The 139,980-nt window shown below is 58.1% G+C and overlaps 5 protein-coding genes across 6 annotated transcripts; 1 reads left to right on the top strand and 4 right to left on the bottom strand.

Annotated features, from left to right (window-relative positions):
* Positions 1–21,242: 21,242 nt before the first annotated feature.
* On the bottom strand, positions 21,243–29,422 carry HEXIM2 (HEXIM P-TEFb complex subunit 2). Its single transcript, XM_029075701.2, is given in 4 exon segments — positions 21,243–21,727; positions 21,730–22,162; positions 27,647–27,784; positions 29,220–29,422. Coding segments are annotated over 2 exon segments (648 nt in total). The 5' UTR covers positions 22,085–22,162; positions 27,647–27,784; positions 29,220–29,422; the 3' UTR covers positions 21,243–21,434.
* Positions 29,423–44,111: 14,689 nt separating this feature from the next.
* On the bottom strand, positions 44,112–45,169 carry HEXIM1 (HEXIM P-TEFb complex subunit 1). The gene has a single exon (XM_029074581.2). It carries the CDS (start codon positions 44,972–44,974, stop codon positions 44,144–44,146), a length of 831 nt encoding a protein of 276 aa, XP_028930414.1. The 5' UTR covers positions 44,975–45,169; the 3' UTR covers positions 44,112–44,143.
* A 10,656-nt stretch (positions 45,170–55,825) lies between these two features.
* ACBD4 (acyl-CoA binding domain containing 4) lies at positions 55,826–66,786 on the bottom strand. 2 transcript variants are annotated; one of them, XM_029074391.1, is made up of 9 exons: positions 66,705–66,786; positions 65,079–65,172; positions 64,521–64,641; positions 64,356–64,440; positions 63,856–63,976; positions 60,103–60,212; positions 59,871–59,943; positions 58,672–58,916; positions 55,826–56,716 (listed from the first exon to the last, which is right to left on the bottom strand). In XM_029074391.1, the coding sequence occupies exons 2-9, from the start codon at positions 65,164–65,166 to the stop codon at positions 56,606–56,608; spliced, it is 954 nt and encodes a 317-aa protein (XP_028930224.1). In that variant the 5' UTR covers positions 65,167–65,172; positions 66,705–66,786; the 3' UTR covers positions 55,826–56,605. The 2 variants fall into 2 exon arrangements, with proteins under 2 accessions (XP_028930224.1, XP_028930225.1); XM_029074392.1 differs by having other exon boundaries at positions 60,103–60,209.
* Positions 66,787–72,194: 5,408 nt separating this feature from the next.
* PLCD3 (phospholipase C delta 3) lies at positions 72,195–99,143 on the top strand. The gene is made up of 16 exons (XM_029074654.1): positions 72,195–72,531; positions 83,811–83,972; positions 84,177–84,405; positions 85,806–85,935; positions 89,942–90,167; positions 91,751–91,952; positions 92,100–92,244; positions 93,080–93,232; positions 93,369–93,506; positions 93,624–93,735; positions 93,805–93,867; positions 94,003–94,119; positions 95,489–95,655; positions 98,321–98,456; positions 98,595–98,744; positions 98,960–99,143. The coding sequence occupies exons 1-16, from the start codon at positions 72,429–72,431 to the stop codon at positions 99,046–99,048; spliced, it is 2,322 nt and encodes a 773-aa protein (XP_028930487.1). The 5' UTR covers positions 72,195–72,428; the 3' UTR covers positions 99,049–99,143.
* Positions 99,144–100,644: 1,501 nt separating this feature from the next.
* Positions 100,645–130,005, bottom strand: NMT1 (N-myristoyltransferase 1). Its single transcript, XM_029074653.2, has 12 exons — positions 129,703–130,005; positions 115,791–115,900; positions 115,137–115,281; positions 111,608–111,726; positions 111,095–111,186; positions 110,881–110,997; positions 110,422–110,592; positions 107,500–107,608; positions 106,729–106,899; positions 105,483–105,650; positions 104,343–104,480; positions 100,645–100,968 (listed from the first exon to the last, which is right to left on the bottom strand). Exons 1-12 carry the CDS (start codon positions 129,752–129,754, stop codon positions 100,948–100,950), a joined length of 1,413 nt encoding a protein of 470 aa, XP_028930486.1. The 5' UTR covers positions 129,755–130,005; the 3' UTR covers positions 100,645–100,947.
* Between the last annotated feature and the right edge of the window lie 9,975 nt (positions 130,006–139,980).

Genomic DNA, 139,980 nt, shown 5'->3' with positions numbered 1-139,980 from the left:
TATTCCCTGCCCACAATGAGTTTAGAGCAGAGACAGACATTAAAAGGAATAAACTACAGATACAGACATAAATGCCATGGGGCAGGGAGGGGGATTGAAGAAAGGGAGCGAGTCGGGGCGACGCAGAAGGGAGTGGGAGAAGAGGAGGGGAGGGCGCAGTCAGGGAAGGCCCTCCAGGGAGGGAGGTCACGAAGACGCCTTCGAAAGCTTTGAAAATAAGGTTGGTATTTGTTAAGCGCTTACTATGTGCCGAGCACTGTTCTAAGCGCTGGGGGAGATACAGGGTAATCAGATTGTCCCACGAGAGGCTCACAGTCTTCATCCCCATTTTACAGATGAGGGAACTGAGGCCCAGAGAAGTGAAGTGACTTGCCCACAGTCACCAAGCTGACAAGTGGCAGAGCCGGGATTCGAGTCACTGACTGTGGGATCTGAGGAGGGAGGGCGTTCCAGGCCAGAGGCAGGACGTGGGCGAGAGCTCGGCAGCGAGATCGAGAGATGGAGGTACGGTGAGTAGGTTGGCATGAGAGAAGAGGAGTGTGCCAGCTGGGTTGTAGAAGGAGAACAGCGAGGTGGTAGAGGAGAGGACATGATAATTGAGTGCTTTAAAGGCATTCAGAGCTGGAGCCTCGAGGATCAATCAATCGATGTTATTTATTGAGCGATTCCCGTGTGCAGCCCGAGAACTCGTCACGGGCAGGGAAAGTGTCTGTTTAGTGCTGTCGTGGGCTCTCCCGAGCGCTTAGTCCAGTGCTCTCCACCCAGGAAGCACTCACTAAATAACATATTGATTGTCTGAATCTCCTGGGGGAGCAGGAGTTGTACCCAGAGCTTCTCATCTGGGAATCAGAGGGCATGGGTTCTAATCCCAGCTCCCCCACTTGTCTGCTGTGTGACCTTGGGCAAGTCACTTCACTTCTCTGTGCCTCAGTTACCTCATCTGGGAAATGGGGATTAAGACTGTGAGCCCCACGTGGGACATCCTGATTCCCCTGCGTCTGCCCCAGCGCTTAGAACGGTGCTCGGCACATAGTAAGCGCTTAACAAATACCAACATTATTATTATTATTACATCCCTGGCAAAGGGGGAGGACACCGTGATCCAGTGGGTTCAGTCAAGGAGGGCTGCCCACCCGTGCCCCCCGCCGTCCAGAAGTGCCCCCAGTTGTGAAGACCCAGGGGTCTTTGTATATGTGTGTAGGGGGGCTGGGGACGGGGCAGGAGAGATTATGAGCTCCTCATTGTGGGCAAGGAATATCACCGTTTATTGTATGTTCCCAAGCAGTTAGTACAGTGCTCTGCACATGTAAACACTTAATAAATTGAATGAATGGAGGAAGGGAAAGGCTGGGGACGGTAAATGATGATGGTATTTTTTAAGTGCTTACTATGTTCATTCATTCATTCAATAGTATTTATTGAGCGCTTGGATGTATGTGTATAGTATATGCAGAGCTCTGTACTAAGCGCTTGGAATGGACAATTAGAGAAACAGCGTGGCTCAGTGGAAAAGCGCACGGGCCTGGGAGTCAGAGGTCATGGGTTTGAATCCCGGCTCTGCCACCTGGAAGCTGGGTGACTGTGGGCAAGTCACTTCACTTCTCTGGGCCTCAGTTACCTCATCTGGAAAATGGGGATTAACCGTGAGCCGCACGTGGGACAACCTGATTACCCTGTATCTCCCCCAGCACTTAGAACAGTGAGCGCTTAACAAATACCAACATTATTATTATTACAATTTGGCAACAGATAGAGACAATCCCTGCCCAATCATGGGCTCATGGTCTAAACGGGGGAGACAGACAGCAAAGCAAAACAGATAATAATGGCATTTGTTAAGTGCTTACTATGTGCAAAGTACTGTTCTAAGCACTGGGAGGATACAAGGTGATCAGGTTGTCCCACGTGGGGCTTACAGTCTTAATGCCCATTTTACAGTTGAGGTAACTGAGGCACAGAGAAGTGAAGTGACTTGCCTAAAGTCACACAGCTGAAAAGTGGTGGAGTGGGGATTTGAACCCATGACCTCTGGCTCCCCAGCCCAGGCTGTTTCCACTGAGCCATGTTGCCAAGCATTGTTCTAAGCACTGGGGTAGATACAGGGTCATCAGGTTGTCCCACATGGGGCTCACTGTCTCCATCCCATTTTACAGACGAGGTAAGTGAGGCACAGAGAAGTTAAGTGGCTTGCCCTAGGTCTCCCAGCAGACGAGTGTGGAGGCGGCATTAGAAACCATGATCTCTGACTCCCAAGCCCGGGCTTTTTCCATTAAGGCGCTGCTGCTTCTCTAAGCAGGGGGTAGGGGAGAGGATTAGAGGAGAGGGTCTCAGAGGGAACGGGAGGAGTTGGGAGTGGGACAAAGCCAGAAGGGAGACTGGATATAACTGATTCCCACACGTACACACACTCATATATATACCTTCTTCCCTGCGTATTGTCCCCATGGTATAAACTCACACTCCACCACAAATACACACAACTGGTCTTCGACCCATGCAAATTATCTGGATGACTGAGACCCAGGTAATGCACTTTGGTTATTATACATCAGGGATAATAGGTTCGGCATATGGCTACTTCAGGCCAAAAACATCCATCCACCTCAAATACTTGGATAATTGAGGACAAAGGGTATTTTTGGAAATGGAATGATACAAGTAACAGTCACCTGTGTCATACACACGCACAACCTTAACCCTCACCCTAAGTTCTGGGTTTCAAACACAATCCCGTTGGCCCCTACAGTGGTCTGGTTTGGGAAGAAACCACCAAAAAAACCCAGTAAGTAGAATAATAATTGGGGTGTTTGATAAGCGCTTTCTATGTGCCAGGTATTATACTTCCAGGTATTATACTTCAAAGCTGTCCATCCCCTCACCCCCTCCTACCTCACCTCCCTTCTCTCTTTCTCCTGCCCACCCCGCACGCTCCGCTCCTCTGCCGCCCACCTCCTCGCCGTCCCCCGTTCTCGCCCGTCCCGTCGTCGACCCCCGGCCCACGTCCTCCCACGGTCCCGGAACGCCCTCCCTCCTCACCTCTGCCAAACTAACTCCCTTCCCCTCTTCAAAGCCCTACTGAGAGCTCACCTCCTCCGAGAGGCCTTCCCACACTGAGCTTCCCCTTTTCCCTCTGCTCCCTCTGCCCCCCCTTCACCTCCCCTCAGCTAAGCCCCCTTTCCCCCCTTTCCCTCTGCTCCTCCCCCTCTCCCTTCCCCTCACCTCAGCACTGGGCTCATTTGGATAGATTTTTATGACCCTATTTATTTTGTTAATGAGGTATCCATCCCCTTGATTCTATTTATCATGATTATGTTGTCTTGTTTTTGTCCGTCTCCCACCATTAGACTGTGAGCCCGTCACTGGGCCGGGATGATCTCTATCTGTTGCCGAATTGTCCATTCCAAGCGCTTAGTACAGTGCTCTGCACATAGTAAGCGCTCAATAAATACTATTGAACAAATGAATGAATACCAAATGTTGGGATAGACACAAGCTATTTAGATCGGGCACACATGGAGCTCATAGACTAACAGGGAGGGAGAACAATTATTGAACCTTTATTTTACAGACGAGTAAACAGACACGGAGAAGTGAAGACACAGAGAAGTGAAGTGAAGAGAAGCAGCGTGGCGCAGTGGAAAGAGCACGGGCTTTAGAGTCAGGGCTCATGAGTTCGAATCCCAGCTCTGCCACTTGTCCGCTGTGTGACTGTGGGCGAGTCACTTAACTTCTCTGGGCCTCAGTTCCCTCATCTGTAAAATAGGGATTAAGACTGTGAGCCCCACGTGGGACAACCTGATTCCCCTGTGTTTACCCCAGTGCTTAGAACAGTGCTCTGCACATAGTAAGCGCTTAACAGATACCAACATTATTGTTATTATTGAAGCGACTTGCCCAAGGTCCCACAACAGGCAAGTGGCAGAGGCAGGATTAAAACCCAGGTCCTCTGACTTCCAGCCAGTTAGCCAATTGTATTTATTGAGCACTTACTGTGTGCAGAGCACTGCACTAAATGTTTGGGAGAATACAATATGACAGGTTCCCTGCCCACAGTGAACTTACACTCTAGAGGGGGAGACAAACATTAATATAAATAACATAATAGTAATAATTATGGTCTTGTTAAGCGCTTACTATGTGTCAAGCACTGTTCTAAGCGCTGGGGTAGATACAAGGTGATGAGGTTGTACCACGTGGGGCTCACAGTCTCAATCCCCATTTTACAGGGAACTGAGGCCCAGAGAAGTGAAATGTCTTGCCCAAGGTCACCCAGCAGACAAGTGGCAGAGTCAGGATTAGAACCCGTGACCTCTGATTCCCAGATGAGAAGCTCTGGGTTCTAATCCAGAGTTTAGTGGGGAGATACTGAAGCAGGGTGGCCTAGTGAAGAGAGCCCAGGGCTGCAAGTCAGCGGACCTGGGTTTTAATACCAGCTTGGCCACTTCATTCATTCACTCATTCACTCAATTGGATTTATTGAGCGCTTACTGTGCAGAGCACTGTCCTAAGCGCTTGGGAAATGCAATACAACAATAAAGAGTGACATTCCCTACCCACAACGATCTTACAGTCTAGAGGGAATAATAATAATAATTATGGTATTTGTTAAGCAGCGTGGCTCAGTGGAAAGAGCACGGGCTTTGGAGTCAGGGCTCATGAGTTCGAATCCCAGCTCTGCCACTTGTTGGCTGTGTGACTGTGGGCAAGTCACTTAACTTCTCTGTGCCTCAGTTCCCTCATCTGTAAAATGGGGATTAAGACTGTGAGCCCCACGTGGGACAACCTGATTCCCTTATGTCTACCCCAGCGCTTAGAACAGTGCTCGGCACATAGTAAGCGCTTAACAAATACCAACATTATTATTAAGCATTTACTATATGCCAGGCACTGTTCTAAGCTAATTAGGTTGAACAGAGTCCCTGGCCCACACAGGGCTCACGGTCTTAATCCCCATTTTACAGCGGCACAGAGAAGTGAAGTGACTTGCCCAAGGTCACACAGCAGATAAATGGCGGAGCTGGGATTGGAAACCATGACCTTCGGATTCCCAGGGCATCCACTATGCCTCGCTGCTGTGTAATCTAGGGCAAGTCACTTAACTCCTCTGGACCTCAGTTTCCTCATCTATCAAATGGGGAGTCAGAGGACCTAGGTTCTAATCCTGGCTCTGCCGCTTGCCTGGTAGGTGACTTGGGGAAAGTCACTTTTTCTCTGTGCCTCAGTTACCTCATGTGTAAAATGGGAATTAAATCCTACTCCCTCCTAGTTAGATTGGGAGCCCCATGTGGGGCAGGGAATGGGTCCAACCTGATTATCTTGTATCTACCCCAGTGTTTAGAATGGTGCCTGGTAAATAATAAGTGCTAAATACGATAATAGAAAGAATAACAACAAAAATTACAATAATATTAATGATGATGATTAAATCCTACGCCCGCCTACTTAGAGGGACAGGGATTGTACTTGGCTCCTAGTAAGCACTTACCAAACACCATAAAACAAACTAAAGGAAGGAGAAGGGGAGGAAATGGTGCTGTGCATAGAAAGGTGAGTTCCGGGTGGGTTTTTTTAAGTATTTGTTAAGCATTTCATTCTTTCATTCAGTAGCATCTATGAGCGCTTACTGTGTGCAAAGCACTATACTAAGCGCTTGGAAGTACAATAAAAGAACAAACACATTCCCTGCCCCCAGGAGCTCTTGCTAAATGGCCGACTTTCTCATCCAAGAGGCATTGTGCTTTCTAAGGAGGAGAAAGATGTGTTCTGAAGAGGAGGCTACCCTGAAATTGCATTTCGTTGGCATAATGTTCGCCCCCGGCCTTTCCTAGCTCGGGCAGCCTGTTCATCAACATCATCATCATCATCATCATCATTATCCTCCTCTCTCTTCCTCAGCTTTTGCAGCCACGGGCCATTAAGCCATCACGCATTAGATGCTCCTGCTGTGGCTGCTGCTAATGATAATCAATAAGCCGGTCCGGGCTGTTGAAGGGGGGGGGCAATAATATGCAGATTTATGCAAATAAAGGCCTACCCTTTCTCATTAGCAAGCACACCTGGAGGGATGCCTTGGGGGCTCAGATTGTCTGGAAGTTTCAGAGTCAGGCCCAGGATCCTCCCCAGTCAGTCCATCGGATTTATTGAGAGCTTACTGGGTGCAAGAACCTAGATAATAATAAAAAACACATGCATTTGTTCAGCGCTCACTATTTTGTGTTTTTTTTTTGTTTTTAAAATATTGCTCACTATGTGCCAAGCACTGTTCTAAATGCTGGTAGAACAGGTTGCCCCACGTGGGGCTCACAGTCTTCATCCCACTTTCCAGAGGCCGTCACTGAGGCCCAGAGTCACACAGAGCTGGGATTAGAATCCATGACCTCTGACTCCCAAGCCCGGGCTCTTTCCACTGTTCCACGCTGCTTCTCTAAGTGCTAAGCACTGCACTAAGTGCTCGGAAGAATATAATAGAACAATAATCAGACACTTCATTCAGTCGTATTTATTGAGCGCTTACTGGGGGCAGAGCACTGTACTAAGCACTTGGGAAAGCAGCATGGCTTAGTGGCAAAAGGCCGGGCTCGGGAGTCAGAGAATGAGGGTTCTAATCCTGGTTCTACCACTTGTCTGCGGGGTGACCTTGGACAAGCCACTTAACTTCTCTGTACCTCAGTTACCTCATCTGTAAAATGGGGATTATTAATAATAATAATAATAATGTTGGCATTTGCTAAGCACTTACTATGTGCAGAGCACTGTTCTAAGCGCTGGGGCAGATACAGGGTCATCAGGTTGTCGCACGTGAAGCTCACGGTCTTTAATCCCCATTTTACAGATGAGGGAACTGAGGCCCAGAGAACATGAGGGAACTGAGGCCCAGAGAAGTTAAGTGACTTGCTCAAGGTCACCCAGCAGACAAATGGTGGAATCAGGATTAGAACCCACGTCCTCTGACTCCCAAGCCCGGCCTCTTGCCACTGAGCCACGCTGCTTTCCCAAGTGCTTACTACAGTGCTCTGCACCCATTAAGCATGCAATAAATACGACTGAATGAAGTGTCTGATTAGTGTTCTATTGTATTCTTCTGAGCACTTAATACAGTGCTTAGCACTTAGAGAAGCAGCTCGGCATAATGGAAAGAGCACAGACTTAGAAGTCAGAGGTCATGGGTTCGAATCCCAGCTCGGCCCCAGAGGTCATGGGTTCGAGGCTCAGCTCCCAGCACACTGTCTGCTGTGTGACTTTGGGCAAGTCACTTCACTTCTCTGGGCCTCAGTGACCTCATCTGGAAAATGGGGATGAAGACTGTGAGCCTCCCATGGGACAACCTGATGACCCTGTATCTCCCCCAGCGCTTAGAACAGTGCTCGGCACATAGTAAGTGCTTAACAAATACTAACACTATTATTATTATTAACCCATGACCTTCTGACTCCCAGGCCCAGGCTTTATCCTTTATGAGAAGCAGCGTGGCTAGGTGGAAAGAGCCCGGGCTTGGGAGCCAGAGGTTATGGGTTTGAATCCCGGCTCTGCCCCTTGGCAGCTGACTGTGGGCAAGTCACTTCATTTCTCTGGGCCTCAGTGACCTCATCTGGTAAATGGGGATCAAGACTGTGAGCCCCACGTGGGACAACCTGATGACCCTGTATCTCCCCCAGCGCTTAGAACAGTGCTCTGCACATAGGAAGAACTTAACAAATACCAACTTTATTATTATTATTTATCCATTACACCACGCTGCTTCTCAAGTGCTTCTCACTGGTACTCTCCCAAGTGCTTAGTACAGTGTTTAGCAGGCAGTAAGAGCTCAATAAATATAACTGAGTCAGGGAGCTGAGATGAAGGGGGTGGGGAGGTGGAGGAGAAGATCTCCCTACTACTGGGATCCCTAAGGGAAGGCTTAGAAGCAGTGTGACCCAAGTGATAGAGCACGGATCTGGGAGTCAGAGGACCTGGGTTCGAATCCCAGCTCCCCCCTGCCTTTTTTTAAAAATGGTATTTGTTAAGCGTTCCCTACACAATTACTCTCCCCACTTGGAAGCCTTATGGAGGACACATCTCCTCCAAGAAACCTTCCCTAAGCCCTCCTTTCCTCTTCTCTCACTCCCTTCTACTTTGCCCTGACTTGCTCCCTTTATTTATCGCCCCCTCCCAGCCCTACGGCACTTATGTCCAGATCTGTCGTTTCTTTATATTAATGTCTGTCTCTCCTGCTAGGCTGTAAACGCAATGTCAGGGAATGTGTCTGTTTATTGTTATAGTGAAGTCTCCCAAGCGCTTAGTAGAGTGCTCTGCACACAGTATGCACTCAATAAATACAATTGAATGAATGTACTGAGCGCTCACTGTATGCACAGCACCGTATTAAGCACTTGCTAATAATGGTATTTGTACAGGTTCCCTGCCCACAGCGAGCTTGCACTCTAGAGGGGGAGACAGACATTAATATAAATACATAATAATAATGGTATTTGTTAAGCGCTTACTAGGTGCCGAGCACTGTTCTAAGCGCTGGGGGACATATAGGGTAATCAGGTTGTCTCACATGAGGCTCACAGTCTTAATCCCCATTTGGCAGAGGAGGTCACTGAGGCCCAGAGAAGTGAACTGACTTGCCCAAAGTCACACAGCTGCCAAGTGGCAGAGCCGGGATTAGAACCCATGACCTCTGAATCCCAAGTCCGTGGTCTTTCCACTGAGCCACGCTGCACTGAAACAAAGTAATCAAGTTGGACACAGTTCCTGTCCCACATGGGCTCACAGTCTTAATCCCCCTTTTACAGATGAGATAACTGAGGTAACGATTGAATGAATGAATGAATGAATGAATGAGGCACAGGGAAGGGAAGTGACTTGCCCAAGCTCACGGAGGAGACAAGTGGAGGAGCCGGGATCAGAACCCGGATCTATCTATCCCAGCGCTTAAGTAGTACAGTGCCTGGCACATAGTAATAATATTAATGTTGGTATTTGTTAAGCGCTTACTATGTGCCGAGCACTGTTCTAAGCGCTGGGGGAGATAGAGGATAATCAGTTTGTCCCACATGAGGCTTACAGTCTTCATCCCCACTTTACAGATGAGGTAACTGAGGCACCGAGAAGTTAAGTGACTGGCCCAAAGTCACACAGCTGACAGGTGGCGGAAGCGGAATTAGAATCCATGACCTCTGACTCCCAAGCCCAGGCTCTTTCCACTGAGCCACGCTACTTCAGCAAATACCATAATTTGTACCCGATTGGACTGTAAACCCGTCAATGGGCAGGGATTGTCTCTATCTGTTGCCGAATTGTACATTCCAAGCGTTTAGTACAGTGCTCTGCACATAGTAAGCGCTCAATAAATACTATTGAATGAATAATTATTATTAGGTCCTCTGACTCTCAGGCCCATGCTCTCTCCACAAGGCCTTGCTGCTGTGTGACCTTGGCCAAGTCACTTAGCTTCTCTGTGCCTCAGTTACCTCATGTGTAAAATTCATTCAATTGTATTTATTGAGCTCTTACTGTGTGCAGAGCACTGTACTAAGCGGTTGGAAAATACATTTCAACAGCAAGTAGAGACAATCCCTGCCCACGATGGGCTCACAGTCTAGGGGACGGTGGGGAAGAAGGGGGTAAAATGGGGATGAAGACTGTGACATACCTTTAGAGAAGCAGTGTGGCTTAGTGGAAAGAATGTGGGCTTGGAAGTCAGAAGTCATGGGTTCTAATCCCCGCTCCACTCCTTATCACCTGTGTGACTTTGGGCAAGTCCCTTAACTTCCCTGTGCCTCAGTGACCTCATCTGTAAAATGGGGATTAAGACTGGGAGCCCCACGTGGGACAACGTGATCACCCTGTATCTCCCCCAGTGCTTAGAACAGTGTTTGATGCACAGTAAGCGCTTAAGAAATCCTGGCTCTGCCACTTGTCAGCTGTGTGACTGTGGGCAAGTCACTTCACTTCTCTGTGCCTCAGTTACCTCATCTGTAAAATGGGGATTAAGACTGTGAGCCCCACGTGGGACAACCTGATTCCCTTGCGTCTTCCCCAGCGCTTAGAACAGTGCTCTGCACATAGTGAGCGCTTAACAAATACCAACATTATTAAGAAATACCATTTCTGTTTTTTTCAGCACTTTGAACAGTTTTTCATGTATAGTAAGTGCTGAGAAGCAGCGTGGCTCAGTGGAAAGAGCCCGGGCTTGGGAGTCAGAGGTCATGGGTTCGAATCCTGCCTCTACCACTTCATTCATTCGATCGTATTTGTTGAGCGCTTACTATGTGCAGAGCACTATACTAAGCGCTTGGAATGTACAATTTGGCAACAGATAGAGACTATCCCTGCCCAATAACGGGCTCACAACTTGTCAGCTGTGTGATTTCAAGCAAGACCCTTAACTTCTCTGGGCCTCAGTCACCTCATCTGTAAAATGGAGATGAAGACTGTGAGCCCTAGGTGGGACAAACTGATTACCTTGTAATTTCCCCAGCGCTCAGAACAATGCTTGGAACATAGTAAGTGCTTAACAAACACAATTATTATTATTCATAACAAATAACATTATTAGAGAAGCAGCGTGGCTCAGTGGAAAGAGCACAGGCTTGGGAGTCAGAGGTCATGGGTTTGAATCCCAGCTCTGCCACTTGTCAGCCGTGTGACTGTGGGCAAGTCACTTAACTTCTCTGCGCCTCAGTGACCTCATCTGTAAAATGGGGATGAAGACTGTGAGCCTCATGTGGAACAACCTGATTACCCTGTATCTACCCGAGCACTTAGAACAGTGCTCTGCACATAGTAAGCACTTAACAAATACCAACATTATTATTATTACTGGACATGGCTGTGTTCAACCTGATTATCTTGTATCTTAGAGCTTAGCACAGTGGCTGGCAGTTAGAAAGCACCTAATGGCATCGAATCCCAGCTCTGCCATTTGTGCGCTGTGTAACTGTGGGCAAGTCCCTTCACTTCTCTGTGCCCTCAGTTCCCTCATCTGGAAAATGGGGATGAAGACTGGGAGCCCCAGGTGGGCAACCTGATTGACCCTGTATCTCCCCCAGCGCTTAGAACATAGTACAGAGTAAGCGCTTAACAAATCCCAACATTAGCACGGTACTCGTCCACTCAATTGTATATATATCTTCATTACCCTATTTATTTTGTTAATGAGATGTACATCGCCTTGATGTATTTATTTATTTGCTATTTATTTGCTTGATTTATTTGCTATTGTTTTAATGAGATGTTCATCCCCTCGATTCTATTTATTGCTGTTGTTCTTGTCTGTCCGTCTCCCCCGATTAGACCGTAAGCCCGTCAAAGGGCAGGGACTGTCTCTATCTGTTACCGATTTGTACTTTCCAAGCGCTTAGTACAGTGCTCTGCACAGAGTAAGCGCTCAATAAATACTATTGAATGAATGAAGGAAGGCCTAAGGGAAGGCTTAGGCCGAGGGCGCTTCCCGGGGGGGCGGGGCCCCACAACTCCGCCGCAGTGCGCATGCGCAGGGCCCGGGGGCTGCTGGGATTTGTAGTTCCAGGGCTGCTTGGCCTCCACAAAAGACACCAATGACAAGCATGTGGCGGCCTAGCCACCATTTTCCAGGGCCCTCAAGGTCCCTGCAACATCAGGTCCCCCGAAAAAGAGCCAGGGAGCTTGGGGGTCAAGTGTCTTTCAGTCAGTCAATCACCTAATAAGCTTGGTATTTGTTAAGCGCTTACTATGTGCAGGACACTGTTCTAAGCGCTGGGGTAGATACAGGGTCATCAGGTCCTCCCACGTGGGGCTCACAGTTAATCCCCATTTTACAGATGAGGTCCCTGAGGCTCAGAGAAGCGAAGTGACTTGCCCACAGTCACACAGCTGACAAGTGGCAGAGCTGGGAGTCCAACTCATGATGTTCTTCCCCTTGACTCTATTTATTGCCATTGTTCTTGTCTGTCCGTCTCCCCCGATTAGACTGTAAGCCCGTCAACGGCAGGGACTGTCTCTATCTGTTGCCGACTTGTTCATTCCAAGCGCTTAGTACAGTGCTCTGCACATAGTAAGCGCTCAGTAAATACTATTGAATGAATGACCTCTGACTCCGAAGCCCAGGCTCTTTCCACTGAGCCACTCTGCTTTTCTATAATAATGTTGGTATTTGTTAAGCGCTTACTATGTGCAGACCATTGTTCTAAGTGCTGGGGGAGATACAGGGTCATCAGGTTGTCCCACTTGAGGCTCACTGTCTTGACCCCCATTTTACAGATGAGGTAACTGAGGCACAGAGAAGTTAAGTGACTTGCCCACACTCACACAGCTGGCAAGCGGCAGAGCTGGGATTCGAACGCATGACCTCTGACTCCCAAGCCCATGCTATTTCCACTGAGCCAATCATATTTACTGAGACCTTACTGTGTGCTGAGCCCTGCAAGGCAGCAACAGATACAGTCCCAGCCCAACAACGGGCTCCCTGTCTAAAAGAGGGAGACAGCAAAACTAAACAAGTAGTCAGGCATCGATACCACCTAAATAAATAAATAATGATAATAATGTTGGTATTTGGTAAGGGCTTACTATGAGCCGAGCACTGTTCTAAGCGCTGGGGGAGATACAAGGTTATCAGGTTGTCCCATGTGGGGCTCACAGTCTTAATCCCCATTGTACAGATGGGGCAACTGAGGCACAGAGAAGTTGAGTGCCTTGCCAAAGGTCACACAGCAGACAAGTGGTACTCCCTCCCTCTGTTCTACCCCCTTCCCCTCCCCACAGCACTTGTGTATATTTGTATATATTATTTATTACTCTCTGAAGCAGTACGGCTTGGTGGAAAGAGCACGGGCTTGGGAATCATGGGTTCTAATCCCGCCTCTGCCTCCTGTCAGCTGTGTGACTTTGGGCAAGTCACTTCACTTCTCGGTGCCTCAGTGACCTCACCTGGAAAATGGGGATGAAGACTGTGAGACTCACATGGGACAACTTGATAACCTTGCATCTCCCCCAGTGCTTAGAACAGTGCTCGGCCCATAGTAAGCCCTTACCAAATACCAACATTATTATCATTATTTACCTTGTATCTCCCCCAGTACTTAGAACAGTGCTTAGCACACAGTAAGCGCTTAACAAATACCAACATTATTATTACAGGACAACAGACACATTCCCTGCCCACACGAGTTTACAGTCTAATGTCTTTGTGTCTGCCCTCATAGAAGTGTGTGCATGAGTGTGTGTCTCAGACGCAGCATGGCATAATGGATATAGACCACAGGCCTGGGAGTCAAAAGATCATGGGTTCTAATCCCGTGTCTGCTGTGTGACCTTGGACAAGGCACTTCACTTCTCTCAACCTCAGTTACCTCATCTGTAAAATGGGGTTGGAGATTGTGAGCCCCATTTGGGACAGGGACTGTGTCCAACCCAATTTGCTTGTATCTACCCCAGTGCTTAATATAGTACCCAGCAATATAGTAAGTGCTTAACAAATACCATAATAATAATCATTATTATAGTGTGTGTCTGTATGCGCATGAGCCTGTACTCTTCTGGGAATCTGTGCCCAAATCTAGGCAAGGAATATTTTAGATCCAACAATTCCTCCTTCTCACTCCTCCTTACACTTAAGCAATGACAAAAATCTATGGCTTTTTTTCTTCCCTTTCCACCTAAGCCTTTTGCTCAGGTCCTGCATGGAGTTGACTTGCCCCCTCCCCTTATCTCACTGTTCCTGGTAGTCCAAGATGTTTCTGCTTGAAAAAAACAACACAAACATCCCCATCTCTCCTAGCCTTAAAAAGAAAAAAAGCACTCAGGATCCCCTGGCAACACTTAGCCATAGCCCAACTCACTACCTCTCCATTCCTGCCCAAACTCTTCTTCCAGGTTATTTACACCAGCTGCCTCCATTTCCTCTCTTTCAGCTCCCTCTCGACTCTCTATAGTCCTCATTCTGGCCCCTTCACTCTCCCGAACTGCCTTTTTTAAAGTCACTAATGACCCCCTTGTCATATCTAACCGATTTAAACTCTGTCTTAATCCTCCTCAACCTCTCAGCTGCCTTCAACACTGCGGAACACTCCTTTCTTCTCGAAATGCTAGCTTAACCTCGGTTTTTCTGACAGAGGTTCATTCAATAGTATTTATGAGCGCTTACTATTGTGCAGAGCACTGTACTAAGCGCTTTGGGATGAACAAGTCGGCAACAGATAGAGACGGGTCCGCTGCCCGTTTGACGGGCTTACAGTCTAATCGGGGGAGAACGGACGAGGTCCCTCCCGGTTCTCCTCTTACTGCTAACCCAATCCTTCTCCATCCTCTTTGCTGGGTCTCCCCCTGCCTCCCAGCCTCAAAGATATTGTTCTAGGTCCCCTTCCTTTCTTAATTTTCACTCTCTCCCTTAGAGAACTCATCAACTACCATCCTGGGTCACCTCCCTAGCCTCGACCCTCTCTCCTCTAAAAATCCCACATTACCTCCTTCTTTCTGGACATCTCTATATGCGTGTCATTTTCATCATCAATGGGCATTTATTGAGTGCTTACTCTATTAAAAAAAAACACTGTACTGAATACTTGGGAGAGTACAATAATCTCTCAAGTGCTTAATATAGTGCACTATGCCCAGAGGACAATTAGCTACTTTTTAATAATTGATATTTTCTGACCCAGGTTACAGTTGTCTAATAGAGGGGTCTGTAGCCCATGGGCTCAACACAGACTCCCTACATCCCTGACTTCGCTAAAAATCTGTCCTTTCCTCTCCATCCAAATTGCTATTGCATCGAACTAAGCAGTTATGCTATCCCATCTTGACTACTGCATCAGCCTCCTTGTTGACCTCCCAGCCTCCTCACTCTGCTCTCTCCAATCCATACTTCACTCTGCCCGCTCGGATCATTTTTCTACAAAACGTTCAGGTCCATGTTTCCCCACTCCTCCAGGACCTCCGGGGGCTGCCCATTCATCTCCACGTGGAAACAGGAAATCCTTCCGTCGGCTTTAAAGCACTCGATCACCTTTCCCCCTCTTAAATTACCACACTGATTTCCTATTACCACCCAGCCCACACATTGCACTCCTCTAATGCCAACATACACAGTGTACCTCGATCTCCATCTATCTTGCCGCAGACCTCTTGCCCACGTCCTGCCTCTAACCTGTAAGCTTGGTTGTGGGCAGGAAAATATGTCTGTTCTATTACTGTGTTGAATTCTCCCAAGCACTTAGTACAGTGATCTGCACACAGTAAGTCCTCAATCGGTATGATTGATTGATTGCCTCTGGCCTAGAACACCCTCCCTCTTCACAGCCGATGGGTGATTACCTCTCCCCACCTTCGAAGCCGTAATTATTACTATGAGTGGTAATAATATCTGTTAGGCGCTCACTGTGTGCCAGATACTGTACTAAGGCTGGGTGGATACAAGCAAATCGTGTGGCACCCAATCCCTGTCCCATGTGGGGCTCACAGTCTCAATCCCCATTTTCCAGATGAGGTAACTGAGGCCCAGAGAAGTGAAATGAAGTCACACAGCACCTCCTCCAAGAGGCCTTCCTCAACTAAATCCTCATGTCCCCTATTCCTTCATCCTTCTGCATGTTACCCTTTATTCACCCACTCCCACTTAGCCCCATAGCATTTACATCCTTAACCCATAATTTATTTTGATGTCCTCTCCCCCTCTAGACTGGTAAGCTCCTTGAGGGCAGAGAACATGTCTACCAAGTCTTTATATTACAACTCTCCCAAGTGATTTATATAATGCTCTGCACACAGTAAGTTCTCAACAAATACCACTGATTGAGTAATCCCCTCCCCCTTTCTCTGCAGCAAAAACTAACCTGCTTTCTCACCCTCTGGGGCTTTTACGTCAGATTCAGCTGTAATAGTATTTAATCATTCATTTATTCGATGGGATTTATTGAGTGGTGTACTGTCAGGAAAGTGCTGGACTAAGCACTGGAAAAAGAATATGATAAAAGACGAACAAAACCCAATCCTTAGCCCTCGGGAGGCTTGAAGCCTAGGAAGGGACTCTAGGGAATCCCCTCTAGGCTGTAAACTCGTGGTGAGCAGGGAACATGTCTATCAACTCTTTTATATCGTACTCTCCCAAGCGCTTAGTATGGTGTTCTGCACAAAGTAGCGCTTAATAAAATACTACTGATTGATCGATTGATGGATCGAAAGATGGTGGTGACCAGCTGAGAAAAAGCTGAACTCATGACGACACAAAAACCTACCATAAAAGGAGAATGAAAAGTCCCCGCCAAAAACCCAGACATTGTCCCTGAAGATAGAATCCTTACCATTCATTTCATTGAATTTATTGAGCGCTTACTGTGTGCAGAGCACTGTACTAAGCGCTTGGGAGAGTATACTATAACAATAAACAGACACATTCCCTGCCCACGATGACCTTAAAGTTGGAGAGGGAGACAGGCATTACTTGGGCAGGATGGTTCAGAGCCCATTAGTTACAATTAATTTAATTAATGATGGTATTTATTAAGCATTTATTAAGCAAGGATTCTGGAAGATACAAGATATCAGATTGGATAAGGTCCCTGTTTCACATGGGCTCACAGTCTGATGCAGGGAGAACAGATGTTTAATCCCCATTTTGCAGATGAAGAAATTAAGGCAAAGAGAAATTAAGTGCCTCCCCGAGGGTTATACAATCAATCAATGGCATTTATTGAGCAATTACTGTGTGCAGAGCACTGTACTAAGCGCTTGGGAGAATACAAGAGAACAGGGGTGTTAGATACGGTTCCCCCTGCTCACAGGGTGTTACAATCCAGAGAGGCAATCAGTCAATCAATTAGTATGCGCAGGGAACTTGTCTACCAACTGTGTTGTACTGTAATAATGTTGGTATTTGTATTTTAAGCGCTTACTATGTGCAGAGCACTGTTCTAAACCCTGGGGTAGATACCGAGTAATCAGGTTGTCCCACGTGAGGCTCACAGTTAATCTTCATTTTACAGATGAGGTAACTGAGGCACAGAGAAGTTAAGTGACGTGCCCACAGTCACACAGCTGACATGGGGGCACTTGTCAGATGTGTGACTGTGGGCACGTCCCTTCAGAGCACTGTTCTAAGCGCTGCGGGAGATACAGGGTAATCACATTGTCCCACGTGAGGCTCACAGTTAATCCCATTTTACAGATGAGGTAACTGAGGCCCTGAAAAGTGAAGTGACTTGCCCACAGTCACACAGCTGCCAAGTGGCAGAGCTGGGATTCAAACCCATGGACTCTGACTCCAAGCCCCGGCCTCTTTCCACTGAGCCACGCTGCTTCTCTAGCCACGCTGCTTCTCTACCTGCGGTTCCCATTCTGAATCCCCTCTTTACAGCTGAGGTAACTGAGGCACGGAAAAGTGGAAGTGACTTGCCACGGTCACGACGGCAGGCACGTGGCAGAGCTGGGATTAGAACCCATGTCCTCTGAGTCCCAGACCCGGGCTCTTTCCACTAGATCGTGCTGCTTCCTATAAATAAATCCCATTGATCGGTCAATCAATCGATTGAGACGGGTGAGAACTCAGGTTCTCCTGACTCCCAGGCCTGCGCTCTTCCTACTAGGCCACACAGAAGTGACAGGACTGTCCTCATTTAGCACCTTCTTGATCTCTGCTAAACTGGTCAGGCTACCTAGAGGGAATTTAGATGGGAGGAGTAATAATACCTCCGACCTATCACTAGCTCCGCCACTCAGTGCTACCCCAGAGGACTGCCTTTGGCTACCCCACCCACTAACCCGGCCACCTGGGAAATATTTATTATTTGTTAATATTTGTTTAGCCCTTACTATGTGTCGTCCCACAGCACTTGGGCCCCTTTCCCTCTGCTCCTCCCCCTCTCCCTTCCCCTCCCACCAGCACTGTGCTCATCTGGATAGATTTTTATTAGCCTATTTATTTTAATAATAATAATAATGTTGGTATTTGTTAAGTGCTTACTATGTGCCGAGCACTGTTCTAAGCGCTGGGGTAGACACAGGGAAATCAGGTTGTCCCACGTGGGGCTCACGGTCTTAATCCCCATTTTACAGATGAGGTCACTGAGGCACCGAGAAGTTAAGTGACTTGCCCACAGTCACACAGCTGACAAGTGGCCGAGCCGGGATTCGAACCCATGAACTCTGACTCCAAAGCCCGTGCTCTTTCCACTGAGCCACGATGAGATGTACATCCCCTTGATTCTATTTATTGCTATTGGTTTTGTCCGTCTGTCTCCCCCGATTAGACTGTGAGCCTGTCGTTTGGCAGGGATTGTCTCTATCTGTTGCCGAATTGTCCATTCCAAGCGCTTAGTACAGTGCTCTGCACATAGTAAGCGCTCAATAAATACTATTGAATGAATGAATGTACAATTTTATAATTATAGTTTATTTTTATTACCTCGTGTATATATCTATAATTCTGTTCATTTATATTGATGCTATTGATGCCTTGTCTGTCTCCCCCTATTAGACTGTAAGCCCATCAAAGGGCAGGGACTGTCTCTATCTGTTACCGATTTGTCCATTCCAAGCACTTAGTACAGTGCTCTGCACATAGTAAGCGCTCAATAAATACTATTGAATGAATGAATGCCTGTTTACTTCTTTTGATGTCTGCCTCCCCCCTTGTGGACTGTGAGCCCGCTGTGGGCAGGGACTGTCTCTATTTGTTGCTGAATTGTACTTTCCAAGCGCCTAGTACAGTGCTCTGCATACCGGAAGCGCTCAATAAATACAATTGAATGAATGAATGAGCACTGGGGTAGATACAAAGCTAATGAGGTTGGACACAGTCCCTGTCCCACATGGGGCTCAGTCTTAATCCGATTTTACAGAGAGGTAAATGAGGAACAGAGAAGTAATAATAATAATAATAATGGAGGTATTTGTTAAGTGCTTACTATAGGTCAGGTACTGTACTAAGTGTAGATACACAGTGATTGGGGTTGAATGCAGTCCAATTAACTGATGCTACCTGTCCTTACGTGCCGAGGAGGGGCTCCAGCCCACCCATTCAGCTTCTGCCCCTCTGTCGGACATACGCACGCCCCCCACCCCATCTCCGCTTTTGACAGGCCAGGTTGGACAGGTGCTCTGGGCTGTTCACTGTGTTTTGGGTTTTTTTTTAAATGGTATTTAAGCACTTACTATGTGCCAGGCACTGTACTAAGTGCTGGGATAGATACGAGCTAATCGTGTTGGACACAGTCCATGTCCCCCCTTGGAGCTCACCAGTCCTTAATCCCCATTTTATAAAATACTAATAATGTTGGTATTTGTTAACTGCTTACTAGGTGCAGAGCACTGTCCTAAGCAATGGGGGAGATACAGGGTCATCAGGTTGTCCCACGTGAGGGTCCCAGTCTTAATCCCCATTTGAAAGATGAGGTAACTGAGGCCCAGAGAAGTGAATTGACTTGCCCACAGCTGACAAGTGGTGGAGTCGGCATTCGAACCCATGATCTCTGACTTCCAAGCCCGTGCTCTGTCCACTGAGCCACGCTGCTTCCCCGAGAAAAGGGAACTGAGGCACAGAGAAGTAAAGTGATTTGCCCCCGGTCACACAGCAAGCAAGCGTGAGAGAAGCAGCACGGTCTAGTGGAAAGAGCAAGGGCCTGGGAGTCAGAGGTCCTGGATTCTAATCCTGGCTCTGCCATGTGTCTATAAGGTCCTGGATTCTAATCCTGACTCGGCCATGTGTCTATATGGCCTTGGGCAAATCACTTCACTTCTCTCCGCTCAGTTACCTCATCTGTAAAATGGGGATTAAATCCTACTCCCTCCTACTTAAACCATTGAGCCCCATGTGGGACAGGAACTGTGTCCAACCTGATATCTAACCCCAGGGCTTAGAACAGTGCTTGGTACATAGTAAGCACTTTAATAAGTACCACAAAATAAAGTGGCAGAGTTGGGATTAGAAACCACGGCCTCTGACTCCCAGGTTCATATCCTTTCCATTAGGCCTCGCTGCTATTCTTCGGCCGCATCTTTCCTCCCAGACCGGACCTGAGATGCTGGAGTTTCACAAGTGCCCCTGAGCAAGGAGCGGGCCATTGAATCGCCTCCCCGATGCAGCAGGAGAGCCCAGGAAGCCCAATCTTGGGGGGTCTCTCTGAGGGTGCCGGGGGGGTCTCTTCAGCCTGAGGCTAGTGGAATGAGAAGCATCAGAGTTCTACGGGCCCAGGGCTGGTAAGGGCCTGGCAAAGGCCAGGGAGGGTGCTGGGGGGTTTTAAAATTACATCTAAGTGTTTACTAGGTGCCAGGCACTGTACTAAGCACTGGGGTAGATATAGTGTTGTCAGGTTGGACACAGTCCATGGCCCACATGGGGCTCACAGTCTTAATCCCCATGTTCCAGATGAGGGTACTGAGGCCCCGAGAAGTGAAGTGACTTCCCCACGGTCACAAGGCAGACAAATTCTCCCCCTCTAGACTGGGAGGTCGATGTGGGCAGGAATGTGTCTGTTTGTTGTTATAGTGCACTCTCCCAAGCGCTTACTACAGTGCTTTGCGCACAGTAAGCACTCAATAAATACAATTGAATGAAAGAAAAGTGGCAGAGCCATGATTAGATGCGGGCCCAGAGTGCTCTGCACATAGTAAGCACTCAATAAATACAATTGAATGAATGAAAAGTGGCAGAGTCAGGATTAGAACCCAGGCCCTTGTAGGAAATCCCCAAACTCAATAATAGTAATAATAATTGGGGTATGTGTTATGCGCTTACTATGGGCCAGGCACTGTACTAAGCGCTGGGGTAAACACAAGAGAATCCAGTCGGACACAGTCCCTGTTCCACATGGGGCTCACAGTCTTAATCCCCATAATATAGAGGAGGTAACTGAGGCCCAGAGAAGTCAAGTGACATGGCCAAGATCACGCAGCGGACAAGTGGAGGAGTCGGGATGAGAACGAGACAATTTCTGGCCGTGGAGAGGCGGCTTTTCTTGCAACGATGGACCCGCCGATCTTCAGGGAATCATCGGAACCCGGGAGAGGCTCCAGGGTCTGACCCGAGCTGGGTTCTGGGGGTCGAGGGTGCGAGGAGGGGGTTCGACACAGGGGTCCTGGCGAGGAGCGGGGGACAAAGGGACCTGGGGGAGTTTCCGATTCCCGGGGGACCCCTGACCCACTGGCGTCCACCTCCCCGCTCCCCCTGGAGCTGTAGCAACGGGGGGGGGGGGGGGCTAACCACTAGGAATCCATCAATCAGTCCACAGTATTTATTGACCCCTTACTGTGTGCGGAGCACTGTGCTGAGCTTGGGGGAGCACATACAACAGAGTGGGTAAACATGTTCCCTGCCCACAAGGAGCTTCCAGTCTAGAGGGGGAGCCCGACGTTACTGTGAATAAATAAAAGGATATGAATGTGAGTGGTGTGGGGCTGAAGGCGGGATGGATACCCACACGCTCGAGGCTTCAGCTCCTCTCACTGCTGCGGGGTGGGAGAGAGGGGGATCCCTAGGAGCCGGCCCCCTCATCCCCAGGCCCCCCGGCCTCTCGGCCCCGGGCCTCCTTCTCCTCCCGGAGCCGCCGGTTCTGGGCCCGCAGCCCCCGGACCTGGGCCTCCAGCTCCCGGGCCCGGCGCCGCCGCAGCCTCCGCTTCTCCTCCTCGGCCCGCGACAGCCGCTTCTCCAGCTCCAGGTACTCGCGGATGAGGTCCTGCTTGCTCATGTTCTGCAGGCTCTCCGCCTGGTACCTCTCGTAGGTCTCCGAGAAGTCCCTCTGCAGGAACTCGCCCTGCGCCCGCCCCCGCCGTCGCTGTCGCCCGCCTCGGCCTCCTCGACGCCCGGGCCCGGCCGGGGCGGCCCCGGCGGGGCGCCCAGGTCGGGCTCCTCCTGGTCGTGGTCGTCCATGAGGAACTGGGTGGTGTTGCAGGGGGCCGCCGGCTGGCCCTTGGCGAACATCTGCGCCCGCAGGCGGGAGGCCCGCTGGCTCTGGCGTTCGTCCCGCTGCTGCTTCTCGGCCCAGCTCAGCTGCAGGTAGGGGCGCCGGGGCCGCTTCTGCTTCGACGGCCGCCGCCGGTGCTTCCTCCGCCCCGGGGCTTTGGGTCGGGGGGCCGGGGTCTCGCCCTCCAAGGGGCTCGCGGGGGCCTCGGGGCTGGCGCCCATGCCCGGGGTCGGGGGTGGGACGTCCCAGGGGTCGTTGGGGTCAAGGAGGGTTCTGGGGCTGGAAGTGCCCCCTGAGTCCTGGGAGAGAAGGGGAAGGGTCAGGAAGGGTTCTGGGGTTGGAAGAGCCCCTGTATTCATTCATTCGACTGTATTTATTGAGCACTTACTGAGTGCAGAGCACTGTACTAAGCACTTGGGAAAAGACAACGCAGCAGTAAAGAGAGACAATCCCTGCCCACAACGAGCTCACAGTCTAGAGGGTCTGAGAATGGCACAGTGGAGGCCTAGGAGTCAGAAGGTCATGGGTTCTAATAATGTTAATAATAATGTTGGTATTTGTAAAGCGCTTACTATGTGCCAAGCACTGTTCTAAGCACTGGGGTAGATACAGGGTCATCAGGTTGTCCCACGTGAGGCTCACAGGTAATCCCCATTTTACAGATGAGGTAACTGAGGCAGAGAGGTCAAGTGACTTGCCCACAGTCACACAGCTGACAAGTGGCAGAGCGGGGATTTGAACTCATGACCTCTGACTCCCAAGCCCGTGCTCTTTCCACTGAGCCACGCTGGGTTCTAATCCCAGCTCGGCCACTTGTCTGCTGTGTGGGCTTGGGCAAGTCACTGCACTTCCTCTGTGCCTCAGTTACCTCATCTGTAAACTGGGGATTAAGACTGTGAGCCCCATGTAAGACAGAGACTGTGTCCAACCCCAGTACCTTGTATGCCCACAGTACAGTGTTTAGCAACAAATACCACTATTATTAGTATTAGAACTGGGAGAGATAGAGGATGGGGCAGGGAGGGTTCTGGAGTTGGAAGAGCCCCTTTAGCCCTGGGAGGGAAAAAGGGGACGGGGTCAGGGAGTGTCAGAATACTGCTGGTGGCCTGGAGAGAGACCCGTTCCACGGAACCGAGAGAGGCGCAAGTGAAGAATTCAGAGAACAATCTGGAAACGGACTCAGGGCCCAAAAGAAATCGGGCAGGGAGCCTAAGAGAAATTAGGCAGTGAGTCTAAAGAACACTGAACAACCCTGGACGTGCCAGCCCTCTGCATTTTGGTGAAGGAGCGGATTCTCCGGGGGACCTCTGAGTACTGTCTAGAGATCTGGGGGTGCAGGGGGGTGACTGGGAGGGGACGGGGATGGCCGGGGGGGATCCCAGTTAGGGCAGGGTAGGGGCTGATTCAAATGTGTGTTTGCCTGCAGATTTTCAGAACCAGCTGCTCAGGTAAGTCTGCCCAGAGGGAGCGTGGCGGGTGAGGAGATGCGTGGGCATTACCGAGGTGGCTAAGAATGGGGGTGGCGATGTGTGTGTGCATGTGGAGGTGTGTTCTACATGTGCTGAGAGCAGGGACCCATGCTGGGGCAGCCCAGGCAAGAGAGAGCCAGGTAATTTGACTCCTCCAGAAGTCAGAGAGCCCAGATCAGAAGGACTCCTGGGGGGCTCAAGTCTAAATGAGAGAGTCCGGGGGGAGGAAGAGCCATTAGAGGAGAGAATTGGCGAGGGGAAAAAGGGGAGAGGGAAAAATGGCGAAGGAGGGATCGCGCTGTCCTCTCCTAGTTCATCTCCTACCTCGCTGACCACTCCTTCTTGGTCTCTTTTGCCAGCTTATTCGTTCATTCATATTTACTGAGCGCTTACTGGGTGCAAAGCACCATACGAAGTACTTGGGGGAGGACAATATAACAATGAACAGACACATTCGCTGCCATTAGTGAGTTTACAGTCTAGAGGCTCTTTTGCCTCCCTCCAACTATAGGAGTCCCTCAAGGCTCAGTTCGGGTCTCCTTCTATTCTCCAGCTACATCCACTCCCCCGGCTTCAGTTACAATAATAATAAGAATAATGATTATAATAATAATAATAATAATGTTGGTACTTGTTAAGCGATTACTATGTGCAGAGCACTGTTATAAGTGCTGGGGTAGATACAGGGTAATCAGGTTGTCCCACGGGAAGCTCACAGTCTTCATCCCCATTTTACAAATGAGGTAACTGAGGCACAGAGAAATGAAGTGACTTGCCCACAGTCACCCAGCTGACAAGTGGCAGAGCCGGGAGTCGAACTCATGACCTCTGACTCCGAAGCCCAGGCTCTTTCCACTGAGCCATGCTGCTTCTCTATAATAATGTTAGTATTTGTTAAGTGCTTACTATGTGCCGAGCACTGTTCTAAGCACTGGGGTAGATACAGGGTAATCAGGTTGTCCCACACGAGGCTCACTGTCTTGATCCCCATTTTACGGATGAGGTAACTGAGGCACAGAGAAGTGAAGTGACTTGCCCTCAGTCACACAGCTGGCAAGCGGCAGAGCTGGGATTTGAACCCATGACCTCTGACTCCCAAGCCCGGGCTCTTTTCCACTGACCTACGCTGCTTCTCTATACCACCTCTACACCATCTCTTTCCTGAAGACTCCCACATCTACCCGGAACTCTCTCATTCTCCGCTACGACGCATCTCCTATTGCCTTCAGGACATCTCTGCTTGGAGCTCATCCTGTCCAAAACCGATCTCTGCATCACCGATGACGACGCCACCGACCTCCCCGTCTCCCACGCCTATAACCTTGCTGTTATCCTCGACTCCTCTCTTTCTTTCAACCCCTATTCAGGCAATTCTTTCATTCGTCCAGTCGCATCTATTGAGCGCTTACCATGTGCAGGGCACTATACTAAGCACTTGGGAGAGGACAATACAACAATAAAAAGACATAGTCCCTGCCCCCGACGAACCTACGGTCGAGTAGGGGACACGGTTATTTATTCTTTCTTCACATCCCCAGAATCCGCCACACCGTCTCCATCCAAATTGCCACTACTCTAGTCCAAGCAACTCATCGTAACCCAACTATTTATTCATTCCTTAAATTGTATTTACTGAGCGCTGTGTGCAAAGCACTGTACTAAGCACTTGGGAGAGTACAAGACAACAAAAAGACACATTCCCTGCCCCCAATGAGCTCACAGTCTAGAGGGAGAGACAGACATTAATATGCATTAATTAATTACAGACACATACATAGGCACTGAGGGGATGGGAGGGAGGATGAATGGAGTGGGAGAAAAGGAGGGGAGGGCTTAGTCAGGGAAGGCTTTTTGAAGGAGATGAGCCTTCAATAAGGTTTTGAAGTGGGGGAGAGCAATTATCTGTCTGACATGAGGAGGGAGGGCGTTCCAGGCCAGAGGTAAGATGTGGGCGAGAGGTCGGCGGCGAGATAGACGAGAAGGACGTACAGTGAGAAGGTTGGCATTAGAGGAACAAAGTGTGCGGGCTGGGCTGTAGCAGGAGAGTAGTGAGGTGAGGTAGGCCGGGGCAAAGTGATTGAGTGCTTTAAATCCAATGAAGAGGAGTATTTAATGCGGAGGCGGATGGGCAACCACTTGAGTTTCTTGAGGAGTGGGAAAACACGGTCCGAACGTTGTTGAAGGAAAATGATTCGGGCAGCAGAGTGGACTATGGACTGGAGTGGGGGAGAGACAGGAGGCAGGGAGGTCAGCAAGGAGGCTGATGCAATAATCAAGGCGGGATAGGATAAGTGCTTGCATTACTGTGGTAGCAATTTGGATTGAGAGGAAGGGGTGGATTTTAGCGATGTTTCAGCCTCCTCACTCTTTCACTGCTCACTATTGCTTCAGCCTCCTCACCGGTCTCCCTGCCTCCAGCCTCTCCCCTTTCCAGTCCATACCTCATTCCCCTGCCTATATCACTGTCCTCAAACATCATGGTGCAGGCATCTCCCCAGCCCTCAAAAATCCTCCGGTGGTTGCCCATTCCGCTTAGCATCCCACAGAAACTCCTGACCACCACTGGAAAGGAACAGGGAAGTCAGAGGACCTGGATTCTAATCCCTGCTCCGCCACTTGTCTGCTGGGTGATCTTGGGCAAATCATTTAACTTCTCTGTGTCTCCGATATGTCATCTGTAAAAAGGAGCTTAAGACTATGAACCCAAATGGGTCAGGAACTGTCCAACCCGATTACCTTCTATCTACCCCAGTGCTTAGTACAGTGCCCGGCACAAGGTAAGCTCTTAACAAATATTGTTAAAAAAGGGCTTAGTACCATTAAAAAAAATAAGGCTCCCAATACCCCAGATTTATCCTCATTCCTTTCCCACTACACCCCAGCCCACCCACTCCTCAAAAGCCAACTTACTCAATGGACCTCATTTTAGTATCTCCCGCCAACAAGAATCATATCTACTAGTTCTGTTGTACCCTTCCAAGTGCTTGGTACAGTTCTCTGCACAGAATAAATGTTCAGTAATAGTAATAACAATTATGGTACTTGTTAAGTGCTTACTATGTGCCAAGCACTGTTCTAACTGCTAAGGTCAATAGAAGTTAATCAGGTTGGACACAGTCCTGGTCCTACAAAGGGTTCACACTCTTAATCACCATTTTACAGATGAGGTAACTGAGGCCCAGAGAAGTTAAGTGACTTGACCAAGGTCTCACAGCAGACATGTGGCGGAGCCAGGGCTAGAACCCAGGTCCTTCTGACTCCCAGGCCTGTGTTCTATCCACTAAGCCTGGTATTGATGCCTGACTACTTGTTTTGTTTTCCTGTCTGTCCCCCCTTTTAGACGGTGAGCCTGTTGTTGGGCAGGGATTGTCTCTATCTGTTGCCCAATTGTACATTCCAAGCGCTTAGTACAGTGCTCTGCACACTGTAAGCGTTCAATAAATACGACTGAATGAAGAGAGAAGTAGCGTGGCTCAGTGGAAAGAGCCCAGGCTTTATAGTCAGAGGTCATGAGTTCAAATCCCAGCTCTGCCACTTGTCAGCTAAGTGACTGTGGGCAAGTCACTTCACTTCTCTGTGCCTCAGTTACCTCATCTGTAAAATGGGGATTAAGACTGTGAGCCCCATGTGGGACAATCTGATTCCCCTGTGTCTACCCCAGCGCTTAGAACAGTGCTCTGCAGATAGTAAGCGCTTAACAAATACCAACATTATTATTATTATTATTAATAAGCCATGTAGCTTCTCAATCAATACGTAATAATGTTGGTATTTGTTAAGCGCTACATATTGATTGATTGGGAGAAGGGGGCAGTATAAAAAGGGGAAGTGGGAAGAGAGGGCAGGAAAGAGGGGAATGAGAAGGGGAAGAAGAGGGAACAAGGGTGGAAAAATGGGAAGAGAAGCAAGAAAGGTGGGGATGCCGGGTGTACGGGGCGGGGGTCTGCTCTACATGCCTGGCTGTGGCGTGCATATGGCTGAAATCACCCTCTCCAGCCCCTCTAGCACCCCTCCCCAAACCCCCAGCTCCTTCCCTGCCCCCGACCCCAGACCAATCAGCCCTTCCTCAGTTGCCGGGATCCCCCATGAAGGAATTTTCTCCCCATCCTAAAATAACAAAAAGCTGAAATTAAGCCTTACCCCACGGGAGGGCCCAGGGCCTTGGGTAATAGTCAGTTACCTTGCCCGCCTCTCCCTGGCAACGGATACGACAGGGGACGGGGGGAAGGCTCGGGGGGAGGTTGAACAGAAGGGGACCCAACCGCCTCCCCCCCGCCGGACCTTCCTCTCCGGGGGCCGGGTTGGGGCTCTCACCTCAACCTCCTCCAGTGCGGCCGGACACAGGCTGCGAGGCCAGCGGCGGCCGGCAAAATGCGGAGTGCGAAATGGGGGTCCTGATGGGGTCTCGGCCTCCACTTCTTGGCAGCCGCCTTGTACGTCTGCCTCCTCCGGCTGTAAAAGATCAAGTCACTGTTGACGGGGCCACCTTCGGTCACCACCCGGGGCCCGGCCTGCGTCCCCGTTCGGCAAGCAGCAGAATGCCTGAGGTGGACATGTCTGCCCCCAAGGAGAGAGGGATGGGGGGAATCTGGGGCAAGACTGGGGGCTTGGGGAGGGTGGATAGGGCTCCAGCTCGGGCCATCAGCAAATAGAGCCAAACTCCAGGTCTGGTCCAGTAGGCCTCAAATGGGCGGCACTGCAGTCTGTGTGAGGGACCTTCATCCCGTCCCGTCATCCCCCGACGGTCCACCCTTGGGGGTTGGAAGACGGGCCTGGAATCTGGGCTGGGGTGAGGATTTTGGGAAGATGGGCAACAAGGCCGCTCCCGGGGGAGGAAGAGGGTGGCACGAGGAGCGGCTCCTGCTCAGGGGTGCCCACATCCAGCTCCCACGCAAACACTCCATGAGATGGGGCTGATCTGGGAAAATGGGCTCCATCCCTCTTCGCTCTAGGCCACGACGGCGGCCCTGACTCCTGTCATGACCACTTTCGGCTCCTGTCATGGCCGCCTTCACCATAGCCCTCCTTGACCACTCCCCCGCCTCCAACCGGTGTGGCGGGATGGACGGGGTGGCTCCCCGCAGGCACAGAGTAATAATAATGTTGGTATTTGTTAAGTGCTTACTATGTGCAGAGCACTGTTCTAAGTGCTTACTATAATAATAATAATAATGTTGGTGGCTCAGTGGAAAGAGCCCGGGCTTTGGAGTCAGAGGTCATGAGTTCAAATCCCGGTTCTGCCACTTGCCAGCTGTGTGACTGTGGGCAAGTTGCTTCACTTCTCTGTGCCTCAGTTACCTCATCTGTAAAATGGGGATGACGTCTGTGAGCTCCACGTGGGACAACCTGATTCCCCTGTGTCTACCCCAGCGCTTAGAACAGTGCTCTGCACATAGTAAGCGCTTAACAAATACCATCATTATTATTATTATGTGTGGAGCACTGTTCTTAGCACTAGGGGTAGATACAGGGTCATCAGGTTGTTCCACGTGAGGCTCCCAGTCTTCATCCCCATGACAGATGAGGTCACTGAGGCCCAGAGAAGTGAAGTGACTGGCCCACAGTCACCCAGCTGCCAAGTGGCAGAGTGTGGATTCGAACCCATGACCTCTGACTCCCCAGCCCGGGCTCTTTCCACTGAGCCACGCTGCTTCTTTCTTTCTTTCATTCATTCAATAGTATTTACTGAGCGCTTACTATGTGCAGAGCACTGTACTAAGCGCTTGGAATGAACAAGTCGGCAGGGAAGGGGGACAAAAATGCAAACTGCAGAGAAGGCAACTGCAAGGCACAGGTGTGCATTCTGCAGTGGCGGGTCCACCAGGGCCTTGGCATGAGTTCGAGGTTGCATTTCTGCTGGGGCGGAAGTTTGCAAACCTTAACTAACCTATTTGCTGCCAATGGCCACGCACGACAACGCCCGGGAGGCAAGCTCTCTCTGGGCAACTCCCCACCGCTTCCTCCTTGCCTCCTGCGGCTCTTGCAACCTGCTACTGTTTGAGCGCCAGGAGGGCGGGGGAGAGGGAGGAAGAAGGGAGCCCGCTTGCCTTGCAACGGCAGGGTAAGGAAGGCCCGGGACCTCTTTCGATCGACGGCCACGTCCCGAGAACTACAACTCCCAGCTGCCCCCGCGGCGCCGAGGGGCCCGCCCGCTTGTCGTTTGGCGGACAGGGCTGTCAATCTCCCCGATCTCATCAGCGATTGGACGAGACGGCGAGGGGGCGGGCGCTCTTGCCTGGCTCTCAATTAAAGAACCCTTTGAGCGAGTTCGCCGTTGGAGGCCGGAAATAGATCCGGTTGCTGGGGGGGCGGAGGGATCTGTTGCCCGTGAGGAAGGTGACGAGGTCCTCGGGGGGGCGCCGCCGCCATTTTGGGCGGGGAGGAGGCGGCGGAGGGACTCGCTGCGCAGTGAGAGAGACCCCCCCGGTGGAGATGGGGGTGGGGGGCGGATGGTCAGGGGTGGGGGGGAAGCCTGACCCGGAGGACTGCCCACCCTAGGGGTCCTGGGGGTGGCAGCGGGGATTGACCCCTTGGGTGGCATCAGAGGACAGGGCCGCATTACCCCCTTGGCCTGTCATCACTTCACTGCGAGGCCCCACAGTGGCCTCCCCGTCACTGTGGTATCTCCAGCCCCCATTTAAGACGCTGCCCCTCAGGAGGGGGGAAGGGGTCCCCATTCCTGCCTTCCCCAGCACCTCTCAGAGAGGAAAGGAGGGCACCGCACCCCTTTTTCCCCCCCGGGACTGCCCTGTGGCTTGGCAACAGGCGGGAAGATGGCATAACCTCCCATCGCGCATGCGCGCCCCCACCTTAGGGGAGCCAAAATGGAGCTGCCTCCCCTCTGCAACCTCCATTAAATTCATTATTGTGGGTATTTATTAAGCGCTTCCTATGTGCAGAGCACTGTTCTAAGCGCTGGGGGAGATACAGGGTCATCAGGTTGTCCCACGTGAGGCTCACAGCCTTCATCCCCATTTTACAGATAAGTGAGGCACAGAGAAGTGAGGTAAGCCCATCAAAGGGCAGGGACTGTCTCTGTTACCGATTTGTACATTCCAAGCGCTTAGTACAGTACTCTGCACATAGTAAGCGCTCAATAAATACTACTGAATGAAGTGACTTGCCTGCAGTCACCCAGCTGATAAGTGGTGGAGCCAGGATTAGAACCCATGACCTCTGGCTCCCAAGCCCGGGCACTTTCCACTGAGCCACGCTGCTTCTCCAGGCTCTGCGGGGTGGGGCCCAGGGGAAGAGATGTTTAAGAGCTCTCCAAGCCCTGTGGGTCTCAAAGCCCAAAGGAAAGGCCTCCCTCCATGCCCTCATCCTCAACAGCCTGCTTCTGCTTCGCCCAACCACGGACACCTGTCCGAAACTGGAGCCAAAGTCATGGCGATTTATGTTTTACTAATAATAATGTTGGCATTTGTTAAGCGCTTACTATGTGCAGAGCACTGTTTTAAGCGCTGGGGGAGATACAGAGTTATCAAGTCGTCCCCCGTGGGGCTCACAGTCTTCATCCCCATTTTATAGATGAGGGAACTGAGGCACCGAGAAGTGAAGTGACTTGCCCACAGTCACCCAGCTGACAAGTGGTAGAGCTGGGATTCGAACCCATGACCTCTGACTCCCAAGCCCGGGCTCTTGCCACTGAGTCACGCTGCTTCCTCCCCCCAGTTAAGGTTTGGGGGTCGTCAGAAACCTAGGAACACTACATCGCTTTCTCTCCCCTCTAGGCTCCCTGCATCTGGAAAGACAGTCCTTGACATTTAATAATAATAATAATAATAATAATAATAATAATAATAATGTTGGTATTTGTTAAGCGCTCACTATGTGCAGAGCACTGTTATAAGTGCTGGGGTAGACAGGGGAATCAGGTTGTCCCTCGTGAGGCTCACAGTCTTCATCCCCATTTTACAGATGAGGTCACTGAGGCCCAGAGAAGTGACTTGCCCACAGTCACCCAGCTGCCAAGTGGCAGAGCTGGGATTCGAACCCATGACCTCTGACTCCCAAGCCCGTGCTCCTTCCACCGAGCCACGCTGCTGCATTTGCACGCTGCATTTGACCTCCCCCGCCCTTCCAGAGCATCCCTAGTTTGGAAAATGCCCACCCTAGTAGGTGGGCTGGGGGAAGGAAAGTAACAATCTGGTTTATTCCAGGTCTAGGTCTTGCCGTGTTCCGGACTCAGAAGTCCCTCCTTCCGAACTGAACGGCAGGAGGGGACATTTTGTACCACCGAGCACATTGTACTAAGAGCCTTTATTCTGTAATTCAAGTAACTGGAGTGATTGTTTCTGGACCGCTTTAGATGCTAATGAGTGCCAAGGCTATGCAGGGGGAAATGGGATTTCCCCCCCCTCCCTTCCCCACTTCCCCCCCTTTTATGGTGAGGGATCAGTGTGGTGTTGATGTGGTGAACCCCTCCTGGAATAATCCCCTCCTGGAATAATCCCCTCCCTCCCCTCTCATTAATTGTATCCCTCCCGCATCGGCTTTCTAAACACCAACCTCCTCCTTGGCACCGCTCGCTCCTGGAAAGCAGGTGGGAGCATGGGAGAGTGGCTCACCTTAAAAGCCTCAGCGTGAGAGGGGGTTACGTTCGATGCCCGAGGGTGATGTCGGAAGGTCGGAGCCGATAGGGAAGCGGCCTTGTGGAAAGAGCACGGGTGTGGGGGTCGGGACCTGGGTTCTAATCCCGGCTCCGCCACTTACCTGCTGTGTGACCTTGGGCAAGTCACTTAACTTCTCTGTGCCTCACTTCCCTCCTCTGCAAAATGGAGACTCAGTACCGGTCCTCCCTCGGACTTAGGAGGTGAGCCACATGGGGGGGACCGGGCTTTGGAGTCAGAGGGTATGGGTTCTAATCCTGGCTCCGCCCCCTGTCAGCTGTGTGACTTTGGGCAAGTCACTTGACTTCTCGGTGCCTCAGTGACCTCATCTGTAAAATGGGGATGAAGACTGTGAGCCTCACCTGGGACAACCTGACTTCCCTGTATCTACCCCAACGCTTAGAACAGAGCTCCGCACGTAGTAAGCGCTTAACAAATACCAACATTATTATTATTATGTTGTCTCTGCCTCAGTGCTCAGTACAGTGCTTGGCATAGAGTAAGCCCTTAACCAATACCACAATTACTGAGAAGCAGCGTGGCCTAGGGGAAAGGGCCCGGGCTTGGGACTCAGGACCTGGGTTCTAATCCCAGCTCGGCCGCTTACCTACTGTGTGAACTTGGGCAAGTCACTCAGCTTCTCTATGCTTCAGTGACCTCATCTGTAAAATGGGGATTAAGACGGTGAACCCCATGTGGGACAGGGACTGATTAACTTCATTCAGTCACATTTACTGAGCACTTACTGTGTGCAGAGCACTGTACTAAGCGCTTGGAAAGTACAGTTCGGCAACAGATAGAGATAATCCCTACCCAACAACAGGCTCACGGTCTAGAAGGGGGGAGACAGACAACAAAACAAAACAAGTATATATCAATAGCATAGTAGACAGGCATCAATAACAAACATTAACTTGTATGAAGCAGCATGGCTCAGTGAAAAGAGCACAGGTTTGGGAGCCAGAGGTCATGGGTTCTAATCCTGACTCTGCCACTTGTCAGCTGTGTGACTTTGGGCAAGTTACTTCTCTGTGCCTCAGATACCTCATCTGGAAAATGGGGATTAAGACGGTGAGCCCCACGTGGGACAACCTGATTACCTTGTAGAGAACAGTGTTTATCACATAGTAAGCACTTAACCAGTACCATCATCATCATTATTATCTACTCCAGTGCTTAGTACAATACCTGGCACCTAGTAAGCACTTTAATACCATAAAAATATTAACATTGTTGTTGTTGTTGTTAAGTGCTGACCTGACATAGAAAAGGTGTGATGCATGGGCAGTGTTGGGCAGCGTGGCTCAGTGGAAAGAGCCCGGGCTTGGGAGTCAGAGGCCATGGGTTCAAATCGCAGCTCTGCCACTTGTCAGCTGTGTGACCGTGGGCAAGTCACTTAACTTCTCTGTGCCTCAGTTACCTCATCTGTAAAATGGGAATTAAGACTGTGAGCCTCACATGGGACAACCTGATGACCCTGTATCTACCCCAGCGCTTAGAACAGTGCTCTGCACATAGTAAGCGCTTAACAAATACAAACATTATTATCTAGGTTCCCATTACTTGATAAACCTGAGGCGCCCATTGGCTCTACATTGGCTTTGGTAATTACTCATTTGCTTGGAAATGAAATAGTTCCCAATTCCACGGCCCCAGAGTAGGGTGTTATGAGCCAACATCTCAGGCCTCAAATTTTAAAGCTCATGTTGTCGATGAGAAGCTTTAAAAACTAGTAAGTGATCAGGTCCCCAGCCCAAATATCAGAGCCTAATATCAGAAGAATCAATCGATCAAGGGTAATGAACATTGACTGCTTGCAGAGTGCTGGTCGAAGAACTTGGGAGAGTACGGTACAAAAGAGGTGGTGGACACTTTCCCTGCCCACAACGAGCTTACGGTCTAGAGGGGAAGACACGATAATATAAATCAATAAATTACGGATATGTAAAAATGTGCTGTGGGGGTGAGGAGGGGGATAATACCAAGAACCGAAAAAATAGGGATCCAAGTGCGTAGAGACAGAAGGGAGAGGGAGTTGGGGAAAGGAAGGCAAATCGGGGAAGGCCTTTTGGAGGACATGTGATTTTAATACAGCTTGGAAGGCAAAGAAGCAAATTGAGTTTTAGTTTATAAATCCAGTTTGGGTGTGTGCTTCCCCGCCCACCCTATGAAGATCGATTCTTCTCTTAATTTGGTCTTTGTCGATTTTGGCAAGTTTACTTTAGTAGCATCCCTCTGATCGGTGAAGGGCCTCTAGTTCCCGTTGGACCTGCCGGGATTATGCCATTGAGCGTAGAGGTTCCTGACCAAAGGAGCTCCTCAGAGGGTCCATGGGGTGGGCCGCCCCGGCTGGGATTCTGCAAAACCGGGGGCTAAAGTGGGGGACGGAGACCATCATGGCTCCGGAGGCTCCCGTCTGCTAAGTCATGGTGCTACAGCACAGCACCGGCAGTGTACTGGACCGTCGGACCAGTCAGTTGAACTGAGAAATAATAATGATTGTGGTATTCGTTAAGCGCTCACTGTCTTTCCGGCACTGTGCTATAAGCGCTGCGGTGGATGCAAGCCAATCGGGTCGCACACAGTCCCCGTCCAATGTGGGGCTGAGTCTCCATCCCCTTTTTACAGATGAGGCAACTGAGGTGAAGTGATTTGCCCAAGGTGACACAGCAGACAAGGCAGAGCTGGGATTAGAACCCATGACCTTCTGACTCCCAGGCCCATGCTCTACCCATTATGTCACAGTGCTTACTGTGTGCAGAGCACTGAGCTAAGCATTTGGGAGAGTACAATATGACAGAATTGGTGTACACGGTCCCGGTTCACAAGCAGCGAACAATCCAGAGGGACAAGACTCCAGTTTGGAAGGTCCTACTCATACAAACCTTTCCCTGTGCTGCACTGTGTACTGGTCTCCCCATCCTAGCACTAATCGATTCTTTCACGCAGGGTCCCGAAATCTCAGAACCGAGGTTCATCTGTCGTTCTTCCTCGAAGAATCTACAATTTGGTCGTTAGTTCAGCGCCTCACTCTTGCCAGTTCCCGGAGCCAAGAAGGTTTCGAGAGAAACTTGGTGGTTTTGCGTCTGCCTCAGTTCTTCCAGCTAAGTGGCCATCCTGTATCTCAGGGGCGATTTGCACTGTGTATTTACGTTGTCAATTCTCAGAATCTGCACCCTTCTGTACACTCTTCCATGCTTGTTTTTTGACGACTGAAGCCAAAATCAGAGGCTTTTCCTGACCTTATCCGCTGCCTCCCGCTGGGTGACCATTGTCAAGTTGGTTGTGTCCCCATTTGTAGAAACCCAGCTTTTTTCCAATCAATCAGTCAATGGGAAACCCAACTTTTTTCCAATCAGTCAATGGTAGTTATCAAGGGCTTAGCGAGTAGAGCACTGTACTGGGCGCTTGGGAGATGTCTGCCAACGTTGTTATATCGAACTTACCCAAGCACTTGGTATAGTCCTCTGCACACAGCGCTCGATCAACTGGATTGACTAACGTAAGAGTTGGTCGACATGTTCCCTGCCCACCAGGAGCTTATCATCTAGCAGGGGAGAATGGTAGCAAAATAAACTACACATATGTGTAGAAGAGCTACGGGACTGAAGGTGGGGTGAATATCAAGCACTTAAAGGCCTTAAGAGCACCCTGCAACCTTTTCAAAAGTTGAGTCAGTGTTGATTGAGTGCCTACTTTGTGCAGAGCACTGCATTAAGGACTTTGGAAAATCAGAGCACTGAATAACATTGGTAAACACGAACCCCCATCCTCAAGAAGTTTATACGCCAATGTTGGGGGAGCCTGACACTAAAGGAGTTGTATAGGCAAAGTGGAAAATGAAACTGCACTGTTGGGGTGGGGATACAGTTACCCATAGGTTAAAGCTCAAGGGCAGGGGTTGGAAACTTTGTGTCCCAAGACTGCCTCAATCTGTGGAAGATAACCAACCTTTAGCCAAACAGCCAAGGGGAAGTCAGTGTGTCCCTTCAGGTGTTGAGTCCGGTATTTGGTCTGGTACCTCCCAACTTTTAGGCAGCCCCTGTAATAATAATTATGGTATTTATTAAGTGCCAGGGATAGGTGAGTTATGAGATTGTGCCTGCCCCTCAGATATTTCTCCCCATTTTCCAGATGAGGAAGCTGAGGGGAAGGGACTTGCCCGAGGTCCCACTGCCTCAGGTCAGTGGCAGAGCTGGTACTCGAACCCGGTTCTGTCTCACAGGCCGGAGGTCTTTCCACAGGGCCAGCATGGCGTAGTGGATAGAACACGGGCCTGAAAGTCAGAAGGTCATGGGTTCTATTCCTGGCTCCGCCACTTGTCTGCTGTGTGACCTTGGGCAAGTCACTTCACTTGTCTGGGCCTCAGTTACCTCATTTGGAAAATGAGGATTAAGACCCTGAGCCCCACGTGGGACAACCTATCTTGTATCTACCCCAGTGCTTAGAACAGTGCTTGGCACATCGTAAGTGCTTAATAAATACCATAATTATTATTACTATTACTGCCTCCTTTAGGATGAATCAAGCGCTTAGTACAGAGCTCTGACCCCGGCAAGCTCATAGTCTAGACAGGGAGACAGACATTAATACACACAAATTACAGATATCTGCATCTCCAGAGGGAAAATTAAACCCCTTTCTCCTGTTTTCCCATCTGGAAAATGGCTCCAAAATTTGATCTACCTTACAGGGAGATGTGGGAATCCTATGTGATGAATAACTTATCCCAGCTGGCCACTGTAGTTTCGTTACTTTAGGGACCTTGGAGGTAGTTAACTGTGAAGGGGGGGCGGGGGTCAATCCAGTTCAGGGCCCGCCTCAAGAAAATGTGAATGACAGCATTAGAAGCAGGCCAAACGTTGCAACGGCCAGCCCGGCAGGGTGCTGTGAAAGGGTGACATTTGCCAAATGGCCAGCTACTGTGACCCTGTGGCTAGCAGAGGTTCGGGGGGTGGGGCAGAGAAGAGAGGCTGGCTGTGGAAATGGAGTGAATCGACCCAAGGCATGAAGATTTAATTCCATCTGTCCAAGTCCTTACCGTCAGCACAAGGTATGTGGATCAGAGCAGTTCGTTTCACACCCTCGGTCAATATTCCTTCCTCTCCTATCTTCCTGTCCCACCACTTCCCTCATTGGTCGCCCTCTTTGTGGATCAGTAAGTAGCCATCCCTTTTCCACCCCCATCCCCTTTAACTGGGGAAATGTAAAACCATCCTCTTGCATAATCCTTCCCCGTTCCAATCCCTCACACACAAGGTTCGGTCCTCTCCTCCATTCCCCAGTAGTTACAGGTCTCAACAAGACATGAAGGGTTGCTTTTAAAAGGCAAGACTTCCCAAGTCCATTTTGGGTTTCCTCTTCTGAACCTTTACTGTACCATCTGGGGGGAAATTTCCAATGAGGCGTTTCAAAGAGTGGAGCTGTTGCCATTCTCAGAAATAATAATAATGATGGTATTTGTTAAGCACCTTAACTATGTGCCGGGCACTGTACTAAGCGCTGGGGTTGATACAAGCAAATGGGGTTGGACACAGTCCCCGTCCCATGTGGGGCTCACGGTCTCAGTCCCCATTTTACAGATGAGGTAACTGAGGCAGAGAGGAGTTAAGTGACTTGCCCAAGGTCACACAGCAAAATGGCGAAGCCAGGATTAGAACCCATGACCCTCTGACTCCCAGGCCCGTGTTCCATCCACTACGCCATGCTGCTTCTCAGTAAAGATGCTTCCTCACATTCAACGGTCTGAAACAGATGGCTGATCCTACATTGTCCTTCAAATGTCTTTTTGTGTTTATTAATCGTAATAATAGTATTTGTTAAGTGGTTAATAGGTGTCAAGCTCTGTTCTAGGTCTGGGGTAGATACAAGGTAATCAGGTTGTCCCACATGGGGCTCAGTTTTAATCCCCATTTTATAGATGAGGTAACAGGCACAGAGAAGCGACTCACCCGAAGTCACACAGCTGCCAAGTGGTGGAGCCGGGATTAGAACCCACGACTTCTGACTCCCAAGCCTGGGCTCTTGCCACTAAGCCACACTGCTTCTCTTCAGCCCCCAAGCCTTTTGACCCTTCACTCAGAGCCCCAGATCTGTCCAGACAGGATTTTCAGAGGCAAGCTGTACAATTCCCTTCTGAACCCTTTACCCCATCAGTCGGTCGTATTTATTGAGCGCTTCCTATGTCTGCTGCGACACCTTGGGCAAGTCACTTCACCTCTCTTTTTGCTCATTTATCTCATCTGTAAAATGGAGATTGAGACTTTGAGCCCCACATGGGACAGGGATTATGTCCAACTCGATTTGCTTTGCTTAGAGAAGCAGCGTGGCTCAGTGGAAAGAGCACGGGCTTAGGAGTCAGAGGTCATGGGTTTGAATCCCGGCTCTGCCACTTACAGCTGTGTGACTGTAGGCAAGTCACTTGGCTTCTCTGGGCCTCAGTGACCTCATCTATAAAATGGGGATTAACTGTGAGCCTCACATGGGACAACCTGATTACTCTGTACCTACCCCAGCGCCTAGAACAGTGCTCTGCACATAGTAAGCGCTTAACAAATACCAGCGTTATTATTATTTGCTTGTATCCATCCCAGTGCTTAGTACGGTGCTTGGCACATAGCACTTAAATACTATTATTATTATGTGCAGAGCACTGTACTAAGCGCTTTCATTCATTCAGTTGTATTTGAGCACTTACTGTGTGCAAAGAACTGTACTAAGCACTTGGGGGAGTCCAACAGACATTCCCTGCCCACAACGACCTCACAGTCTAGAGGGGGAGATGGACATTAATAGACATAAATAAATTACAGATATCTGCATCCATATATACGTGTGCCATGGGGATGGGAAAGAGGACCAGTGAAGGGAGCAAATCAGGGTGACGCAGAAGGAAGTGGGAGGAGAGGAAAGGAGGGCTTAGTCAGGGAAGGCTTCTTGGAGGAGATGAGCCTTCAATTAGGCTTTGAAGTGGGGGAGAGCAATTATCTGACGGGTGTGAGGAGGGAAGGCGTTCCAGGCCAGAGGTAGGATATGGGTGAGAGGTTGGCTTCAGGATAGATGAGAATGAAGTTCAGAGAGAAGGTTAGCATTACAGGAACCAAGTATAATTATAATGTTGATATTTGTTAAGCGCTTACTATGTGCAGAGCACTGTTCTAAGCGGGGGGGTAGATACAGAGTCATCACGTTGTCCCCCGTGAGGCTCAGTCTTCATCCCCATTTTACAGATGAGGGAACTAAGGCCCAGAGAAGTGAAGTGACTTGCCCACAGTCACACAGCTGCCAAGTGGCAGAGTCTGGATTCGAACCCATGACCTCTGACTCCCAAGCCCGGGCTCTTTCCACTGAGCCACGCTGCTTCTTATGCGGGCTGGGTTGTTAGTAGGAGAGTGATCAGGTGAGGTAGAAATGGGCAAGGTGATTAAGTGCTTTAAAGCCAAGGGTAAGGAGTGAGTTTGACTCACTTGGGAGAGTAAAATACGGAAGAATTAGCAGACGGGTTCCCTGTCGCCCTGGACGTCTTCAAAACCAAGAGCATCTTCCCAGGGGGAATGGTGGATCTCATTTATTTCAAAATACTCTCCCAAGCGCTCAGTGCAGGGCTCTGCACACAGCAAGTGCTCAACAAATACCTCCGATCGATTCAAAGGGTGGCCTCACCAAGATGCCCAGTCCCAACCCGGCCCTCGTGTGAGTTGTGTTGATTTTAGAAGGGTGGATTAGGGAATTCAATATTATTCCCTGGTATTGCCCCCCCAAGTTTCATGCTAAGACGTTTGCCAAAACTGGAATTCTCAAGGCCAAACAAAACGAGGAAAAGGTCGGGGGTGAGGGCGGGAGGCGGGGAGGGGGGTGGAAAGGGGTTGGCACAGCTAGTCATCTGTCAAAATGGCCTCCCACCTTTGGTGTTTTGTTTTTTCCCCCAGTCAGTCAACAACTTGGGGGTTATTAACCCTTCAGTTTCCACACAAGCGGGGTGTGTGTGTGTGTGTGTGTGTGTGTTTTCTAAAGAGCAAATTAAGAGGAAAGGGTATTCCTAAAGACACTTGTCAGTCAACAACATTGGTTTGAGCTCATCCTGGGTGCCAGGCAAAAGATTTGTTCTTTGGGATTCGTGCCATCCTTACCTGCAGCCTGCGTGAGGTGGTGTGGGCCTGCTCGTGTGTCCTTGGGCAAGTCATTTAACTCCTCTGGGCCTCAGTTTCCTCATCTGTAAAACAGAGGCAAAGTACCTGTTCTGTCAGAAGGGTGAGCCCCGCGTGGGAGAGGTACTGCTTCCGATCTGATTATCTTGCATCTTCTTCAGTGCTTAGCAACTAGTACAAGGAAACATCGAAAACACCCTCAGCCCGGCAGATTTTCACTTCCAAAAACCGAGGATGTCCCTCTCCCCCTTCTAGACTGTCAGCTCGTTGTGGGTGGGGAATATGTCTTTATCGTTGTACTGTACTCCGCCAAGCGCTCAGTACAGTGCTCTGCAAAGGGTAAGTGTTCAATAAATAGGATGGAACGAGTGAAAAGCCTTAAGCACTGAAGACATCTCACTCTTAATGGCCCAAGGTCTAGACCCCAGGTCAAGTCAGAGCTGAAACAGCCCCCTGTCCCCGACCCAGAGGGGATCATTCTTCCTCTTACATCTCCTACAGTGGATGTAGCTACTGGTTGGAGGTGGGGGGCTCCCCCCAAAGGCACCGCCCCCTCCCCTCTCCTGTGATGTTATGGTCCAACATGGCATCACACGTGGCCAGGGAAAGCACTTACCCAAAAGATCCCTCTCGACCAACTGGACAGTAGCCAAGGTCCCCAGCTCGGGTATTATACACTGGAGAGAGGTCAGCAGTGGCTTAGGCGGTCAGACTGCCAGGTGCCGGGACTGGGGAAACCAGCTATCGCCCAAGTATTTAGCCATTTGGTTGCCGAATTCATCCCACTCTTCTTTATCCAAGGCTGGGTTCGCCCAGTCCAGCGTTAGCATCTCTGCCCAGAGAGCACAATCTCCCTATGGTCAGGGAATGGGTCACCTCCGATGATTCCCCAGCGCTTGGCACAGCACACTGCATGTAGTGGGCACTCAACACCTTGACTAATACAAAAAAGGGGGCATATGGAAAGGCAGGGCTGGCATTTAGATGGGCACTTTGTGCCTCTGGGAATTCCCTAGGAGTCTGGGGTTTGGCTGCTCAAATTTTTCGGATCAGACTGTGGGTTCTGTTTTTCCACAGCACCATCGGGTGCTGATTGGTGATCTAAGGGGGGGGGCAGTGGGGGGAGGTCTGTTATCCCATTCATTCTCTCTTCCCCTCAGGGCGATGCAGCTTATCCACGGTCTTGTTATTCCCACTGGAGAAAGGGGAGGGGAAGAAAAACAAAAAACCAAACAGAAAACAATCCGAGCAGTCATTCCTGGGCATAGCTAGCCCGGGAAATAGCCATCAAGCTCCGAACCGGACCCCCCCAGCAGGCATCTCCCTCTGCATTCAAAGGCCCGGTCTGTCAGAAAGCAGAGTCCTTTACCAGAAAGTTGTGTGACTCAAAAGTGTAAAACTCATTCTTTAGAATTACGGGCATCCTAGAGATAGGGCAGAATTTTCTCTCATGAGTAATATCTTTCTAGGTTCTTTCCTAGATCCCTCCAGGAGACACAAATCCCCCCTACCCCTGCCAGAGGGAAAAAAAAGGCCTAGACGATTCAACTCAATACCCTGTCGCCGCCTTATTTCTAGGCAGGTGCTGTAAAATCAGAGGGGCTTCTCTGCTCACCGTTGCCTTGCCTGGTGCAAACTTAAAAGGAACCCTCCAGGCGTGTAAAGCCAAGCCAGCAGAGTGCACTGCTGACATTCTCCACCAGCCCAGTTTGCTGCTGCATGATGTCATGTCAGAAAGAAAATTAAAAACACAAAAATGTTTACCAAAATAGACCTTTAATATCGCCCGTCTTTGTCCAGAGGAAGAACCGAATACATTTCCCTAGCAGAACCAAGTCCACTTCACGCCAGCTCGATCCCTAGAATTGGCGTCCCTAGGAATCCCCCGATGGTACAAAATTTTACATTTCAAAAATGCGTTGTGTCACCCAGTTGTCATCCCCCCCCCCCCCCAAATTCATTCCCTTTAGGATGCACAATATAAAGGGGGTGGGGGAGAAATGTCTCAGTCAGGGGAGCGTTTGAGTAGGTTCTCAGGCAGGAATCCCTCAATCTTTACAGTTCCCCCCGTGGTTATACCCGGGGGTCAAGTGCCCCAGTAGGTAAGAAGCAGTCTCCATTGGTAGGACTGTCGGTTGACTGGAGACAAACATAGTTGATAGAGAAGGTAGGCAAACGTGTATAAAATGGCTACCGGTTTGCTATGGCTTTGGAGAGAGGGTCTGTAGGTTTTGGTGAACCACCCTGACTGAGAAGAGGGGTCGGTCGGGGCTGGACACATCACACCAACCTCCACGAGCAGAAAGAGCGAACATTTCAAAGCAACGGCCACTTCCAAAGCACGGTGTGACCTAATCCCCATTTTGCTTCACCGTACTTTGGAGCCAGGCCCGGCGCCGGTGCGGAGGAGAGATTCAACGTCCCTCCTTCGCCTGTCCATCACAGCCCTCCATCAGGCGCCGTCGAACCCGGTTCTGCGTGTGAGTGTTTTTAACACAAAATTTGGCCATAAGATACAAAAATAGCAGTGGCTACCTCGGTGGGGGAGTCAGTCGTGGGTTTGACACTCTCGGAGCTGACCTCACCGAGCAATTAAAAAAGAGGGTATAGCTTTGAATGCAGAGAGGTATGTTCTTTCAAAAAGAAACCTGTTTTTCCCTTCAAGTTATAGCTCAGATCTATCCAATCGAACCATTGCTTTGCCCCCCCACCAAAAAGCCCCTACCAAGGACTTGTTAATAAAAGCATTTTCAGTAACCAAGTTGAGACGGCCTCATTGACGGATGGTGGAAGATTGTTGGAAACCAATGAAACTGGAGGTTGCCATGGGTTCAAGCCAGCAAGCTGCCAAGTTTTGTTTATGTTTATTGTCAACGTAATTTTTTTTTTTCGGAGCGATCATTTGGAAACAGGAAAAGGCAAGACAAGTTTTGGGTTTTAAGGGGGAATACCGTGTTGACAAAACCGAGTTCCTTCCCATTCCCACCCCTATCCCAGACACATACACTCCCCCCTTTCCCCTCAGGATGCAGTTTAAAAGTGCAATAGGTAAGCAGAGACGGCAATTAAATCTCTCCAAGCAGAATTACACTTTGGAACTATTCGGTGCTCTTCCTGGATTGACAGCAAGACTCAGCAGGAGAAAGTAAAAGGAAAACTCACTCTCTCTTTCAGACTTCATATGCTTGGTTCAGTTTTCCGCTTCCCAAACCCCACACTTGCTTTCGAGTCCTCCCCAGCGATACAAACCTCGCTTAAAACTGGATTCCCCCCCCCCCCCGCCAACCTCTCTCTATTCTCTCCTGGAGAAGATCCTTTTGCATGTCTAGAAATCACACCGAAACGCTCTTCCATTTACAAATATTAAATTTATTGTAACTAGAGAATGAATTTATTATTATTTTTTTTTTAAATCCGGATCTGGCCGCTTCCCATCTCCCTGTCGAGGGGCGCCTTTTTTTTTTTTTTTTCCTCCAAAAGAAAAACTTTTGTTTTTGGTTAAGACAGAAGAATGCAGAAAGTGGGTCAAATTTGGTAACGTGCCCCCCAAGTCCACGTTCACCCCCCTCCCTTTTTAATTTTAAAATTTAATTTTTTTTAAAAAAGGGGGGGACACCAAGGGGGGGGTGTAAATGAGGGGGGGGGAGAAGAACCCTTCAAATTCACATAATTAGCAGGGGGGCATCCAGACCACGCATGCGCACACACAGACGCACCCACGCGCGGGGAGGGGGGGGGAAGGAGACGACACACCACATCGTAGCTCAAATTTCCGAAACAAATACAAGGCCGTGGGGGCGGGAAGGAAAAGGACGATGGGGGGGGGGTCGGGGTCGTTTTCTCTCCGAACGGTAAAAAGGTCCGCCGTGTGGCGACGGCCGCCCGCGCGCGCGCACCCCCGCGCGGAAAATGGTACATTCCATCCCGGTAAAAAGGCGGTCCCTTTCCTTTCTTTCCCCCCCCCCCCCGCCCGCGCCGTGCGCGCGCCCGCCCCGCGACGTGCGCGTGCGCGCCGGGCGCGCGGCGGCGGGGGGGGCGCGCGCGCGCGCCGTCTAGTCCCCGAAGTTGTCGAGCGGCGGCCGGTCCTGCAGCTGCTGCAGCTGCTGCTGGTTCTCCCGCAGCAGCCGGAGGTTCTCGGCCCGCAGCCGCTCGACCTCCAGCTCCAGGTCCCTGAGCCGGGGGTCGTCGGGGCCCGGGGGGGGCTTCTTGCCCTCCAGCCGGAGCCGGTTGTTCTCGTCCTCCATCCTGGAGAGGCACTTCTCCAGCTCCAGGTACTCGCGGATGAGGTCCTGCTTGCTCATGTTCTGCAGGCTCTCGGCGTGGTAGCGCTCGTAGGTCTCCGAGAAATCCCGCTGCAGGAACTCGCCGCCGTCGCCGCCCATGCCGTCGCTGCCCCCGTCCTCCTCGCCGGCCTCCTCCACGAAGTCCTCGTCGCTCGTGTCGTCCGACTTGGCGGCCGCCCGCTTGGGGTAGAGGCCCGTCTTCAGGTCGGGCTCCTCCTGGTCGTGGTCGTCCATGAGGAACTGGGTGGTGTTGTAGGGGGCCACGGGCTGGCCCTTGGCGAACATCTCGGCCCGCAGGCGGGAGGCCCGCTGGCTCTGCTTCTCGTCGAACTTCTTCTTCTCCTCCCAGCTCAGCTTGTAGTAGGGCTTCCAGTGCCGCTTCTTCTTGGAGGGCCTCCGGCGGTGCTTCTTCTTGCCCGGCTGCCTCTGCTGCGGCCAGGCCTCGTCCCCCGACGACGCCGCCGCCGCCGCCGCCCGGTCGCCCCCCAGCCCCGGCTCGTTGCCGTTCTGGCCGGCGGCCGGGCGGGCCCCGGCGCCGTCCGAGGACGAGCAGGTCGCAGGGGGTGGCGGCGGGTCCTCCGGCCCCAGGGGCTCGGCCATGGCCGGGGCGAAGGGGAGGCCCGGCCCCGGGACCGGCTCTGCCCCGACGGCGACCGGGGGAGAACTTGGAAGGGTTAACGGCGGGCGCCCGCCGCCGCCGCCGCCGCCGCCAGGAGGCGCTGCTCCTCGGAAAAGCCAAAGCCCGGGGGGGCCCCCCGGGGCGGGGACGAGGGTCGCGGCCTCCAGGCCCGGGGGTCAAAGGTCACCCCCGACGCCGTCCCCCGGGGAGGGGGCCCAGTCCCGCCGCGGAACCCGCACGGGGTTAAGACGCCCCCGACGCCCCCTTCCACGGGTGTTGCTCCAACTGCAGCGTCCCACTCCCTGGCGCCCCGCCTGGGTCTCAGCCGAGGACGGACCAACTCATCTCCCCTGTGGCTGCTCGTCTCCTCCTCCGCTCCTGCTGCTGCTGCTGCTCCTCCTCCTTCCCACGCCCCCTCCCTCTCCGCCGCTTCCGCCTCCTCCGCTTCCCTCTTTCTCTTTTTTTTTTTTTCCCTCCTCCCACCCCCTCTTCCCAACCTGCCTCGTCCACCTGCCAACTTCCAACTGCTGCTCCCCAGCCCTTTGCGCCGCCTTATATAGAGGAGCGGGCGGGCCCCGCCCCCGCGCAGGCGCACGGCCCGCCGCCCCGGGGGCCGCCGGGAGTCGTAGTCCGCCGCCTGCGAGGGGCGCCCGCCCCGCGCGCCGGGACGCGCAGCCAATGGCCGGCCGCGCGGGGGACGCCCTCCGGCCCCGCCCCTTCGGTGGGGAGCGGCCGCCGCCATTGGACGGCGCTCGCCTGTCAGTCAGGGGGGCCGGGGCCAATCGGGAGGCGGCGGGGGGCGGGATCTGGGCGGTACCATTGCCGTTGGCCGGGGGGGGGCGTGGGGGGGGAAGGGACGGCGGGGGAGGCGTTTAGACCGCCTCGGCTGGGGGGCGCAAAGAGGAGCCGCACGGGGACGTCGCGTTCTTTAGGAATAATTTCAAAATGTCTTTCTCTCGGGGAGCTTTCGGGGGCCATAAGCGTCCCTGAGGCGAAAGGTTCAAAATGGTCCGTTCCGGAAAAAATAGTCCCTGGGTTTTGAAATCCCGTTTTCTAGCGGGCATCCAACGGGCTCCCCGGTGGCGAGCGGGGATGCCAGGCCGCCCCTCAAGCCTGGAGAGAGACGGAGGTCTAGAAAAATATATAGAAAACGGGTCTCGAGCGAGCCCGAAGTCGCCTTGTGCGGAAGGACACGGGGCGGAGAGCGAGGGGTTGGGTGGCGGTGCGGCCCGAGAGGGCCGCGGAAGGAGACGTAAACAAATCGAACGAAACGAGTTCCGGCTGAGAGAGGCGCTGGGGCCGCCGCTCCCCGGGGCCTGGGTTCGAGGGGCCTGGGTTCGAGTCCCGCTCGCCCCGGGGAGCAGAATGGGAGGGTCTCCGGCCTCCCCACGGTGCGGGCGGCTTGAGAGGAGGGGGTCTTGTCCAGTCCCGTGCCCCCTAATAATAAATAATAATAATAATAATGTTGGCATTTGTTAAGCGCTTACTATGTGCCAAGCACTGTTCTAAGCGCTGGGGGAGATGCAGAGTCCTGAGGTCGTCCCCCATAGGGCTCACAGTCTTCATCCCCATTTTACAGATGAGGTCCCTGAGGCCCAGAGAAGGGAGGTGACTTGCCCAAGGTCACACAGCAGACAGGTGGCGGAGCGGGGATTAGAACCCACGTCCTCCGAGGCCCGGGTTCTTGCCACCGAGCCACGCCGCTTCTCAAGTAGCCACCTCCCCGGCCTGGCTTGGAGTGATTGACAGGAAGGAGGAGGTGGAGGGGCAGCCCGGGAAGGCTTCCTGGAGGAGGAGGAGGAGGCCCCGTCCAAGAGGGGAGAGCGGAGAGGGGCCGCAAGAGCACAACGTGTCCCTCGATCCTGCCTAAAGACCTCTTCCCCTCGGGAGGGTGGGGTTAGAGGGGGTGTGGGGAGTGTCGCCTCTTTCTAAAAAGGAAGAAGAGGGCGTCCAAAACGTTCCCGTCAGGGCCTGAGGCTTTGCCCTTCCGGCCTAGGAGCTGGGGTGGGAGCTGCTCGGGGGGAGGCCAATTGGGCTGGATGGGGAGGAAGGAAGCTGGACCGCATCCAGGCCGAGGCGAGGCTGCAGCCTGGCCCAGTGGCTAGAACGCAGGCCCGGCAGCCAGAAGGACCTGGGTTCTAATCCCGGCCCCGCCGCTCGTCCGCTGGGTGACCTTGGGCGGGTCGCATCCCTTCTGTAAAATGATAAGACTGGGAGCCCCAGGTGGGACAACCTGATTACCTTGTACCTACCCCAGCGCTTAGAACAGTGCTTGGCACGTAATGATAATAATGATGATGGCATCGGTTAAGCGCTTACTATGTGCCGGGCACTGTGCTAAGCGCTGAGGTAGGTACAAGGTAATCAGGTTGTCCCACGTGGGGCTCCCAGTCTTCATCCCCATTTTCCAGAGGAGGTCAGTGAGGCACAGAGAAGTGAAGCGACTTGCCCCAAATCACACAGCTGAGAAGTGGGGGAGCCGGGATTAGAACCCACAACCTCTGACTCCCCAGCCCGGGCTCTTTCCACTAAGCCATAGAAGGAATTAACAAATACCATGATGATTCTCTGAGCCTCAGTGACCTTATCTGTAAAATGGGGATGAAGACTGAGCCCCATGTGGGACCACCTCATTGTTTTGTATCTCCCCCGGGGCTTAGAACAGTGCTTGGCCCATAGTAAGCGCTTAACAAATACCATGATTAGTATTATTATCCTCTGGGCCTCAGTGACCTCCTCTGGAAAATGGGGATTAAAGGCTGTGAGCCCCATGTGGGAACGCGGACCGTGTCCGACCTGATTAGCTTGGATCTACCCCAGCGCACAGTACGGTGCCTGACATGTAGTAAGCGCTTAAAAAATACCAGAAAAAAAGAAAGGTGCAATGAGGGCAGGCAGAAAGGAAGGGCTAGTCTATACTCTCCCAAGCGCTTAGTACAGTGCTCTGCACAGTATAAGTAGCGCTCAATAAATACGACTGGCTGACCGAGAGAGCCACCTAGGCCTCCTGGACTAGAGCTTGTGATGACGATGATGGTATTTGTTAAGCGCCTACTATGTGCCAAGCACTGTTCTAAGCACTGGGGTAGATACAAAATAATGAGGTGGTCCCACGTGGGGCTCACAGTCTTCATCCCCATTTTTCAGACGAGGTCACCGAGGCACAGAGAGGATAAGTGACTTGCCCAAAGTCAGATAGCTAAGTGGCGGAGCCGCGATTAGAACCCAGGACTTCGGACTCCCAAGCCCGGGCTCTTTCGGCCAAGCCACGCGGCTTCTCTTGTGTTTGGCACAGGCCAAGGGGGGTGGGGGCGTGGGTGAAAAAGTGGGCAAGGGAGGCTGATGTGTGAGCTAAATCAGGACACAAGCCTGGGAGTCAGAAGGACTTGGGTTCTAATCCCGGCTCCGCCTCTTGTCTCCTCTGTGACCCTGGGCAAGTCGCTTCACTTCTCTGTACCTCGGTTTTCTCATCTACAAAATGGGGATTAAAACTGTAAACCTCGTGTAGGACACGGACTGTGTCCGACTGGATTAGCTTGTATCTATCCCAGCGTTAGTCCAGTGCCTGGCACAGAGAAAGCACTTAACAAATTCCATAAAAAATAAAACTGAAAAAACAAGCCCTTGGCCACCCCCTCTGCCCTCCCCCACCAATCTTTCCCACCCACCGGGATTCGGAAAGGAATCTGGTGACCTGTTGATAGTGGTATCTATAATAATGTTGGTATTTGTTAAGCGCTTACTCTGTGCTGAGCACTGTTCTAAGCGCTGGGGTAGACACAAGGGAATCAGGTTGTCCCACGTGGGGCTCACAGTCTTAATCCCCATTTTACAGATGAGGTAACTGAGGCACAGAGAAGTTAAGTGACTTGCCCACAGTCACACAGCCGACAAGTGGCGGAGCTGGGATTCGAACTCATGACCTCTGACTCCAAAGCCCGTGCTCTTTCCACTGAGCCACGCTGCTTCTCTATTAGGTACTTATTACGGGCCAATCATTTTAATAATAATAATGTTGGTATTTGTTAAGCGCTTACTATGTGCCGAGCACTGTTCTAAGCGCTGGGGTAGACACAGGGGAATCGGGCTGTCCCACGTGGGGCTCACGGTCTTCATCCCCATTTGACAGATGAGGTCACTGAGGCAGATACCAACATTATTAAATGAAGGCTGGGCTCGGAGACACAAACCACCGAATCAAGGCGCGGAGCTATTAGGGCAGCAAGACAAGATGGCAGGGAGGTGGAGGAGGGTGGAGGGCGCGATTGCTTCGTGCCCTCCGGCCGCTCCTGTGGACGCGGCCTGCCGGGGTTCAGGGCAGCAGGCAGAGGAGGCTTGCAAGACCGAGCCCTGGGGCAGCTCGGCCTGGTCCTTTTCTAATTTTTTTTTGTTTTTATATACACATATGTATATATATATATATACACGTATACACATATACATATATATACTGAGCATTTACTATGTTCCAGGGACTGTACTGAGCGCTGGGTTAGATGCAAGTTCATCAAGTTGGACACAGACCCTGTCCCACACAGTCTTTATCCCCATTTTACAGACGAGGGCACCGAGAAGTGAAGTGACTTGCCGACGGTCACCCAGCAGACGAGCGGCGGAGCGGGGATTGGAACCCGGGTCCTTCCGACTCCTAGACCCTTGCTCTAGCCCCCAGGCCATGCCGCTTCTACGGAAATATAGATGCGCACACGTATAATGTCTAAGCAAATACGCAGTCACGTGCACAAAGACGTTCTCTTCCAAGAAGCCTTCCCTGATTGAGCCCTCCCCTCTACCCTCTCCGTTCTGCGCCGCCCTGACTTGCTCCTTCATTCTTCCTCCCTCCCTCCTCCCCAAGCACATAGGTATATATCTGTAATTTATTTTTCTATTTACTTATTTAAATTCATGTCGGTCTCCCCCTCTAGGCTGGGAGCTCGGTGTGAGCAGGGAATGCGTTTGTTATATCGTACTCTCCCAAGCCCCTAATTACAGCGCTTTGCACCCGGTAAGCACTCAATAAGTACAATTGAAAGAATGAATTTTCACAGACGTATTGTTCGAATACACGCTCTCAGAGGCACAAGTACATCCTGGACGCACTGCTGCAGACGGACGCACACAGATGTGATGGTGGGATGGAAACACCCAGCTGGTTGTGGAAAGACATATTCCTCCCCTCACTCCTTTATTTATTTTTTTTTCCAAGTGGGGTTTATTAGAACTCACTGTGTGCCAGATATTCGTTCAATTCATTCATTCAATAGTATTTATTGAACGCTTACTATGTGCAGAGCACTGGACTAAGCGCTTGGAACGAACAAGTCGACAACAGATAGAGACGGTCCCTGCCGTTTGACGGGCTCACGGTCTAATCGGGGGAGACGGACAGGCGAGAACGACGGCGATAGATAGAGTCGAGGGGAAGGACATCTCGTAAAAACAATGGCGACTAAATAGAATCAAGAATACTGTATTAAGCACCGGGGTTCATGCAAGCTAATCAAGTTGGACACCGTCCATGTCCCGCGGGCAGGGAATGTGCTAATTCTGTTGTTTCGTACCCTCCCAAGCGCTCAGTACAGTGCTCTGCACATGATAAAGCACTTAATAAATACCATTGACTGAGGCTCACACTCATAATCCCCGTTTTACAGGTGAGGTAACTGAGGCCTAGATATTAAGCGTCCGGTCCAAGGTCACACAGCCGACAAGTGGCGGAGCTGGGATTGGAACCCAGGTCCTTCTTTCAATCGTATTTACTGAGCCGCTTACTGTGCGCAGGGCACCGTACTAAGCGCTCGGAAAGTACAAGTCAGCAACAAATAGCGACAATCACTACCCAAGAAAAGGGTCACAGCCCAGAAGGGGGGGAGACACAACAAAACAGGTACAAGCGAATAGGCATCATCAATATAAATAGAATTATATATACACGTCATTAATAAGATAAAGAGAATATTAAATATGTACATATATACCCAAGTGCTGTGGGGAGGGGAGGAGGAACAGAGGAAAAGGGGGGCTCAGTCTGGGAAGGCCTCCTGGAGGAGGTGAGCTCTCAGTAGGGCTTTGAAGGGGGGAAGAGAGGGAGTTTGGCGCAGGTGAGGAGGGAGGGCGTTCCGGGTCAGAGGTGGGACGTGGGCCGGGGGTCGACGGCGGGACAGGCGAGATGGAGGCCCATTGAGGAGGGGAGGAGCGGAGTGTGCGGGCTGAGCTCCCACTCCCCTGCTCCATCCATTAGCCCACACTCCTCCTCCATTGAGAAGCAGCGTGGCTCAGTGGAAAGAGCCCGGGCTTGGGAGTCCGGGGTCACGGGTTCGAATTCCAGCTCTGCCACTTGTCAGCTGCGTGACTGTGGGCAAGTCACTTCACTTCTCCGGGCCTCAGTGACCTGGTCTCTAGCTGTTGCCGAATTGTCCATTCCAAGCGCTTAGTACAGTGGTCTGCACATAGAAAGCGCTCAATAAATACTATTGAATGAATGAATAAAATGAGGAGGAAGACTGTGAGCCTCACGTGGGACAACCTGATGACCCTGGATCTCCCCCAGTGCTTAGAACAGTGCTCTGCACATAGTAAGTGCTTAACAAATAGCAACATTATTATAGAGAAGCAGCATGGCTTAGTGGAAAGAGCACAGGCTTGGGAGTCAGAGAATGTGGGTTCTAATCCCGGCTCTGCCACTTGTCAGCTGTGTGACTGTGGGCAACTCACTTCACTTCTCTGGGCCTCAGTTACCTCATCTGGAAAAGGCGCTGTGTGACTGTGGACAAGTCCACTAATGGATGTCCAGCAAGGGCTACTTATGTGACTCCCTCCCTCCGCTCTTCTCCCCTCCCCAAAACACTTGGGTATATATGTCCATATTTATTATTCTATTTATCTTACTAAATGTTGGTATTTGTTAAGCGCTTACTATGTGCCGAGCACTGTTCTAAGCGCTGGGGGAGATACGGGGTAATCAGGTCGTCCCACGTGAGGCTCACAGCTAATCCCCATTTTACAGATGAGGGAACTGAGGCACAGAGAAGTTAAGTGACTCGCCCACAGTCACACAGCTGACAAGTGGCAGAGCCGGGAGTCGAACTCACGACCTCTGACTCTGAAGCCCATGCTCTTTTCCACTGAGCCACGCTACTAATAAGGTTGGTATTTATTAAGCGCTTACTATGTGCCAAGCACTGTTCTAGGCGCTGGGGTAGATACAGGGTAATCAGATTGTCCCTCGTGAGGCTCACAGTTAATCCCCATTTTACAGATGAGGGAACTGAGGCACAGAGAAGTTAAGTGACTTGTCCACAGTCACACAGCTGACAAGTGGCAGAGCTGGGAGTCGAACCTATGACCTCTGACTCCGAAGCCCAGGCCTTTTCCACTGAGCCACGCTGCTTCTCAATGTATATGCTTCTCAATGTATATACAATTATATACACTAATGACGTGTATATATAATTCTATTTATATTGATGCTATTAATAACTATTTACTTGTTGCCAATTGTCCAGCTGTCTCCCCCCTTCTAGGCTATGAACCCCATGTTGGTGATGCAGCGTGGCTCAGTGGAAAGAGCCCGGGCTTGGGAGCCAGAGGTCATGGGTTCTAGCCCCGGTTCTGCCCATAGTAAGCGCTTAACAAATACCAACATTATTATTATTGTTAATAAAATGGGGATTAAAACTGTGAGCCCCACGTGGGACAACCTGATCACCTTGTATCCCCCCCCCAGCGCTTAGAAGAGTGCTTTGCACATAGTAAGTGCTTAACCAATACCACTATTATTATTAGGGATTGTCTCTGTGGCTGAATTGTACTTTCCAATCGCTTAGTATAGTGTCCTGCACTGTTTAGAGCTCCACAGCGGGAGTTGGCCGTGGCCTCACAGAAGGGGCCAGATGGGCAACCCTGAGCCAAAGGATGGCGGCTCCTCCTCCATCTTGGATTGGGGGATGAGGGCAGCTCGGCCCACCCTGGCCCCTGCCCTGGGAGGGAACTAGAGTTGGGGAGGAGGCACTGGACAATGTAAAGGGGGCCATGGTGGGGGGAAGGAAGGGAGGAAGGGCCAGCGAGGCGAGGCAATGGGCGCGTGGCCACAAGAAAGGCCCCAACTGGCCTCCTCCCCTCACTAGGCGTGGCTCAGTGGAAAGGGCACAGGCTTTGGAGTCAGAGGTCTTGGGTTCGAATCCCAGCTCTGCCACTTGTCAGCTGTGTGACCGTGGACGAGTCACTTCACTTCTCTGGGCCTCAGTGACCTCATCTGTAAAATGGGGATGAAGACTGGGAGCCCCACGTGGGACAACCTGATTCCCCTGTGTCTACCCCAGCGCTTAGAACAGCGCTCTGCACATAGTAAGCGCTTAACAAATACCAACATTATTATTATTAGGCCTCGCCCAGCTGAGGGGACAAGGCCGCAGGGCCAGGCCGTGACGTCATACGCCGCTGCGTCACGACGGCGCCTCTCCGGGGAGGCGGGGAGGGGGCGTGGCAGAGGGCGGGGTCACACCAGGACGGGAGCGGTGATTGGATCGTGGGATGAAATCGGGGCGTGGCCTCCGCGGTGATTGACAGGTGGCCGCGGCGGGGAGCCGCCGTCGCCTCAGCCCTTCGGACTGCGCTTGCGCCGTACCTCGTCCTCCTAATGTTGCTATTTGTTAAGCGCTTACTAGGCGCAGAGCACTGTTCTAAGCGCTGGGGGAGATACAGGGTCATCAGGTTGGCCCACCTGAGGCTCCCAGTCGTCATCCCCATTTTGCAGATGAGGGAACCGAGGCCCAGAGAAGTGAAGTGACTTGCCCACAGTCACACAGCTGACAAGGGGCAGAGGGGGAATTCGAACCCATGACCTCGGACTCCCCGACTCGGGCTCTTTCCACTGAGACACAGTGTCATTCATTCAGTAGTATTTACTGAGCGCTTACTAGGAGCAGAGCACTGTACTAAGCGCTTGGAATGGACAGTCAGGCAACAGATAGAGACAATCCCGGCCCACGGGCTCACGGGCTAATCGGACAGATAAAAACATGACAACATAATCACGATAAATGGAATCAAGGGGATGTACACCTCATTAACAAAATAAATAGGGTAATAAATAATATCTCCAAATGAGCAGAGTGCTGAGGGGAAGGGAGAGGGGGAGGAGCAGAGGGACAGGGGGCTTAGCTGAGGGGAAGGTGAAGAACATAGTCACTCAGTCCCATTTATTGAGCACTCACTGCATACAGAGCACTGTATTAACCACCCCCGGTCTACCGTGGCTGCTGCTCTCCCCTTGACAGGAAGAATGAGGCAGGAGTGTCCGTCAATAGGCAGGGATGGTCTCTATCTGTTGCCGAATTGTCCATTCCAAGCGCTTAGTGTAGTGCCCTGCACATAGTAAGCGCTCAATAAATACTATTGAATGAATGAATGAATGAGTCCTCTCCGCCTTCCCTCCACGAAGCATTCATTCACTCAGTCGTATTTATTGAGCGCTTACTGTGTGCAGAGTGCTGTACTAAGTGCTTGGAATGTACAATTCATTCATTCACTCATTCAATAATATTTATTGAGCGCTTACTGTGTGCAGAGCACTGTATTCATTCATTCATTCATTCAATAGTATTTATTGAGCGCTTACTATGTGCAGAGCACTGGACTAAGCGCTTGGAATGAACAAGTCGGCAACAGATAGAGACGGTCCCTGCCGTTTGACGGGCTTACGGTCTAATCGGGGGAGACGGACAGACAAGAACAATGGCAATAAGTAGAGTCAAGGGGAAGAACATCTCGTAAAAACAATGGCAACTAAATAGAATCAACTGTACTAAATAGAATCAACTGTACTAAGCGATGTACAATTTGGCCACAGATAGAGACAAACCCTGCCCAATGACGGGTTCACGGTCTAAACGGGGAAGCAGACCCTCTGAACCCCAGATATTCAGCCCCCAAACCCCCACCCCCAGAGAAGACCCCCACTCACCTTCCAGACTGATCCAACTCTGGGTACAAACCCCTCCGTGCCCTCTTCCAGGCGAGATGAGGGCTGGGTGGGGGCACTTTGGTGCCCCTCTCTGCCCCCACATACCCTTCCCCGCATCCAGGCTGGAAAAGTTTTGGGCTCCAAGCTGGACAGGGAGAGATGGAGTTTCCGACAGATCGAAGAAGCCCGAGGGGTTCATGGGCACCAGGGCGACGTTGCAGGCTGTTTCCCCACCACCACCTTGCCCACCTAGGGCAGCAGGCCTCCCCCACTAATAATAATAACGAGAAATTGTGGTTTTCGTTCAGCGCTTCCTCCTGGCCAAGCACTGTGCTAAGCGCTGGGGTGGATACAAGATCATCAGGTCCCACATGGAGCTCACAGTCTAGCTCTCTGTGGGCAGGGATTGTCTTCCCAAGCTTCGTCTAGCACTCTGCACACAGCAGGCGCTTAATCAATACGACTGAACGGGGACTGAATACCCATTTTACAGATGAGGGAACTGAGGCCCAGAGGAGTTAAACGACTTGCCCAAGGTCACTGTACTAAGCGCTGGGGTAGATACAAGCTAATCAGGTTGAACACGGTCCATGACCCGTGAGCAGGGGTCAGTTCTGCTGTATTGTATTCTCCCAAGCACTCAGTACGGTGCCCTGTACATACTAAGCATTCAATAAATACCATTGATTAATTGGGGCTCTGTCTTAATCCCCATTTTACAGGTGAGGTTACTGAGGCCTAGAGAAGTGACTAGCCCAAGGTCACACGGCGGACAAATGGCGGAGGTGGACTTAGAACCCTGGCCCCCTGATTCCCCAGGCCCACTAACTACAGCAATCGAGGGAGAGGGAGGCCCGGACACCTTCCGAAAGATTAAAGTTTCATTTATTCGGCTAAACATTCACTGCTGGATCTTTGGAGCTGAAGAGAGGTCTAGGTACCGGGAAGGGGAAGGGGTGAGAGGACGGGGAAGGTGCGGGAGGAAGGGGGTGGAGAGAAGGGGAGAGAGACGAAGCAGGAGCGGGGCAGAAGTGAGGGCGTGCTTGGTGGGGGGTCGGGCCGGGGCGCCAGACACTTTCTTCACCCCGTTGGCATTGGCACAAGGTCAAATCCAGTCAGGTGAGAAGCTTGTCCTTCCTTACTCCAGGAGGGCAGCGACCCACGTTCTCCAGAAAGTTCTTGGGCCCGTCTGGTCGGCCACCCCAGCCCGTCTCCCGACTTGGGCTGGTCCCGGGTGAGAGGTGTGGAGGGGGCTAGGGTGGAGCCCCCCCCCAGCTCATCAAGCTTAATTTATCGTGGGCATCACCCACACAGACGGGGTGGGGGGCTCCCGGCAGCCGCTGCGGGATGGCATCTCCCCGCCTGCCACGGTCGGGGAGGGTGAGGCCGGGGCTGGAGATCCCAGGATGGGGCTGCTCTGCCAGGGTCGGGGAACCCCACGCCCCACCCGGAGCCCGCGTCACCGGGGGTCTGGGGGCGGCCTCCTGGCCAGGGGCGACCGGTGAAATTCTCGCAGTGGGTCCCGGAGTCCCGGGGGTCGCGGGTAGTGCCGCCAGGCGTGGGTGAACGGCCTAGGCTCAGCGTGCGGTCTGCCCACGGCGGGCAGGGGCAACCGGTGGCGACGCGGTCCGTCGGGGAGCGAGGGGTTTCACCTCTTCCGGGCTCGGAGACGCCGGAACAGCCACTGGGCCACGAACGGCCACACGACCAGGAAGGCCAGCGTCCGGGCGGAGAGACGGAGGGGCCGGTGCAGGGGCTTCTGTGGGGGAGGAGAGGGGCGGAGGGGGCAGATCCCATGGGTTTATAGTAACGACTGTCTCCCCCGCCGGACTGTAAGCTCCCTGTGGGCCGGGAATACGTCCGTTCTGTTGTATTGTACTCTCCCAAGCTCTGAGTACAGTGCTCTGCACACGGTAAGTGCTCAATAAATACGACTGATGAGTGACTGATTGGGAGGGGAGTACCTCCCCTAGGGCCTCTATCTGTTACCCATTTGTCCATTCCAAGCGCTTAGTCCAGTGCTCTGCACATAGTAAGCGCTCAATAAATACTATTGAATGAATGACCTTTAACCCTTAACCACCCCCCTCCCTGGCCACACCTTGGACCTAAGAGAGACGTACTATCTGACCGATTTCCTGCCTGTTTCCTTCCCTCCCTCATTTCCCCTACTCCCTCTCCCTTCTTCGTCACCCTTTCACTTGGATTTGTACCATTTATTCACCCCACACCCACAGCATTTATGTCCACAGCCGTCATTTATTTATTTACATTAATGTCTGTCTGCCCCTCTAGACTGTAAGTTCATTGTGGGCAGGGAACATGTCTACCACCTGTTATCCTGTACTCTCCTAAGCACTTAGTACGGGGCTCTGCACACAGTAAACGCTCAATGAATAACAATAATAATGGTATTTGTTACGTACTTACTCTGTGCCAAGCACTATACAAAGCACTGGGTTGGATACAAGCAAATTGGGTCGGACACAGTCCCTGTCCACATGGGGCTCACAGTCTCCATCCCCATTTTACAGATGAGGGAACTGAGGCACAGAGCAGTGACTTGTCTAAGGTCACGGAGTAGAGAAGGGGAGGAGCCGGGATTAGAACCCATGACCTTCTGACTCCCCGGCCCGGGTTCTATCCACTAAGCCATGCTGGCCCCTCTTCTTTTTTCCCCTCCCTCCCTCTCCTCCCTGGTCCTCCTTCCTGCTGGGCTGGGAGGAAGCCGGCTGTGGGCAGGGACTGTCTCTCTTTATTACTTTATTACTTTAGAGAAGCAGCGTGGCTCAGTGGAAAAAGCCCAGGTTTGGGAGTCAGAGATCATGGGTTCTAACCTCTTATCAGCTGTGTGACTTTGGGCGAGTCACTTCACTTCTCTGCGCCTCAGTTATCTCATCTGTCAAATGGGGATGAAGACTGTGAGCCCCAACGTGGGACAGCCTGATGACCCTGTATCTCCCCCAGTGCTTAGAACAGTGCTTGGCACACAGTAAGCACTTAACAAATGCCATCATTATTACTGCATTATACTTTCCAAGCGCTTAGTACAGTGCTCTGCACACATTAAGCACTCAGTAAATACGACTGAATTGAATGAAGGAGTCAGTTACAGGCCTGAGGCAGGGTAGTTGCCAGAGGGGTGTAGGGGGGGCCTACCTTTATTGCCTTTGTTCTCGTCTGTCTGTCTCCCCCGATTAGACCGTAAGCCCGTCAAACGGCAGGCAGGGACCGTCTCTATCTGTTGCCGACTTGTTCATTCCAAGCGCTTAGTACCGTGCTCTGCACATAGTAAGCGCTCAATAAATACTATTGAATGAATGAATGAATACCCATGAGGGAGGGTCCCTGATTTTCTCCCAGGTGGCCCACCCCCTCCCTTCCCTACAGGTGACCCAAACCCCCAGCTCCATTTTTTTTGTTAATGGTATCTGTTAGGCACTCACTATACACCAGGCCCTGTACTAAACTCTGGGTAGATACGAGCTAATCAGATTTGGACACAGTCCCTGTCCCACAAGGGGCTCCCGGTCTCAATCGCCATTTTACACATGAGCTGAGGCGTGGAGAAGCGAATCCACTTGCCCAAAGTCACGCGGCAGACAAGCGGCATTAGAAGCCGGGCCTCGGTTCTTTCCCCTAGGCCCCGCTCCATCCTGCCAGACCCTCCCAAACGCGGTGGCGGGGAGCAGACGAGGGGGCTGGGGGTCTCACCTGCCCGGCGGCGGGAGGCAGAAGCTCCAGCTCCCGCAGCCGCCGCTGCACCTCGCCCATGCTGTCCTGCAGGGCCCGCACGGTCCCGGCCAGCCGCAGCTCCAGCTCCGGCTCCCGGCGGGGCCGCGGCCCCTCTGCGGGCGCCGACTCCGGGACGGGCTGGGTCACCTCGGTGGGGTCTGTGGGCTGGTCTACCCTCGGAGGGCTCTCCCGGTGCACGGCTCCCTTCTCGTCCCTAGAAGGGGCTGCGGGCCAGAGTCCCAGCACTGGGCTGACCCCGGGACCCTGACCCCACGAGGCTGGGACCGGGGAGAGGACTCGGGCCTCCCGGCCCGCACGCTGCGCTCCTCCGGCGCTAACCTCCTCGCCGGGCCTCCATCCCGCCTGGCTGCCCGCAGACTCCCGGCCCTCGTCCCGCCTCCGGCCTGGAGCACCCTCCCTCCTCAAATCCGCCAAACAATCGCTCTTCCAGCCTTCAAAGCCCTACTGAAGGTCCACCTCCTCCAAGAGGCCTTCCCAGACTAAGCCCCCCTTTCCTCAGCTCCTCCTCCCTTCCGCACCGGCTTGACTCGCTCCCTTTACTCTCCCCCCGGCCGCCCCGCAGAACCTCTGTCTATACGTATATATCTATCATTCTATTCAGTTATATTGATGCCTGTTTACTTGTTTTGATGCCTGTCTCCCCACCTCTAGACTGTAAGCGTGGCTTCCAGTCTCTCTTTGTTGGTGTCTTGTACTTTCCAAGCGCTCAGTACAGTGCTCTGCACACGGTAAGCGCTCAATAAATACGACCGAATGAATACTGGGGCCGGCCGGGGGGACAGGGAGGCTCCCCGTGGGGTTGGGTCCAGGGAGTGGAGACAGGAAGGGTCAGGGGAGGCCAGGTACGTGGACTGGGCGGGTCTGGAGGGACGGGGGGGGGGGGGGGGGGTTGAGGGCTCTGGACTTTCACCTGCAGGGAGGGTGGGGAGGGAAGAGAGCCACCGGGGAGGGGCCGGAACCCCTCCCGTACACTGAGGAAGGGGGAGAGGACCCCCATCCCCAGGTGCCACCTCCCTTACACTGAAGAAGGGGGAGGGGTCTCCCAGGGACCACCCTATCATTCACTAAAGATGGGGGAGGAGACCCCAGCCCTGCTGATGAAGGGGCAGGAGAGGTCCAGGGTCAGCCCCGGGTCGGGGGGTGAGGGTGGCACTCACCTCCGTCTCCTGGGGGCTCGGGGCTGCCCCGTCCCTCGGAGGGTCCCGGGGGCGTCCCCGGGGGGGCCGAGCTCTGCGGGGGAAACCTTAGGGTTGGGGGTCGGTAGACCGTGGCTATACCCCTTCCGGGAAAGGTGGGGACCCAGGCTCCCCACCCCGGCAGCTCTGGGGCTTGAGGGCGGAGGGAGGGGGCGGCGCGGGTGAGAGGGGAGGGGGAATGGGACCCTCTCACCTGCTCGGGCTCCCGCAGGTCCAGCCGCTCCACAGAGTCCCTGAAAACCTCGCCCTCTGGGCCGCTCGGGGTTCGGGTGTGGAGAGCGAGGTCCCCCGAGGTCTGGGCTGCTGTCGGGGAGGGACGGAGGTTGGGGCGGGGGGCCGGGGGGATCCCGAGGCCCAGTGAGGCGGGACGTCAGGGAGTTGAGAGCCTGGTGGCTGGGTGGTCAGGCCTGGCCTCTTCTCCACCCCCATCCGGCCAGCTGCTCAGCCTGGCAGGGTGGTGGGCAAGAGGAGGGCCCGCCGACTGGAATTTTAGCCTCATTCGCATCTCCTTTGGGCAGCCCGGGCCCGGGCTAGGGGCCCATCAGCCAGGCTGGCCCCCAGAGGAAGCACTGCCAGGCCCGCCACCCTTCAATTCCCCGCTTGGCCATTCTGGGTGCCAGGGACCACCCTCTCTCTCCCCCCCTTCTACCCACCTGGGGTTTGGAGTGGCATCTCACTGGGGTGAGGGGGCAGCTCTGGGCAGTCTCTTCTGCCCCCCCGTTTAGCCCCCGCCCCTTCCGCTGGGACAGAACAGCAGAACAGCTGGGGTCCCTGGGCCCCAAAGTCAGGACCCCCCCACACCAGCCACTGCCACTTTGGGGTCCACGGACCCACCCGGCCCACGGCCCGGGGGGAGAGGAGAAGGCATCCAGCCCCGGGAGCCCTCGCGTGGCCTAGCGGCAAGAGTCCGAGGTCTCGGTTTCCGATCCCTGCTCTGCCGGTTGCTTGCTGTGTGACTTGGGGCAAGTCACTTCACTTCCCTGTGCCTCAGTTTCATCATCTGTAAAATGGGGACTCAATACCCGTTCTCCGTCCTACTTGGACCGTGAGCCCCATGCGGGACAGGGGCTGCGTCCAACTGATTAACCTCTATGTACCTCAGCGCTTAGAAGAGTGTTTGACACATAGTAAGTGCTGAAATACCATAAAAAAAAAAGGTTCCACCCATCCAGTCCTCTCTCTCCCTGGCCCCCAGGGTGGGAGGAGGTAGGAGACGGATGCTGGGGGTCCTGGGGGCTCCAAGCTGCTCCCCACGGCTCCAGGAGCAGACAGGGTGACGGGGGAGATCTCCTTACCCTCTCCCATTTCCCTCGCCTGTGATTTATTTTAACCTCTGTCTCCTTTCGGGCAGGGAATATGTTCCGTACTGCTCTCTCCCGAGGCCTTAGTACAGTGCTTGGCACAGAGTGAGCGCTCAATCAGTACCACCGGTGGATTGGTGGGTTGGCTGGTGCCCCAGGATGGCCTGGGAAGGGAGGGGTGGCTGTTGGTGACCCTGCTGGGCACCCTGGGGCTGGGGGTGGCTCTGATGCCACGGCGCGCTCCTCCTGGGTTCCGCTCTGAGTCACGGGGCACTCGGCTCCCCCGGGGGCTCAGCTGGGACCAGAAAAGCCGGTCGAAGCCTCCGACAGAGCCCTGGACCCCCATAACCTGACCCCAAGACCCAGAGGGCCCTCATGGGCCCCCCGACCCAGGCCCATTCGCAGACATCCCCCAAGACACCCATAAACGGATGCATCAGCCCACCTAATAATAATAATAATAATGTTGGTATTTGTTAAGCGCTTACTATGTGCCGAGCACCGTTCTAAGCGCTGGGGTAGACATAGGGGAATCAGGTTGTCCCACGTGGGGCTCACAGCCTTAATCCCCATTTTACAGATGAGGGAACTGAGGCACAGAGAAGTTAAGTGACTCGCCCACAGTCACACAGCTGACAAGTGGCAGAGCTGGGATTCGAACTCATGAACCCTGACTCCAAAGCCCGCGCTCTTTCCACTGAGCCATGCTGCTTCTCACCTCACCTGCTTCTCACGCTGCACCTCCCTAGGCTCGCCCTCCCTGACCCCTATCCACCAACCCACAAAGTCCCGCCTTCTCCAAAACAATTATAACCCTAATAATGATATTTGTTAAGCACGTATCATGTGCAAGGCACTGTAAGAAGTGCTAGGGTGGATGCAAGCAAATCTGGGTGGACACAGTCTTTGTCCTAAGTGGGGCTCATAGTCCCAAATCCCTATTTTCTTGATGAGGTAACTGAGGCCCAGAGAAGTGGAGTGAGTTGCCCAAGGTCACACGGTAGATGGTGGAGGCGGGATTAGAACCCATGACCTTCTGACTCTCAGGCCCGAGCTCTATCTACTATGCCATGCTGCTTCTCTCGTCTTGATTAATGCTCTTCTCCCCAAATGCCGGGGCCTGGAGAAGGGCCGGGGCTCTCTCTGGGCCAGAGGCAAGACGGCGCAGGCGTCCAAGCAAGAGACGGGGGTGGGGATTCTCCTTCTCTTCCCAGCAGCTTGGCCTAATAGATAGAGCCTGGGACTAGGAGTCAGAGGACTTGGATTCTAATCCTGTCTCCACCACTCTTCTGCCGTGTGACAATGGGCGGGTCGCTTCACTTCTCTGTGCCCCGGTTCCCTCATCTGTTAAATGAGGAATAAGATTGTGAGCCCCATGTGGGACGTGGACTGCGTCCAACCTGATTAGCTTGTACGCAAGAATAATAATAATAGCGGTATTTGTTAAGCGCTTACTATGTGCAAATCACTGTTCTAAGCACTGGGGGGATACAAGGTAATCAGGTTGTCCCACATGGGGCTCACAGTTTTAATCCCCATTTTACAGATGAGGGAACTGAGGCACAGAGAAGTGAAGTGATTTGCCCAAAGTCACCCAGCTGCCAAGCGGCAGAGCCGGGATTCGAACCCATGATCTGACTCTCAAGCCCGGGCTCTTTACACTGAGCCACGCTGCTTCTCTGTAATAATAAGAATGTTGGTATTTGTTAAGCGCTTACTATGTGCCGAGCACTGTTCTAAGCGCTGGGGTAGATACAGGGTAATCAGGTCCCACGCGGGCTTGCAGTCTTAATCCCCATTTTCCAGATGAGGGAACTGAGGCACAGAGAAGTTAAGGGACTTGCCCAAAGTCACACAGCTGTTAGTGTTGGTATTTGTTAAGTGCTCACTATGTGCCGAGCACTTTTCTAAGCCCTGGGGTAGAGACAGGGTCATCAGGTTGTCCCACGTGAGGCTCACAGTCTTAATCCCCATTTTACAGATGAGGGAACTGAGGCACCGAGAAGTTGAGCGACTTGCCCAGAGTCACCCTGCTGACAGGTGGTGGAGCTGGGATTCGAACCCATGACCTCTGACTCCCAAGCCCAGGCTCTTTCCACTGAGCCACGCTGCTTCTCACGCTGCTGTACCTACCCCAGCGCTTAGTGCCGTGCCTGGCACACGGTAAGAGCTTAACGAACGCCCTAAAAAATGCAAGAAACCTCCGCCCGACGTCAGCCGGGGCCCTGTCTGCTGAGATCCAGCCCTTCCCGCAACCGGCCCCGAGGAAGCCTCCCCGGGCTTCTCATCAACGGGGAGGGGGTGGGCCGTACTGAGCGTCCCGGCATTTCCCCCGCGCGCCCACCTCTGGGGTGGAGCAGAGGAGGTGGCGAGTTCCTGTGAGCACAGCAACGGGCAGGACGGGAGAGGAAAAGTGGCCGGAGGCTTGGTGGGTGGTGAAGGAGGAGAGCGGAGAGGACACGGAGGCCGGGACCGGGGCAATCCGGGCGCGGGAAGAGGGAACGGGGAGGCGGGGGACCCTGACGGGGCCAGTGACTGACCCCCGCTGGATGGGAGCTGGGGAGGGGAGGGCTGTGCGGGGAGCTCGGAGGAAACTCGGAGAGGTTGGAGGGTCCGGGCCCCCCGGGCCTCTCCCCCCACCTTACCCGCGATCCTGCGGAGGAAGGTCTCTGGGGGCCTCGGCATGTCCGGAATCACGGCGTACAGGGGCTCGAAGTAGCCGAACGCGTCCTCCGCCACATCGCCCAGGGGCACCGTGTCGATCACCTGGGGAGGGGGACGGCGGGGGGGGCGGAAAGACACGGAGGGGGTCGCTCGGCCCTACCCCGACCCCCGCCTCGCCCCGGCACCCAGGGCCCGACCAGACGTGAAAGGCAGCGGGGCGGCGATGGGGGACGGAAGGCAGTGGACGGGAGGGAGGTCCATACGGGAGTGGGATCAGTGAGGGGGATGGGACAGCGTGGGCGGAGGGTCTCGGGGGAGGCTGGGTCAGGAGCGGGCAGGAGGGGACGTCTGGAGACGTTGAGGCTCTGGGCATTCGGCGCCAGGCAGCACCGTGGGCGAAGTGGGCACTGGGGAGCCGGGTCTGGAGGGCTCCGGGTGGCACCGCCCGAGCCGAGGCCTCGCCAGCGGGCCAGGCCAGTACCTTCTGAGCCACCCTCTTCATCTCTGAGATGTAGGCTGTCATGGCCGCCTCCTTGGACATCCGGCCCAGGCTGTTCCAAGCGTCCCTGCGAGGCAGGGCTCCGGTCACCGGTCGCCCCCGGGCCGGCCGGGGGGCGGGGGGGACTTCTGGGGAGCAGGGTCTTACCACTTATAGCGGCCGATGGGGTCCCAGAAGCCGGGCCGGGGGATGGGGCAGGGGCCTACCGTGGCCTGCTTGTAGAAACTGTAGAATCGCAGCATCTCCTCATAGGACGGGCGGTAGGAGCCTGCGGCCGGGTGGGGAAGGGAGGGAGGGCTGGTCATCATCCCCACTCCCCTCATAGGAGTGGGGGGGGGGGGGGGGCGGCACCTCCACAGAAGCCCAGCACCGGGGAGAGGAGGGGGGACGAGTGACGGATCAGCGGACCGGGGCAGGCGGCCGCCCAGGGCTTCGGCGATTCATTCGGTTGTATTTACAGAGCACTTACTGCGTGCAAAGCACTGTACTGAGCGCTTGGGAGAGCACATACAACCACGAACAGACACAGTCCCCGCCTCTGACGAGCTCACAGCCTAGAGGCTTTGGGACTGAAGCAGGAAACCAGGGCAAAGGGTCCCGGCCCGGGGAGGACGGGCCGGGGGGGGCGACCGCGTCCACGGCCCGCGACCAGGACCGCCCGACTCGGGTCCCCCGGACCCGGGGGGCGGGACGGGGCGGCCTCACCATTCTTGGGCAGACTCTGGATGACGGTGACCGCCGCCTGGAACTGCTGTTGGCAGCTGGGCTCCGGCCGCTCCGACTCCGTCCCCATCCTGGCCTGACCCCGGCAGACCCAGAAGGTGACCCCGCAGCCCCCGGGCTGAAGGTCTCCCCACCTCCCTCCGCCCCTGGAAAACCCTGGAAGCCCTAAGCGCGTCAGGGACTAGGCCCAATCCAATGATCTTATATAATGATGATAATAATGATGGTATTTGCTAAGCACTTGTGCCAAGCACTGTTCTAAGCGCTGGGGTAGGCGATGATAATGTTGGTATTTGTACGCGCTTACTATGTGCAGAGCACTGTTCTAAGCGCTGGGGTAGATACAGGGTCATCAGGCTGTCCCATGTGAGGCTCACAATCTGAACGCCCATTTTACAGATGAGGTAACTGAGGCACAGAGAAGTTAAGGGACTTGCCCACAGTCACACAGCTGACAAGTGACAGAGCCGGGATGATAATAATAATGATAATGTTGGTATCTGTTAAGCACGTACTATGTGCCAAGCACTTTCTAATCGCTGGGGTAGATACAAAGTAATCGGGTTGTCCCACGTGGGGCTCACAGTCTTCACATCCCCATTCTCCCGATGAGGTCACTGAGGCCCAGAGAAGCAAAGCGACTCGTCCCAAGTCACCCAGCTGACAAGTGGCGGAGGTAGGCCTAGAACCCACGCCCTCTGGCTCCCAAGCCCGAGCTCTTTCCACTGAGCCACGCTGCTTCTCTAGAAGGTCATCAGGTTGTCCCACGTGAGGTTTGTAGTCTTCATCCCCATTTTACAGATTAGGTAACGGGTACAGAGAGGTTAAGGGGCTTGCCCAGGGCCACACGGAGGCGGAGCAGGATTAGAACCCGAGTCCTCTGACTCCCAAGCCGATGCTCTTCCCACTAAGCCACGCTGTATCTCCCCAGCGCTTAGCACAGTGCCTGACGCACAGGAAGTCCTAAACAAACACCCTAAAACACCCCCAAACCTGGGGCTGCTCTAAGGCCTCCGTGCTTTTCCTTCCGCAAGTGGGGCAGGTGGCCCCGAGTGACCCTACCCAAACAGCTGCCCGGCATTCCCCTCTACCCTTTTCCCGGGGGGGCCGGTAAACTGAGGCCCGGGCCTTCGAGCTGCTTCGGGCCACAGCAAAGCAGCGTCGCCCAGTGGCAAGAGCCCGGGCTTGGGAGTCAGAGGTCAAGGGTTCGAATCCCACATCCACCACTTGTCAGCTTTGGGACGGTGGAGAAATCACTTCACTGGGCCTCAGTGACCTCACCTGGAAAAGGGGGATGAAGACTGCGAGCCTCACGTGGGACCACCTGATGACCCCCGTCTCTCCCCCAGCGCTGAGAACGGTGCTCTGCACACAGTAAGCGCTTAACAAATACCGACATTATGATTATTATTCTCCGGGCCTCAGTTCCCTCAACCGCCAAATGGGGATGAAGACCGGGAGCCCCACGTGGGACCACCTGATGACCCCGTCTCTCCCCCAGCGCTTAGAACGGTGCTCTGCACGTAGTAAGCGCTTAACAGAGAGCAGCATTATTACGATAATGATTGGCCCGGGGGAGGGGGTCAGAGAGATGGCGCCGACACTCACCCCCGGGGCGCACTGAGGCCCGGTCGGGTCCGGTGGGGCCCCGCAGAGTCCCCGGGCCGGCGGCTCCCGCTGACCTTCCAGGCTGAGGCCGGGCCGGAGGGGAGGGGGGAGGGGGCGGGAGGCCGTGCCAGCCAATCGGAAAGCCGCCCCGCTCTCCCCTTCCATTTCTGGCCCATTCAGCGGCCCCCTTTCGGGTTATGCAAATGAGCGCTCTGCGCCGCGGCCAATCAGCAGCGACGAGCCCGCCGCGTCTCTCTCTCTCGGCCGGCCGGCGGCGACGGCGGGAGGAGGGCGGCGGCGCCCCCTGGCGGGGGCGAGGACCCAGCGCGCGGCCGGACTAATGCGTCCCCCTGCGGGGACCCGGCGCCCCCTGGTGGAACTTCGGGGAGCCCGGCGCCCAGCGGTGAGGGAGGGAACTGGGCTCGTCCATCCATCCATCCATCCATCCATCCATCCATCCATCCATCCATCCATCCATCCATCCATCCATCCATCCATCCTTCCTTCCTTCCTTCCTTCCTTCCTTCCTTCCTTCCTTCCTTCCTTCCTTCCTTCCTTCCTTCCTTCCTTTCTCTCTCTCTTTCTCTCTCTCCCTTTTTCTCTCTCTCCCTTTTTCTCTCTCTTTCTCTCTTTCTCTCTTCCTCCTCCCTCCTTTCCCTCCCTCCCTCCCTCCCTTCCTTCCCTCCCTCCCTCCCTCCCTCCTTTCCCTCCCTCCCTCTCTCCTTCCTTCCTTCCTTCCTTCCTTCCTTCCTTCCTTCCTTCCTTCCTTCCTTCCTTCCTTCCTTCCTTCCTTCCTTCCTTCCTTCCTTCCTTCCTTCCTTCCTATAATAATGTTGGTATTTGTTGAGCGCTTACTGTGTGCCAAGCACTGTTCTAAGCGCTGGGGGAGATACAGGGTCATCAGGTTGTCCCACGTGAGGCTCCCAGTCTCCATCCCCATTTTCCAGATGAGGTCACTGAGGCCCAGAGAAGTGAAGTGACTTGCCCAAAGTCACCCAGCTGACAAGTGGAAGAGCCGAGATTCGAACTCATGACCTCTGATTCCCAAGCCCGGGCTCTTTCCACTGAGCCACACTGCTTCCCCAAGTGCTCAAGCGCTTTAATTCATATAATTCGGAGAAGCAGGATGGCCTAGTGGGAAGAGCCCGGACTTGGGAGTCAGAGGCTGTGGGTGCTAATTCCGACTCCGCCACTTGCCTGCTGGGTGACCTTGGGCAAGACACTTAACTTCTCGGTGCCTCAGTTACCTCATCTGTAAAATGGGGATTAAATCTGTGAACCTCACGTGAGACGACTTGATCTACCCCAGTGCTTAGAACGGTGCTTGGCACATAGTAAGCACTTAACAAATACCAACATTATTATTATTATTAGAAGGGGGGAGACAAATAAAAAAACAAAACAAGAAGACAGGCATCAATAGCATCAAAAAAGATAAATAGAATTATAGATATATACACTGCCCCCAGATGTCGAGGGCAACGCCTGTGGGGGGGGGGGGTCTACACTGAAGGGCCCACCTGTTCATAGACCTCGAGAAGGGGTCCTGACTCAGTTTCCCTTCTGCCCCTCTTGTCCTTGCCCCGGAGGAGAGGCACAATCCCTTCCTTCCCGGATTCCAGAGCCCAGGAGGAGAAGTGTGGGAAGCAGCGTGGCTCAGTGGAAAGAGCACAGGCTTTGGAGTCAGAGGTCATGAGTTCGAATCCCAGCTCTGCCACGTGTACAGTGTTCGGCACATAGTAAGCGCTTAACAAATACCGACATTAACATTAAGCGTGAACATCCCACTTAGAGAAGCAGCATGGCTTAGTGGCAAGAGCCCGGGTTTAGGAGTCAGAGATCGTGGGCTCTAATCCCGGCTCCCTCACATGTCAGCTGGGTGACTTGGGGCAAGTCACTTCACTTCTCTGGGCCTCAGTGACCTCATCTGTAAATAATGATAGTAATGCTGGTATTTGTTAAGCGCTTACTATGGGCCGAGCGCTGTTCTAAGCGCTGGGGTAGACACAGGGGAATCAGGATGTCTCACGTGGGGCCCACAGTCTTAATCCCCTTTTACAGATGAGGGAACTGAGGCCCAGAGAAGTGAAGTGACTTGCCCACAGTCACACAGCTGACAAGTGGCCGAGCCGGGATTCGAACTCATGACCTCTGACTCCAAAGCTCGTGCTCCTTCCACTGAGCCACGTGGGGATGAAGACTGGGAGCCTCTCGTGGGACAACCTGATCACCTTGTATCTCCCCCAGCGCTCAGAACGGTGCTTGGCACATAGTAAGCGCTTAACAGATACCAACATTATTATTATGATCCCGGGAAAGAGGCTAGCGGATCCCGATTGGGAATGGACTGTGGGCAAGGCACTTCACTTCTCTGTGCCTCAGTTCCCTCATCTGTAAAATGGGGATTAACTGGGAGCCTCACTGTGGGACCACCTGTTGACCCTGGATCTCCCCCAGCGCTTAGAACAGTGCTCGGCACATAGGAAGCGCTTAACAAATACCGACATTATTATTACTCTCTGTGCCTCAGTTCCCTCATCTGTAAAATAGGGATTAACTGGGAGTCTCACTGTGGGACCACCTGATGACCCTGAATCTCCCCCAGCGCTTAGAACAGTGCTCGGCACATAGGAAGCGCTTAACAGATACCAACATTATTATGAATGTTGCGTGTTGAATGTTGAATGTTCCATGCAGCGTGGCTTAGTGGAAAGAGCGCGGGCTTGGGAGTCAGAGGTCGTGGGTTCTAATCCCGACTCCGCCACCTGTCAGCTGTGTGACCTTGGGCAAGTCACTTCACTTCTCTGGGCCTCAGTGACCTCATCTGTAAAAATGGGGATTAAAAAATGTGAGCCCCACGTGGGACAACCTGATGACCCTGTATCTACCCCAGCGCTTAGAACAGTGCTCTGCACCTAGTAAGCGCTTAAAAAATACCATAATGATGATGAATGGGGGGCTGGGGTGGAGGGGGGCTGCCTTGGAGCTACGGCCGAGGCGGCCACCAAGTGGCGCTGCGCCCTCGCGTTTGCTCTGACTCCGTAGTGAACGCCCAAATCCCTCCCTCGGTGCCCCCCCCCCCCCCCCCGAGCCCAGGCCGACCCCCAAACCCCCTCCTCGGACCATCCCCCTGCGCCCCCCGCCCCGCCCCGGGCAAGCTCCCGCCGAGCAGGGCAGCGAATCGATACGATAGAATGAATTCTTGGTGGCCGAATTGTACTTGCCAAGCGTTTAGTACAGCGCTCTGCACACAGTAAATATGATTGAGTGGATTTACAGTCACGTGTACTCGCCCTGCCGCACATCCCCGCGTACCCGCCTACCCCGTGGATCTCAAGCGGGCGCATCCCGCGTACACTCGCCCTCGTCTACCGAGTCGTGTCCTCTGCGCCTCCTCCCCCTGCTCGGGAAACGCGAGCACTCACTGGAATAATACTTGTTATTCCGGTATTTGTTAGGCGCTTACTATGTGCCAGGTACTGTACTAAGCGCTGGGGTGGATGCAAGCTGATCCGGTCGGACGCATGACCCCCATTCCACGTGGGGCTCACGGTCTCCGATCCCCGTTTGACAGACGGGGTCACTGGGGCCCAGAGAAGTGAAGTGACCAGCCCAAGGTCACCCAGCAGACAAGTGGCGGAGGCGGGATTAGAACCCGAGACCTTCCGACTCTCAGGACTGTGCTCTGTCCACGACGCCAGGCTGACCCCCGGGCAGTGAGGGGGCGTCTACTCCCCGACCCTGAAGGAGCTCCCCCCACCACGAGGGGATTCGGGGTACCCCCTCCCCCTGCCCCCTCTCAGCTCGGGGTCCCGGTTTGGGGGACGGGGAGCAGGGGTCGGCCCAAGCGCCCAAGGTCAGGGTGGTGACGTCTCCAGAGTGGGGGGGTGGTCCCAGACGCCCCCCCCCCCAGATTAGGGACCCCCCTCTGGGAGTGGGAGAGCGAAGATGCGCCCGAAGAGGCCCGAACTCACTGAGAATGGGGGGTGGGGGCGAGATAATAATAATGTTGGCATTTGTTAAGCCCTTACTTTGTGCCAAGCACTGTTCTAAGCACTGGGGTTTGATACAAGGTAATCAGGTTGTCCCATACGGGGCTCCCAGTCTTCATCCCCATTTTCCAGATGAGGTCGCTGAGGCCTAGAGAAGTGAAGTGACTCTCCCAAGGTCACACAGCAGACGAGCGGCGGAGTCGGGATTAGAACCCATGACCTCTGACTCCCAAGCCCGGGCTCTTGGCAGTGAGCTACGCTGGGCCGGGAGCCCCGTCCAGAATACGGGGGCGCCCCGAGATGCCCGCAGAGAGGCCGCTAGGCCCATCTCCGGTTGAAGGCCCGAGACGACGCCGGGAATAATAATAATAATAATAATAATAATAACAGCGTTGGTATTTGTTAAGCGCTCACTAGGTGCAGAGCACCGTTCTAAGCGCTGGGGGAGACACAGGGGAATCGGGTCGTCCCACGTGGGGCTCACGGTCTCCATCCCCATTTTACAGATGAGGGAACGGAGGCACAGAGAAGTCAGGTGACTCGCCCACAGTCACACAGCTGACGAGGGGCCGAGCTGGGATTCGAACTCACGACCTCTGACTCCAGAGCCCGTGCTCTTTCCACTGAGCCACGCTGCTTCTCTGTTTGTTAAGGGCTTACTATGTGCCAAGCGCTGTTCTAAGAGCTGGGAGAGACAAGGTAACGAGGTTGTCCCGCATGGGGCTCACCGTCTTCACCCCCATTTTCCAGATGGGGTAACTGAGGCCCAGACACGTACTGTCCATTCCAAGCGCTTCGTAGAGTGCTCTGCACACAGTAAGCGCTCAATAAATACTATCGAATGAACGAATGAAGTGACCTGCCCGAGGTCACAGAGCTGAGAAGCGGATGTGGCAGCCTCCCGGGCCCGGGGCCCAGGGGCAGGAGGCAGAGAGGCTCGCCCTCGGGGGTCCTGTCCGGGCCGGGCACAGGCCGGGCACTGCTTGGCACCGGGGTGCGGCCCGGGAGACCCCGCCCCCCGCCCCCCCGGGACCTCCTCCTCCTCCTCCTCCTGCTCCCCCTGCTCCCCCTGCTCCTCCTTCTGCTTCCCCTGCTCCTGCTCCTCCTCCTGCTCCTGCTCCTCCTCCCGCTGCTCCTGCTCCTCCTCCTTCTGCTTCTCCTGCTCCTGCTCCCCCTGCTCCTGCTCCTGCTCCTCCTCCCGCTGCTCCTGCTCCTCCTCCTCCTGCTCCTCCTTCTTCTTCTCCTGCTCCTGCTCCCCCTGCTCCTTCCTCCTCCGCTGCTCCTCCTCCTGCTCCCCCTGCTCCTCCTCCCGCTGCTCCTGCTCCTCCTCCTCCTGCTCCTCCTCCTTCTTCTCCTGCTCCTGCTCCCCCTGCTCCTTCCTCCTCCGCTCCTCCTCCTCCTGCTCCTCCTCCTGCTCCTGTTCCTGCTCTTGCTCCTCTCGCTCCTCCTCCCGCTCCCCCTGCTCCCCCTGCTCCCCCTCCTTCTGCTTCTCCTCCTGCTCCTGCACCTCCTGCTCCTCCCTGCTCCTTCCTCTCTCCTCCCCATTCCCGGCGCCGCTAAGTTTCTCCCCGGATTTGGGAGTGGATCCGGGGCCGGGTCGAGCGGCTCCCCTGCCTCCCTCATCTCCCTCCCCCCCTCCATCGGCCGGCCGGCCGGACAGAGGGCCAGAGGGCCAGAGGGCCAGAGGGCCAGAGGGCCAGAGGGCCAGAGGCTCCCGGCTCGGACCCTGACCATGCTGTGCGGCCGCGGCTGGAGGGGTCAGTCGGAGCGGCCCCCTTGCCCGGCTCCGGACGGTGCCCCCCGGCTGCCCGGCCTCCGGGCGCTGAAGAAGATGGGTCAGTACCGGGGACGGAGCCCGGGGGGGGGGGGGGGGACGGGAGGGAAAAGGGGGACCCGGGGTCCCAGAAGGGGGGGGACCGGGGCGGACCCTCGGGGCCGGGGAAGCGGCGGGGAGCGGGAGGATGGGCCGGGGGAGGGGGCGAGGGGGGAGGCCCAGCCCGGCACCCCCCACCTCCAGCTGGAGGGGGCCCAGGAGCCTGCCTCCGGCCCCCTCCATCCGGGGAATAATGACAATAATAGCGGTGGTATCCTTTCGGCGCTTACTCCGTGCCAGGCACTGTACTGAGCGCCGGGGCGGGTCCAAGCAGATCGGGTGGGACACCGTCCCTGTCCCTCGCGGGGCTCCCAGTCGCAATCGCTCAATCAATACGATCGACTGACCCCCCCCCCCTTCTGCTTTCGACGGTAAGGTGGATCCAGGATGGAGGGTTGGGAGAGAGGTTGGGGGGATGGGGATCCCCAGAGGGGAGGTTCCAGGGAAGAGGGTTCGGGAGGGGTGACTTCAGGGGCACCGGCGAGCAGGCCGGAGGCCGGAACCCCTGGGTCCCGCCCTGAGTCTCGGGGTTCCTGGAGCCCGCCTGGTCCCGACCGGATGTGGGGAGTCCCCCGTCCAACGCTTTGAGATCCATCCCTCCCTGGCAGCGGCGTGGTGTAGTAGAAAGGGCCTGGGAGCCAGAGGTCGCGGGTTCTAATCCCAGCTCCGCCACTTGTCGTCTGGGTGACTTTGGCCCAGTCCCTTCGCCTCTCCGGGCCTCAGTGACCTCACCTGTAAAATGGGGATGAAGACCGGGAGCCCCCGGTGGGACAACCTGAATACCTTGTATCTACCCCAGCGCTTGGCACCTAGTAAGTAAGTGCTTAACAAATTCCATTATTATTATTATTACCAAGCGCTGGGGAGAGGACGGTATAACCATGTAACAGACACATCCCCTACCCACGAGGAGCTTACGGTCTCGGTAGCCCAGGAAGGGGTCCCAGAGGGGGTCCCAGAGGGGGTCCCAGGGGTTGGGGCTCTGAGCTCCCCCTCCCAGATCCGCTTGTCAAAAAGGAGGCTCTGTCCCCACAGTTCCGGGACTGGAGCTGACGGAGGTGGGGTGGCCCAGACAATTAATCGGTGGAATTTATTGAGCACTTATTGTGTACAGAGCACTTTCCTAGGTGCTTGGGAAGGCACCTCGTTGGTAGACTCTAGTTGCTACTGAATTGTGTTTTCCAAGCGCTTGATACAGCGATCTGCACGCAGTGAGCGCTCAATAAATACCACCGAGAGAACGACTGACTGACTGAATGCGATCCCCGTAGCCTCAAGGAGCTCAGAGTCTAGAGGGGCAGCCTGGCACAGCGGATAGAGCCAGGGCCCTGGGAGTCGGGCGGACGTGGGTTCTAATCCCGGCTCCGCCACTCGTCTGCTGCGTGACCTTGGGCGGGTCACTTCGTTTCTCTGTGCCTCGGTGACCTCATTTGTCAAATGGGGATTGAGACTGTCAGCCCCACGTGGGACAGGGACCGGGTCCAGCCCCATCCGCTTGTATCCGCCCCAGCGCTTAGTACAGCGCTTGGCACGGAGCTGAGTGTTTAACGGACATCGTTGTCATTAACGATAATAACGAAGAACGTTATTATGGGCAGGGAACGCGTCCCCTCGCTCTGCCGTACCGTACCCTCCCAAACGCTCGGGACGGCGCTCTGCACGTGGTAAGCACTCAATAAATACCGTTGATTGATCGATGAATTGATTGAGACAGATAGTTTTAAAAACTCACAGATGAGGGAGATGGAGTAGAAGGCTGTGGGCATAAATGCCCTGGGGCTGGGGTGAGTATCGAAGTTCTTAAAGGGGTCAGGGTCAAGTGAATAAGTGACGCGGGGGGGAGGGTCAAGCAAGTAGTGGGGGCGGCCGTTTGTCCGGCCTGCCCTGCCGCCTGCCCCCAACGTTTTCCCCAGCGCGCACGTGGTAATCCTGGCGCGTGTCGTCAGGCCCGTCTACTTACTGCGCTAAGCACTGGGGTAGGTACGAGATAATCAGGTCAGACGCGGTCCCTGTTCCACACGGGACTCACAGTCTAGAGACAGCGCGAGTCGGGGAAGGAGGCCCCGGCTCGGGAGTCGGAGGTCGTGGGTTCTAATCCCGGCTCCGCCAGCTGTGTGACTTGGGGCAAGTCACTTGACCTCTCGGTGCCTCAGTGACCTCATCTGGAAAGTGGGGATTGAGACTGCGAGCCCCACGTGGGACAACCTGATGACCTTGTATCTGCCCGAGAGCTTAGAACGGCGCTTGGCGTAGAGTAAGCATTTAACTAATACCATTATTATCATTGTAGAGCACAGGCCCAGGAGTCAGAGAACCTGGGTTCTAATCCCGGCTCCGCCACTCGTCTGCTCGCGGGACAGGTCACTTCACTTCTCTGGGCCTCAGTTACCTTGTCTGTAAAATGGGGATTAAGACCGTGAGCCCTACGTGGGACAATCGACCGTGTCCAACCCGATGATCTCGTACTTGCCTCAGTGCTTAATAAGTGCCTGGCGCACAGTAAGCACTTAAGGAGTGCCATTGAAAAAGAAATTTAAAAAGAGGGAGGGAGAGCAGGGATCCGATCCCCATTTTACAGATGAGGAAACTGTGGTCCAGTAAGGTTCAGTGAGTCGGCCGAGATCCCGCAGCAAGCGAGTGGAACCTCCAGAATTAGAACCCGGGTCCGCCCGACTCCCGACCTCCTGCTCTCTCCACCGGGCCGCATCCCAAATCCCGGACCGAGCTCCGGCTCGGGCAGGGCACGGGTGCCGAGGTTGTTGGCCAGGGAGGTCGACCAGAGGGGCCCAGAGGGTGGGACCCAAGTGTCCTGCCTCCCCTCGTGGCAGACGGGCGCATCGGGTGGTGCCAGGGGCTCAGCCATAGGTAGAGCCAGGCGGAGTCGGGGAGTCCCACCCCGGCCCCAACCCTCAAGCCCCCCCACCCCCTGCCTCTTCCACCTCCTCCTCCTCCCCACCCTGAACAGCTAGAGTTTTGGGGGCCACCCCCAGGAGCAGCCTCCGCTCCCGGCGTCCCCCGGTCCCCCCGGCTGGTGCCAGGTCAGCAGGCAGAGCCGGGAGCGGCGTGCGCCCGCTGGTGTGCTGAGTGGGCAGACTCCCGCCCTGCCCTGGCCCGCCATTCCCCTCCCTCCCTGTCCCTCCGTCCGTACGTCACGACCCTCATCCCCTGGTCAAAGGGCTCCAGAGGCTTGGGCAGCGGGGGCCTGGGCAGGCGATGCCCCCACCGGCCTGGTTCCAGTCCTGTGAGTCCCCTCGCGGCTGCCCACCGGGGCCGGGCTCGGAGGGACTTCTTTCCCCTCCCTCTTCTCCCCTTCCCCCGGGCCCGTCGACAACTCAGTTCCAGGGGCGGGGGGGGGGGGGCGGGAGAAAGGTCTGGGGCCCGGCTATGCAGCCTCCTCGAACCCCAATTTTCTCGGGCCGGGTGGGGATGGACGCTGTTGAGTCTCCTGTGGCCCCTCTCTGAGAAACAGGAATCGGGTCCAGCCCCGGGGGCACTATCTGCCCTCCAGGGGCTCAGAGGGAAGGATGACATTGAGGCTGAGGGGTCAGCAGGCCTTGGACCCCCCCACCCCCCCCAGTTCTACCAGGGCAAAATCCAGGCAGAACAGAGGAGGGAAGGGGAGGGGAAGGGAGGGGAAGGCAAGCCAGGACAGGATGGGGCAGGGCGGGCAGGCAGGCCGGGCCCTTCTTTCCCGGGATTGTGAGGCTGAGAAGGGACAGGGGATGCCTGAGTTTGGACTCCAACAACGGGCTGAAGTCACACACAGGCCAGGGCCAGAGCAAGGGGCCAGTCTTGGGGGCAGGGGGGACGGTGCGGTATGTGTGTGTGTACGTGTCTCCACGGTGGTGAGGGGGAGGATGCGGAGATTTCAGAACGGCTGGGCCCTGGGAGTGGGAGAGGCCCCACGGCCCCCCGAGTCGGTGGCGGGCAGCAGGCGGTGGGCGGCGAGGGCCCTCCCCTCCACCCCAGGTATCCTCTGACCTATGCCCGTCATTATCCCGGATGCGTCACCGGGAGCCGGCCGGCCTGTTGTCCACCGAGGGAATGGAGGCGCACTCCTGTGTGCCAACCTCCTGCGTGGTTCACATTCCTCGTGAGGCTGCCAACACACACACACACACTCACACACACCCTCCCCTCACAAACAAATCTACACCCCCAGCCACTCCCACCCTTTCCCCGGTTCCAACACACACACACACACACACACCCCGGTTCCAACACACACAGGCACACCCGCCCCCGCCCAGCCCATCCTCGTGCTCTGAGTGACCCCCGACCGTGACCTTCCGCAGGTGTGGGGAGGGGGAACGGGGAAGGGCAGGTCCCGGTGTCCAGCACATTCCTCCCCGGGTCCCGTGGGCTCAAGGCCGAGATCGGGGCGGGGGCCGGGCGCCAGGGCCGAGATTGGGGCCGAGGCCGGCAGTGACGGCTGGCGGAGATAAGCGGGTCCCTCCGCCTCCGTGGTTACATAAGGGCCCGGGCTGCGGTCACTCTAAATATAGTTCAGCGGCAGGGGCCGGGCCGGGGGCTGGGGCTGCGACGGGGAGATGGAGGGGGGACGGGACGGGACCCTGAGTTCCGAGGTCGGGGCAGGAACTGGGCAGGGGCTGGGGCTCGGCCCGGGGCAGGGACAGGAATGAGGAGGAAACCAGAATCGGGAAACCAGAATCCTTGGTTCCACGCAGGTGCATTTATGAGGAGGGAGGGTAGACGTTTCTATTGTGTCTGGGGGCGTGGGGAGAAATAACAACAATAATAATAATAATAGTAACGATGATGATATTTAAGGGCTCACTATGTGTCAAGTACCGTTCTAATTGCCGGGGTAGATACAAGCTATTCGAATTGGGCATAGTCTCTGAACCACACGGAGCTCCTGGTCGTAATCCCCGTTTTATAGATGAGGAGACTGAGGCGCAGAGAGAAATTAAGTGACTTGCCCAAGGTCACACCGCAGACAAGTAGTGGAGGCGGCATTAGAACCCACATCCTTCTGACTCCCAGGCCCGTGCACGTGCCTCCTAAACCCAAGAGATGTGTTGGGGGGGGGGGGGGGAATGTCTGTTGTATTGTCAAGTGCTTAGTATAGTGCTTTGCACCAAGTGCTCAATAAATACGATTATTAATAATAAGACTGTACTCTCGCAAGTACTAAGTACAGCGATTTGCACACAGTAAGCGCTCACTAAATACGATCGAATGAAAGCGCTAGAGGAGGGAGGGTTGGCAAGGGGTGTCCTGGAGTCTGATCCTTAGGCTTCGAGCTACTGGCTCCTGTCCCAGGGTGAGGGATGGGGGAGGGGCCGGGGCGTCTCAGAGGGGAACGAGAGCTCCCGGGGGGGGGGGGGGGCTGCAGGTGGTGCCAGGGCACGGGGCACCGGGCAGGGAACGGGACAGGACCATTGCCCGCTCGCGGGAGTCAGAGCCCTCCTCTGGAGCTGTGGCCCCTTAAGCTGCTGGCCATCGGATGGAAAAGACTTTGGTTACAGCGGGAGAGATTTAGGTCAGATATCAGAGTGGACTTCCCGATGTCGAGGTCGCTGAGGTCGAGGGGCCCAGAGCGTCCATGGCACCACGCTCTCTCTCGCTTAAAAGGGAAGCAGCGTGGCTTAGTGGAAAGAACCCGGGCTTGGGAGTCAGAGGACACGGGTTCTAATCCCGGCTCTATCACTTGTCTGCTGTATGACTTGGACAGGCCGCTTAACTTCTCTGTACCTCAGTGACCTCATCTATAAAATGGGAATTAAAACTGTGAGCCCCACGCGGGACAACCTGCTCACCTTGTATCCAACTCAGCGCTTAGAACAGTGCTCGGCACATAGTAGGCACTTGACGAATACCATAATTATTATTATTATTATTAAAATCCGTCGTCTAAGAAGAGGAGCGGCCAATCCGCCAATCGTACTCTTTGAGCACTTACGACGTGCAGAGCACTGGACTAAGCGATCGGGACAGTACGGTATTACGGAGTCGGTAGACACGTTCCCCGCCCACAGTGAGCTTACACTCTAGAGGGGCCATCGTGCCTGGAGACAGGGGAATGGATTTGGGGATTAACTGTGAGCCTCACGCGGGACAACCTGATGACCCTGTATCTCCCCCAGCGCTTAGAACAGTGCTCTGCACATAGTAAGCGCTTAACAAATACCAACATTATTATTATTATTATTATTATTAATGACCTCTGATCCCAGGCTCCTGGAGTCTGGAGGCTTTCTCTCCCCCATCCTTGCTGGTCCTCGTCACAGAGAGGCTGTGACCTCCTGCCCCAGAGTCCCTGCTCAGCCCCGGCAGTGGGTGGTAGGGAAGCCCTCCTGGAGGGGCAACCTCCGTCCACTTAATTAGTCAGTCAGTCGTATTGATAAGCACCTGCTCTGTGCAGAACTCTGTACTGAGCGCTTGGGGGAGTATAATAAAGGTAGTTGTCCCTTTCCTCAAAGAGGTTCCCGTCTAGTGGGGAATCAGTCAATCAGTAGTACTGATAAGCGCCTACTACGTGCAGAGGTCTGTACTAGGTGCTCGAAAAGAGGATAGAGTTGGCAGACGTTATTTATTATTATTATTATGGTATTTGTTAAGCACTTACTACATACAGTGCTCTGCACACAGTAAGGGCCCAATAAATACAATTGAATGAATGCATATTCATTCATTCATTAGTATTTATTGAGCGCTTACTATTTGCAGAGCACCGGACTAAGCGCTTGGAATGGACAATTCGGCAACAGATAGAGACAATCCCTGCCCACTGACGGGCTCACGGTCTAATCGGGGGAAACAGACAAAAACAACAGCAATAAATAGAGTCAAGGGGACGGACATCTCATTAACGAGATAAATAGGGTAATAAAAATATATACAAATGAGCGGACGAGCACAGTGCCGAGCACTGTTCTAAACATTGGGGTAGATACAAGGTAATCAGGTTGGACACAGTCCCTGTCTCCCATGGGGCTCACAGTCTTAATCCCCATTTAACAGATGAGGGAACTGAGGCCCAGAGAATAATGATAATAATAATAATAATGTCGGTATATGTTAAGCGCTTACTATGTGCAGAGCACTGTTCTAAGCGCTGAGGGAGATACAGGGTCATCAGGATGTCCCACGTGAGGCTCCCAGTCTTCATCCCCATTTGACAGATGAGGTCACTGAGGCACGGAGAAGTGAAGTGACTTGCCCACGGTCACCCAGCTGCCAAGGGGCAGAGCCGGGATTCAAACCCGTGGCCTCCGACTCCCAAGCCCGGGCTCTTGCCACTGAGCCATGAAGCGACTTGCCCAAGGTCACCCAGCAGACAGGCGGCGGAGCCGGAATTAGAACCCACATCCTCTGACTCCCAAGCCAGTTCTCTTACCACCAGACTTCCCTATGATCCCTGCCCGCAGGGAGTATCCAGTGTAGCGGGGGAGACATAAATTACAGAGAGGAGGAAGCACCCTAATCCCCAACCCCACCCTCCCGCCATGTCCATGGGGTAGACCCGGGCTCTGTCGTCCTCACGTCCCCGAGCCCCCACGGGCCGAACTGGGGCGCCCGGTTGGCAGGGGTAGGGCCTGGCAGAGGAGAAGTGGCCTGGCCTAGTGGGTAGAGTCAGAAGGACCTGGGTTCTAATTCCGGTTCTGCCACTCGTCTGCCGCGTGACGTTGGGCGAGCCAGTTCACTTCTCCGGGCCCCAGTTCTCTCATCTTTAAAATGGAGATGAAGGCCGGGAGCCCTACGTAGGACGAAAGACTACGGCCGACCTGATTATCCGGTATCTACCCCAGCGCTTAGTACAGTGCCTGGCACAGAGTAAGCATTTAACAAATGCCAAAGCGATTATTTATTAAGGCTCTAACACCTGCCAGGCGGGGCAGGGTCGGGACAGGAACGAGGAAGAGGAAGATGAGGCGGTGGGCGGTTTTCCCCGGGCAGCCCGGGTGGCCTTGCCTATCTGGCTCCGAGGACACGGAGTCACAACCCCAACCCGGCTCCTCCCGCGTTAATGTTCGCCTTCCTCCTCACCCCCGGGGGCAGGGCAGGTGCGGGAATGTCCGCCCTCCCCGGGGAAACTGAGCATCCAGAGTTGGGGAGGCCCTTCCGGGGCACGGGGGATAGGAGCCAGGAGTCCTGGCTCCAGGCCGGGCTGCCCGCCCCCGCTGCCGCGAATGGATAGTGAGGGGCCGCGCCAGAGGCGGCAGGAAAAGATCGGGGAGACTCCTGAACCGTCACGATACCGGGGACCTTGACTTGTGGAGGCTGGGGAAGAGCGGGGGGGGGGGGGGGCCCTGGAGCAAGTTCCGGGGGGAAAGCAGGCTTCGCCGGTCCTGTCGTCTGCAGAAAAACAGTTTGGATGAAGTAGCCAGTGACTCACTTGGTTTCCCATTAGTCACCACATGGGCCTTCCCTCCCCTTCTCTTCCTCATCCTGCCCCCTCCTCCATCTCCCCTCCCCTCCGTTTCCCTCCGTCCCCCTCTCCTCAGAGCGTTGGAGAACGGAGGTTTCTAGGGAGGTTGGAAGAAGGTGTGGTGTTCTGCTCCCCTCTCCCCCGGGCCCCCCGCCCAACTACCCCCAGACCCCCTTTCCCACTGGGTTGGAGCCCCCAGCTAGAGGGAGGGAGAACAAGCGGGCCCAGCTGGGTGCCCCTGGGTGCGTAATCGGGGGTTCGTCCGAAGGGGCGGGGAGATGGGCCTTCTCTGGGGGGCAAGACCGACATTCCAGCCCAGGATAGAGGAGACTGGGTGGGCGCAGAAGAGCTGCCCTCCACTGCCGACGACGGCTTCGCCCCCGTGCCGGTCCCGGGCCGGGGGCACGGCGCGGGGGGCGGGGCGGGCACCGGAGGACGGGGCCCGAGGCCCAGCCGAGTCCAGGATCGGGGCCAGAGGCCTCGAGCCGCGATCCGATCTGATCGGAAAGGAGGGCCGACCCGGCCGGGTGGGGCGGAGGACCGGGGCGGCCGCTTAACCCCTTCCCCCTCTGTGTGGCGACCGGGCCCCCCTCCGACGCCCACCGGGCCTGGCGTCCCCGGGGCACTGAGCGAGGGGGGCCTTCTCGGGTCCCGAGGCTCGGGCTAAATTGAGGCCAGGCTGGACGAGGGCCCAGGGGTCACCAGTGCCCGCCCCGGCCCTCGGGGTCCGAGCCGGGCTCCTCGCCTCTCCTCGGAAAGGCTTCGGTTGCAGCCGGAGAGATTTAGGTCAGATGAGAGAGTGGACTTCCGGGTGTTCGGGTTGCTGGGGCTGGGGCGCCTCGGGAGACCCCGGCCTTCTCCTCCCTTTGAAAGTTTAGGGTCCAGCCAACCGGGCCAAGGGATCGGGGGTGGGCGAGCGGGACGGCGGAAGCAGGGGGGTGGATGGGAAGACTTCCAGCTTCCTTGGACTTTGTCTCTCCCTCCTCTCCCACCAAGGGGAGAGAGGAGAGTTTTGGAGGCAGAGAAGCTCTTCCGGATCCCTTCTATGCGAGCCTGGACCACGGTGGTGGGCCGGAGGGGCTGCGGGGGGGGGGGGGGGGGGGGGGGGGGGGGGGGGGGTGAGGGGGGGGGGGGGGGGGGGGGGGGGGGGGGGGGGGGGGGGGGGGGGGGGGGGGGGGGGGGGGGGGGGTTAGTAGCTCAGAAAATTCCCCTGAAGCGATCGAGGACTCGATCCGGGAGCCTCAAGGGCTGTCGTCCCCCGAGGAGAGACCTGCGGGGCCTCCGAGCCAGAAGGACCTGGATTCGAATCCTGGTTCCTCTTCTTGCCTGCCGGATGACCTCGGATAGGTCAGTTTACTTCTCTGGGCCTCAGTTCCTTCATCTGTAAAACGGGGATTAAGACTATTGAGCCCCATGTGGGACATGGAGGGTGTCTAACCCGATGATCTTGTACCACCCCAGGGTCTAGTACAGTGCTGGCAGTGTAGTGAGCGTTTTGGCAGATTTGCATAAAAGAAAAAAAAGGCAGCACGAAGCAGCATGACACAGTGGATAGAGCCCGGGCCTGGGAGTCAGAAGGTCACGGGTTCTGGTCCCGGCTCCACTGCTCGTCTGCCGCGTCACCTTGGACAAGTCACTTCGCTTCTCTGGGCCTCGGTGACCTCATCTGTGAAACAGGGATTAGGATTGTGAGCCCCCGTGGGGACAACCCGATTACCTTGCCTCTACCCCACCACTTAGAACAGCGCTCGTCACGTAGTGATTGCTTAACAAATACCAATATTATTATCATCACGACCCTCCAGGCGTGGCTTAGGGGAAAGAGCCCAGGCTTGGGAGTCAGGGGTCGTGGGTTCTAATCCCGGCTCCGCCACCTGTCAGCTGTGTGAACTTGGGCAAGTCATTTCACTTCTCTGGGCCTCAGTTACCTCATCTGTAAAATGGGGCTGAAGACGGGGAGCCCCACGTGGGGACTCAATTACCTTGTATCTACCGCAGGGCTTAGAGCAGTGCTTGGCACATAATAAGTGCTTAACAAATCCCACAGTTACTACTATCAACCCTGACTCTGCCGCTTGTCTCCTCCGTGACCTCGGGCGAGTCACTTCACTTCTTTGTGCCTCGGTTTCCTCATCTATAAAATGATGGTGAGCCCCACGTAGGACGTGGACTGTGGCCGACCCGATCGGCTTGTAATCTATCCCAGCACTTGATATAGTGCCCGGCACATAGTAAGTACTTAACAAGTACCGTCAAAAAAGAAACGGGAGCATCTAACGAGTATTATCATCACGGACACGGAAGGAGAAGACCTGGGCTGGGAGCCGGAGCAGTGTGGCCCAGCGGATAGAGCCCGGGCCTAGGAGTCAGGAGGACCTGGGTTCCAGTCCTGGCTCCGCCACTCGTCTGCTGTGTGACCTCAGGCAAATCACTTCCCCTTAGACGCTCAGCTCGTCGGTGGGCAGGGGTTGTCACTTTCTATATTGTCGTGTTGTAACTTTCCCAAGTGTTTAGTATAGTGTGGTGCACAGAGTAAAGCGCTTAATAAATGAAGACTGGAATGAAGCTTCTCTGGGCCCGTAAAATGGGGATCATGACTGAGAGCCCCATGTGAGACACGGACGCTGTCCGACCCGATTAGCTTGTCTCTTCCTCAGCGCTTAGGACGGTGCCTGGCACATAGTAAGCGCTTCACAAGTGCCACCCCCCAAAAAAAGAGAGGTGACAGAGGATGAGGGATGGGGCCGGGTGGCGTTGGCGGCAGCGGGAGGCAGGGGTGGGCAGGCCAAGGTGGGCGAGAGGGCCGCGGGGGGGAGGGGGCTCCACGGTGTGCCTTGCCGTGCCAGGCTTGACGGAGGATGAAGACGTGAAGGCCATGTTGCGGGGCTCCCTGCTCTGCAAGATCCGGTCACGCAGCTGGCGGAAGCAGCGGCTCTTCCGGCTGCAGGAGGACGGGATGACCGTGTGGTTCCAGAGACGCTTCCAGCACGCCCCCTCCCAGCATGTCTGTGAGTGCCCCAGCCCCCCGACCCTACCCCTGCCCCCTGCCAGGATGCCCCCGCCCACCCGCAAGGGCTCCTCCCCCCGGCCCCCGCCCGGCCCTCCGGCCCGCGGCGCCCTCTCCGGCCCGGAGGGCCCTGCCGGGGCCTAGTGCGGGCTCCGGGGCCCGGGTCCCGGGGGTCCCTAACCCTCCGCCTCTGCCCCCCCCACAGTCTCCGTGCTGCACATCGAGGGCGTGCGCGAGGGCCACCAGTCGGAGGGTCTGCGGCGCTTCGGCGGCCCCTTCCCCCCGGCCCAGTGTCTGACCATCACCTTCAAGGGCAAACGCAAGAACCTGGACCTGGCGGCCCCCAGCCCCGAGGAGGCCCAGCGCTGGGTCCGCGGCCTCACCAAGCTCATGGCACGCGTGGAGGCGATGAGCCAGAGCGAGAAACTCGACCAATATCCTGCGGGGAGCAATCAGAATGACGACGATGGTGTCGGTTACGCGCTCACTACGTACCGCGACCCGTTCTAAGCGCTGGGGTAGAGACGAAGCCGTCGGGTTGTCCCACGAGGGGCCGGCAGTCTTCATCCCCATTTTACAGGTGAGGTGACCGAGGCGCCGAGGAAGCGAAGCGACTCGTCCGAGGTCGCGCGGCAGACGGGCGGCAGAGCCGGGATTGGAATCCACGACCTCCGACTCCCAGGCCGGGGCTCTCGCCACTAGGCCGCGCGGTGGCAGGGGCGGGCGGCGGACACTGGGAGGGGGCGAGAGAGTGGGCAGGGAGACTCGGGAGGGGGTGGCGTAGGATCGGAGATACTGGAGAGGAGGATCGTGGGCCAATGGATAGAGCCCGGGCCCGGGGGTCGGCGGGCCTTGGGTTCTAATCCCGGCTCCGCCGCTTGTCAGCTGTGTGACCTTGGACGAGTCGCTTCGCTTCTCTGGGCCTCAGTGACCTCGTTTGGAAAATGGGGATTGAGACTGGGAGCCCCAGGAGGGACGGGGACCGTGTTCAGACCCATTTGCCCGTATCCGCCTCTGCGCTTAGGACAGTGCCCGGCACGTAGCGAGTGCTTAACAGATACCATTAAAAAAAAAAAAAGAGTGGGGGGGGGAACGGGGGAGGAGGAATGAAAAGGGACATGGCGGCGGGGGGCGGGGGGGGCCCAGGCAGGGGACACTGGAGGTTAGGGACCCGCGACTACCGACTCCGTTCTCCGGCGCCGCATCGGCCGATCAAATCTGTCGAGCGCTTACGGTGTGCAGGGCACTGTACTAAGCACCGGGGAGAGTAACGTTGGTATCTGTTAAGCGCCTACTACGTGCAGAGCACCGTTCTAAGCGCTGGGGCCGATACGGGGTCGTCAGGTGGTCCCACGTGAGGCTCACAGTTGATCCCCATTTTACAGATGAGGGAACTGAGGCCCAGAGAAGTGAAGCGACTCGCCCACAGTCACGCAGCGGACAAGTGGAGCCACGCTGGGAAGCAGCGCGGCTCAGCGGAAAGAGCCCGGGCTTGGGAGTCGGAGGTCATGGGTTCGAAGCCCGGCTCTGCCGCATGACGGCCGTGGGACCGTGGGCGAGTCGCTTCACTTCTCCGGGCCTCGGTTCCCTCCTCCGTAAAACGGGGATGAAGGCCGTGAGCCTCACGCGGGACGACCCGATGACCCCGTACCTCCCCCAGCGCTTAGAACGGCGCTCGGCACATTGTAGGCGCGTAACAGATACCAACGTTACTATACCGCAAGAGGAGTTGGTAGACGGGCCGCTCGCCCACCGTGCGTCTCCGGTGCCGAGGGATCGAGGGGGGGGGTAGGGGCTCCTCCCCCACCTCGTGTTCTCCTGAACTCTCGCTCACCTGGATCCACGATTACCTGCGCCGGGCCGACACGGACCAGGACAACCAAATGACCTTCAAGGAGATCAAGGGCATGTTGCGGATGGTCAACGTGGACATGAATGACATGTACGCCTACCGCCTTTTTAAGGTACCCGCGTCCCGTCGGGCGGGCCGTCTTCCCCCTCGGCCCCCCACCGTCCCCGGGGGCCAACCCGGGTGGTGCGGAGAGCCCCCCCGAGACGCCCCCCCCCCCCCACCCCCGGGGGCTTCAACATCTGGACCCCCTCCCCCTCCGCTCGCCGCCCAGGGTGAGGTCAAGGGGCAGAGGCAGGAGGCGGTGGTCGAGCCCAGGCCCGGGAGTCGGAAGGTCGTGGGTTCTAATCCCCGCTCCGCCACCCGTCGGCGGCGCGACCCCGGGCAGGTCACTTCTCTGGGCCTCGGCTGGGAAGCAGCGTGGCTCAGCGGCAAGAGCCCGGGCTCAGGAGTCGGGGGTCGTGGGTCCTAATCCCGGCCCCGCCACCCGTCGGCGGCGTGACCTCGGGCAAGTCACTTCACTTCTCTGGGCCTCAGTTTACTTCATCTGTCAACTGGGGATGAAGACCGGGAGCGTCACGGGGGACGACCCGATGACCCCGTATCCACCCCAGGGCTTAGAACAGTGCTCGGCACGTAGTGAGCGCTTAACAGGTACCAACACTATTATTATTACTCCCTCATCCGAAAAATGGGGATCGAGGCCGTGAGCGCCCCGTGGGACGGGGACTGGGTCCAACCCCATTTGCTTGTATCCACCCCGGCGCTTAGGACAGTGCCTGGCACGTAGGAAGCGCTTAACCGATGCCATAATTATTATCATTATCGCCAGCAGCCAGGAGGACCCCGACCAACCGGCGGGGGTGGGGGGCTTCCCTCGTGTCCCCCACCCTCAGCCCCACCCGCACTCATTGGCACCCCCCGACTTGGGCGTGCATGCCCTTGGTCCAGTGCTCTGCACACAGTAGGCGCTCAGTAAATACCGTTGAGTGTCTGGAGGGCGGGAGGGGTCCGCCTGCGACCCCCCCCCCCCAAATTCGGGATGGAGAGGCGGGGTCGGCGGGGGGCGGTAATGGGGAAGGATGGCATCGCTCAGTCCCGGGGGGAGCTCAACTGTTGCAGGAAAAGCAGCTCCGGGGAGGGGCAGGAGGGGAGAGGCGGGTGTCCGCCCGGCCCGGCCCCTGGCGGGACTCACCAACGGAAATCACAGGAATGTGCCAAAGTTCCAGGAGGAAAGTTTGGCCGCTCCGGCAGCCCGAGCTCAGAGCCCGGACCGCCCGATCTAGCCCGGCTCTGACACTCGTCAGCCGGGTGACCGTGGGCAAGTCACTTCTCTGGGCCTCAGTGACCTCGTCTGCAAAATGGGGATGAAGACCGGGAGCCTCACGTGGGACAGCCCGATGACCCCGGATCTCCCCCGGCGCTTAGAACGGTGCTCTGCACCGAGTAAGCGCTGAACAAATACCAACATTATTAATCCAGACCCCTAAATCCCGGATCCGGAGCTCAGAATCCCGGATTTGAAGTCCGGGATCCCGGATCCGGAGCTCAGGATAATAAGAACGTTGGTATTTGTTAAGCGCTTACTAGGTGCAGAGCACCGTTCTAAGCGCCGGGGGAGATACGGGGTCATCGGGTCGTCCCTCGTGGGGCTCCCGGTCTTCATCCCCCTTTTCCAGATGAGGGAACTGAGGCCCAGAGAAGTGAAGTGACTTGCCCAAAGTCACACAGCTGACAGGTGGCAGAGCCCGGGATTCGAACCCATGACCTCCGACTCCCAAGCCCGGGCTCTTTCCACCGAGCCACGCTGCTTTCCCTATCCCGGATCCAGAGCCCCAAATCCCGGATCTGAAGCTCAGAATCCCAGATCCGGAGCCCCGAGTTCAGAATCATTCACTCAAAATAATATTAATTCTGGTACTTGTGAAGCACTTACTGTGTGCCGGGCACTGTACTAAGCGCCGGGGTGGCTGCAAACAAATCGGGTTGGGCACGGTCCATGTTCCCCATGGGGCTCCCAGGAAGCAGCATGGCACAGTGAATTAGAGCACTGGCCTGGGAGTCAGGAGGTCACGGGTTCTAATCCTGGGTCAACCACCTGTCTGCTGGGTGACCTTGGGCAAGTCGCTTCACTTCTCTGTTCCTCAATCACCTCGTATGCAAAATAGAGATTGAGACTGTAAACCCTATGTGGGACTGGGACTGTGTCCAACCCCATTATCCTGTATAACAATAATAATGTGTGCCGAGCACTGTTCTAAGCGCTGGGGTGGGGTGGGGGTGGGGGGATACGAGGCGATCAGGTTGTTCCCCGTGGGGCTCACAGTCCTAGTCCCCATTTTACAGATGAGGTCGCTGAGGCACAGAGAAGCAAAGTGACTTGCCCCAAGTCACACAGCTGACAAGTGGCGGAGCCGGGATTAGAACCCATGACCTCTGCCTCCCAAGCGCGGGCTCTTCCCACTCCGCCGTGCCATCTGAACACTCAGTACAGTGCCTGGCACATAGTAAGCGCTTAACCAATACCATAATTATCATTACTATTATCATCATCAAATACCACTGTTACTATTACAGCGTACGGCAGAGCCGATCCAAATTGCTCATATCCATCTGAACCCTCAGTACAGTGCCCGGCACATACTCAGCGCTTAACCAATACCATAATTATCATTACTATCACCATCATCAAATATCACTGTCGTCATTCCGGCGTCCGGCACAACCAGTCCGAATCTGCTCGTATCCATCTGAACACTCGGTACGGTGCCTGGCACGTAGTAAGCGCTTAACGGACACCACGATGGCGATGACTAGTATCCTAATCAAATACCAGGGTGGCTCAGCGGCAAGAGCCCGGGCTTGGGAGGCAGAGGTCATGGGTTCTAATCCCGGCTCCGCCACTTGTCAGCTGTGTGACTTTGACATGAGAAGCAGCGTGGCTCAGTGGAAAGAGCACGGGCTTTGGAGTCAGGGCTCATGAGTTCGAATCCCAGCTCTGCCACTCGTCGGCTGTGTGACCGTGGGCGAGTCACTTCACTTCTCTGTGCCTCAGTTCCCTCATCTGTAAAATGGGGATGAAGACCGTGAGCCCCACGTGGGACGACCTGATTCCCCTACGTCTACCCCAGCGCTTAGAACGGTGCTCGGCACATAGTAAGCGCTTAAAAGATGCCAACATTATTATTATTATTATTACTTTGGGCAAGTCGCTTCACTTCTCTGGGCCTCAGTGACCTCATCTGGAAAATGGGGATGAGGACTGGGAGCCCCACGTGGGACGACCTGATCACCTTGGAACAGTGCTTTGCACATAGTAAGCGCTTAACAGATACCATGATTATTATGATTATTATCATTCATTCATTCAACAGTGTCTGTTGAGCGCTTACTATGTGCAGAGCACGGTACTAAGCGCTTGGAATGGACAGATCGGGAACAGATAGAGACAGTCTCTCCGTTTTCTACTATTCTATGATTTCTATTACAACAACACTACGTGCAGAGCACCGTTCTAAGCGCCGAGGGAGATACGGGGTCATCGGGTCGTCCCCCGTGAGGCTCCCAGTCTTCATCCCCATTTTGCAGATGAGGTCACTGAGGCCCAGAGAAGTGAAGCGACTCGCCCACGGTCACACAGCTGACAAGTGACAAGCGAGAAGCAGCGTGGCTCAGTGGAAGGAGCCCGGGCTTGGGACTCATAGGTCATGGGTTCGAATCCCAGCGCCGCCGCTTGTCAGCTGTGCGACCGTGGGCGAGTCACTTCACTTCTCCGGGCCCCAGTTCCCTCATCTGTAAAATGGGGACTGAGACCGTGCGCCTCACAGGGGACGACCCGATTCCCCCGTGTCTACCCCAGCGCTCGGAACAGTGCTCCGCACAGAGTGAGCGCTTAGCGAATACCGACCTTTTCTTTTCTAATTTTTTAAGTGGCAGAGCCGGGATACGAAGCCATGACCCCTGATTCCCAAGCCCGGGCTCTTCCCGCTGAGCCAGGCTGCTTCTCCAGCATAATATCTGTTAATAATATCTATCATTCCCCCCGGGTCCACTGCCCCCGCCGCGGCCCGCAGCCCTCGACGCCCCCCGGCCCCGGGCCCCTCTCTGATCCTCCCCGACAGGAGTGCGACCGCTCCGACAACGACCGTCTGGAGGAGCCGGAGATCGAGGAGTTCCTGACGCGGCTGATGAAGCGGCCGGAGCTGGAGGAAATCTTCGGCCGCTACTCCGGGGAGGACCGCGTGCTGTCGGCCGAAGAGCTGCGGGAGTTCCTGCGGGACCAGGGCGAGGAGGCCTCCCTGCTCCGCGCCCGCGGGCTCATCCGCACCTACGAGCTCAACGAGAAAGGTGGGAGGGGGTCCCGAGATACGGGGGTCATCGGGTCGGCCCGCGGGAGGCTCGCGGTTAATCCCCATTTTCCAGATGAGGTCACTGAGGCACAGAGAAGTGAAGCGACTCGCCCACGGTCACCCAGCCGATTCGAACCCGTGACCTCTGACTCCCACGCCCGGGCTCTTGCCGCTGAGCCACACGCCCTGTACTGAGCGCCGGGGTGGACACAGCCAACTGGAGCCAGAGCTGTCCCATGCGGGTCCCCATTTTACAGAAGTGGTCTCAATCCCCAGAGAGGTCCAGTCACTTGCCCGAGGTCACACAGCACACAGCGGGATTAGAACCCAAGACCTTCCGACTCCCAATCCTGTCCTCTATCCACTACGCTACCTTCCCCTCACCCCCTCCACCGCTGGGCTCCCGCGGATGATCATTCCCGGGGCGGATAGGAAGCATTCATTCATTCGGTGGTACTTATCGAGCGCTTACTATGCGCATTCATCGGAATTAATTCGATAGTATTTATTGAGCACTTACTATATGCAGAGCGCTGTACTGAGCGCTTGGAATGGACAATTCGGCGACAGAACTGCCTGCCGGGTGACCTCGGGCGAGTCGTTTCATTCAGTAGTATTTATTGAGCGCTTACTGTGTGCACTGTACTGAGCGCCTGGAATGGACAATTCGCCAACAGACAGAGACGATCCCTGCCCAGTGACGGGCTCACGGTCTAAATGGGCCGGGCTTACGGCGTGGCCCCAGGATCAGAGGACCCGGCTCTGCTACTTCATTCAATAGTATTTATCGAGCGCTTACAATGCGCAGGGCACTGCACTGAGCGCTTGGAATGAATTCAGTGGTATTTATCGAGCGCTTACCATGCGCAGGGCACTGCACTGAGCGCTTGGAATGAATTCAGTGGTATTTTTCGAGCGCTTACCATGCGCAGAGCACCGTACCGAGCGATTGGAATGGACAATTCGGCCAAGGAATTGCCCGCCGGGTGACCTCGGGCGAGTCGTTTCACTTCCCCGGGCCTTAGTTTCCCCCTCTCTAAGATGGGGATTCAGTACCTGTTCTCCCTCCCACGGAGAGTGCGAACCCCACGGGGCCCGGGTCCCCCCCCCCCCGCCCCGCCCCGTTTCGCATCTATCCCAGTGCTTAGCACAGAATCGGCCCTTCTGATCGCAGAGAGGCCGGGCTTTGGCGTCGGAGGCCATGAGTGCGAATCCCGGCTCTGCCCCTTGTCAGCTGAGCTGGGTGACTGTGGGCGAGTCACTTCTCTGGGCCCCAGTTCCCTCATCTGTAAAATAGGGATGAAGACTGGGAGCCCCACGGGGGACGACCTGCCTCCCCCGGGGTCTCCCCCAGCGCTTAGAACGGTGCCCTGCACGGGGTAAGCGCTTACCGAATACCAACATCGTCGGCACTTTGACGCCGTCCTCATCATCGCCGCCGAGAGGGGCCGTGTCCCCCAGCGCGGGGGGGGGGGGGGCGGAGCCGTCGGCCGGGGTCGGGGGGGGGGGGCCCGGGGGCGAGGGGAGGGCCGGGCCCCCCGCCCCCTTCTCAGGCCGCCGACCCTCCCGCCGGACCCCCAGCCAAGAAGCACGGACTGATGACGCCGGACGGCTTCACCATGTACCTGCTGTCGGCCGAGGGCGACATCCTGAACCGGGAGCACGTGCCCGTCTACCAGGACATGTCCCAGCCGCTGGCTCACTACTTCATCTCCTCCTCCCACAACACCTACCTGACCTACAGCCAGATCGGGGGGCCCAGCAGCACCGAGGCCTACGTCAGGTACGGGAGGGCCGGGCGCGGGCCGGGGGAGGGACTCGGAGGGGCCCGCGGTGGGGGGGGGGGGGGGGCGCGCGGGCGAGGGCGCGGGGCCGTCCCCGGGGGCCGGGGTGACGGCGGCGGTCCCGTCGCGCCCCGGCCCCGCGCCAGGGCGTTCGCTCAGGGCTGTCGCTGCGTGGAGCTGGACTGCTGGGAGGGACAGGGCGGAGAGCCGGTCGTCTACCACGGACACACGCTCACCTCCAAGATCCGCTTCCGGGACGTCGTCCGGGCCGTGCGCGACCACGCCTTCGCGGTGAGCCCCCCCGCCCTCTCCTCCGGCCTTCCCGGGGGACCCTCCGGACCCTCCCCTCCTTCCCCGACTCCGTGACCCACTTGGAATGTGAGCCCCACCCCCATTTCATTCATTCGATCGTATTCACCGAGCGCCTGCCGCGCACAGAGCACCGTACCGGGCGCGTCCATCGAGACCCCGTCGATCTCCATCTCCCCATCTCCCGTAGGGGAGCGGCGGGGCCCAGTGGAAAGAGCCCGGGCTTGGGAGTCGGAGGTCACGGGTTCGACCCCCGGCTCCGCCGCTTGTCGGCCGTGTGACCGGGGGCGGGTCGCTTCGCCTCCCTGGGCCTCGGTTCCCTCGTCTGGAAGATGGGCATTAACCGCGAGCCTCACGTGGGGCGGCCCCATGACCCCCGTATCTCCCCCCGGCGCTGAGAACGGCGCTCGGCACCTAGTGGGCGCTTAACGGATGCCGACATCGTCATCGTCGTCATCTTCGGATGAGAAGCGGCTCGGCCCCGTGGACGGCGCCCGGGAATCCCAGCTCCGCCACTCGGCTGCCGGGTGGCCTCGGGCGAGGCGCTTCGCTTCTCCGTGCCTCGGGGACCTCATCTGTAAAATGGGGGGTGGAGACCGCGAGCCCCTCGGGGGTCAGGGGCCCTGACCCGGTTCGCCTGCATCCGCCCCAGCGCTCGGTACGGCGACTGGCACGGGGTAGGCGTTGAACAGACGCCGTAACTATTACCGGGCCCCTGTAGCGATAGGCCCTTCGATACCTGGGGGACACTCGGGGACGCCCCCCCAGTGCCGCTCCTCGGTTTCAGAGCCCGCCCCCCTCTGCGCCCCCTCCCCAGGCCTCCCCGTACCCGGTCATCTTGTCCCTGGAGAACCACTGCGGACCGGAGCAGCAGGCGGCCATGGCCCGGCACCTCCGGACCATCCTCGGGGACATGTTGGTCACCGAGACCCCGGATGGGCGCGTGCCCGAGGAGCTGCCCTCCCCGGAGGTGCTGCCCGGCCCGGGGACGGGGTCCGGGTTCAGGGTGACGAGGGAGAAGATGCCACCTTGGGGTCGGGGAGGACCGGGCGTGGGGGCCCCGGGGGAGTGGGCGGCGGTGACCCCGTCCCCCCGTCCCCCCGCAGCGGCTGAAAGGCAAGGTCCTCATCAAGGCGAAGAAGCTGCCCGGGCCGCGGGCCGAGGAGGGTGCCGGCTTCGTGTCCGACGAGGACGAGGACGAGGACCAGGAGGGCGGGGCCGAGGCCTCCGGGCGGAGGAGGAGGGTGAGCCGGACGGGGCGGGGGCCGGCCGGGGGGGAGGGGTCGCCCCCCACAGCGGGGACCGCTCCCAGGCCCGGCTCACCACGGCCTCGACCCGTCCCCTCCTCCCCGGCCCCGCAGGCCAAGGCGACCCTCCAGATCGCCCCCGAGCTGTCCGACCTGGTGGTGTACTGCCGGGCCGCGCGCTTCCGCGGCCGGGCGCCCCGCCGGCTCCGGCCCCGCCCCGGCCCCCGGCCCCCGCCCCGGACGCCGCCCCGGACCCCGCCGCGGACGCCCCCCGGGACCCCGCCGCGGACCCGGGCCCGGGCCTGCCACGTCTGCTCCCTCAGCGAGCGCAAGGCCAGGAAGCTCATCAAGGAGGCCGGTAGGACACCCGCTCCGGGCCGCGGCGAGGCGACGCCCGGCGACCGCGGGGGTGACGGGGACGTCTGGGGTCCCGGGCCGGGCCTCACCGCCCCCCCCCCCCCGCGCCTCCGGCGCGGCCGTTCGGTCCTCGCAGGCAACGACCTCGTGCGTCACAACACCCGCCAGCTGAGCCGCGTCTACCCCCAGGGTTTCCGCATGAACTCGGCCAACTACAACCCACAGGAGATGTGGAACGGGGGCTGCCAGCTCGGTGAGGGGGGTCGGGCGTATCCGCGTGGGGTTGCGCGTGCGGAGGGAGGGCCGGCGGCTCGGCGGGCGACGGGCGAAGGATCCGGGCGGAGAACGTGGCCGCCACCTCTCCGATCGTCCTCTCCCAGGTGGTCGGTCCGGTGCCCTGCACGCAGCAGGCGCTCGATAGACGGGCTCGACTGGGGGATCCGGGAGGGCGGTCAGAGGGCGGAGAGGGAGGCTCTCCACCCGGTGAGCGAAGGCCTAGCGGGTTGGCGAGGGGAAGCTGGACCGCGAGCCCGTCGTCGTTGCCGAATCGTACCTCCCAAGCGCTCAGTCCAGTGCTCTGCGCACAGTAAGCGCTCGATAAATACGATGGGATGAACGAATGAAGCTAGCCGGTTGGCGAGGGGGGAGAGTGGGGCCGGAGACCGCGAGCTGGGGGAACTTAGAGTAGGGGGCTACTCCCGTGGGCCCCCCGCGACCGACGGGGAAGGGCTATCCTGTCCGTTCGTTCATCCAGTCGTATTTACTGAGCGCTTACCGTGTGCAGAGCACCGGACTGAGCGCTTGGGAGGAGCTGCCCCCCTCCCGCCCCTACCCAGGAGCCTCTCCTGCCCCGCCGTCCCGTCCGGCGCTCCGTCCCGGCTCCCGGGACCGGACCGTTGCCCCTCGGTACGGCTGGGTGAGCCGAGAGCCGGGGGGGGGCCCGGTCGGGCCCGGCCCCGGATTCCCAGCTCAGGGCCGACCCCGCATCGACTGGCGGTAGCGGGGCACGGCGCTTCCTGCCCAAGCGGGCGAGGCGAGCGTCTTCCGGGGATTAGTCCCGTGAGACCCCGGCTCTCGCTCGGGGCTGCCCAGGGATTCGTTCGATCGTATTTATCGAGCGCCTACTACGCGCAGAGCACCGTACTGAGCGCCTGGAATGGACAGTTCCGTTCCCTATCACCCTGTTCCCATCGCCCTGTTTATTCTGTGAACGAGACGTACGTCACCCTGATTCTATTTACTCGCTACTGTTTTAACGAGAGGCTCTTCCCCTCGATTCTACTGATCGCCGCCGTTCTCGTCCGCCCGTCTCCCCCGATGAGACCGTGAGTCCGTCAGAGGGCGGGGACCGTCTCTATCTGTTGCCGACCTGTCCATTCCAAGCGTTCAGTGCAGTGCTCCGCGCACAGCAGGCGCTCAATAAATACCGCTGAATGAACGAACGGTTCGGCAGCAGACAGGATCGTAATTCTCGGGGATGGAGACTGGGGTCCTTCTTCCGGGGCCCGTCCTCTTCCTCTCCATAAAGCGGAGAGCGGAGGGTGCCCCGGGGCCTCCCCTTCCTCCCCGCGGCCCTCGTCTGCTTCCCGCCACCTCCCGACCTCTGCCCCTCTCGTCCGCAGTGGCCCTTAACTTCCAGACCCCCGGCTACGAGATGGACCTCAACGCCGGGCGTTTCCTAGTGAACGGACGCTGCGGCTACGTCCTCAAGCCCGGCTTTCTGCGCTGCAGGGAGACGACCTTCGATCCCGAGCATCCCGGCCCCCCTCACACCACCCTCACGGTCGAGGTGGGCCGCTCGGGCAGGACCCCCCCCCCCCAGCCCCCCCCGCCCCGCCGACCGCGACGCGGACGGCAGGGCGGGACCCCCAGGGTGCCGGGCTCCCGCGGGGAGCCGCGGAGCCGGCGGGGGCCCCCGGGGTTCGGGCAAACCCGAGCGACGTCCCCCATCAACCGCTGGAATCGATCGGGCGCTTCTCGTGCGCGGGACACCGTACTAAGCGCCCGGGAGAGTACGATGCAAGAGAGTTGGTAGATTCCCGCCCACGAGGGATTTACAGTCAAGGGGAGGGAGTCCAACACAAAACACGTAGTACAGTGCTCCGCGCAGGGTAAGCGCTGAATAAATACGGAGCCAGCACAAGTTACAGCTAGGAGAGGGTAAAGGATTACGGGCATAAACTCCCTGGGATTGAGGGTGGGGCGAATATCAAGTGAGTAGGTTGAAGGAAGGAAGGGCGAGTAGGGGAAATCAGTTTAAGAGGGGCAGGTTTCCTGGAGGAGGTGTGATTTTTAGGCAGGCTCTGAAGGTGGGGAGGGGGATGGTGTGCGGGATATGCAGGAGGACGGAATTCCCAGGCTGCAGGGAGGATGATAATCCTGGTATCCGTCAAAGCGCTTACGGCGGGCGGAGCACCGTTCTAAGCGCCGGGGGTAGATGCGGGGTCATCAGGTGGTCCCACGGGAGGCTCACAGTTAATCCCCATTTGACCGATGCGGGGAACTGAGGCACAGAGAAGCGAAGCGACTCGCCCGCGGTCGCCCGGCTGACAAGCGGCGGAGGCGGCATTCGAACTCACGACCTCCGCCTCCCGAGCCCGGGCTCTTCCCGCTGAGCCACGCTGCTTCTCAGGGGTCAGCAGGGAGATGGGTGAGATTGAGGTACGGAGCACGTCGGTGTAAAATGAGCAGGTTAGGTTAGATCATCCAGGGAAGGACGGAGGGGGAGAACTGACCGAGAGCCTTAAAACCGACGATGCGTCGATGCCACAGGCGGTTTTCTGAGCGGGGCGGTGGGAACTAAACGTGATTTTGGAAGAATGATCCGAGCAGCAGAATGAAGTGCCGACCGGAGGAGGCGCAGGAGGCAGGAGGCGCGGGGAGGAGGCCGACGCAGCCGACGAGGCGGGACGGGCTAAGTCGGGAGAAGCGGCGTGGCTCGCTGGAAAGAGCCGGGGCTTGGGAGTCAGAGGTCACGGGTTCGAATCCCGGCTCCGCCGCTTGCCCGCTGTGTGCGACCTGGGGGCGAGCCACTTCTCTGGCCCTCAGCGACCTCATCCGTAAAACGGGGCTTAAAACCGTGAGCCCCACGTGGGCCGTCCCGATCAGCCAGTACCCCCCCCCCCAGCGCTTAGAACAGTGCTTCGCACAGAGTTAAGCGCTTAACAGACGCCACCGTTACCGTCAGCGCTTGGCTCGGCACGGTAACCGTCCGGAGTGGAAAGGCCGGACCGCGGCGACCCCGTGAGGCCGGAACCGACGGGATCCGGGGACGGACCGAATGGAGAAGTCAGATGAGTTGAGGGCAGCGCCGAGGTTAGCGGGCCGTGAGACGGGAAGGACGGTGGTGCTCGTCTCCAGTTACGGGGAAGTTGGGGAGTTCTGTTTCCAATAGGTTAGGTTCGAGGCGACAGTGGGACACCCAAGTAGAGATGACCCGAGGGGGAGGAAATGTGAGACCGCAGAGGAAAGAGGTCGGGATGCGGATCTGAGGATCGCCCCAGTGGAGCCGGGAAAGCCGAGGGAGCGAATGCGTTCTCTAAGGGAGCGGGTCAGCTGGAGAACGGAAGGGGAACCAGAACTACTGAGCCCTGAGGGATTCTCAGAGTTGGAGGGCGGGAGGCACAGGAGGAGCCCGCAGAAGCGACAGAGAAGGGACGGCCTGAGAGGTAGGAGGAAACCAGGAGAGGACACTGTCGGCGAAGCCAAGGTTAAATAATCGATCGTATTTATTGAGTGCTCACTGGGTGCGGCGCACCGTATCGCGCGCTTGGGAGAGTGCAGTAGAACGGAGTCCGCGGACAGGTCCCCTTCCCGCGCCGAGCTCACCGTCCGGAGGGAGACGGGCATCGAAGTGAATCACGGATAGGCACCCGAGTGCCGCGGGGCCGGGGGATAAAGGGTAGAAATCCGAGGGCGAGGGGGCTGCCGAAGGGAGAGGGAGTGGGCAAGACGAGGGTTTAACTGGGGAGGGCTCCTTGGAGGAGACGTTTCCGGAAGGGTGCGGACCACGAGCAGAAGCTGTTGTATTTAGCAAGGGGGTCATTAGGGACCCGGGGGCCCATTTCCACAGATCGAAGAGGGCGGAAGCCAGATGGCAAGGGGTTAGGGAGAGACCCGGAGAAGCAGAGGCTACAGGGAGAGACCGACGGCTCGGGTTTCGGAGAGGGACGGTCCGAGGTGGACGGGGTGATGGCCGGAGAGAGTTGGGGGGGGGGGGGGGGGCGAGGGAGGGTTGCCGTTGGGGGTCTTCTCGGGCCGGAGGAGACGCGGGCCCGTCTGAAAGCGGCGGGGAAGGGGCCCGGGGGGAGACGGCGGGGCCGGGGCCGGAGGAGAGGCGGAACCGGCCGGCCGACCCCTCCCGAGCCCGAGCCGCTGCAGAACCCCGGGCGGACGCCCACCCGGCCGCCTCGGGCGGCCGGGCCGGACCTGGGGACCTCCCCCGTCCCCCGCAGGTGCTGACCGCCCAACAGCTGCCCAAGCTGAACGCGGAGAAGCCCAACTCCATCGTCGACCCGCTGGTGAGGGTGGAGATCTACGGGGTGCCCGGGGACTGCGCCCGCCAGGAGACCGCCTACGTGCTCAACAACGGTACGGGCCGGCGGGCCCGGGGGGGGGGGGGCGGGGGGGTCGGCCACGGTGGGGCCCGGGGAGGCGGACCGGGGGGGGGGGGGGACGACACGGACCTTCGGGCCCGAGGCTGAGTGGGGAGGGTGCTGCCGGCCACAGGTTTCAACCCCCGCTGGGGGCAGCGGCTGCAGTTCCGGCTGAGGGCACCCGAGCTGGCCCTGGTGCGCTTTGTGGTGGAGGACTACGACGTCGCTTCCAGCAACGACTTCGTGGGCCAGTTCACCCTGCCCCTGGGCAGCCTGAAGCGAGGTGCGTGCGGGTGTCCTCCGGTGCGTAGAAGGGGCGGGAGGCGGAGGACGGGAGACGCGGCGGGAGGGGTCCGGGATCCCCTCCCCCTTCCTCGGGATCCGGGATGGGAGCCCGGCCTCGACGTCCCCGTCACCTCCCCGTCCCCACCTCGGCCCCGCTCCGCCCCAGCTCTCGCCCCCGACCGGACCTCCTCCTCTTCCCTCCCCCCCCGGCAGGTTACCGCCACATCCACCTGCTGTCCAAGGACGGGGCCTCCCTCTCTCCGGCCACCCTCTTCGTCCACGTCCGCATCCAGACCCCGTGAGGGCTCCGCCGCCTCCCCTCTCCCCTCCGCGGGCACCCGGGGGCCCCGCTGGCGGCCCCTTTCCGGGAGGACGCCGGATGTGACCGGGGGGGGGGGGGGGGGGCCCCCGGGGCGCTCGCTCGGCTGCCCCGTCCCTCCCCCTCGCTGACACAGACCGACGGACCGAGCGGCAGAAGGCATAAAGCAGAGTTCATTTTCACCGGCCGACCTCGACGGGTCCGCCCCGGCCCAGGGTAGGGACCGAAGGGGACGGGGCCCGGACTGCTTCGCTCCCCGGGGCGGGGGGAGGCCGGAGGGACGGCTTAGAGGGGGCTCGGCCCGGCGGAGAGCCGGACGGCAGCTACAGGCGACGGCCCCCCGCCCGCCCCGCCCCGTCACGGGATCCCCGCGGCCGACGCGGTTTCGGCGCCCCGGCCGCCCTACCGTCGCCTTACCCTTTCCCGCCCACGGGGCGCCAAGGCGGGGGCGTCTTCCGTCACTGGGCCGGGTGATGGATCTCACCCTTTACCGCTTCACACCCGGAGGGCTGCTGGGGGAGGAGGGAGCACGCTCTGGCCTTCGGGAAACGGACGCGAGGGCTCCGGCGGGATGACGACGGGCCCAAGGGGGGGAGGCGGGCGTGGGGAGGCCAGGGGAGGAGACGTGAAAGGACCAAGCGGGTTTCCCGGCAGTAGCCTGAGCCCAGACCGGGCGAGGGCTGGGCCTGACCCCTCAGCGGGAGCAAGGAGAGGAGACCGCCCCCCCCCCCCCCCCCCCCCCAGCCCCCTTCCTCGGGGGGGGGACCCGGATCTCCCGATCGGCCGGAACCTCCGAGAGAGGGCCCGGCCGGCCGGGCCGCGGTGGTCCCTTCGGGCCGGGGCGGGACCCGATACTCCGGGCGCGTCGCTGGCCCACGCCGCTCTCGCTCGCCGCGGCCCGGCCGGGTGGGAGCTTCGTCTCGGGGACGGCCCGCGCTCGCCGTGACGGCGTCTCCTCGACCCCCGCGCCGGTCCCAGAGCGACTGGGCGTCCTAGAAACCCCCGGGGCCGGGTCCCAGGTCACGCTGGGGCCCACGGGACGCCACCCGGCCACTCCGCGTGCCGGTCCCAGGGTCGCTCCCTCGGTGCCACCACCGGACCCCCGGCTCCCCCGGCTCCCCCGGCATCCGGCCGACCGGGGCGCCTGGCCGGTAGCCCGCCCCCCGGCGCTCGCCCCCCTCCGGATCCGGGGGTCCGGGGTGGGTCTAGTCCGGCGGCCGGGAATGCCCGAACCGAGAACCTCGCGGCGACGGGGAGCCTCGGTGCCCCGGGGGGCCGCGGGGCGGCCCTCGGCCCCGCCGGCCGACGGGCCACGGCCGATCCGGCGGAAGCCCCCCGCGAGCACTGACTCGCGATCGCATCCTTCTTCCTCCTACCTGTGATCTCTGTCGAGAGTCCGTCTCTCCCGCTAGACCGGATGCTCCTCGAGGGCAGGGGCCGCGTCTACAGAGTCTCCCGCGCTCTGCCGAGCGTTCACGGCGGCGTCCCGCGAGCGGCGGGCGCTCGAAAGACACCGCCGACGGGACTGACCCGGCAGCCTCGTCGGCGTGGAACAGGAAGGCTTGCTTAAATGTTAATGTATATATATATATATATATATAATATATATTTTTATTATTCACCCGTTAACTCCACAATATGCCAATCGTGAGCTAGCTTTCGACAGGACGTCCCCTCGGCGGCGGCCGTGCTAGGGCGACTCTCCCCGGGAAGCTGAGGCGCCGGGGGGTTCCGTCGGGAGAACGGAGCTGGTCGGCTTGGCTGGGTCGGTCGGGGTCCTGCGGAGGGTCTCGCCCCGGTGGGAACTGGACCAACCCGCGCCGGGATTCCCTCTCCCGGTCTGTGCTCTCGGAGGTTCCGCTCGATCCTCACCGGAGACCGGTTACTGCAACACCAGTCCGACCTAGGAGAGCCAACGGGGCGGGATGAGCCCGGGTCAGAGGCCGCGGGCGGAGCGCCTCCCGGGGAAGACCGGGCCAGGCGTCCAGCGCGGCGCCGGGCTCGCCACTCCGTCGGCGGGGCCTAGCGCGCGGGACCCGGCCCCGGTCCCAAGGACCCGGGTTCTCATCCGGCCTCCGCGCCTCCGCGGGCCTCGGTTCCTCCGTTTGGAAAATGGGGATTAAGAGCGCGAGGCCCCGTGCGGGACGGGGACCGGACCCGATTAGCCGGGATCGACCCTAGCGCTTGGGACGGGGCTCGACACGGAGCAGGCGCTTCGACGCCATCATTAATCCTATCGGTGCTGATTATTATTCCCGCTGGGCCGCAGGTTCCCCGAGGGTGGGGATGGTGTCTGTCCGTCTCCCCCGATTAGACTGTGAGCCCGTCCAAGGGCAGGGGCTGTCTCTACCTGGATCTGTCCCTTCCAAGCGCTTAGTACAGTGCTCTGCACATAGCGAGCGCTCAATAAACACTACTGAATGAATGAATCCCGTACTCTCCCGCGCGCTCCTTACGGTGCCCCGCGAAAACAGGCGCGTACTCAGTATGATCGACTTGTCCGTTCCAAGCGCTTGGTGCAGTGCTCTGCGCATAGTAAGCGCTCAATAAATACCATCGATTGAATGAATGGACTGCATCCCAGCTAGATCGTGAGATTCTGGACTAGGGCAGGCATCACGTCTACTCGCTCTGCGCTCCGCCAGGTGTTTCGTACGGTGCCCTCCCCCCCCGTAGACCGCACGGCCCAGCGGAAAGGGCCCGGGCCCGGGAGTCGGACGGCCCGGCTTCTAACCCCAGCCCCGCCGCTCGTCCGCTGCGTGACCCCCGGCCAGGTCACTTCACTTCGCTGGGCCTCGCCTGTAAAACGGGGATTAAGACGGCGAGCCCCACGGGGCACCCCGATCGGATCTATCCTGGGTGCTTCCTACGGCGCCTGGCCCCTAGTGAGCGCTTCATACGGTTTAAAAAAAAACCACCCAGCAGATGCTCAATGAATACGACTGGCCGATCTCCCGCTTGGCCGCCGGCTCCCCGAGGTTGGGGATCCCACGTACGGATCCTACCGCCCTCTCCCAACGTCTGATACGGTATCGGGTCCCCGGCACGCGCCCGGGTCCGCGCCGCCGGTAGCTTGGAGGGGTTTAAAGGGCCCGGGCACAGGGACCGACGACCGTAGGTGGCCGGGGGCGGTCACCAGCCCCGGAGGGCGCCGGCTGAGCCCGGCTGACCGGGGAGGGCGGGACTGGGGGGGCCGAGGGAGGGCAGGTCGGCTTCCGGGCCGGGCCGGTCTCCCCGACGGCGGCCCCGGCTTCGATATCCCGACCCGGTGAGACGGTCCTTCCTGAGGCCGGGGGTGGGGATCATTCATTCAAACGGTACTTAGTGAGCGCTTACTATGTGCAGAGCACTGGACTAAGCGCTCGGGAGGAACCAGTCGGCCACAGACAGAGACGGTCCCTGCCGTCTGACGGGCGCACGGTCTGATCGGGGGAGATCGACGGCGTGCGAGCGTGTCCTTCCGTCCAGGAACCGTTTCCGACACCGACCCTCCCCCCTTTCAAAGCCTGACCGACGGCCCGTCTCCTCCAGGAGGCCTTCCCTGACTGCGCCCTCCTTTCCTCTTCTCCCGCCCCCTTCTGCGTCCCTTTTTTCATCGCCCCCGTCCCGGCCCCACAGCGCTTATGCCCGTATTTGTAACTTATTTCCATTGACATCTGTCTCCCCCTCTAGACTGTAAGCGCGCAGTGGGTAGGGAACGGGTCTGTTCTCTCGTCATACGGTACGCTCCCCGGCACTCGGCACGGCGCTCTGCACACAGTGAGCGCTCCGTAAATGCGACCGACTGACGACGGATACGCTTCCAAGAGCTTCCGGAGCGGCAGCGCGGCTCCGTGGAAAGAGCCCGGGCTTGGGAGCCGGAGGTCGTGGGCCGTGGGCGAGTCACTTCACTCCTCTGGACCTCAGTGACCTCGTCTGCAAAAGGGGGATGAAGACTGGGAGCCTCACGTGGGACGACCTGATCCCCCCCCCCCACCCCAAGCGCTTAGAACGGTGCCCTGCACATAGGAAGCGCTTAACAAATACCAACATCATTATTAGCAGTAGCAGTACGGTGCCCTACGCCTGCGCTCAATAAATACCGCTGTTATACCGTCCTCTCCCGAGCGCTTAGTGCGCTGCTCTGCACTCAGTAAGCGCTCGATAAATACGACCGACCGGCGCAGGCGGAGGTGGGCGCTGGCCCCCTGGCGTGGGCGGGGCTGGCATTCGACGGCGCGGCGAAGACCGGCCGTTCCCGCCCCGCCTCGGCGCGGGGGAGCCTCCCCCGCGGCCCCGGGCCAGGCCCACCACGGCCTGGACGCGGCAGGGAGCCCGGCCCCGGCAGACAGCCCCGCTTCCCCGCACCGCACCGGCCCGGCGTGCCCGCGGGCGCTCCGGAGAGGCGGCACGGCCTGGTGGCTGGCGCCCGGGGCCCGGGAGTCGCCAGGTCCCGGGTTCGAATGCCGGGCCCTGCCCCTCGGCAGCCGGGTGACCGTGGGCAAGTCACAGCTCCGTGCCCCAGTTCCCTCATCTGGAAAATGGGGATGAAGACCGTGAGCCTCACGCGGGGCAACCGGACGACCCCGTATCTCCCCCGGCGCTTAGAACGGTGCTCCGCGCACAGTGAGCGCTCACCAAATACCAACACCATTATTCTCCGGGGCTCAGTTCCCTCATCCGTAGAGTGGGGATTGGGACTGCGAGTCCCACGCGGGCCAGGGGCCGGGGCCGACCCGATACCTTGTACCTACCGCGGAGTCCAGTAATAATAACGTCGGTGTCGGTAGGCGCTTACCACGTGCAGAGCACCGTTCTAAGCGCCGGGGGAGATACGGGGTGATCGGGTCGTCCCACGTGGGGCTCGCTGTCCGGATCCCCATTTGACAGACGAGGTCGCTGAGGCCCAGAGAAGGGAGGCGACCTGCCCACGGTCACGCAGCTGACCAGTGGCGGAGCCGGGATCCGTCCATTCATTCGGTAGTATTTATTGAGCGCTTACTGTGCGCAGGGCACTGTACTAAGCGCTTGGAACGAACAAGTCGGCCACGGATTCGAACCCGTGCCCTCTGACTCCCAAGCCCGGGCTCTTTCCACTGAGCCCCGCTGCTCCTCTCCGGTGCCGGGCACCGGGTGAGCGCTCAACACACGCCGCGCTTATTCTTCTTCCTCCGCGGAGGGGGCGGCGCCGACCCCGCCGCCCGGACCCCGGGGCCGGTCGGTGGATCGGAGGGGGAGCTTTGGGGGGGCAACGGGGGTGGTTGGTCTCGGGGGGGCCGGCGGGGGCCGGGGGGCTACCTTCTCCGCTCCCATGCTGGGGCACTTCCAATTGTAGAGATAATACTGCAGGTTTCCGTCTCCGATTCCAAACTTGAGCTTCTCCAAGAAGGTTTTGTTTTCCATGAGATCCAGTGCATTGAACACGTCGAAACCTTTCTGCGAGGAGAAGGGGGAGGCGGAGCCAAGGCGTGAATCGTAACGTTACCGGCGGCATTTCCTAAGCGCTCCCGGCGGGTCGGTCGCCGTGCTGAGCGCCGGGGCGGATGCCGGCAGATCGGGGCGGACGCGGTCCCCGTCCCCCGTGGGGCTCCCGGTCGCAATCCCCGTTCTTCCGCACGAGGGAACCGAGGCCCAGGGAAGCGAAGCCGCTCGCCCGGGGGGCAGGTGGCCGAGCCGGGATTAGAACCCAGCTCCTTCCGACCCCCAAGCCCCGGCTCGCTCCACTGGAAGCGGCGCGGCTCGCTGGAAAGAGCCCGGGCCCGGGCAATCGCCACTGTTCCCGTCCGGCCGTCTCCCCCGATGAGCCCGTCGGAGGGCGGGGACCGTCTCTATCGGTTACCGATTTGTCCGTGCGGTCATTCGGCCCTATTTACTGAGCGCTTACTACGCGCAGAGCACCGGACCAAGCGCTTGGAATGGACAAACGGGTAACAGACAGAGACGGTCCCGGCCCGCTGCCGGGCTGCCGGGCTGATCGGGGGAGGTTCTCCTCCCGGCTCTCCGACCCCGGTTACCTTTGCGCCCATGGGCAAGTCACTTCCCCGGGCCCGTTTCCTCCTCTGTAACTGGTCTCCCTCCCCGCCTTAGACTGTGATCCCATCTTCCTCTACCTCAGCACTCGGGACACCGCCCGCCCCATACCGGGTGCTTATCCAAGCGCTTGGTACGGTGCTCCGCACGTAGTAGGCGCTCCCTGAACACTATCGAACGGAGATGCAGACTGGGAGCCCCACGTGGGCCGACCTGATCGCCTCGCATCCTCCCTAGCGTTCAGGACCGTGCCCCGCACGGCGTCAGCGCCTACCGAACGCCACCGCGAAACGGAACGAACGCCGCCGTGGTCGTCGATTGTTAGTAGTAGCGGTCCGGGCCCCTTCCGGGGCCAGGGCCTCTCCCCACCCTCGCCCGCCCCGGGGCCCCTTCCCCGCGGCCTCTCACCGCTTTGGCGAGGACGAGGGCGTCGCCCATGAGGTCTAGGAGCGGGGTCTGGGTGTGCACGTTGTAGAAGGAGTAAGCAGCTTTCAGGCTTTTGTGCGTCGGGTGGTTCATGATGGTGGAGGGCAGCGTGTAGAAGCTCAGGAAGTCCGTCACTTCGCCGTTCGCGTTCTGGGTGGAGACATCCGTAAGCTCGGTTTTTCCTTTCTCATAACGCGTCCGGCAAGCGCCTTACCGCGGGCCGGGCACCGCGCTGGGCGCTGCGGGAGGTACGAGCCCATCGGGTGAGACGCGGTCCACGTTCCCCCCCGTGGGGCCCACGGGGCTCCGTCCCCATTTCACAGGCGAGAGAGTCGAGGAACAGGCGAGTCAAGGGACCGGCCCGGGGGGGGGGGGGGGGCACCCGGTAATGACGACGTCGCTAGGCGTCGAGCGCTTCCCGTGTGCCGAGCACCGTTCCGAGCGCCGGGGGAGAGGCGGGGTCACCGGGTCGTCCCGCGTGAGGCTCCCGGCCTTCGGCCCCATTTTCCAGATGAGGTCACCGAGGCCCAGAGAGGCGAAGCGACTTGCCCGCGGTCACACGGCCGCCAAGTGGCGGGGGGGGGGGGGCCGGAATTCGACGTCCGGGCCCGGGCTCGTCGGGCCAGGTGGCTCCTCTGCTCTGCGGTGGGCGGGGAACACGTCTACCGGCCCCGCTTTATTGCGCTCGGGACAGCGCTCCGCACACAGTAAGTGCTCGACGGATACCACCGACGACGACGAGGAGGAGGAGGGTCGCGGAGGGAGGGGGCGCCCCGCCGGTCCTCGGCCACCGCTCCGTCTGGTCTCTCCGGCCGCCGACCCCTCGACCGCGTCCCGCCTCCGGCCCGGACGCCCTCCCCTCTCGAATGCGACGGCCGCCCTCCCCGCCTTCGGGGCCGTGAGCCCGTCGATGGGCGGGGACGGTCTCCGTGTGGCCGATCTGTCCCTTCCAAGCGCACGGTACGGTGCTCTGCACACAGTAAGCGCCCGATGAAGAACGCCACCGGATGACTGAATGGAAGCCCATCTCCTTCCTCTCCTCCTCCCCCGCCCCCTCCCGGCCCCACGTCCGTTCCCGTCATCCGTTCATCTCTACTGACGTCCGTCTCTCCCTCCGGACCGTCGGCTCGCTGTGGGCGGGGAACGGGTCCGTCGCATCGAACGCTCCCGGGCGCTCGGTACAGGGAGTGCTCGAGAAACGCCACCGAACGAACGCACGGAGGCTGACCTCGACGACAAAGGTGTCGATGATGTTCTCCTGAGGGAAGAACCAGTGCTCCACCTCGTCCCGGCTCATGACGGGGGTCAGGTGGAACTGTTTCAGGTACTGCCCCAGGAGCCTGTGCACCACCGGGATGTCTCTGTGCTCCATGGGGCGCAGTCCGGCCGTCTTGGGGGTCTGGGGGTGGCAAGGTCGTCGTCCCGGTCGCTCCCCGGAGCCTCCCCGCCCGAGCGCCCCCCGCGCGCAGACGGCGGCCGGCGGCCGACGACCCTCCCGCCCTTCCGAGCCTCATCGGGGGCCCCCCCTCCCAAGGGGCCCTCCCTGACTCGGCCCCGCTCTTCCTCATCTCCCACTCCCCGGCGCTCCGCACGCAGTAAGCGCTCGATAAATCCGACCGAATGAACGAACGGGCCCCCGCCGGTCGGCCGCTCTCGTCACCCGAGGGCCGTGCCCCGGCTCCGCGCCTCCCGCTCTACGTGCCCCGACGCCTAGAGCGGCGCATCGCGCCCGGCGGGTGCTCCGAAAGGACCTTCTCCCCGGCCGTGGGTCCGGCGAGGCCCCGGGTTCGTTCTCTGGACCGGCCGGCCCCCCCGCCCCGCCCCCCCGCCGCGCCTCCCGCGCGCCGGCTTCCCCGGCCCCGCCGGCCCCGCGGAGCTCGGACGTCCCGGTGGGTCGGCTCCGGGTCGGCCGGGCCGAGCGGGGAAGGGCGGGGCCGCCCGTCCGGAGGGACCCCCGCCCGGTCGGCCCGGCCCCGCCCCGGAGGGCCCGGCCGCCCACCTCGGGCAGCCGGTACAGCTTCATGGTGCGCTGCATGGTCATGTTGCGGCTCAGGTGGGAGAACTTGACCTCGATCAGCTTCCGCGGGTTCAGGGAGCGGTGCCAATACCTGCGGGGACGTTAAGCGGCTGTCTGTCGTTTCCTTTATCCGTACCGCCGTCCGCGGCCCCGGCTCTGGACCGCGAGCTCCTCGCGGGCGGGGATCGGCCCCGTCTCTTGGCGCTCCGTACCTTCCCCAAGCGCTCGGTACGGTGCCCTGCACGCGGCGGTCGATAAATACGACCGAAAGAGCGGACCGGACCTCGGGCGGGGGGGGGTGAGGGGGACGGGGGGGCAGCCCCGCCGTCCGCGGTCCCGGGGACCCACCGGGCACCGGCCGCCTCCGCCCGACCGGCAGATCGCTCGACCGGTGGACTCGACCGAACGCTCAGCGAGGACGGGGCACAGGTCTACCAACTCTGTTATAAGTGTCCTCTCCCGAGCACGTGATACAGTGCTCTGCACCCAGGAGGTGCTCAATAAAGAGAAGCAGCGTGGCTCGGTGGAAAGGGCCCGGGCCTGGGAGTCGCAGGTCACGGGTTCGGATCCCCGCCCTGCCCCTCGTCAGCCGGGTGACCGTGGGCAGGTCGCTTCACTCCTCTGGGCCTCAGTGACCTTTCGTTCCGTTAATGACTTGTACATCGCCTCGATTCCATTTAGTCGCCGTCGTTTTTACGAGACGTCCTTCCCCTCGACTCTACCTATCGCCATCGCCCTGGACCGTCCGCCTCCCCCGATCGGACCGTGCGCCCGTCGGACGGCGGGGACCGTCTCCATCTGCTGCCGCCTTGTCCGTTCCCAGCGCTTAGTCCGGTGCTCGGCACACAGTAAGCGCTCAATCAATACCATCGAATCTGGGAAACGGGGATGAAGACCGGGAGCCTCACGCGGGACGACCCGATGACCCCGAATCTCTCCCAGCGCGTAGAACGGTGCTCCGCACGTAGTAAGCGCTTGACGAATACCCGCATCACCAAATACAACCGACTCATACCGTACTCTCCCAAGCGCTCAGTACGGTGCTCCGCACACCGTAGGCGCTCAGCGGATACCACTTTAGAGCACCGTACCGAGTGCTCGGGCGAGCGCACGACAGAAGAGCCGGTAGACGATCCCCGCCTTCGAGGCGCTTACTACAGTCCAAGTACGGATGGGGGAAACGGCGTGGCCCAGCAGCAAGAGCACGGGCTTTGGAGTCAGAGGACGTGGGTTTCAATCCCGGCTCCGCCATCTGTCTGCTGTGTGACCTCGGGCAAGTCGCTTCTCAGTGCCTCGGTTCCCTCACCGCTGAAATGGGATTAAGACGACGAGCCCCACGTGGGACGGGGGCTGGGGCCAACCTGATTACCTCGTGTCTACCCCGGCGCTCAGAACGGAGCCCGGCACCTAGTAAGCGCTCAACGCAAACCACGGTCGTCGTCATCCTTCGGGCCGGCTCGCCTCAGCCCAGACCACGGTCACCGGACGCAAGGGAGGCTCGACCGGACCGGCTGCCGTCCCCTCTCTCCCGCGGCCGTTGCTCCTTCGGGACCCGGGGCTGAGACGGTATGGTCCGGGGCCCGGACCTCGTAGCGGCTGCACGTGATCCCCCCCCCCCCCCCCGGCGTAACCCAGCGCTTACAACAGGGCCCCGCACCTAGGGAGCGCTTAACAGATACCAACATTATTATTACGATCGGAGCAGAGGGTCCAGGAAGCGGCCGCCCGGACGCCGAGGTCCGGCAAACCGGAAGGGGTCTGGAGAGACTTTAAGATTGCTGACCGTCTCAAGCCTCCCTGAACACGGACCTTAACCGGAAGGAACGTAATGACGACGTCGGCGTTCGCTACGCGCTTCCCGCGGGGCCCGGCGCCGTTCTAAGCGCTGGGGGAGATCCAGGGTCGTCAGGTCGTCCCACTTGAGGCTCACAGTGAATCCCCATCTTACAGATGAGGTAGGCGAGGCCCAGAGAGGCGAAGCGACCCGCCCACGGTCGCACAGCTGACGAGTGGCGGAGCCGGCATTCGAACCCGTGACCTCTGGCTCCCAAGCCCGGGCTCCTTCCACTGAGCCACGCTGCTTCCCCAGCGATTAGAAATATTCATTCTACTATAAATACATCTATACTATACTAATAAACCATTATATATATTGCGGTTTTAAATAAAATATCAGCGACATCTACTGAGCGATTACTATAGGCAGAGCACTGTACCGAGCGCTCGGGAGAGGACGATACAACAGAATCAGCGGGCCCGTTCCTCGGGCCGTTACCACGTGCCAAGCACACGTCTTGGCTGCGCTGCGGTAGACAGAAGTCAATCGGCCGGGAGCGGTCCCCGGCCCAAACGGGGCCCACGGTCTTAAGTAGGAGGGAGTAGGACCGAATCCCCATTTTACAGTTGAGGAAACGGAGGCACACAGTCCCCGTCCCCCGTTGGGGGCTCACAGTCTTAATCCCCGGACGAGGGAACTGAGGCCAGAGAGTAACAATGACGCCGCCGGTGTTTGTTAAGCGCTCACTACGCGCCGAGCACCGTTCTAAGCGCTGGGGGAGACACGGGGGGATCGGGTCGTCCCGCGTGGGGCTCCCGGTCTTCACCCCCATTTTCCAGATGAGGGAACTGAGGCACGGAGAAGTGAAGTGACCCGCCCACGGTCACGCGGCCGACAAGTGGCGGAGCCGGGACTAGAAGCCGGGTCTTCCGACTCCCACGCCCGGGCCGTTTCCACCAGGCCACGCGGCTTCTCGCGCCGCCCCTCCCCAGAGGGAGGCCCCCCCCCAAGTCCCCGGCGTCCAAGACGCCTCGGAGATGCCGGAGCGGGAGAGGCCGCGGGGCGGGAGGGGGGGGGGGGGGGGGGGGGGGGGGGGGGGGGGGCCGGGCAGGCGGGGGCGGCTTTACCTGCAGGTGCCGACGGGCTTGGGCAGCACCACGCCGGCCGTGTAAACGGCTTGGAAGATCCCCTCCAGGTGGACCCGCCGGGTTATCTCCCGGATCAGCACCGGCGCCACCCTCTTGGAACGCAGTTTCTTGTGGACGCAGAGGAAGTTGATCTCCACCATTCTCTTCTCCCTGCGGCGGGCGGAGGGGAAGCCCGGGGTCGCGGCGGCGGGGGGCGGGGGGAGGGCGGCGGCGCCGGGGACTCTGCCCCGGGCCCCGGCGGCCCCGCACGGAGGGGGCCGGGGGAGGGAGACCGACGGGTCGGGGGCCGGGAAGGGACGGTGCCCGCCTCGGCCTCCCCCCCGGCCCCCCGCTCGGCCCCGAGCGCCCCCGGGGCGTCGGCCCGCCCCCGGGCAGGAGGCGACGGGACCCCCCCGCTCCCGGGCCTTTCCCCGCCCCCCCGCCGGCCGCGGCGCTTACGTGTTGTAGATGTGGATGCTGGCGGGGATGGCGCTGATGAACCCCACCAGCTTCTTGCTGGACACGACCCGGACCCCGCAGTGCCACTGGGGGAGCCAGCCGGGGGGGCGCAGGGCCCTGGACGGACGGAGGGACGGGGGGAGGGTGAGACGGAGGACCCCGGACGCCCCGCCGCCGCCCGGGCCCCCCCCCCCCCCCCCCGGGCGGGACTCACCACAAGAGGAACTCGGGCGAGTAGTCGAAGCGGAACATGTTGTCGTCGTCCTCCACGTAGTTCTCGTTCAGGAGCGTGTACAGCTCCTTCAGCTGCGAGACGGGGGCCGGGAGGGGCGGTCAGCGGCCCGCCGGGCGCCCGGGCCCCCGGCCCCGCGGCCGAACCGGTGAGAGGGAAACCATCGTCTCCCGGGCCGAGATCCCGTGGGCTCCCCAACCCCTCCGCGGCAGGGTACGGAAACCCCGGGCACCGTCGACTCCGGCTGAGGCGGGCCGGCGATCCGACGGCCGTCTCTACCCGGGCGGGGCCGCGGCGGGGGAGCCCCGGCGTCCGAGGCCCCCCGGGTGCCGCGGCGTCCCCAGAGGGCGGGGAGGGGAGCCGAGACGGGGAGGCGAACTGGACGGGGAGCTCGGGAACTGGGGGCCGCGGCAGGAGGACGAGGGGGAGGAAGGGCCCCGGCCCGGACCGCGCGACGGACGGACGGACGGACGGACGGGCCGTCGGCACACTCACCACCGCCCGGTCGCCCAGGTCCAGCGCGTCCCAGGTGAAGCCCTGGGGCAAGGTGTAGGGCTCCCGGCGGATGTTCTCCTTGTCGGGCTCCACGGGGCCGTGGGTGCTGACCAGCTCGCCTGCAAGACCAGCGCGGTGCTCGCCCTGCCGCCGGCCCTCCCGCCCCCGGGGCCCCCCTCGGCCCCCCGCGCCCGGGGCCGCCGCGCCCTCCGCCTCGGCCCCGCGGGACCGTCCCCTTCGACGCCGGAGGGCCGCCGTCTGTCCTCCGGAGTCCGGCCGGGCGGGGCGGCACCGGCGCCCACCCCCCGCCGTGGTGCCGACGGAGCCCCGAGAGAGTCGGAGGGCCAACGGGCCACGGCCCGCGCCGGGCCGGGGCATCCCCGTCACGGTCACCGCCCGTTCCCCGCGATGCCCCACGCGGGTGACCGGGAGCCTCCGAGTGGTCCCGGGAGGTGGGGGGGAGGGCCGGCAGATGCCCCGCCCCGTCCCCGCCCGACGGTTTACGGGCCATTCCGACCCTCAGTCCGGCGGGGGTGGCGGAGACGCTCGAGGCCCGCGGCGGGGGAGGCCCGGGACCGAGATCGGGAGGTCGAGGCCCGAGGGGGGTCTGCGGCCCCCCCCCCCCCCGCCTCTGCCGGGGGAGAGTCGATCGTTCAATCGGCGGTATCTATCGAGCGCTTGCTGCGTGCGGATCACTGTACTAAGCGCTCGGGAGAGCACAATACGACAGAGTCGGCCGACACGATCTCCGGCCACGGGGAGGCTTCCGGGCTACGGGGGGGGGGGGGGGGGGGGAGACAGACGATCGAGTCGATTAGGGAGAGGGGAAACGGAGAACGTCGGGAGAAGGGCCATCGGGGGGCGGGCGGCGAGTCAAACCCGGGCCGTGGCCGGCCGCGTCCCCGAAGACTCTCCCGGCGTCGGCACGCGCCCGGCACGCAGTAAGCGCTCGATAAATACAACCGGCCGACTCACGACAGCCGGGGGAGGGCCAGACGCTAGAGGAGGAGGAAACCCGCCCCTCCGGGCGGAAGCAGGGGAGGGGGCCGAACCCCAGCTCCCTACGCGCCGCGCGCCGGGCCGCGCGCCGGGCCGGACGCGGGGTCGTCGGGCGGGGAAATGATTTTAACGTCCGTCTCTTCTGGTCCGTACAGATCCCTCCCTCGGCGAGGATCGCTCCCACCCCTCCGGACTGTGAGCTCGTCGTGGGCGAGGCCCGCTCCGCCGGCTCGCTTATACTGTACTCTCCCAAGCGATCGGTGGTAACGACACCACTACAGGGAAGCGGGCTGGCTCAGCGGAAAGAGCCCGGGCTCTGGGGTGGGAGGTCATGGGTTCGAATCCCCGCCTCGGCCACTCGGCGGCTGGGTGACCGTGGGCGAGTCACTTCGCTTCTCGGTGCCTCGGTCACCTCGTCGGTAAAATGGGGATTAAGGGCCGCGGGCCCCGCGTGGGAACGGCCTGATTTCCCCCGCGGCCGCCCCGGCGCCCGGAACGGTGCTCGGCCCACAGTGAGCGCTCACCGAATACCAGCGTTACTGTTGCTGTTGTGGCGGCACCGGTTAAAGCCCTTCCGACGTGCGCGGCGCTGCCCCGCACACACTAAGCGCTCAGTAAATACGACCGGCCGACCCGGTGCGGTCTAGCGCAGAGAGCCCGCGCCTGGGAGTCAGAGGACCTGGGTTCCAATCCCGACTCCGCCACCCGGCTGCCGGCTGGCCCCGGGGCAAGCGGCTTCACTTCTCTGGGCCTCGGTTCCCTCGTCCGTAAAACGGAGACGAAGGCTGCGAGTCCCACGGGGGACAGGGACTGAGCCAGCCCGGTGATCTCGCATTTCCCCCCGGTGCGGGGCTCAGCGCGCGGTAAAGCGCTTAACCAATTCCACAACCGTCATCATCAGCGTTCCGCACCGTGCCCGCCCGAGCGCTTCCGGCGACCGACTGACGGAACGCGCCTGTTGGTGGGCGGGTCTTACCCTCCCAGGCACCCGGCAGGGTGCCCTGCACGTAACGGGCGCTCGATGAACGCGACTGCCGCTCTCCGGCAACCGTGCTCCCCGACCGCCGGGTCCGGTGCTCTGCACGCGGTGCGAGCTCGCCGAGCCGTCGGCTGCGAGCCAGAGACGCGGCGTGGCTCGGCGGGAAGAGCCCGGGCTTGGGAGCCGGAGGCCACGGGTTCGAATCCCGGCTCGGCCACCCGTCGGCCGCGTGACCGTGGGCGAGTCACTTCTCCGGGCCCCAGTTCCCTCACCTGGAAAACGGGGGTCAGGACCGCGAGCCCCGCGCGGGACCGCCCGGAGACCCCGTTATCCCCCCCCAACCCCCCGCGCTTAGAACGGTGTTCTGCACCCGGGAAGCGCCTAACCACCACCAACGTTATTAAACCCTCCTCGTCTCCCACAAAGGCTCACGGTCCAAGAGCCGGTGGGGAGCGGGGCTCTCACTCCCGTTTTACAGACAGGGAGACCGGGGGGCCGAGAGGTGAGGCACCCCGGCCTCGTGGGGGGGCTGGGGTTCGAACCCAGGGCCTCTCCCCTTCTGCCACGCCGCTCTTGCCTGAGTCCAACCCCATCCCCGAGGGCGGGGCGGGAAAGAGGGGAGCGTCCGGGGTGGGGGGCCGAGGAGAATCCCGGCCCGCCGGCGAGCCCGGCGGAACCCAAGAGCCGGGACAGACCGGCCGGAGGAAGGGGGCCGGAGTGCGGCCGGGACGCGCCGGGGGGCTGGGCACCTTTTCTCCGAGAGGAAAAACGAAACCCGAGAGGGTCCCGCCGCCCCTCCGCCTCCTCCGCCCACCCCCCGCCCCCGACGCTCCCACTCCACCCCGACGGCTGCGCGGGAAGCCGAGATTCAGAGGGCACGGGAAACGGGCGCAGCGGACCGGAGACCACAGACGACAGGGAGCAGGGAGCGGAGGGGCGGGGAGGGGAGGGGAGGGGAGAAGCCTGCTCTTCTCCCCGTCTGCCCGGGTGGCACGGGACCCGCTGGCGGGAAGGAGGGCCCCGGACAGGGCGCGAGCCGGGTTACTTCTGGCGAGGGTTTTCTTTCTGAACGGTATCCGTCGAGCTCCCGCTCCGTGCCGGGAGCCGTCCTAAGCCCCGAGGTGGATTCAAGACCGTCGGGTCGGACCCGGTCCCCCGTCCCTCGTGGGGCTCGCGCTCTCGATTCCCCCTTCTCCGGACGAGGGGACCGAGGCCCGGGGAAGGGAGGCGACTTGCCCGCGGCCGCCCGGCGGCCGGCGCGGCGGGGCCGGGCCCGGGACCCGGGTCCCGCCGCCTCCCGGGCCTGTCCTCCGACCGCTAGGCCGGGCCGCTTCTCTGACGGACCCGGTCCGGCCCCGCCGGACGACCGTCGGACCGCGGACGGGCACGGACGCCCGGGTAGCCCGGGCAGACGGGCTCTCGGGGAGGAGCGGGGGACCGCCGCCGAACGCCGGGAAGCCCGGCGGTCGCCGGGCGGGACGTCCCCGGGCGGCCCGGGGGGCGGGGGCGGGGCGATTGGGCAGCGAGGGCGGCGCCGGGCGACAGACGTACCGAGCTTGGGCACGGGCTGAGTGTCCCAGAACTGGTAGCTCCGCTTAGCTGGCCCTCCTCCATGGTCTTGGCGGTCCTGCGACCGAGAACAGCCTCGGATGGCTTTCTGGATCTCCTGGATTCTCTCCGCGGGCAGGGAGTTCACCTGGACGGACCGGGGAGACGGGGCCCGGCTCGATCCACCCGTCGCTCCGTCGCCCTTTCGAAGCGCTTACCGCGTGCGGCGCGCTGGCCCGTCGGGGGCGGGGAACGCCTCCGTTCCATCGTATTTACTGAGCGGTTACTGCGTGCGGGGCTCCGGACTGAGCGTTCGTTTCCTGGATTCTCCCAGGGCACAGACACGGAAGCAGCGGAGGCGGGCGGTGGCGGAGATGTCGGGGAAATCCATTAGCGCGGTGCTTCGCACGCAGCGAACGCTCGGCGGACGCCACCGGCCGACTTCCACCGGCCGCCATCCGCCCCTGGGCAGGGGCTGGAGGTCTTGACCCTCCTCCAGGGCGAGGGAGACCCTCCCCGATTCCGACCGACCAACGGGGCCACCGAACCGGTCCCGCCCCCCCACCCCCCCCCCCCGCCCCCGGCCCCGACCCGTCCGTTCGGCTGAGGAGGGGACCGGCCGCCGCCCGCCGGTCTCCGGCCCCCGGCGCTCCCTACCTTCACGGGCTGGTCCTGGGCGGAATCCGGGGGCTCGTTGCTTTTCTCTTTCTTCCGTTTCTGTTTCCTTTTCTCTTTTTGGCTCCGCTGTCGTTGCCGGACTGGAACCGCTGCGGGGGGGAGGGGCCGAGGAGGCCGCCGGGCTCGGAGGAGCACCTGGGCCTCGGGACGCTCCCTGCCCGCGCCTCCCCCGCCGCCCCGGCTTCGGTGGATTTCCACCTACGCCGCGGTCCCCGTGAGGCGCGTACTAGGCGCCGGGGCACCCGCACAAGCGCCGGGGTGGACACGGGCAAATCGGGCCCGGCACGGGTCCCCGTCCCAAGCGGGGCTCGCCGTCTCGATCCCCCATTTTACGGACGGGGTCGCGAGGCCCGGACGGGCGAAGCCACCGCCGTCGAGGTCACGAAGCCGACGGGCGACGGAGCCGGGACCGAACCCGCGCCCGTCGTGACGCCCCCCGCCGCGGCCCTATCCGCGACACGCGGCTTCCCCCCGACGGGGGTTTCTGACCTGGTGACCGCTATCAACGGTTATAAGACATCGGTTAAACGCTTACTGTGTGGCCGGGCACTGTTTCAAGCGGCTGGGGTAGATACAAGCTAAACGGGTCCGGGCACGGTCTCCGTCCCAACGTGGGCTCCCCCGTCCTAATCCCCATTTTCCAGATGAGGGAAACTGAGGCCCAGAGAAGTGAAGGGACTCGCCGGGGTGGACGGGGCGGACAAGCGGCGGAGCCGGCATTCGAACCCAGGGCCTCCCGACAGCCAGGCCGCGGGCGCCAGCGTGGCTCAGTGGAAAGAGCCCGGCTCGCGAGCCGGAGGTCACGGGTTTCGAATCCCGGCTCCGCCGCCCGTCAGCCGCGTGACGTGGGCGAGTCCCCTTCACTTCTCGGGGCCTCAGACGCCTCGTCTGTCAACCGGGGATTAGCCGTGAGCCTCCGCGGGACGACCCGATGACCCCCGCATCTCCCCGGGCGCTCAGGACGGCGCTCGGCACGTAGCGAGCGCTTAACCGACACCAGCGTCCGTCATCAGGTCCGTCCCCGGGCCGGAGCCCACCCCGGAGGGAGAGCCCGTGGCTTTTAGGGAGCGTGCTATTTCCCGGTCTCTCCCTTCCCGCCGCCCCCGGCTGGGTCCCGCGCCCGGGGGGGGCCGGGGGACCGACCGGACCGAGCCCCCCCCTCCTCTCCCCTCCTCCCCGCCGCCCGACTCCCTCCCTCTGCTCCGCCCCCCCCCCCCGCCCCCCGGCACCCGTGTGTGCACGTACATATTTATCATTCTATCTACTTTACCACTGCCGCGTTATCTATCTACGGTTCCGTTTACTTCCATCGAGGCCGGTCTCCTTGTTTCGACGTCTGCCTCCCCCTCCTAGACTGTCGTCGGGCAGGGATCGTACTTTCCAAGTGGTCGGTACAGCGCCCCGCGCCCAGTATTTACTCACGACCGAATGGGTGAAGGAGACGGCCCGACAGACCCCGACAGGCGATGGGGGGGGGGGGGGGGAGGCGGCGGGGCGCGGGGGGAAGAGCCCGGCCTTCGGAGTCAGAGGTCGCGGGTTCGACTCCCGGCTCTGCCGCCCGGCAGCCGCGTGACCGTGGGCGAGTCGCTTCGCGTCCCTGGGCCTCGGCGGCCTCATCTGGAAAACGGGGACCGAGACCGTGCGCCTCACGTGGGACGACCCGATTCCCCCGTGTCTCCCCGGCGCTTAGGACGGCGCTCGGCACGTGGTGAGCGCTGGAACGGATACGGCGCGTTATCCGTCGTCATCTGAGCGGGGCCGCGACCCATCCCCCGGGCCTTTCGCCTCCCCCGGCGCAAGCGGCCCGACCGCCCTCTCTGGGGACGGAGCCGCTCGGCTTCCCGAGCGGGGACAGGAACCAACGAGCCGGGACGGGGCGGGTCCGCCTCGCCCCGAGCCCCACGGACAGCTCGGCCCGCGGCCCCTCCGGCCTCCCGGACCACCCCCGTCCCGTTCCCGTGACGACCGAGGCTTCGGACCGGGCCCGCGTGCAACGGTCTGTTGGACCGTTCCCTCGCGCGCGCCCGGGACGGTGTCCCGCCCGCGGCAAGCGCTCGATAAACGCGACGGGCTGAGCGGGGCGGCTACTTCCTTTCGATGTGGGGAGCGGGAGGGGCCGACGGGGAACGGAGGCCGGGCGGGGGGGGGGGGACCCCGGCCCCCGCGGGCGCCGAGCGCTGGGGGGGGGGGGAGATACGAGGTCATCAGGTGGTCCCACGTGGGGCTCACGGTTTTAACCCCCATTTTCCAGATGAGGGAACCGAGGCGCAGAGAAGCGAAGCCACTTTGCCCAAAGTCACACAGCCGACGAAACGGGGGGGACGGACGGACGGAGAAGGGGGCGCCCCCATCCAATGGGGCTCGGCGATCTGAAGCCTTCGCTCATTCGATGGCAGCGAGCGCCGACTGCGTGCTAAGCGCTCAACAAATACGACCGCCCGCCGACTCCGTCCTACTGGGCCGGAGAAGCAGCGCGGCTCGGTGGAAAGGGCCCGGGCTTTGGAGTCTGAGGTCACGGGTTCTAATCCCGGCCCCGCCGCTGGTCAACTGGGTGACCGTGGGCGAGTCGCTTCACTTCTCTGGGCCTCGGTGACCTCATCCGGAAAAAGGGGGACGAAGACGGCGAGCCCCGCGTGGGACGACCCGATTCCCTCGTGTCTCCCCGGCGCTCGGGACGGTGCTCTGCACGTCGTGAGCGCTTAACAAATACCAACGTTATTATCATCGTTGTTCTCTCCCCAGGGCTCGGCGCGGCGGTACCGCCGAGCGCTCGACAGACACCGTTAACCGCTCCACTGCATTTGGCGACGTTTGAAACCTGCCCCGTTCTCAGTAATCATAACGATAACGACATCCGCTAGGCGCTTACCGCGTGCCGGGCGCCACACCGAGTGCCCGGGAGAAGACGACACGACGTCCGAAGAGACACATCCGCTGCCCACGGCGAGTTTACGGTCTAGAAAGGGACTCTGCAAAGACTCCCACCTCCTCCAAGAGGCCTTCCCCGCATCGAACCCTCCTCTCCTCTGTTCCCTCTCCCTTCCGCGTCTTCGACGCTCTCGGGGCACTTGGGTCGCGTGCTTCCGGCCATTTCCTCGATTCGTTTTAACGTCCGTCTCCGCCTCTGGACCGTGAGCTCCTCGGCTGTCGGCAGGCTCTCCCGCGCGCTTAGCACAGGGCCCCGCACCCGGGAAGCGCTCGGCAGATACCACCCACCGGCTGGAGGCCAGCCAGGGGGTCACGCGCCCGGCGGGACCGAGCCGGGCTCTGAGCTCGTCGTGGGGGCGGGGAACGCTGCACGCCCCCGAGCCGCTCAGTTACGGGAAGCGGCGTGGCTCGGTGGAAAGAGCCCGGCCTTCGGAGTCAGAGGTCGTGGGTTCGACCCCCCCCCCCCCCCGGCTCTGCCGCTCGGCAGCCGCGTGACCGTGGGCGAGTCGCTTCGCGTCTCTGGGCCTCAGTGACCTCATCTGGAAAATGGGGATGAAGACTGGGAGCCCCGCGTGGGACGACCCGATCCCCCCCCCCCCGTGTCTACCCCGGCGCTTAGAACGGTGCTCGGCACATAGTCGGCGCCGAACAAATACCAACTTCGCTTCTCTGGGCCTCAGTTCCCTCATCCGTAAAACGGGGATTAACCGTGAGCCTCACACGATGATCCCGTATCTCCCCCAGCGCTCACAACAGCGCTCTGCACAGAGCGGGCGCTTAACAAATACCGACGTTATTAAGGGCCCCGCACACGGTACGTGCTCAATAAATACGGACGACGATCGAATGAACAGGGCGGACAGAGCCCGGGCCCGGGAGTCAGAGGTCAGGGATTCAAATCCCGACTGCGTGACCCTGGACAAGTCACCTCACTGGGCCTCAGTCGTCTCATCTGGAAAACGGGGGTTGACGCTACGAACCCCTCATGGGACGGGGGTCGTGTTTAACTCCATCCGCACGCATCCACCCCAGCGCTCGGTACCGAGCCTGGCCCACGGTAAGCGCCCGACAGATGCCATTATTTTCATTATTCTTAATGACAAGCCCCCATTCTCAAGCAGCCTGGCTCAGGGGAAAGCGCCCGGCCTTGGGAGCCAGAGGCCGTGGGTTCCAATCCCGCCTCCGCCGCTTGCCAGCTGCCAGATATCAGCCAGTCACGTTTATCGAGCGTTCTCACTCCTTCGGTCGCAGCGGCGGGGCTCGGTGGAAAGAGCCCGGGCTTTGGAGTCAGAGGTCAGGGGTGCGAAACCCGGCCCTGCCACCCGTCAGCGGCGGGACCGTGGGCGAGTCCCTTCACTTCCCGGGGCCTCGGTGACCTCATCCGGAAAATGGGGACGAAGACCGCGAGCCCCACGTGGGACGGCCCGATCACCTCGTATCCCCCAGCGCCGAGAACGGTGCTCGGCACAAAGTGAGCGCTTCAATACCACTGTTATTACTGTTATTACTACTGTTATTCAGTCACCTCCACTACTCAACCGTACATATTTTCATTACCCTACCTATTTTGGTAACGAGGTGTGCATCGCCTCGATTCTACTTATTTGCCGCTGCTCTAATGAGATGCTCTTCCCTCTGATTCCATCCGTCGCCGTCGTCCCCGTCCGTCCGTCTCCCCCGATGGGACCGTGAGCCCGTCGGAGGGCGGGGGCCGTCTCCATCTGTTACCCATTTGTCCATTCCGAGCGCTCAGTACAGTGCCCTGCACGCAGTAAGCGCTCAACGCTACTGAACGAATGAATCAGCAGCATTCCCCTTCGACAACGGTGAGTTCGCCGTGGGCAGAGAACGTACCTGTTACGCCGTTCTCCCCCGAACGTTTAGTACGGTGCCGGGCGACTGACTTGACAGATCGCCGAAAGCGCGCGGAGCACCGAACCGACGGCCGGCCGGGAGGCTTACGGGAATCCTGTTAGGACCACGGGGGCCGGGGGGTCCCGGGGCGGGGAACGGGGGGATGGGCCCGGATGGCGGGTCACGGGGCCGAGGGTCACCGCGGCCCGCCTCCACCGGGAAGGGCCACGGGTCCGCCGGGTGACCCTGGGCGAGTCGCTTCGCTGGGCCCAGGTCACCTCGGCTGTCAGATAATGACAAGCGAGAAGCAGCGCGGCTCAGTGGGAAGAGGCCGGGCTTCGGAGTCGGGGGTCACGGGTTCGAATCCCGGCGCGGCCACCCGGCGGCGGGGGGGACCGGGGGCGAGTCGCTTCACTTCTCTGGGCCTCGGTGACCTCATCCGGAAAATGGGGATGAAGACCGCCAACCCCACGTGGGACGACCCGATTCCCCCGTGTCTACCCCAGCGCTCAGAAGGGCGCTCTGCACAGAGTGAGCGCTTAACGGATACCAGCGTTAGTATTACCAAGCGACGACGACGACGGTATCCGCTAAGCGCTTACTATATGCCAAGTACCGTTCTAAGCGCCGAGGTGAGGGTAACGTTGGGATCTGTTAAGCGCTCGCTACGTGCAGGGCACCGTTCTGAGCGCTGGGGGAGATACGGGGTCATCAGACTCATGAGACTGAGGGTCTTAATCCCCATTTTACAGATGAGGGAACTGAGGCCCAGAGGAGTCGAGTGACTTGCCCGCAGTCACCCGGCTGACAAGTGGTAGATACATGTTAATCGGGTTGGACAGAGACCCCTGTCCCACCTGGGGCTCCCAGTCCCATCCCCATTTTCCAGATGAGGGGACTGAGGCACGGAGAAGATGAGCGGCCCGCCCACGGTCAGGCACGCGGCGGAGCCGGGGCTATCCGTTCGGTAGTATTTACTGAGCGCTTACTAGGCGCGGAGCGCCGCGCCAAGCGCTCGGAATGGACAGGTCGGTAACAGACAGATTAGAACTCGGGTCCCCGCGACTCCCCGGGGCCACGCCCCATCCACTAAGCCGCGCCGCCTCTCCGAGACCGTGAGCCCCAGGTGGGACCGGCATCGATCCCGGCGCTCGGTAAGCGCTTCCCAAATATCGTCACCCTTCCTCTCGACGGCTCGTTTAACCTCTCTAAGCAAGCTCCTCGGTTAAGCTCCTCGTGGGCAGGGGATGTTATAGCGTTATGCCGTGCTTCCCCGAGCGCTCAGTACAGCGTTCGTACACGGTAAGCGCTCGGTGAATCCATTCAATAGCATTTATTGAGCGCTCACTATGTGCGGAGCACTGGACTAAGCGCTTGGAATGGGCAGATCGGTAAACAGATAGAGACGGTCCCCGCCCGCTGACGGGCTCACGGTCTAATGGAACGGCGGTAAATGATAATGTTGGTATTTAGGCGCTTACTATGCGCAGAGCACCGCTCTAAGCACTGGGGGAGACACGGGGGAATCGGGTGGTCCCACGTGGGGCTCGCGGTCTTCATCCCCATTTTCCGGATGAGGTCACTGAGGCCCCGAGAACTGAAGGGACTCGCCCACGGTCCCGCCGCTGACGAGGGGCAGGGCCGGGTTTCGAACCCATGACCTCCGACTCCCAAGCCCGGGCTCCTTCCACCGAGCCCCGCCGCCGCGACCCAAGGAATGCGAACGCTCGATAAACGCGCCTGGCCGATATCTGGCATATCTACCGACCCCGGATTTTTATCCGTCTGTTAACGATCGGCCATTATTTCAGGAGCCACGGAAAGAGGGGCCGGGAGGACGACCAAACAAACGGAAAGGGAGGCCGGCGCGGAGGCCGGTCGACTGTTAATAATAATAATAATGTTGGTATCTGTTAAGCGCTTACTAGGTGCCGAGCGCCGTTCTAAGCGCCGGGGGAGACCCGGGGGGGAATCGGGTCGTCCCACGTGGGGCTCACGGTCTTCATCCCCATTTGACAGATGAGGGAGCTGAGGCCCGGAGGAAGTGAAGCGACTCGCCCGCGGTCACCCGGCCGACGAGCGGCAGAGTCGGGAGTCGAACCCACGACCTCCGACTCCGAGGCCCAGGCTCTTCTCCGCTGAGCCACGCTGCTTCCCATTCCATTCGACCGACCGACCTCCTCGGGGTCCGGGACGGACGGCGGCCTTCGCTCCCTCAAAGCGGGGAAGAAAAGCGGGGGGCCCCGGGGCCTCGGAAATGTGAAAAATCAGCAGAAGCGCTCGGGCCCCCAAGCGAGACCTCCCCGAAATAGGCTCTCTCATCTCCCCTCATTCACGCTCCGGCCCCGCCGCGCTCTTCCCTTTGAAGCGGCCCTTGATTAGTTTCTTTTTTTAAGCTCCTCTTAATTGAGAAATAAAATTAGAAAGCCGACTCGTCCCCCGCGACGAGGAGCCGCTCTCCGCCTCTCCCTGCCCCGGTTTCGGAAGCCCGCTGGGGGAGAGGGGGGACGGCGGCGATTCCGCCCCCGAGCCTGCGGCGCGGCGTCCGCCGCCCCCGGGCCGCGGGCGATGCCCCCTGCCCAGGAAAGCGACCCATCCGCCGTCGAATCTGGAACATTCACTGAGCGCACCCTGGGCGGCTGGTTTTTTTCAACAAGGTATCCAGTAAGCGCTTACTAGGTGCCAGGCGCTGTTCGAAGCGCGGCGGTAGGTACAAGAGGCCGGACGCGGTCCCCGTCCCACGTGGGGCCCACAGTCTGAATCCCCGTTTTACAGCCGGGGAAACTGAGGCCCGGAGGGGCGGCGCGACTCTGGTCACACGGCAGGCGCGGCGGAGCCGGGATTAGAACCCAGGGCGCTTCTGACTCCTAAACCCGCCCTCCGTCCACCAGGCCACGCCGCTTGGAAGAGACCAGTTCGGTTAAGATTATTAGGATGCTTGCTGAGCGCTTCCTGCGTGCCGAGGAGCGTACTAAGCGCCGGCGCAGATAGACGCTCATCAGGTTGGACACGGTCCCCGTCCCACACAGGGCTCCCGGGCTTAATCCCCGTTTCAGAGATGAGGGGACTGAGGCGCAGGGAAGTGAAGTGACTTGCCCGAAGTCCCACAGAAGACAGGGGGCAGATCGCGGATTCGAACCCAGGCTCCTCTGCCTCCCAGGAATGTGGTCTATCCGTCAGGTCCCTCTGGCCAGCGCCGTACCGAGCGTCGTCGTAGAACGCGTGGCCTCGAAATCGGACTCCGGGTGACGGGGACTTCCCCACCCGGTCGGCCAGGAGAAAGCTCCATCTCTCTCACTCTCAACCCCGGCAAGAGCCCGGGCTCGGGAGTCGGAGGTCACGGGTTCGCATCCCGGCTCCGCTCGTCAACCGTGTGACCGGAGGCAGGTCCCTTCCCTTCTCCGTGCCTCGGTGACCTCGTCTGGGAAACGGGGACGAAGACCGGGAGCCCCCCGTGGGCCGACCCGATGACCCTGGATCTCCCCCGGCGCTCGGGACAGCGCTCGGCACACAGCGAGCGCTCGGCGAATACCAACATTACGTGACTCGCCCTGGGTCACGCAGCAGACAAGTGGTGGAGCCGCGATTGGAACCCGTGACCGCCTGAACCCCAGGCGCAACACCCGCACCACCACGCTGCTTCTCTAATGATAATAATAATAAAGGCATTTGTCAGCGCTCACTACGTGCCAGGCACTGTTCTAAGCGCTGGGGTAGAACGCAAGGTTAATTCTGTACTTAGAGAAGCAGCGTGGCTCAGTGGCAAGAGCCCGGGCTCGGGGGTCGGAGGTCATAGGTTCGAATCCCGGCTCCGCCGTTTGCCAGCCGCGTGACTTGGGCCGAGTCACTTCACTTCTCTGGGCCTCAGTTCCCTCCTCTGGAAAATGGGGATTAAAAACTGCGAGCCCCAGGCGGGACAGCCTGATCACCTGGTATCCCCCCCCCCCCCCGCGCTTAGAACAGTGCTTTGCACATAGTAAGCGCTTAGCAAATGCCACGTTATTATTATTACTTGACACCGTTGAGATGACGTAAAGGACTGGAGGGCTAACGAGAGAAGCGGCGGGGCTCGGTGGAAAGAGCCCGGGCTTGGGAGCCGGAGGTCATGGGTTCGAATCCCGGCTCTGCCGTTTGCCAGCTGTGTGACTTCGGGCGAGTCACTTCACTTCTCGGTGCCTCAGTGACCTCATCTGTAAAATGAGGATGAAGACCGCGAGCCCCCCGTGGGACAACCGGATTCCCCCGTGTCCACCCCGGCGCTCGGAACGGTGCTCGGCACATAGCAGGCGCTTAACGGACACCAACATTATTATCATCATCGTTACCTCAACTGTAAAATGGGGATGAAGACCGTGAGCCCCACGTGGGCCCACCTGATTCCCCCGTGTCTCCCCCGGCGCTCAGGACGGTGCTCGGCACACAGTAGGCGCTTAACGGGTACCAACATTAGTATCACTGATAAGGAAAACCACCATCAGGGTACCATCGAGAAAACGTCAGAGGTTTCGGATAATGGGGGAGGTTGCGTCTGGCAGTCCTAACCGGAGGGGGTAAGCCATTAATCTGCAAAATGGGGCTGACGACCGTGAGCCCCACACGGGACAGAGGCCGCGTCCCGCCCGACTACCTCGTACCTACCCGGCGCTCAGAAGGGCGTCCGGCACACAGGAAGCCTTTAACGACCGCGATTATTGTGACTGCTATCACCAGCGACAAGGGGCCTTTCCCCCGGCTCCCCGCGATCCCGCCCCTCATCAGGCTCCAGGGCGGTGGGCGCGGGTGGGCGTGGGTTGGCATTTCTGCGGCACCTCCCGGCTCCGAGGGGCCCAGACCGCTTCGAGGATAATCCCAAGGTCCCCCCACCCTCTCTTCTTTAACCATTAACGATCAGCCTCGGAGCGTTCGTCAAGCGCTTCCTAGGGGCCCGGCTCGGTGCTAAACCCCGGGGCCGACCCACTACGATCCGCCCGTCCACCGTGGGTCTCGCCGAGGGGAAACGGGCATTTAGATCGCCATTTCGCAGATGAGGAGACTGAGGCCCAGAGAAGTTCGGTGACACGCCCGGGTTCGTACGGCGGCCGGGATTAGAACCCTAACTCCCAGTCCCGTGCTCCTCCCGCTAGGCCACGCCGCTCCCCTAACTGCAGCTGTTATTATCGGCGACGATTCCCGGATACGCACCGGGGATTAAATAAAGTCGCCCCGGAGATTAGGCATTTTGGCCAAAACCCCAGGCCGACCCTCTCGGGGTGCCGGGAAGAGCGGCGCTCCGAAGGGGGGGGGGGGGGGGGGGCGGGTCCGGCGGAACGGGAAGCGGAGGACAGAAGGGAGTGGCTTCCCCAACTGACCCCTGGGTCCATCGGGGCAAAAAGACCGGGAGTCAGGAGACCCGGGTTAATAATAAGAATGTTGGTATTCGTTAAGCGCTTACTAGGTGCCGAGCGCCGTTCTGAGCGCCGGGGTGGACCCGGGGGAATCGGGTCGTCCCACGTGGGGCTCACGGTCTTCATCCCCATTTGACAGATGAGGGAGCTGAGGCCCGGAGAAGTGAAGCGACTCGCCCGCGGTCACGCGGCTGACAGGTCGGCGGAGTCGGAATTCGAACCCATGACCGCGGACTCCAAAGCCCGGGCTCTTTCCACTGAGCCACGCCGCTTCTCCCCTGATCCCACCTCTGCTACTGACTCGCTGGACGACGCCGGGAGAGACACCTAACCTCGCCGAGCCTCGGTTTCCTCATCTGTAAAACGGGGACAGGGCCCCCTGCTCCGCCGCTCCCCTCGCAGCCCGCCTCCACCACCAGGGCAGCGTTCGACCCATCGGTGCCATTTAACAATGATTATAACTGTGGTGTTTGTTCAGCGCTCACTACGCACTAAGCCCCACGGGGGGCTCACAGTCTTAACCCCCATTTTCCAGATGAGGCAACTGAGGCCCAAAGAAGGAAAGCGACCCGCCCAGGGTCACCCGACGGACAGGCGGCGGAGCCGGAATTAGAACCCGGGTCCTCCCGACCCCCGGGCCCAGGCTCTAGCCATTAATAATGTTGGTATCTGTTCAGCGCTTACTCTGTGCAGGGCACCGTTCTAAGCGCTGGGGTGATACAGGGTCATCGGGTCGTCCCACGGGAGGCTCGCGGTTAATCCCCATTTTACAGATGAGGTCACCGAGGCCCAGAGAGGCGAGGCGACTCGCCCACGGTCACCCGGCTGCCAAGGGGCAGAGCCGGGAGTCGAACCCGTGACCTCTGACTCCCAAGCCCGGGCTCTTTCCACTGAGCCACGCTGCTTCTCCGTGAGCCTTCGCCGCAGGCAGAACCCCGAACCAGACGCCTGGACGGGTACATCGGGGCTCGGCGGTAAGAGCCCGGGCTCTGGAGTCAGAGGTCACGGGTTCAAATCCCGGCTCGGCCACTGGTCGGCTGTGTGACTCTGGGCGAGCCACTTCACTTCTCGGTGCCTCGGTTCCCTCATCTGGAAAATGGGGATGAAGACTGTGAGCCCCACGTGGGACAACCTGATCACCCCTGTGTCTACCCCGGCGCTTAGAACGGTGCTCGGCACGTAGTAAGCGCTTAACAGATACCGACGTTATGACATTACTAAGATCCCCGCCCGCAGGGAGTTTACAGCCTAGAGGACGGCGTTGCGTCCGGTGATCGCAATCAACCTGAAGCTTAGCTCGCTAGGAAGCGCTTAATAAATACCACTATTGGCCACCTGGCTCAACACTCCTACCGAGGAACCCGTACAGCAACCCGCGTGGCTGACCTGGGTTCCGACGAGGCCTCCCTCAGTGGCAAGAGCCCGGGCTTGGGAGGCAGAGGTCACGGGCTCGAATCCCGGCTCTGCCACTTGCCAGCCGTGGGACTGTGGGCAGGGCACTTCACTGGGCCTCGGTGACCTCATCTGGAAAATGGGGATGAAGACCGGGAGCCTCACGTGCGACAATCTGATGACCCTGTATCTCCCCCGGCGCTTAGAACAGTGCTCTGCGCATAGGAAGCGCTTAAACACCAACGGCATTATTATTAAAACCCACAACGCACCCCGGGGTGACCTGTGTGTGACCACGTGGGGCCCTGAATATCACCCCCAGTGGCATCTTCTACACTGCCGGGCACCTACGGGGAAACTGAGGGGTCTCTCTGTAGCAGCATGGCTCAGGGGAAAGAGCCCGGCCTTGGGAGTCAGAGGTCATGGGTTCGAATCCCGGCTCTACCACTCGTCCGCCGTGTGACTGTGGCCAGGTCCCTTCGCCTCTCTGTGCCTCAGTTACCTCATCTGTCAAATGGCCGTGAGCCTCACGTGGGCCCACCCGATGACCCTGTATCTCCCCCAGCGCTTAGAACGGGGCTCTGCACATAGTAAGCGCTTAACAGATACCAACATTATTAGTATTTTAGCTTCGGGGCTCCCTCTGACGGGGCCACTACTAAACTTAACACCTACCTAGGCCTTGCTCCCCGACGTCGAGGGGGCGGCCTCCCCTGCCGAGGGTGTTGCAGAATGGCGAATCACGACTTTTTATCTGTGATTTCTATTCATCGCTATTGTTTTAATGAGATGTCCATCCCCTCCTTTCTATTTATTGCTATTGTTTTTGTCCGTCTCCCCCGACTGTCAGCCCGTCAATGGGCAGGGATTGTCTCTGTCGCCGAACCGTCCGTTCCAAGCGCTCGGTCCAGTGCTCTGCACCTAGTAAGCGCTCAATAAAGACTATTGAATGAACTTGTGGCAAGACCTGCCTGGGGACCCGAGGGCTTTTGGGAATCCTGTGGTTGGCCAAACTTCCCACCAAGGCGTCCGGTCCATCTAATGACGCTCCAGAAGGCCCGTTGGCCCCTACCCACTGCCGGCCACCGTTTATCGCTAACCCCGGCTCCTTCTCCTAAGCCTGAGCCCTCGCCAAAACGCCGCGACCCCTATTACAGAGAAGCAGCGTGGCTCAGTGGAAAGAGCCCGGGCTTTGGAGTCGGAGGTCACGGGTCCGAATCCCGGCTCGGCCTCTCGTCAGCTGGGTGACTGTGGGCGAGTCACTTCACTTCTCGGTCCCTCGGTTCCCTCATCTGGAAAATGGGGATGAAGACTGTGAGCCCCACGTGGGACAACCTGATCACCCCTGTGGTCTACCCCGGCGCTTAGAACAGTGCTCGGCACAGAGTACGCGCTTAACAGATACCAACATTGTTATTATTATTACCTCATCTGTAAAATGGGGATGGAGACTGTGAGCCCCACGTGGGCCAACCTGATTCCCCTGTGTCTCCCCCAGCGCTTAGAACAGTGCTCGGCACACAGTAAGCGCTTAACAGATACCAACCAGCGTGGCGCAGTGGAAAGAGCACGGGCTTTGGAGTCAGGGCTCATGAGTTCGAATCCCAGCTCTGCCACTTGTCAGCTGTGTGACTGTGGGCAAGTCACTTCACTTCTCTGGGCCTCAGTTCCCTCATCTGTAAAATGGGGATTAAGTGTGAGCCCCACGTGGGACAACCTGATTCCCCTGTGTTTACCCCAGCGCTTAGAACAGTGCTCGGCACATAGTAAGCGCTTAACAAATACCAACATTATTATTATTATTATTATTATTACCTCAACTGTAAAATGGGGATGAAGACTGTGAGCCCCACGTGGGCCAACCTGATTCCCCTGTGTCTCCCCCAGCGCTTAGAACAGTGCTCGGCACACAGTAAGCGCTTAACAGATGCCAACATTATTATTATTACCCAGCCTAGAAGGCCGTGAATCCCCCCTCTCCCCCCCCCAGGGCCGCAATAATACTACTAATGCGGGCATCTGTTAAGCGCTTCCTCCGTGCAGAGCACTGTTCTAAGCGCTGGGATGGATACAGGTCCATCAGGTGGTCCCACCGGCTACAGAAGAAGGTGAATTAAAGAGGATTGAATGTTCCAGGCCCTTATTGCCCAGGGTCTGTCCTTCCTCCCCCCCCCCTCCGGTGATTGACGGGCCCGGCAGCCAATCGCCTGGCAGGATCGCCTCGCCTGGACCAATGAGAGGGCGCGGATGGGCGAGCGCGCTGGGTTTCCCCGCCCCCCCCCCTCGGAGCCCCAGCTCGCGGGGAGGCGTGTCCGGGGGCCGGGCGGCCTTACCCGCGGTTGTAGCCGTTCTCCTCCTCGTTCTCGCAGTCGCTGCAGTGCTCATGGCCGTTCCCGTTCCCTTCCATCGGCTGCGGCGGGGCAGCCGGCGGCGGCTTCACTGCTGGCTCACTGTCGTCCGCCATCTTGAGTTGGGCAGAGCCGGGCTCCGCGCCCTCCCGCATGGGGAGGGCCGGCCTAGGGCGAGCGAGGTGCATTCTGGGAATTGTAGTCCCTCTCCCCTGAGGGAGGCCGCGGCGGAGAGGACGAACCCGCTGCCGAGAAGAGGGGACTCCAACCCCGACAGGGCTCAGGAGTTCGCCATCCATCCCATCCCGCTCCCTGGAGAAGCCTTAGGGATCCCGGAAGGCTTCGGGAGCCGTCGGCCGCCCCCGTCCCTGGAGGAGGCCTGAGGGGCCGGGGGGGGCCCCGGGGCATTCTGGGACTTGTAGTTTAAGGCCAACTCGCTTAGCCTTACATTGAGGCGGCCCCGGGCCCGACCCGAACGTGCCCAACTGTGGCCGAAGCGTTGCGGTCGTCAAGGCCCGTTTCCATCCTTAGCAAGCATCCTTAAGAGGAGCAGCCTGGCTCAGTGGAAAGGGCACGGGCTTTGGAGTCAGGGCTCAGGAGTTCGAATCCCGGCTCTGCCACTTGTCGGCCGGGTGACCGGGGGCGAGTCACTTCCCTTCTCTGGGCCTCAGTTCCCTCATCTGGAAAACGGGGATGAAGGCTGTGAGCCCCACGTGGGACAACCCGATTCCCCTATGTCCACCCCGGCGCTTAGAACGGTGCTCGGCACCTAGTAAGCGCTTAACAAATACCAACATCATCATCAAGCACTCGAAAAATACCAGGGAATAAATGAACGGAGCCTCCGGACCGCAAGCTCGTTGAGGGCCGGAAAGGCGTCCAGCAGCTCTCTTGTCCTCTCCCAAGCGCTCAGTAATAATAATAATAATGTTCACTCATTCATTAGTATTTATTGAGCGCTTACTATGTGCAGAGCACTGTACTAAGCGCTTGGGATGAGCAAGTCGGCAACAGACTGAGACAGTCCCTGCCGTTTGACGGGCTTACAGTCTAATGATGTTGGTATTTGTTAAGCGCTTACTAGGTGCAGAGCACTTTCTAAGAGCTGGGGGAGATACAGGGTCATCGGGTGGTCCCGCGTTAGGCTCCCAGTCTTCATCCCCATTTTCCAGATGAGGTCACTGAGGCCCAGAGAAGTGACTCGCCCACGGTCACCCAGCTGCCAAGTGGCAGAGCGGGGATTCGAACCCATGACCTCTGACACCCCACCAGCCCGGGCTCTTTCCACTGAGCCACGCTGCTTCCCAAGACACATGCAACACCCCACCCGCTCTGGCAACACACGGGGTGACGTGAGAAGCAGCGTGGCTCAGTGGAAAGAGCACGGGCTTTGGAGTCAGAGGTCATGGGTTCGAATCCCGGCTCGGCCACTCGTCGGCTGTGTGACCGTGGGCGAGTCACTTCACTTCTCGGTGCCTCAGTGACCTCATCTGTAAAATGGGGATTAAGACTGTGAGCCCCACGTGGGACAACCTGATTCCCCCGTGTCTACCCCAGCGCTTAGAACAGTGCTCGGCACATAGTAAGCGCTTAACAAATACCAACATTATTATTATTATTATTATGTCGTCACCCTTTAGCGGAAGTCTGCTGGAACATTTCTCCTCGGCATCCTGACCTTCCCGATTGCTCTGGAGTCTTCGAGTCACCCTCCCGGATCTGGGTGAAGACTGGCTTCGCATCTGAGCCACGGTGGAGGGAGGTTGGGGTTGAAGATTTGTAAAAAACTGGGAAACGGTACCCAAGAGGGAGCAAACCAGCCGAGGGCTCGATGGTAATAATAATAATAATGTTGGTATTTGTTAAGCGCTTACTATGTGCCGGGCACTGTTCTCGTAGACATAGGGGAATCGGGTTGTCCCACGTGGGGCTCACAGTCTTAATCCCCATTTTACAGATGAGGGAACTGAGGCACAGAGAAGTGAAGTGACTCGCCCACGGTCACACAGCCGACAAGTGGCAGAGCTGGGATTCGAACTCATGAGCCCTGCCTCCAAAGCCCGTGCTCTTTCCACTGAGCCACGCTGCTTCTCTAAGCTTCTCTATGGTGTGGTATAAACCGCGTGGCTCAGTGGAAAGAGCCTGGGCTTGGGAGTCAGAGGTCATGGGTTCGACTCCCGGCTCTGCCACTTGTCGGCTGTGTGACTTTGGGCAAGTCACTTCACTTCCCTCAGTTACCTCGTCTGTAAAATGGGGATTAACCGTGAGCCTCACGTGGGATGACCCGATGACCCCGTATCTCCCCCAGCGCTTAGAACAGTGCTCGGCACGTAGTAGGCGCTTAACAGATACCAACATTATTATAAACCCCGCCTCTGGCCCCTTTCGTTTTACCCCAGCGATGCTGGGGCCTTGTCGTGGGCTGAGACCCCCCCAATTTTGACCTACCTTTCCCCATCTTACCTACCACAACTTTGAGGAACAGACAAGCCTCCTCTGTGCTTGCTTCTGCCTTGGAGCTCTTCTTTATATCACAATGTTGGTATTTGTTAAGCACTTACTATGTGCAGAGCACTGTTCTAAGCGCTGGGGGAGATACAGGGTCATCAGCTTGTCCCACGTGAGGCTCATGGTCTTAATCCCCATTTTACAGATGAGGGAACTGAGGCACAGAGAAGTGAAGTGACTTGCCCACAGTCACACAGCCGACAAGTGGCAGAGCCGGGATTCTTTATCTGCCTCCACGGGCTTGGCAGCAAACACACACTTATATACTTCAAAGAGCCCACAGCCATTTTGTACAAACCCTATTAAGCACTCCACTTTCCTTCTTACCTATTAGCAGTTTAATTTTCCATCTGTCACCCATTCAACTGGAAGCTCCTTTAGGGCGGGGAACTAATAATAGCGTTGGCATTTGTTGAGCGCTTACTATGTGCCGAGCACTGTTCGAAGCGCTGGGGTAGATACAGGGTAATGAGGTTGTCCCACGTGAGGCTCACAGTCTTCATCCCCATTTTACAGATGAGGTCACTGAGGCCCAGAGAAGTGAAGTGACTTGCCCACAGTCACCCAGCTGACAAGTGGCAGAGCCGGCATTGGAACCCATGACCTCGGACTCCCAAGCCCACGCTCTTTCCCCCGAGCCAAGCGGCTTCAAGCACTCCAATTTCTTTCTTACCTATTAGCAATTTAATTTTCCATCATCTGCCACCCATTAAACCGGAAGCTCCTTTAGGGCGGGGAAATAAGCCGAGTAGCTCCATCATTCTCTGCCCTCAGTGTACTGTACAGTGCTCTGCACCCACTAGGCAGTAAATGAATACGTTTAACTTTAAGTAAAGTCGGTCTAGTTGCTGTCCTAACTTGGATCTGCCTGAGACGTTCATCCCCTTGATTCTATTTAATGCTATTGTTTTTGTCTGTCCGTCTCCCCCGATTAGACCGGAAGCCCGCTGATGGGCAGGGACTGTCTCTATCTGTTACCCATTTGTGCATTCCAAGCGCTTAGTCCGGTGCTCTGCACATCGTAAGCGCTCAATAAATACTGAATGAACTTGGGAAAGGTCACAGAATGAAAATTCACCTCCCACTGTGGAGCTCTTAAAGAACTGAAGTCTGTCCTGGAGGTGAGGGATTCCTCGCTTCGTGGGTTCGAATCCCAGCTCCGCCACTTGTCAGCTGTGTGACTGTGGGCAAGTCACTTGACTTCTCTGGGCCTCAGTGACATCATCTGGAAAATGGGGATGAAGACTGGGAGCCTCACGTGGGACAACCTGATGACCCTGGATCTATCCCAGCGCTTAGAACAGTGCTCTGCACATAGTAAGCACTTAACAAATACCAACATTATTATTATTAACATTATTATATTATGATAAGATATAATATATAACATTATTATAGTATATATAATAGGATATAATATATGGTTATATTATATATATTACATGTACATTATATGTACCGTATATATGCATTATATGTATATATTTTACATTATATTATATAATAATATATTATCGTATATTATAATATATATTATATAACAGTATTATATTCCCCCGATTTGACTATGCGCCCGTCAAAGGGCAGGGACTGTCTCCATCTGTTACCGATTTGCACATTCCAAGCGCTTAGTACAGTGCTCTGCACATAGTAAGCGCTCAATAAATACTATTGACTGAATGAGTTATATATTATACATAATTATAGATTATAATTAACGTATATTACAATATAGTATGTTATCATATAATACATTACTATATCGACATATTATGCATTGTAATAATGACCGATGTTATTACAGACTACATTTATATATCAATATACTATATATTGTAATAATGGTTGATGTTATTATATAATACATGAACATATGATATACATTGTAATCACGATTGATGTCATTCTATAAAGCATCAATATATTATACACTGTAAGAATGATTGATGGATGTCATATTATGTAATACACGAATATATCGATATATGATATATTATACATTGTAATAATGATTTATCATTAATAACGAGAAGCGAGAAATTAGTATTCCTTTCGGCCACTAAAGGTGTCAGCTGCCTGAGCCTTCCCGGCAGGGCCGGATGCCATGAGCACGTGCGACAGCCGGGGACCGGAAGTGCCTTCCAGACCCGACCTGGAGGGGACCTTTCAGTAAGAGCAGCCTCGATTGGTCGAGCGGGCGACCAATGGCCTGGCGGGGCGGGGCCGGGGGGGCGGGGCCGGGGGGGGGTCGTCGAGCGATCGGGCGGTGCGGTGAGTGAGAGGAGCGAGCATGCGTGCTGCGGGCCCGGGGGGGGGGGGAGAGGGTCGCGTGTGCGCCTGCGCGGCCGGCCGGGGCTGAGGGCCGGGGGCCTCGGCGGCCATGATGGCTCAGGCAGGGGGAGGGAGGCGGGTTGTGGCGCCTGAGAGGGAGGTCGGGGCTTCCGGCAGCCCCTTGCGCGGTGCCCTGGTGGCTTCTCAACGCCGTCACATCCCTCTCCGCCGTCACATCCCTCCCCGCCCCCGCCTCGGCCTCCTCCGCCCCTCCCCGCCGCCCCGACCCATAGTCCTCCGCGCCCTCCCCCATAGTCCTCCGCGCCCTCTTCGGCCCCTTCTCCTCCCCTCCCCACCTTGCCCTCCCCACACCCCCAGAAGAATCATTACAGTGGCGTTTCCTAAGCGCTTATTAGGCGCCAAACGCAGTCGAGGTGGATCGTATTGGCACCTAATAAGCCGCCTGTCAGCTGTGTGACTGGGCAAGTCCCTTGAGCTTCTCTGAGCCTCAGTGGCCTCATCTGTCAAATGGGGATGAAGACTGTGAGCCTCACGTGGGGCCACCCGATGACCCTCTAATAATAATAATAACGTTGGTATCTGTTAAGCGCTTCCTGTGTGCCGAGCGCTGTTCTAAGCGCGGGGGGAGATGCAGGGTCAGCGGGTGGTCCCACGTGGGGCTCACAGGCTTCATCCCCATTGGACAGATGAGGTCACTGAGGCACCGAGAAGTGAAGTGACTTGCCCAAAGGCACACAGCTGACAAGTGGCGGAGCCGGGATTAGAACCCACGACCTCTGACTCCTAAGCCCGGGCTCTTTCCACTGGGCCATGCTGCTTCTCTCTCTACCCCAGGAACTAGAACAGTGCTCTGCACATAGGAAGCGCTTAACAAATGCCAACATTATTATTATTATTATTATTATTATTAATAAGCACTTAAGAAATACCATTATTACTTTCCTAAGTGCTTATTAGGTGCCAAGCACCGCTGATGATGATAATATCGGCACCTCATAAGCGCTTAAGAAACACCATTATTACTCACTTCACTTCTCTGGGCCTCAGTGACCTCATCTGTAAAAATGGGGATTAAAAGACGTGAGCCCCACGTGGGACAATCTGATTGCCCTCTATCTACTGTTCCCTCCTGGAACAGTGCTCTGCACATAGTAAGCGCTTAACAGATGCCGTAATTATTATACAAGTTAATCATGTTGGACAGAGTTCCTGTCCCACCTCGAGCGCTTAACAGATACCATAATTATTATTATTATTATTATTATTCTGGGGCAGCGGGGAGGGGAAGATGGTGAGGGAGGAGGGGGATGATGACAATAATAATAACGGTCTTTGCAGTAATGTTGGTTTTAAGCGCTTACTATGTGCCGAGCGCTGTTCTAAGCGCTGGGGTAGACACGGGGTCATCGGGTGGTCCCATATGAGGCTCACAGTCTTCATCCCCATTTTACAGATGAGGGAACTGAGGCACAGAGCAGTGACGTGACTCGCCCACAGTCACACAGCTGACAGGTGGCAGAGCCGGGATTCGAACCCGTGACCTCTGACTCCCAAGCCCGGGCTCTTTCCACTGAGCCATGCTGCTTCTCTGATGAGATAATAATGTTGGTATGAGATGAGGTAACAGATGAGGTAACTGAGGCACGGAGAAGCGAAGTGGCTTGCCCAAGGTCGCACGGCAGGCAAATGGCGGAACTGGGATTAGAACCCACGCTCCTTTTCTAGTACGGGGCCTGACACATAGTAAACCCTTAACAGAGGTCATGGGTTCTAATCCCGGCTCCGCCGCTTGCCGGCTGCGTGACTTTGGGCAAGTCACCTAACTTCTCTGTGCCTCAGTTACCCCATCTGGAAAATGGGGATGAAAAGCGTGAGCCCCACGTGGGACAACCTGATCACCTTGTATCCCCCGGCCCTTAGAACTAGTGCTCTGCACATAGTAAGCGCTTAACAAATGCCCCCATTTTTTTAACCAACGCCATTATTATTATTGGCATCATCCCCCTCCTCCCCTTAGCGTCTCCCCCTCCGCCCAGCCCCATCTCCGCCCCGACCCATCTCCCCTTCCGCCCCATCTTTCCCTCTCCACAAACCCATCTCCCTTCCGCCCCTCACCGTCTCCCCCCAATCTGCCCCTAACTCATTCCTTCCCCCATGCACCCCATCATCAAGTCGCTTCACTTCTCTGTGCCTCAGTTCCCTCATCTGGAAAATGGGGATTGGCTGTGAGCCCCACGTGGGACAACCTGATACCCCTGGATCTCCCCCAGCGCTCAGAACAGTGCTCTGCACAGAGTGAGCGCTGAACGGATCCCAACGTTATAGAGAAGCAGCGTGGCTTAGTGGAAAGAGCCCGGGCTTGGGAATCAGAGGTCGTGGGTCCTGATCCCGGCTCCGCTTGTGACCTCGGACGAGTCACCTCACTTCTCGGTGCCTCGGTTCCCTCATCTGGAAAATGGGGATGAAGACTGTGAGCCTCACGTGGGACGACCCGATGACCCCGGATCTCCCCCGGCGCTCAGAACGGTGCTCGGCACGTAGGAAGCGCTTAACGAATACCGACATTATTATTATTCTCTCCCCCGTTCCCTTCAGAGGCCCCGTTTCCCCTTCCACCCCTCGCCATCTCCCCCCTCCTCGCCATCTCCCCCTCTGCCCCTCGCCATCTTCCCCGCCGTAAAACCTTATCTCTCCCCGCCTCATGTCCCCCCTCCAGCCCCGCCATCTCCCCCTCCAGCCCCTCACATCTAAAGACTGTGGTATTTTCATTCAGTCGTTTATTGAGCCGATACCGCGCAAAGCGAAATATCCGTTAAACCCTCCCTCTGGGCCGGGCGCTGTGTTACGGCAGCGAGGGGGTAGATACAGGCTAGCCGGGCTGGACCCGGTCCCCGTCCCACGTGGGGCTCCCAGTCTTGAAAATCTCCAATTTACAGCCGAGGTCACTGAGGCCCAGAGAAGTGAAGCGACTCGCCCGAGGTCACACAGCAGACCGGTGGCGGAGCCGACATCAGAACCCGGGTCCTTCTGGCTCCCGGGCCCCTGCTCTGGCCACTAGGCCGTAGCGCTCAGAGAAGCCGCGTGGCTCGGTGGAGGGAGCCCGGGCCGGGGAGTCAGAGGTCCCGGGTTCGGATGCCGGCTCTGCCTCTTGGCAGCTGTGCGACTGTGGGCGAGTCACTTCACTTCTCCGGGCCTCATCTGGAAAATGGGGATGGAGACTGTGAGCCTCACGTGGGACCACCCGATGACCCTGGATCTGCCCCAGCGCTCAGAACACAGTAAGCGCTGAACAAATACCAACGGTATCATTCCCCCCGCCCCCCGCCGGCCCAACGCACACATCTCCCCCTCCCCACAGCACCATTTCTCCCTGCCCCGGTCTCCCCTTCCTCCTGCCCCATCCCTCCCACCCCCCATTCTGTCCCACCCCATCCTCCCCCACCGCCCCCATCTTCCCTCTGCCCCTCACCGGATCCCTCCCTGTTCCACCCCCCCCCAACCCATTCCCACCCCGTCGTCCCCCCCCATCTCCCCAGCCACTCCATCTCCCCCCCCGCCCCTCACCCTCTCCCCTCCCCTCAGTCTCATCTCTTCCCACCCCCGTGACCTCCATCTCCCCTCTGCCCCTCCCCACAGCCCCCCTTTCCGTCTCTCCACCTCTATTCTCTCCCTGTTATCCCCCCTCCATCTGCCCCCCCCCCCCGTCACCACCCCTCCTCTGCCCAGGGGGAGACCACCTCTCCCCTCCTCCCGCTCAGCCCCCAAGCTGTCCGCATCCTCCCCTCGGATCCGTCCCGAGGCCGCGGGGGCCGCGGCGGCGGCGGGTTGGGATGCGCCTTCCCCTCATCCTCTCCGAGTGCGGCCCACCCTGGGGGAGAAACGGATATTTATTATTAAGCTCTGGCCGAGCACCGAGCTCTGTGCCGGGACGGACAGGAGGCAATCCGATCGGACGCAGACCCCCGGCCCCCGGGGGACCCCCCGGTCTAAGAACATCGGACCGGCGGTTTGATCTTTCTGCCCATCCGAGACGCACCAGTGCCGGGGACTCATCCGACTGGTCGCGCTGCGGCGGCCAACCGACCGACCGATCGATCGTATTCGTCGAGCGCCCGCTGCCAGCGGAGCACCGTACTGAGACATCCCCGGCAGAAGGATGCGGGGAGATTGGCCGTCGGGCTCCGAGGTGCGCGAAGGTGGCCGCCGGCCTCTGGACTCCCACCCGTGCCCCGTGTCCCGAGTTAGGCGTATCCACCCCGGCGCTTAGTATAGTGCTTGGCCCATTGTAAGCGCTTAATAAATACCAGAATCAATATTATCGCCTATTGGGTGAACTGGAACAGGCCACTTGACCTCTCCGGGCCTCGTCGGCATCCGTAAAAGAGGGATAGAGTCCCCGGACTCCCTTCCTCTTAGACCGAAAGGACAGGGGCCGCATCTGATCTGATTGTCCCGGATCCCGCCCCAGCGCTTAGCACAGAGTAAGTGCTTGATAACCGCTAGCCCCTCGACCCTATTTATCGCCATCGTTCTCGTCCGTCTCCCCCGATCAGACCGTAAGCCCGTCAGACGGCAGGGGCCGTCTCTATCCGTTGCCGGCTTGTTCATTCCAAGCGCTTAGTCCAGTGCTCTGCACGTAGTAAGCGCTCAATAAATACTGTTGAATGAATGAATGAATAACAATGATAATGCTGGTATTTGCGAAGCGCTCACTACATGCCAAGCACTGGGGTGGATACAGAGTCATCAGGTTGGCCCACGTAGGGCTCCCAGTCTTCATCTCCATTTTACAGATGAGGGAACTGAGGCCCAGAGAAGTGAAGTGACTCGCCCAAGGTCACCCTGCTGACAAGCGGCGGTGCCGGGATTAGAACTGGGCCCTCCCGGACAGTTGGACGCAATCTGATGTACGAGGGGAAGGGCCGGGGTCCAGGGCTTGGAGAATTTGCTCAGAGCGCCGTGGTCTAGCGGATAGGGCACGGTCCCCGGAGTCAGAAGGACCTGGGTTCTAATCCCGGCCCTGCCTCTTGTCTTCTGGGTGACCTGGGGCAACTCACTTGGCTTCTCTGTGCCAGATCAAGTCGCTCAACTTCTCGGGGCCTCAGTTCCCTCATCTGTAAAATGGGGGATGAAGACCGTGAGCCCCACGAGGGACGGCCCGCTGACCCTGCATCTCCCCCAGCGCTCGGAACGGTGCTCGGCGCCTAGGAAGCGCTTAACCGATACCAACATCATCATCAAATCAACGTGGCGTCGTGGATCGAGCGCGGGCCTGGGGGTCATAGGGTCATAGGTTCTAATCCTGGCTTTACCACCGTCCCGCTGTGTGACCTTGGACAAGTCATTTAACTTCTCGTGGCCTCCGTTACCTCACCTGTGGAACGGGGAGCGAGACCCCGAGCCTCACGTGGGACAGGGACTGCGTCCGAGGCGATTTGCTCGTATCCGCCCCCGGCGCTTAAT

Source organism: Ornithorhynchus anatinus, chromosome 11, assembly GCF_004115215.2.
Source record: "Ornithorhynchus anatinus isolate Pmale09 chromosome 11, mOrnAna1.pri.v4, whole genome shotgun sequence".
NCBI classification, from domain to species: Eukaryota; Metazoa; Chordata; class Mammalia; order Monotremata; family Ornithorhynchidae; genus Ornithorhynchus; species Ornithorhynchus anatinus.
Note: the sequence above shows the minus strand (reverse complement) of the source record. Positions and strands in the feature narration are given on the sequence as shown.

Bases quoted from the DNA above. Each gene is read 5' to 3' on its own strand.
- HEXIM1 (XM_029074581.2), bottom strand. From the start codon at position 44,974: ATGGCCGAGCCCCTGGGGCCGGAGGACCCGCCGCCACCCCCTGCGACC.
- ACBD4 (XM_029074391.1), bottom strand. From the start codon at position 65,166: ATGGGGACGGAGTCGGAGCGGCCGGAGCCCAGCTGCCAACAGCAGTTC. The intron at 60,213-63,855 runs GTAAGGTGGGGG...CCTCCCCGACAG, and splicing joins CTTCCTCCGCAGGATCGCGG to CAGCCCAGACCTCGGGGGAC. The intron at 58,917-59,870 runs GTGAGTGCCACC...TCTGGCCCGCAG, and splicing joins CGAGCCCCCAGGAGACGGAG to CCCCTTCTAGGGACGAGAAG.
- PLCD3 (XM_029074654.1), top strand. From the start codon at position 72,429: ATGCTGTGCGGCCGCGGCTGGAGGGGTCAGTCGGAGCGGCCCCCTTGC. The intron at 93,507-93,623 runs GTGAGCCGGACG...CCGGCCCCGCAG, and splicing joins CCTCCGGGCGGAGGAGGAGG to GCCAAGGCGACCCTCCAGAT. The intron at 98,457-98,594 runs GTACGGGCCGGC...TGCCGGCCACAG, and splicing joins CGCCTACGTGCTCAACAACG to GTTTCAACCCCCGCTGGGGG.
- NMT1 (XM_029074653.2), bottom strand. From the start codon at position 129,754: ATGAGCACTGCAGCGACTGCGAGAACGAGGAGGAGAACGGCTACAACC. The intron at 110,998-111,094 runs GTGAGTCCCGCC...CCGTCCGTCCAG, and splicing joins TCGCCCGAGTTCCTCTTGTG to GGCCCTGCGCCCCCCCGGCT. The intron at 105,651-106,728 runs GTCAGCCTCCGT...GTCTCCACCCAG, and splicing joins TCGACACCTTTGTCGTCGAG to AACGCGAACGGCGAAGTGAC.